Source organism: Rhea pennata, chromosome 1 (assembly GCF_028389875.1).
Source record: "Rhea pennata isolate bPtePen1 chromosome 1, bPtePen1.pri, whole genome shotgun sequence".
Lineage (NCBI taxonomy): Eukaryota > Metazoa > Chordata > Aves > Rheiformes > Rheidae > Rhea > Rhea pennata.
This window is the reverse complement of record NC_084663.1, coordinates 32,456,342-32,600,520: the sequence shown is the minus strand read 5'-3', so window position 1 is coordinate 32,600,520 and position 144,179 is coordinate 32,456,342. Positions and strand designations below refer to the sequence as shown.

Here is a 144,179-nt window from a genome sequence, read left to right as displayed (position 1 = left end):
GAATGGCCCAGGTTCAAGGTATGAAATGATTTCTGTGACCCAACGTGTTTAATCCTGGAACTCAGTCAGGTAATGACTGAACCCGCCAAAAGAAGATCCATGAGAATGTGCTTAGGTTTGACAAAGCACATAGGAGTTTGAAGACATTTTAAACTATTTTTTAAAAAAAGTTCTGGCATCACTAGGCAAATACATCCTGCAGAATGTGTCCTCTACTCTACCAAAAAACCTGCAGAAAACAAACATGGTCATTAGAAAAGAAAGTAAAAGTCAAATGATTGCCATAGGTCAGAAAGATCTGTAATGTGGACCCCAGGCACAGGAACTTCCTTCTTTCCAAAGAGAGGAAAACAACTTGCTGATCAGAGAAAACCTCAGCTTAACACCATCATAGCAGAAGCCCAAACAGTGCTTTTGGAAAGGAAAAAGTCAAATCAAACTTCACATAGCAATTTGAAATTCTGGTTTGAATAAATAAGACTGCATGAGCATTTCCTTCTTTCCTTCCCCTCTTTTCTTTCTTTCTCTTTCATTTTCTTTTTGTCTCTTCGCTGTTTCTTTCTCTTTCTCTGTTTCTCTCTTTCCTCTTTTGTTCTCTCTCTCTCCTTCTTTTTCTTTCTTTTCTCAGAAACATCTTCTACGAACTTTTAATCAGCTATCATTTTTGTCTTCATTCTCCAATTAGTAGGGAAGGTTGTGCATTGCAAGTACAAAGTTGTTTAGGGTTTGAGTACACTTCAGTGAGAAGGCGCAATCAAAGCTGGAATTTTTCCATTCTGTTCATGGTTTCAGGCCAGCTTGTTTTTTACAGGAAAGGGTCCTAGGTATGTGATTTAGTCACTTGGAAATCTCTGAGTACATACACAATCAGCACTCTCTTGCTCTTTCACTTTGTTTTGCTTACTTTTTATCAATGATAACCAGAACCCTTAAACACAGCTTTATTAAATAAATTTTATGAGAAATGTGACAAGTAGAAAAGCAAGCAAATACAGTAGCGTTGATCCAGGATAGATCATGAGTTTCTTGAAATAGACATCTTCTTCTTATAAACATTTCAGCCTTTATTTGTTCATTTCATGTGGACCACCTTTTCCTCAAATAGCTGCCATGTTACTCCAGCAGACAATAAATCGCTGCATTTCTCTTGATTCTTAGTGTGGTCAATTGCCTTCTTATTCCGCTATTTATTCCGGTGACTACAGCGATTCAATGCATTCACTGCCCGGAATCACAGAACTGAAATTTCATCTTTGTTTATCACTAATGAAAAATGCAGCAGTTAAAAGTAGACTTGTCGCTTTCTTCAGTTTGTAGAGCATATCCAGCGAGTTTGGGGTGATGTAAAGTGATGCACAAATAACTTCTGAGCTGGATTCTCTCGTATGCCGTGTTTACTGTCATCAAGGGATTAGGTTCAAAAAAAAAAGTACAGTGAAATTTGTAGCATTTCAACCACACATAGCATGCATGTCAGTGAAATGAAATGCCGGGGCATCCAGCAGTGATATGTCCCAGCTGAAAAGCCTTCTGTGACACGCATTTTACTTCTCCGAAAGCCATGCCAAATGTTATAAAGTGCTGAAACTCTTCTGTCGCATTTAGCCAAACTGTTCCTATTCAGTAGTATTTTTATCACAAGACATTAGGAAAAGGTAAACAAAATGCAGAAGGTTTTTTACTGTATGCAAGTAGCTAATTGTTGCTGGTTTGATTCTTTTTGTATCTTTCCTGACTTGCTTCAGAAACCAAGTATACTGGAAATGCCCTAGATTTCTGAAGGTGTAATCCAGACACAGATTTTAGGAGCAAAAATTCTAGAAGCAAGGTCACAAAGCCACAAAATGCTCCAAGTGTTGGAGTCTGTGTTTACGTATGAGTTAGTTGAAATAGGGGTTTAATGACATCTACCTAAGCTCCTTGTTTGTGCTTATCTGAGGAAGAAAATGCATGCTTAATCCACCCTTCAAATGACATCAAATGCACTAGTGACATTTGCTCCCAGTGCACTGGGATGAGACTGTCAATATTTAGGGGTTAGACTGACTTGCATTTGATCAAATGACACTTGTCTCACCTATTCGGGTACATATTCATATTTGCATTGCTGGCGAATCTCCCTACAATGCGCTGAGAAGTGAGTGTCCATAAATGAATCACAGCTTTTAGACTCTTCCTCAGAGTAGGAACCATATTCCCCCGGGGATTTGCAGTGGGCTGTCTTCAAGTAAGAGACTTTGACTCAGAGGATCGGGATTCTGTGGTAATAATAATAAAAAAATGCGATAAAAGAACATTTACAGTGGTGACAGGATTCAGGAGTTCATCGGGAAGTGCGCAGCTTTGCATGCCAGGAAGCGCAGACCAGTTCTGCATGGCATCATACGGCGGGGATTTGGAGCAAGGATAAGCCAAGAGAAAGGAAGGGCGGTATCTCCCGGAGGTACTTTAAAATGAGATCCTCAGAGCTGCAGATTTGTTACGGGAAGACGGAGGTTTTGATTGTATCACACCCAAGTCTGTCCGCGGTTTCGTTCCTCGCTGTCGATACTCAGGCACCAGCCGTTCCTTCCTGGGGGAGGTGGTATTTCTCACCGCCGCCGCGCAGCCCTCCGAGCGAGGGGTGGGATTCAGCCTCGCGCTGTCAATCCCACACGCGGGCAGCTCCCGTCACACGCGTGCTTCAGGAGAGAGAGCGGGACCCTGGCAGAGGGTGCCGGCTCCGGGCGCTGGCCAGCCACCCTCCCCAGCCCAGCGCACCGCTGCGATCCGTCTGCCGCCGAAACAGTCCGCGGCAATGGTCGTTAGCCGGGCTCGGCGCAGCCGCGGAAGAACGCGGCATGACGGAGAGCGCCTGAGTCAAGGCCGGCTTCAGTTCTCACTTCAGCTTTTGCAGAGAGATTTGCACTGACGGCAGAGAGATCAAGCAGGTGTAAAAGAGACGAGACTTTGGTTTGAAACAATTAATTATAATACCATATGTGTGATCGGTACAGGCTGTTTCTCTTCTCTCTGTAAGCTTTGTGGCTATTTTCCCTTTGCTTACTTCAAGGGAATGTTTCCCGTCATAATGTTGTTTCAGACAGGAATTCCCTCATTTCGCCTTATCTGTCTCCAAACGATCCTGAGGTGGCAGAAGGGGTCAGTCTGACATTTTTTAACGTGAAACTTCTTGTTTTGATGACCTCCTTGCATTCTCTGCAAATTCTTTGCCACCAAAATAATTATCTCTTCTGTTCACAGAACACGTCCCATCCGCGGATCCCAAGGGGCTTTACAAGCATTTCTGAATTAAGCCTCCCAACACCCTAGCTAAGCACTGTTATCCTATGTCTCTGGAGGAACTCTGAAACAGAAAGAGATTAAATAAATTCTTCAAGGTCACATAGTAAGTGTGTGACAAAGCTGGGAAAAGAACGTGAATTACTGTAACTCACCATCCTTTGTCTCCTTTAGCTTCCGTCTTTTCATTGTTATTGCTATTAATAAACACAGGCAGTATTACAGCACGTAAAATTCCCAGTGAGGAGCAGAGGCCCTTTGCTTCAGGCATTGTAAAAACACAGATGAAAGGATGGCCTTTGTCTTGAAGAGGTTGAAATCCCAAAATAAGCCTTTTGGTCCTTCGTGTGCCAGGAATGTCCTGTCCAGCCTTAAAATTTTCACTGGCCAGTCGCTCAACATTTTGAAAATGCAGTTGTGTGAAGAAAACTGCATGGCACTCCTATGTATTAGAGGCACTACGCCAGGCAAATGAGTCTAGTGGCACTGAATTGAAATTCAGTGCTTACCCTTTTGGAGTGCGCATCTTGCATCATTGCTGAAAAGCGTTCCAAGTGAACAGGATTTTCCCCCCTTTCTTGAGAGCAGCACCGACAGGGAAAGTTGGTGATAGCATTGACTGACATGTGAGACGCATGCACAGAGCTAAGCAGGACTGTGCTTAAAATTCAAATCGATAGAAATCCCTGGAGCAGCCAAGCTTCATCTAACAGCAGTATTACGAGGTGCAGCACTGCCAGGTTCAGTTCTGGCTGCCTTTATAGATTGGCCACGGGTTCCTTTAGTTATGAAACCACTTCCAGACTGCAGACACTAGTGCAATGTGCTGACACAGTGCCAGGTATGTCTTGCACGTGACAATAATGTCGAGGAAGTGCAAGAATCTGAATTTATCTTTAAACTTATTTTTATTTAACACTTTTAAAATGCAATAGCAGTACGTTTCTGCTTTTTCAATTCTCCCTTTTCCTGAGCTACAGGCAAGATGATCAGGCAATAAGTAACTCCAGGCACTGAATTTACAGGGAAATTGTTACACTTTTCAGGTGGTTAAAGTCATTAGCTCATACCTTATTACAGCAACTGAGGCGTGCAATAATCAGTCCCGAAAGTACTGCTCTTTAGGTCTTAATGCTCAATTAATTTTCTGGAATCCACATCACGAAACAAAGGAATGAAACCACAATAAGAAGAACTAGGGGAAGAGTTACTGCGTTTCTTTTATTTTCTAATTTCTTTCTTGTTTTATTGGAATTATAAATATTTCAACAAAAGCCTATGTAGGTCAAGGCTGACTCCTAGTCCGAATTGTTCCTTCTTCTATTTCCGTTGAGCTGAGTAGGATTAATTGTGGAGGACAGCCATGCTGATCAGACCAAAAGTCCAGCTAGCCAAGCAAGTAGTCTCCAAACGTGCCCAACAGTGAATGCCCAGGGGAGGACAAGAGCAGGGCAAGGGGAAAGTTTCTCAGGATACTGCCCCATCTCACAAAGTTCAGGGCGCCTGAGAATCAGAGATAGTGTCTTTTTCTCTCATAGCCCTCAACTGATCTTTCTTTCCATGAATCTGCCAAATCCTTTTTTGATTTGTATATTGTCTATTTGAAGATCTGTAAACTAACTTTTCATTATATGAAGAGCTGCGTGCGTCTTTTGGCTTGTTCTGGACTTGGCAACTGCCAGTTTTCTCTGATGGCCTCTAGTTTTTATACAGGAAAAGACAGCGAACACTCAATTCACTCTCTAACAAGTCATACTTCTGCAAGTATCTTCTTTAACTTAATGAGCTATTTTTTAGCAGGATGTAACCAGCAAATGGTTAATCCATTTTGCTCCTCCTCATGCCCTTCTCTTCATCTATATATTATTGGGACATAACCTAGAAAAACTATGCAGTAATTGGCCAGACTCCCAAGACAAATGTTTTTCATTTTTAAAAGGTAACCAAATGCTGCTTTCAGTATAAAAACGTTATATGCATTAAACAAAGGACAACGTGCACTCAGTGAGCATTTTGCACAGGTCTACTGAAGAGGTTTTGGGTCTGAAACACTTTCAGTGTCCATTCTACAAAAAACTTTTGCAGGCAAGATATACTTCAGTGTAGTGCAGTCCCTGGACAAGGCTCAGCCTCCTTTACTAGAGCAGCTACACAAGAATTTCACCAATGCAAGCTGCAGAAACAATCATGCAGCTCTATATTCCAGACCCAAGTCTAGTACCCCCGAATCTTCCCACAGCTTTCAAGACCAGGAAGGGCCATACTGATTCTACAGTCTGGTCACATGCCTTCCTTAAATAAGTATTTCTGTCATTAAACCCGTATTTTCTCATAGAGATAAAAAAAATACTCATGCTAACTGGGAATTTAAGAACACATTTCAGGTGCCAAAAATCCGCTGTTGAGAGACAGATACAATGTTCTGCTTTTTTTTTTTTTTTTTTTTTTTTTTAAGGAAAAAAAAGACCCTAACTTAGAAGGAAAATGTAATATAGTCACAAAATTATTAAAACAAATGGAAAGGCAAGAAACTGGACAGCTTCAAGTATCATGCAACAGCGGGAAATGAATAAGACAGGAAACAGGACATGAGATAAAATCTATAGCAAAAATAAAAAAGGACAAAATGGAATTTAAGTATAACTAAAATAAAAGAAATCCTGACAATAATTTTAATATAAGAGGGCAGAAGCACTCAATAAATATTTCTGCCCTTGCAGTTGAGAAAAACACAGATTTATATATACAATAAAATGTTTTGCATACCAATTATAGCCATCCCTAAAGAGGATGCTTAGCAGCAGATTGATAAACTGTCTGTGAATAATGAAATAAAGATTTCATATCAACAAAACCAGGTAGTTTCCAAGTATGAGTTTTTTAAGAGCCAGACAAAGATCTCTCGAATATTTTCGATCATTTCTGGTAAGTGTTGGAACGCCTGGTAATTCCAGAGGATTAAGAAGCTAGCAGAAACCTAATTTTGTGATAAAACGCTGAAAGGGTAAGCAGACTTCCCGGGCAACCCCCCGCGCCGAGCAGCGGGTACCAAAGGTAGTGCAACGGCTGCTGCTGGATTCCTCTAAAGCAAACGTAAAAAGTAGTACAAGAAACGCCAGGCAACACGCGTTTATGAAAAAACGCGTTTTGCCAAACTAACTTGGCATCACGTTCACGGGACGACAGGCGTGGGCCGCTCTCCAGGGCCGTGCGTGCCTTCCTCGGCAGGGAGGCCATAGCGAAAGGAGCGCAGAGAAGAAGCGGTTGTTGGGGAAGCCGGCGGGCGGACGGACCCGGAGCGCGGTGGGAGGCCGGGAGCGCAGGAGGCGCTGGTTTCCTGCGGGCAGGAAGGATTTCACTCCACCCAAGCGACAAGGCAGACGTCTAAGAGCGCGCTGCGAGGGGCAGGCGAGGCGGCTCGGGCTGCCGCGAAAGGGCTGCTGCCATCCCCGCTTCAGGGTCAGTTCTCCAATAAAACACACTCCTTCAGGTTTGGTTTTAAACTAGCTCTGATTTCTCTAAAAGAAATAAAAAGCTCTTAAGGCTTGCAGCAAAGTAGCCCATGGATACACCTTCACCGTTGCCCTTTAGTCACAAAGATTATGCATCTTTCTGAAATAAAGACATGTGAGAAAAGGAAAAATAAACCTCAGATGGCCATCAGTGCTTGTCACGAACAGGTGTGATTTCAGCAAACGCTTGGGTCTCCTAGCTGTCACTTGGCGAAACAACCATTTCTCTTCCTTGAGTCCCTGGATGCTTTTACATCCTTATTAAAGAATAAGTAGGATTTTCGCCTGTTTAAGGAGTGCTGAAGGAACACAAGTGCAGAGTCACCAAACAGGACAGGAACACAGACTGGAGGTTTAAGACGCAAGGCAACGGAGCCGAGGCTGTTAATATCAGTGGAGGAAGTTTTGCCCTAAAAAAAAACCCAGAAAACAATGAATCTATCAGCTGCGTCTGACACTCGGTTCCTCCCTCCATTTCCTGCTCAGTCTCGGCTCCAGTGACCTCCGAATCCCCTCATTTCCTATCTTGCTGACTTCTTTTCAGCATCCTCATCACTGTTATCTGTAAGAGTTCGGTGCTTGACCCACCTCCCTTATTTTCTGGAGGTTGTTTTTAAGATACCATTTCTAGTAACCATTGTATAAAGTGGGAAGCAGTAAAAGGTGAACGAGTGCAAAATACTAATAGAAAATATTAATTAAAAACATACATGTTGGACTGATTCCTGCAAATCCCCCAAGGTGAGAATATCTTTACAATACCTTAGAATGAACTCCGTGGGAACAACATTTTAGCAAGGTCTGAAGAAACAGGCTGTCTTTAAAAATGCAGATGGCTGAATTCATTTCTTCAATTCTTTTAGTAGCTAAGACAGCCCACTGAAAAAATGCAGATGTTTGGCATCTTTCATAAATTCAGGTCTTATTTAGTGGATATTTTGAACAAAGAGAAACTGAAATGCTTAAAATACTTTTATGGTAGAAAAAATATTTTAGCTTTATATTTTAAAACTTGCACTTTATAAAGGATAATATTTAAAATATAAAAAACGACTTTGAAACAAAATATACAGTGAAATGTCTAGTCAATCTGAAAAAGCTTGAGCCGCATGCTGTTCAGATACCAAGCAAAATACATCCAATATATGCCTGGTACTAACTCTAAACATGCCCTGCTTTACTGAAATGCAAACATATTCTGCAGACTTTAAAAGGACAAAATTTGAAATACTTTCCTCTACTAACATAGCAACTGATACTTAAAACCGATATAAAAGAAAGAGATCAGCTGAACTTTTTCTTGCATTTCTTCTGAGCAGTGACTGTCAGTTTTTCCCCTTTACACTGAGTTGATTAGGATGTTTCCCAATTTTATTCTTCTTTCATGTTGCGACAGCACAGAGAGATGCTACTTCAAAGGGAGCAAATATGATTACAAAGCCCAGGAACGCTCAGTAGAAACCTAAGATGATGGTTGTCGTGCAGTATTCTAGTACCGACACTGAAAGATAGAAATACTACTTTATTCACCTGGATGCACTCTGAAATCAGTTAGCAGAGGAGCTTATACCAAGCTCTGGGTAGTTCTTTACAAACTCACAAAAATAAGAATGCATCATGTACTACCCACTTCCATCCATCAGCTGTGCCCACATACAGAAACCAGTCTGTCTGCAAACCTCAATCACAAGCGCCCCGTTCTCCTGCACTTCCTCCCACAAAGCCTCGGAAAAGATTTACAGCGTGTCCAGGTTGCAAGCGTAGGCTCCGGGGGCAGAGCACAACCCGGGCTTGCTGGACTCCCGGGGAGAGCTCCCTTCAAGAGCCCCTTGGCTGGGGGCACCCAGACAAACGTTGTGGCTGGGTGGTATGAGAAGAGGAGCTGTCTCACAGGCTCATGAAAGGTGACTCACATTTTTCTTGACCTTTCCTGTAAACGGAAAGATAAAACCATTGACTGCTGAGACTATAGTTACAGCAATGTGATTGGTATATGTTTCTCCAGACTAATAATACCTTTAATCATTCAATCAAATTTTTGCAATTCTTTTTACTGTTTTTTCCATGTGTTTATTGTGGCTAAGTGGCAAAACTTTGAATTTCAGCAGACATCACCAAGGGAAAATTAGACATGCGAGCCTCAAATTAACTGGCAACTCTGCCTACCTGGGATCCTGTCTCTGAAAGGGGAAAATAACAAAAATCAATAGAGAAAAGTGCAAGAAAATTTTCTGTTTATCCAAGACCCATATTCTCTGAAAGATCAGCATTTTAAATCTTTCTAGGTATACATTTTCTGACTATTATATTCCAGTCCCGTTTCTATCCTTTTAGTGTTTGAGTCCTAACAGTGTGATACAGCTGTGTCCACAAATTAATGTGAAGAAGTGGGTCCTTTTCTCAGCTGTAAACTTTTTACTATCTCATCATGAGGCATCCTAATTACCCACCCTGCCTGACGCAGTCAGCATTTCAGATGCAGCGGTCACATTCCCTGTTGTCTCCTTTCTAAGCTAAATATAAAACAGAACAATTTGCAGCTCTAAGGCAGCACTGATGGGGCAGCACAACTGCATTAATTCCAGTCATACGCCAAGCTCCTTGGTGGGCCTGCAGCAGCAGAGGTGGTCACCGTGGTCCAGCAGCATCTCTTCAAGAAGAAGTTTTTCATTAAGCTTTCCTTGAGATCCTTTTTCTCATCAGGATCCAGTCCTTTGTGTGCATGCATCAGCCAGAAGATAGCTAACCAGGTCAGTAGGAGACAGGAGAAAATCATTTTTCCCCTCATGAGAGGAACTGGCTCTTCACTGCAACATGTGGGACTGTGAACCAAGCCGCAGAAGCTGGCATTTCTGCGCCTTGTGCATCACCTGTGCGCGCACCACTGTTCTGGATTAGCGCAGAATACTCCACACAGAAGCATCAGCTTGCAGCTGAGAAAGGCAGCTGATAATTAATATTTCCAAAAGGAAGAGCTTTGTTGAGAATTCACCAACCTCCCCTCAAAATTCTTCTGACATCATTTTAGACTGTTTGAATGTTGGACCACAGATGTGGTGTTGTGGGCTCATGGTTCACTGGTTATCTGTGATCCAAAATCAGGACTGTATAAACTGTTCAAAGAGTTCTGACAAGTGTGCGAGTTTTGGTTTAACTAGGCCTCCAAAGCTTTAATCTATGGTCGGTTGCCTTGGTAGCTTGATTTTAATCTGCACCATGAAGATAAATCATCTGATTTTTTAAAAAATGAATCAGATGATAAATATTAAGCAGAGTTTTACTCAACTTTCACTTCCCTTTTGAAAAACATTAACAGAAAAAATTGGTTTCCATTTGTCCCCTGGCTGACTCTGTCAATTGTTCTGTTTAAAAATTAAGATTGTTTCTAAAAGCAAGGTATTTCTCAAGCCAACGACAGCAGTAAAGAAGTGAAATAAGTTCAGCTAGCTGAGAGTCAGTGCCAGTTGTTTGTGTTACATGTTAACACCAAGTATCAACCATCAAAAGACTTAAACCGTTTGTGGACAAATCCAGGATTCTGAACCCCAGCTTAAATGTGAACAAGCAAGAAGTCATCCTTGAGGGCAACAAAGAGTAGGAAGAAGTGCTACTTATTCACTTACATTCACTTGTTTAACTGTGATCTGTTCCAATATGTCTGATACAGCAAATCTGTAGCTTAAACAAAAGGAAGGTTATATAAAAATGGTTATATATCCTTTGTTCATGTCAGAAAAATATTCCAGGAGCACAAAAGTTCAGAAGATTTTTCTGTAGAGGGCTGTATGAAGTGCCATCTTAACAAATCCACTAGCTATTACTTCTGGGAAATGATTGTCACTATTGCTTAAGTGAGTGGGTGTCAGTCATGTGAACCAGTAACAGCAACAAGGACATTTTCAGCAAATTATCACAGTTTGGTCCACATCCTTATGCAGAGCTTGCCTCATGCTCTGAGATCGTACTCACAATCACAAAAGTCCTTGTAGAAATTCTCACTATTCACTGGAGGGAAAACTCTGAGGAAACACAATACTAGGAATGCATTTAATATAACTTAAGTTTTATAAGCCTTGTGGCTGGGATTTAGTGGCCAGGAACAGTGATGAGGAGTCATTAACATGTGGCCAGCCAGCTCTCCACAGAATATCATCGAATACCCTAAGAACCACAGCCTGGAAACCCTCCGGTTGTCCAAGAAGCCTCTTTCTAGAGCAGAGCAAGGAACTATGAGCAATTCCACCTTGTGTTATGTCTAAATATGGAGCCAAGTACATGCACATGCTTGTCCTAAGACTGCCCCCATGTACACCATAGCGGCATATGAGATTGTCTGGGGCTGAGGTAAAGCAAGTGAGCCAGCTGGAGACCTCTTCCTAAAGGGGTCTCATGGGTGAGCAGGAGGCCTAGCGGATAAGCATGACGTCTGATCTCAGATGCCCGTAGAAAAGAGTGAGAAGGCAGCTCCTGCCATGTAGATGCCCTAGGGCTGGCAACATGAGCATGTGAAGCATGGGCTTTAAAAGAGCTTTCCTCATCTAAAAAGCCTGGAAAGCTACCTGCAGAGAACAGGACGAATGAAGCTTTAAATTGTCTTCTAATCCTCTTAAATTTAGAATTGATGTTTATTAGCTAAAGACCTTCAGCAAAAGCTTTAGTTCTTTCTGGCGAAGATTATCTGCCAAAAGCAGAAATTAGGATGTTTCTTTACACTGGCACACTTTACCTTTTCATTCTTGTGCAGAAGTTGGGTAAAAATCTGGTTCCTCTACTTCTTGTTACTCTAAAATTTGTTGTGCTGGAGTGATCTCCCATTTCTGGGTATGTTGTTGTCAGCACCAAATGAGCAGTATAAAGCACAAAACGCAACTGCAAACCATGAAGATTAGTTGTTTCACTCTGATAAAGGCTGTTTCCTTAGGAAAAGATTGAAGGATGAGGACTTGCACCTACCACTGTTGACATTTCTGGCTGAGTCTGCACCACACAACTGGGGCAATCTAGTGTATATTGTAGGTCCTGGTTCCCACTGACCAACAGAAAGGAGTATTAGTACCTCAAATGAAAGTAGGGGATGAAAAACTCAATGAAAACAAGGGAAATGGATCTTCATAGAGTGCTTAGTTGAACTGAGGAACTCCTTGCCTTAAGATATTGTGGATGATAAGCATGTAAGGAGATTCAAAAAGCAACAGAACAAATTTAAAAAATAAATTGCCATTGAGATGTATTATGCAGAAACAGACATCAACTCTGATTAAGTCCTTAACCTGAAGACTGCAGGAGGCTAGGATAACCTTCTAGGGGAGAATCACTACAGCCTTACCTTGTTTTTTTACTCTGCTCTGGCACATACGTTTGGCCACTGTTAGAGAGAGCATAGTGGGCTAGCTGGACCTTTGGTCTGACATAGCCTGGCCACTCCTATGTTCTCATGGGAGCATCTCAGCTCTGGGAGGTGGTTTGGCAGCACCCCTCATGCTCCCAGTTCCCTGACTTTCTCATCAGGGTCACTGTGCAGCTCCCTTCCCAGCCTGCACACTGAAGTTTTGTTTTGATGGAAACCTAGCTCTGTAAAGAAAGGTTGTGCAGCCTGGTCTCCTTCCAGCTTGGAGCCAGGGCACAGAGAGGGGACTGGGTCAATGAGACACATCGCAAAGAGGCCACAGTACGTGGCCCACTCAGCCTGTGGGAGCTGCACAACTGATGTCAATAAGAGAAAGATCAGACCCTGGTGCCTAAAATTATTTGCTTTAAGTTAATGTTAAACATATTGCCAAAGCATCTTACACAATTTCAATTATGCACTGAAAGAATCTGCATTGTGGAGTTCAAATTTAATTATATTGTCATTTACTCCAAGGAATGTTTGCGGTTTAAACACTGTTTACATTTATTATCTTTTGGTTTACATTTTTTCCTGGATTAATAGATCATAAGATACCACTGCATCAAGATTTCGCATTCAGACAGGATACCCTTTTAACATTATGTGGTAACTCTTTAAAAACCAAACAATTGTCAACCTCATCCAACTGAAATAACTCTTCGTTTCATATTCAAGTCTCTTGGAGCTCTGGAACATCCTTGTGGCAAAGTGGCCTGCCAAATTGTTAAGCGAGTGCTGGGGTCAGTTTCCCTGCTGGTGTAACACTAATGGCTCGGTGGAGTTGTGCCAATAGAGATTTTGGCCCTTGAGATACCTCCTGCAGGATGTTCATTGTTCAATTATAGGGAAAGTCCACATGCTGTGAACATACAATATCCTTTGAATAATCCCCTGGCAAAGCAATTTTGGGAGGCTGGTGAATATGCAAAAATAAAGGACCTGAGTTATTTGTTAACCTCATGAATGTGGTCCTAAATGGTTACAGAGCTCTCCAGTGTAACCAGTAATTTTTTTTCACAAACCAACCATGTGATTACAGACTAGCTACAGAACTAACGTTCGTCTCATAGCAGGATGAATGTGAAATTAAGTGCCTTCCTAGATGATTCAAAGATAGGCACTGACCTATAAGTCCAAGCCCATATACAGAAGACACTTGAACATACTGACAGTTGTATATATGGGTATTGTCTACTCAGAACAATGGGACATCGCTCAGAACTATCCTACTAGCAGGAATAAGATAATTACATGGTGAAGTCTTGCAACATCAGAGCAAGACTTTGTTTTTAGAAAATTATCCAAATAGTATCAATACCATTATAGTAACTGCAGAAAAAGACCTGAACTGAAGGTGTAATGTGAGAAAAAAAAGAAAAAAAAAAGCATAGTCACAACACTTTACCACTTCCAAATGGTAAGTAAACACTAGGTAAGAGAGAATGAAGTCATTTCTTCTATACTTTTCTACCAGCTTTTTGGGAGGGAAAGACATTTGTCTGCATTTCATTTCAGATTATCATGAAGGTATGACAAAGTTTCTTCAAGAGGCATTCAGACTATATAGGCTATGGCTTTTCTCTTCCTGTTTAAGCATATGTGCATCATTCAATACAGTCTAGTCTAGCGGAAAAAGAAAAATACTTTGGCATCAGGGAAGATACATTAAAATTGTATGCATACTATGCTAGGCTGGGTTATAGTATATGATACAATTTAAAAAGTATGCATATATATTCATTAATACACATGAACATAAAAACAAATACATGGATCTGCTCTTGCCCTTCTCATACAGGCAAAAACATGAAGTTCACCTGAGCTTTGTATCTTTGTGAGGACTGTAGAATCAAGTCATATTAGAAGTACTAATAATGTCAGACTTTGTCCACATTCCTCCAGTAAGTTTCATATTTGAACATTGTAAAAAGGACTTGTCCCTTGTACTACTACTTTACTAAAATATATACAATTGGATCAAATCCATCTACCTAATTCATTTTTCCCTTTTTTTAATTGCATGTCAGATGTGCCCTGTATAAAGCACTAATGTGTGTGGAGACTGTTAAACTACTCATTATAAATGCATACCTTTTTGCATTCAGTGAATCACTTGCAAATAAATTCTGATTTCATTTGAATGCATTCCCATATACTTAAGAATCCACAAAATATTTTGGATGAATAACTTTTGCTGATGGGTGCTACTCGATATTCATAGAGTGCAGTTAGTCACCCACTGTGTAGTCTTTACCTTGATTGGATGAGAGAGACTTTGTCAACAAGAAAATAAGTGAATGATTAATTCTCTTCCCATCTGAATTTTAAAGGCATTCAGAATCATTCATTCTAAAATTCATGAAACTTTGGAGATTTATTCATTCCAGGAAACTCATTTCAATTGATCTGAATAGAAAATGAATTATTGAATCATAGCTCAGCTCAGTTTTCATGAATTTGTTCATTCACTATTTCTCTCTGGACTTTGTTAGTTTGTTTGTTTTTCTGCATTTAACCAGTTCTTTTGTGTGTGTGTGTGTGTGTGTGTACATATATACACACACATATATATATGAAAAAATACAGTTCTTCCAAGTAGTATTCTTACTCTTTAAACTATCTTTTTCTGCTTTCTCCACTGGTGAGCTCAGGCACAGAATGCAGCAACTTCATTACAGACAAAGCAGTGGAAAGGCTCTGGTGAAGCTGCCATCCTCCGAAAGCACTCTCCGGGGCTCTGTGAAAGAGGAAAATAGCCCAAGTCCTCCACCAGCAGCAGGGCAGCGAACACCACACTGGCTGTGTCCTTGGCAGCCTTGTAAGGAAAGGGATGCTTTTGTGACCAAAGCCACTCTCTTTCTGGATCCTCTGCCCCCAGCAGTGATCCAGCATCCAGGAAAGCTCACAGTCACTGAATTTAGAGAAGAATGAATCAAATTCAACTTTAGCCATCCGAAAGTTAGCACTATTTAGGCTGGTCAGCTAGATGGTCCTTTGTACTCAGTGTAGATATGGCCCTTGCACAGCACGAGTCATTCCAGCAGCCCTAGAAGGGGACAGATCACCTCTAGGTATCTTTCTCCATTTATAGGGAAAGGGACTGTGGGGACAACCCAGGCAAATAGTTTAGAATGACATATTTTAAGTAGCTAAGCCTAGGTCATATGAATTTCACCCTTTTGTCTGAACCTGGGTAATCCACCACATAAAAAATGAATAAAAGATTCAGTTTTCCCTTCTTATATTCTACCAAGCTTCATCTAAGTGCTGGCTAAGTCATTTCTGTATCTAGAATAATAACATGAACTGACGTTGCTGGCTGCATTTTTTTTTCCTTTCATTTTGAGAAGGCTGAGCACAGAACACAAGTCATTTGGAGGGAAGGAAGTGTAAAAAATGTGTCTCAGTCGGCAACTGGAATCCTTCATTTATTAATTCCCAAAGGACTTATGACATAATTTTGTGGATGTTTAAAAACTGACAAGGGCTTAAGAAAAAAAAAGGTAAGTCCTAAAACTTTTTAAGGTAATAGTGTATATAATTCAGATTGCCCATTTCTTATAATGACAGTTAAGATGAAAGAGCCTGAGAAGGAATAAAATACCTTTTTTTAATACTTCCAAGTCACCATTTTCCTGTGTTCCTTTTTATTTTAGCTACAGAGGATCTGGTTCTTTTTGTGTAAAATACAGTCAATTTGCAGGGGGTCAACCCTTTCCATAGCTTCTTGCAAAGAATGTAGAAAAATCTATGCAAAGGACTGTCATGAATATCCTAATGTACCATACTGAAAAATTATCTTCACTTATCTCCTTTATAAAAAGATAAATGCATCAGATCACACATCTATTACTCATATCAGTCAGACATAGTGTAATACTATTACACATGCCCCTGAAATTATAGATAATCACCATTAGAGTTGCAAAGTACAGCATGCAGATGTTGGGAAGCCCTGAAATAAAGAGTGTATTAAGTACAAAGTTACTAGGGTGTCATTGCACAGAGCAGCACCAAAGAGCAATTTAATTTTCCCAGACTGAGCAGAGAATTACCCAGATCTAGCTTATAGGGATGCGAGGCATAGAAATGTTTCCTCTTGAGTTTGTGTGCTTAAGTCATGACTGCATCTAGATACTTCTGTCCATTAGGGATGTAAAATTGTGAGTTTACTCTAAATAGTAGGTACTGACCTACACACAGTTAGAGAGGAAGTTTTAATACCACAACTTATGTTTGTAGAAAAGCCACATAGGTGGAGTACTTGACCAGGAGGAAATATGAGATTAATTTTCTCCTCAGCTTGCAGCAGTTTGTGTTCCAGGAGACTGCTGATCACTGAGAGGGGCAGCTGGGGGCAGAGGGACAAAGTTGCACCCTAATCGTTGAGAAACTCCACAGCGACATTAAGAAGGGAAGTACTGGGGTGCAAAAAAAAGAAGATGCAAGAGGAAACCAATGACCTGAAAAGAAACTGAGGTTCTGGCCTATGGGATGGTAATGAAAAGGGAGGTGGCTGTGGCTGTATTTCCATCACTGGCCACGAGCTGCAGGAGCACAGCTGACTGCTGTGTTTTGTGGTGAAGGCAGTGGCGCCTGGGTGTTTTCCTCAGGTCTAGCAGACTGGAAATCTCCAGGGACTTAGATGGCATTTTGGGACCTATCTGAAATGTGGCACGAGAAATCAGAGAGTGCATTCCTGACCGATGCAGTCTGCTGTCCTGCCTTTACCAGCAGGGCAGCACCCAACAGCTGCTGCCTACAGAAGATACTGAGATGAGGGCAACACATGCAGTTATGTTCCCCTGGTTTCTGCCCCAGCTTGCTGGGGCAGAACTGTGATGCCTTTCCTTCTGTGAAGCTTCCCTTTAATGTTTTGAACAAAATCAAGATGAGTCCTAGAGAATGTCCCACTGTGACAGGGCTATTTCTGTCCCCGTAGGGACATACAGGTCCACAGCAAGGGGTCAGTGAGAGGGACAGGCTTTCTGAAAGCTCCCCAACAGCTAGGTGCCTCAGCTCCACTCCAGCCTGCCAGAGGTGCCGAAAATAACTAGACTCAGCCTGGCCTCAGGAGTTTAATGTTCCTTTTATTGTTGAATCATCAGCATAAAACATCTGAACAACATTTCCAGAATGTAATCTAACACATTGTTTTGTTTGCATCTTTTTAAAACAAAATTACTAGAATGCATAAAAGGCATTCTATGAATTATGCTGGCTTTCATGTGTACTGGAATAGGATTTATAAAGCCATTCAGAATAAGAACCTGCTGTGGAAGAAAGCATGTTCACATAGTGAGCAGAGCACTTCAGCAAATATCTTTTTATCTGAGACAGGACATGTTCAAGAAAGATAATCCTTAATCATTTTTGAAGTTCCTTAGATCTATGCTACAACATAGGCATTATGGATACAATAGGGATATTAATTTGGCCTGCTTTAGGCTACTGCGGACATCCATCCTGGGGGTCAGGTTAGTCCCTTCTGGGCAGCTACCTTCACATGTCACCTTGGTTCCTAACTTGGTCTCTTGAATCACACCTAAGGGAGCTGCAAGTAGACAGTGTGACTACTCCAAGTAAGCTAGATTTTCAAAACACTTCAGTACCTACAAGTGTGGCCAGGTTTTTTAAAATATGCAGAGCATCTACCAGCTCACATGAAAGCTGAGAGCATTTAAAGTTTCATCACTTCATTTAGTTGCCTATGTGGGAATGGGTGGGTGCTGAACTCTTTTGAAACTTTTGCCCTGTGAAACTAGCCTTCAAGCATTTTACATCGCAGCTGATGGTGTCAGTGTCTGCTTCTACATTTTGAGTAAGATCCTGACATAATACACCATAATGACTCCCTGTGCAGCTCTTTAAGGCTTTTATGTAAAGACACATTTAGACTTCTTAATAGGTCTGAGTTGTTACATTTTGGGCTCATAGACGTCTTACCCATAAGGGTTTATATACTAATTCATGTCAGTGCAACTGCAAGGCATACACATTCAGCCTTGGAATTTTTCTTGGAAAATACAGCAAGCTCTCCCCTCCCCCAGAAAAATAAAATACATATATTTGATGGGTTGCTTTCTCTGGTATTCAGGGATGCAGTGGTTACAAGAGTTAAGTAATTATCCACCAAAAAATCAGCCATGAAGATATGCGTATCAGTGTATCCACTAATCTAAGTGAAAAACAAGTCTGCACTTAAGTCTGGGGTTTTTAATTACTCATTCCTTATTTTCAGCTTTAGACAAGTTTTTTCATCTGACTGCTGAATTCTCGAAACCAGCCGTTTTTGTTTGGAATTCTACTGTAACCAGAGAAGCAAGCCTTTAGATTGCAGTATATTTTAGATTACACATGTATTTTACAATCACTCTCCATGTGGATATATTTAACAATATAAAATGTATCAGAATGAATTAACATTTAAAAGTAATCATGTAAGGGACAAAGAAGGTCTGCGGATTAATCACTATAGCTTTTGGGTGGTCCAAGATGTGCTTGTAATATTTTCTACTACACAAATCTACTATTAGGTAGAAAAATCATCTTTGTATTATACCTTATCCCCACATTTCCACGCATTCTTGTCTCTGGGATGCCACTAGCACAGCCACCAAGTGAATGGCTGCTCACTAGCTCAGGCACTAAAATGGGGTTACTCCTTGGAGTGGAAACAGTGTGCAGATCCTTCACTGATAAGGGATGGACTGGTGCAGATACTTACTTGCTGGTAGATGATTGCCTTTTTCATTGCTATTTGCCAAACTGACAAACCAGACCAAATCCCCCTTCCTTCAAATGTATTCCTGATGCTGCCTATACCTTGAGAATTATGTATATTAATATGTTTGGACATATTTTTTGCCAAAGCAGACTCTCTGAGCTCAACTCAGAATGAATACTTTTTTCCCCTTAGTCTCTGGCAATATGTAAATGGTTAAATTAGCTCATATACTTAAAAAATAATTAAAAAGTTAGAATACTGTCAAGTTAAATTCACTTTTTCAGATCTGACATTTATTGCTTTCTCTGTTTATAAAAACTAATTCACGCTGTACTTCAAAGAAAAAAAATTAAATGCACCTTTCAAGCACAAAGTTGTCTGTTTCCCAGTTGCATCTTTCTGTTACATTCAAAAAAATGTTATTCAAAATAACAAATCTAGCACTGAAGTAATGAAAGACCATTTTTTAAATAGAAAGGCTATCATAATTTACTGACTAAAGCTGGTAAGTTATCAGTTCCACTGAAGTTGAAAACAGAGAGTTAAGCCTATTATCATCACTCAGAGAATACTTTTATTGATTAGGATTATAATTAATGCATAATTCCCAGCAGCACTATGACTTTGTGACAAATGTGGAGCTATTAAAGTAATATTAACTCAAAAACAGTCCAGTGAACAAAGAATGAATGAGTGGAAAAAAATAATGCCTTTATATAGAAGTGTATGTTAATTGTCCTCATTATAGTTGTCTGTCTGAAAAATATTCAAACAAGAGAATAATCCAAAAGCAAAACTACTTGTCTGCCATTACCATTAAATCTTTCAGGTTCTTCTTTCAACTATAATGGCAGGAGAAGAAAAGCAGCAGAAGAATCTTACGCTTTTATATCTAATGAGCAGGCAGAAGTGTTTTGTGGTTTACTAGCTTTACCCTCTGCATTCCCCTCAAGCCAATGCAATGGCACTGGGCAGCAGAAATCAGTTTCCTCCAGATTTTTATGTTTCCTATAATGAGTCAGACCAGACAAAAACTTTTGGTAGAGAGCGCAGAAGAGAAGAATTACATTTCCCAGAGAAAGCTTGATACAATTTTGGTTTTCCCTCAGGGCCTAAGGGAGCAAAGCTGTGCTGATAGTGAGCACCAGAAATGCAACAGAAAGCGCACTTGTCCCCTTCAGGAAAATACAAACTAATTCTGTGTTCAAGGAGTCCTTTCAGCTGGATGGAAACAATACAGTGAACGGCAGTGACAGAACAACGCTTATGTACACCTCTTTTTTTCCTATGGTCTGGGGCTAGATATTCATCAGCTATTAGTTAACTTTTGAAATAAGGAGTGACTGAAACAACTGGTGAGCTCTAGCATGTCTGTTGGTGGCTCTTCTGGAGTCAGTGTTCATCCAGGGGCAGATGCAAGGGAAAGACCTGTCCTGCAATGGCCAAAGGCCCGTCTGCAAGGAAGGTTAAGGAAGAATTGGCCAGGAGATACAAGCAAGTTTGCACTGCTGCTGCCACATTATTTTGACTAGGTGGGTAAAAAGTTTGCCCTTATAAGTATCCCTAAGTGCTTTAAAGCCTTTCTCTTTTTCTTTCGAGCTCCCTACTCCTTTTTTCTAATCAAAAAGAGGCTTCAACTCACTCTTAAAATATTCTTCATTATTGTCACTAAGAAACATATTAAAGGACAGATTTTGGAAAAATCTAGTATTTTTGCTAACGTTACCACAGAAGAAAGCAGTCACAGAAAGCAGTTTTCACACTGATAGTTCATTTTGAGAAAGTTCTCAAGCATTATTACTTTTCAGTTCACATGCAACACGTAACAGGACTAAAGGGTCATCCTCTAATCCACTGGCTGCAGAGAATACCCCTGTGTATATGTTCTCAGACAACCATGGATTACTGTAAGTGCAAACAAAGCTGGTGTTCTGGACCCCTATTGTTTGGAACTGGCAGCAGAAATAAAGCAATAAAACTGTTAATAAACATTTTGAAATACCTACTCAGTCATAGTTAAGCCAGAGCTAAAACCAATGTTTTTTGGAAAGAAGGGAGGAACAGACACTTCATTTCTGCCCCTCAGCTAATCAGGAGTACAGCCCTTGCATGTAAACCTGGCAGACTCAGGCACAGTTAAAGTTGCAACCAACAGCATTATGTGCAGAAATCTGTTTAATTCAACTTTAGAAATATCTAATTGTGTATCTTTGTTTTTGTCTTAGTCCACAGTAGATGCAAAGAGTGCTAATACAAACATGCCCTAAGTGTGGGACACTGATGAACATGTAGAGATTGCAGAAGTCTTTCACCTTCTATATGAAAGATTTTTGGTTAGGAAGGTAAATTCTCTGAGAACCGTGCCAGAATTTGGAACCTAATCCAGCTGTAATTGCAGATGAGAGCATTCTTCATCAAATACAGGGTGCGCTGGATCAGCCTTTGCTTAAGATCAGCTACCTAAATTGCTTGTGTTTTCACCTCTTCTGAGCGATGGAGTCATCCCAAATAATCACTGCACTCCCCAGAGGATCCAAGCCCCACTGGTTTAGGGATTGTACATACAATAAAAAGATGGTCCAAAGGAGTTTAGTCTATCTAATGTACACACAACCACAGAATCAGCTTAATGTCAGCTGTATTTACTTAGCTGTTTTTTCTATTCCAAATGTAGACAATATGTGTAATTTCTTTAAAAATCAGTTGCATGTTGGTTGAAAATTGACTTAATAAAATCAGTAAAATATATTTAAAATACATTCATTCACTGATTTCTTACACTAGTTATTTGAAATAATAGCATATGATTAAAAATTGTTTTGGCTAAACCAAAATATCAGTTGTCCCAACCATTAAAATGTCCTGGCTATGCTCCTAGGTGATGACAGTACTATATTTAGTCACTGAGTACCACCAGCTGTCTTGCTAACAGAAGTCTGGCATTTTCCTTAATTGAGAGATGCAGTATGTGTGAAATGATACCACTCACACTCACTCATGATAATACTAGCATGACCTAGTTGAAAGCTTTTGATTTTTTTTTCTTCTTTGTTCAGAAGAATAACATTTGGTTCAGCACAATGTTAAAAACTGAAACCTATCCAGGGGGTTTATAAGGAATTCTCTGCAGATTCTGATTTAGAAACCCCATTTTTTCTGAGAACCTCCAGCAAGGAAGGGCTGGTGAAGGGGAAGAAATAGAAAATGTAGCCTTCAACACTGACAATTATCTTTCCAGTCATCCATGCCTTGTAAGTTTTGGTGACGTTATCTGAATTTTTTTTACCTAACTGAACACTGAGCCAGAGATAGCTCATGGTGTTTCTCTTTGGGTGGATGTTATTGATCTCTACAAACCTTCTGGTTAAAAAGCCATGGTGGTGGATGATGATTTTTGTTGTTGAATAGTTACTCTGCCCAAACCTGTGGTTGTGGATTATTAGTGAATTCTGGTTTGAATTCCTAGAGCAGAAATTTCACCTCACCCTTCAAGGATTTATTGCCCAGTAGGCGGGACAAACATCAGGTCAGAAATGTAAATATGTGTACCACTTCCCATAGGAGCTCCTTGCCACTGAGGTCTGGGTGATCTGCAAAATAGCTCATTTATTCTCTCTTGTTGAAGTGGCTCCACTTCAGATACATAAACAAACATTCACTGGAGAATGAACCAAAAATCTAAAGCTCTTCTTCCCAGCAAATGTGTCCTAGTCACCATCTTAGAATGATATATATTGTTTTTTGAATCCAATAAATATTTAGTATTTGTATGTTAAGTGGCCCAGCAGCAACAGAAGAGGCTGTGAAATCCCTCCTTCAGGACACACTGCAGAGAAACACCTTGCGTGTGCTGTGTGAACAGGCCTGGACTTAAAACTCCTGCTGTGGACCAGACAAGAAGGCAATCTGAATCCAGGTTTCCTGCATACAGCAGGAATGTCCAGCACTGGGAGCACTGGGGTGCAGGAGGGAGGAACAACATTAATACAACATTAATACCAGCTTCTCATTACTACCTCATTCCTCTTGTGAATCTGACTCTTGTATTTCTTTTTTCTCTTTAGCATGTCCCAAAGTGAAACCAAATGATTCAAGGTGAATTAAATGTTGCAAGCAGACCGGAACTGATTTTTTTTGTGATTCACTGAAGACGTTGAAAAGCCTTGGGTGGATGAGGGAAGAACCTCAACATAGGCAAAAAAAGGAAGGATAGCTGCCGAACAAGAACAACCTTATTCATTCTGCCGGCTACTAAACGGCCAGCTGGATCTAATGTGTACAGCTAACCAGCTTTACTAGTAGCACTATGACTCACAAATGGAAAAAATAAATATTTAACAATATTTATAAGCATTATGAGGAGGTAAGGAGGCTGAACCTGCACGTGGAATTCAAGTGTGAGTTCACTTCCCAGGTGTGCTAGAGATTTTCTGCGTGAGCTCAGATAAGTTATTTACTCCCCAGATGCACAGATACAAATTTTGTAGCTCTGTGACAGTGGCGTCTCAGGAATGCCTATTGCAATGGGCTTATAAAGGCCTAAAAACAGAACAAGTTAAACAAATAGCATGGAAACACTTTAAACAGCGATTTGTTGTATACTGCCTCACACTGGCATCATGGGCTTTTTGAAATCTTTAAGTATAGGATGTTTTCCTGTTCTCAGACACTTGAGGTTTCCTTCAAATGGGGAACTGCCCAGTGCGTACAGCAGATGTGAACTACTGTTCGTGCAATCGTTGTTCTGGGAAGACAGATTTTTGGGAGGCAAAGAACAGAAGCTTAGATTTTTGGCTTCAAAGGTGGTTAAAAGACAGCTGAACCCACAGAGTCACTGGTCAGAATTTCTCAACGCGTATTAACTGTGAAAGCTACTTGAAAATTGAGATTTTAATTAAAAATCAGTGTTCTTATCTAATATCATTGGCAGTCACTGAACAGCACAAGAATATAAATGAATTCTGGCCTGCTTAACAGTACTAGTTAACAAGCCAAAGAAGATTATAACATCTCACAAAAAGCCCAAAGAGCCGAACAGGAAATGTAGCATGTTTCCCAGTCTGCCAGTGAAGACCATCAGATATGTTTTTTTTACTTTCAGGTTCCACACTTATTTCTTCCATGTGGAAAATTCTGGAAGGGATGAGCAGGCTCTCAGTCACTGTTTAAGTACCTTCTTTTCATAAAAGCATGAACCATAAGTGTTTTGTTTTCCATTGCAATTTCACAGCTTCTGCGAGTTAAATGCCTTCAGATTCCTGCAGAGAGCTAAATCTGGTGCGCAGGCTGGTGCAGGTAAACAGAGTGTATCTTAATGAGCTGCCAAATAATAACATGAGGGAACTTCTTAACACAGCTTTACTTTCATTACTCATTCTGAACTCCATGACTGCTCCTGTAGTCTCTAAGCCCTGCTAAAGAGCAGTGTTTGTCCCTGCAATTCCTGATGTAACATGGGTAAGAGGCATGGAGACACAAAGCTGATCCTAATTTAGTGCAGCTGAGTCATAAGCCTTTACAAAAAGGACTGGGTTAATTACTTTTCAATCATTTGTTATTTTTAAGAGAAAAGAGAAAATGTTGAAGGTCCATATTTACTTAGAGAAGATGTTTGGTTTGGATAATACTCCCGGCAGGATGTCATTTAGTAAGAATGTCTTCTCTTCTGGCAGTAGCTTGTCAAACTAGGGGCTCCTGGTTCCACCTGCTATTCAAACGTGATCTAAGAAATCAATCCTGCCCAGAATACATTAGGATCTCAAAATAAAATGTGACAACTTGGTGCAAACAAACAAACAGGACTTGAAAGGGCGAAGCAGGGAAAAGGAAGGTGATATGGCAGGATAGCTTGGCTTAGTGTGACTTGGCCTCATGCTCTTTTAAGAAGACAAAAAAGATACTCTAATTCTATCAGTGAGCACCTTCCTTCAGATGGCAGTTTGGTGTGGACTTCATGGTAGAAAGGACCTGAAGGAAAAGACAGGAAACTGGGAATAAGTAGAATGTTCTCTGGGAAATGATTTTCAGGTATAGAGTCCAAGACTCCAGATTTCAGTGTATATTAAGCCTGAGATGGATGACTTGATAAAATTCTTACTAGGTACTAACAAACCCCAGAATTTAAGAAAACAACATATCACCTCTGGCCTTTGTAAGCTGAACACCTTGTTTTTAAAAAAAATATATACAAAACCCAAAGCTCCTGTATGCAACACCTTACTCTGCAATAAACCAGAGGCTGCAGGCACCATTACAAATTGCTCTGGTTCTTAGACTTTCTAGATGGGTCACTTATAATGCCATGCTATCACTTCTTATGTTTCAATATAATTGTTCTTATTTCTATGTTGGCCACATATTTCTGCTCCAAAAGTCTAAGTTCTGATTTTAAGCATATTAAAATCATTAGCCTAACTAACAGCAATGGAAGGTTTCAGATAACCAATATATATATTCTCTGAAGTTGCAAAGAATTTGAAACAACAGCTTTGATATATGTGACCTGCTGTCATTCATCTCAATAGGGTCTTAATTATGAGCCTGGTATTTCTTTCTATGACAAAATTTTGATCTATTTCACAGATCACTTTTGGTAAAAACTTCACCAGCTGATACAATAGTAAATGTTATGGAAAGATGTAAAAGGCATCTTGCTACTATCAGTGGTGCTGTGGATCTTAACCATTTTTTGCCAAAGTTTAAATTACTTTCCAGAAGAATATTCTCTAGTTTTTGCACTGCAGGACTTCCTGCTATTTCCAAGAAGCACAGCCACATTACATTCCTTGACCTACTAGTTTTCCCCCTAACATTCCCATACGGCATCTGCAGTACAAAATTGAGTGATGCCAGATTGACTGGCTGAGTAACAACAGTAACAACTAATTTAGCATTAATTCTGTTGTTCTGGGTGATGGCACACGGTTCACTTCTGTAGAGCTGATGTTACCTGGCCCTTGGTTATTTGCTGACTCATGATGATCTATTTCTTAATATATAATATAAATGGTTGCTAGCAATATATCAATCAAATAGGCCTACATGGCAGAATATCCATAATATGATATCCACACAGAATCAGATGTCTAATATTGTATATCAATGGAGAGATGTCTGACGGGATTTTTTCCTATATTAAGGCATGACTTAAAGAATTATATGTCTGGTAAAATTTAGAAAAGGGCTTTTTGGAGCTGACAGACTACCATGGGTGCTGCTTAGGCAATGTGAATCCCACAATGGTATATTTGCAGCATCCTAAGTTGCCTAAATGCCTTTAATATCCCATCTTAGCACTGGAAGGAATGTTTCTCATGGTCATCTTTGGTGAGTTTGTCAGAAAATTCAAAGGTTGCAAAATGCAAAAGATGAAATCTGATGCGCCCATTTGGGAACATAGAGGGAAGCAGAGTGCCACAGGGTGAAATAGCACCTAATAAGCTCCTAGGGGTCTTCCTAGCTTCAAAAACTGAACTGCAAAGAGCTGAACTGTGAGTAGGAAATAGGACAGGAGCAGAAAGAATGGACAGGATAGACAAGTTACTCTTTGTAGACAAGTTACTCTTTGCTGGCATATTCCTCCATCACGTCAGAAATTGGAGGGATTATTGTAGTAAATGATGCTGGAAATCTCTTTGAGCCTGCATCTTTTCCAAACACAGTGGTTTTGTGCAAGAACACCAGACAGGTTTCTGCGGGATGTGGACTGATTGGGCCTCAAATTAGAGGGGCAGAAATATATCTGAATAACCAAGGCTGGCATCTTCAGTGGGAAATCCAAGGCCTGTCTAGCTTAGCAGCTTTGCGTTAGTCATTCTGCAGCTGCTAAATCCTCTCTCAGCAAAAACTGGTATGTTGTAACTTTTGAAAGTGGAATTCTCCCCTTTTAAATGTTCTATCATGAGGGAAAAAAGGGCTAGAAGTTTGGTTCCAAACCAAGGATTTTTTTTTTTTTTTTTTTTTTTTTTTTTTGGCTAACCTCCTTTTCACTAAGATGAGCATAAATCAGTAAGGATAAAATGATGAATCACATCACACAGATTATTCTCAGTAACTCAAGCAGAAGCCACTAAAATAAAGAGTAGATAAATAAATAAATAAAAACTAAAAATACAGAAGGATCCGTTTATGAAAACATAAACCCCATTTGCACTGTTCATTCATTAATTCCATATGTAAATTGTAGTGGGATGTCTTAAACATTTTCCATGCATATTTATCTTACAATATTTTTATGGATATAATATCTTTTTTCTTCTCTGAGCCATTTCTAGTTTTGTGGCTGAGGAGCCCAGCTGGGATACAGCTGTGTTCTGGCCAGCTTTGATGAACTATATATGTTTTCCTTTGTGCTAAAGTTTTGACATTGTCCACTGCTTTGGTTTCTTGAATGCTGGTGGTTAAAAAGGCAGATCTGAAATCCTGAAAACTGCTCTTTTTAGTCCAGTCTTGATCTCCTCCTTTTGTATCAGCAGTTTCTAATTAAACAGCACCATACTTGAGGACCTAAAGATTATTACTGGTGCACTCAGGATACCCAGGAAGAGAAAAACAGTACAGGAGGTGTTTCCACAGTACCTTTTCAAAATGAACTGATCAGTCCCCTCATTGATTAGCAATTATGCTAAATATTTTATAAAAGTCTGGTCCTAATCCTGCAAAAACGTTTGGTCAGCCAAATAAATTCTTTCAAACTTCCACACTGGAAAAAGCCTTCAATGTTACGATGTTATAACCCTGTCATTAGAAATCCTTGAAACAGCATTCCACCCCCAGGTTGTGTTCTGTGGTTATGAACTTCATTTGATCACTGCCCCATCAATTTGACATTAACTGCTACAATTTACAACTGTTCAGGCTTTCTACCTATTATTGTTGTACCTTCTGCAAGTGCAAAAAAACCTGCTGCCCAGGGGAAGTCTGAAAGAATGCAATGTCTTGTTAAAACCTGAAAGGGCAATGAGGGTGGGGGAAGAACCTCCTAGAAGAGAAAACCAAAGGTTTGATAATGAATAATGCTCCATTCTCTGCTATGAACACGGGTGACCTGGCATGTAGACCACAGCAAAGTAGTGAATAATTCACTGAGAGAGTCATAGACCTCCTGGTAGACCACAGCATTGCTTTGTCTCACAAATATGTTCTCCCACAGAACAGGGCTCGACAGGATGTTTCAGTCTACAAATGTTTAAACAAAAGGCGGGTGTGACAGGGTATGCAAGGGGAGTACCGTATGTTGGAGCAAGACAGTCTGCAGGACTGCAGTTGATTGATAATGCTATAGGCACTGCAAATAAGGGCAATGGAGGGAAGAATGGCTTTGATGAAGTTGAGGCATACAGCTCGTCTGATTTCTAACCCACACAAGGAACCAGTTCCACCCGCAAAAAGGTACATTTAAGTAGCATTGATTGTCTGAGCTGAAACCACAGGAGCAAGGACATTTTGAGGAACAGCTGGAATCCAGGCTGATTTCCTGACCTTTGTGCTCATAAAACGAAAAGCATCCAAAAGAGCGATTGGAGCTGGAATATGGTCACAGTTTTGATTTCTTTGCTTGTGTGTGCTTTTGCTTTGCTTTTTTTTTCAGTCTGACAGGCAAATCTGAGGCCAGACAGTTTCTGTTTTAGTTTACAAAGGGAAGAAGACTCTCGAATGACTGACCACTGCTCAGGCTGTCCCTCCTTCTGTCTCTGAGTGCAGGCTGTGAATACGTGCCTGGACCCTGAAAGCCAGGCAGAGGAGAGGAGAGGCGTAGTGCAAAACTCTAGACTCTCAGCTCAGATACGAGTTTAAATTGTGTCTGTAAATAAAGCTAGCAGGCACTTTATTTTAACTTGAATATCATACTGTTTATAGAAACTTTTTATCATTTCTCTTTCACTTTTTCATCTTTGGTGCCAGAAATGTTTGGAGACTATTCTCATGTTATATCTGGAGTTTAAACTGTGTGGTCTCACAGCGCTTTTGAGTAAGTCACTTTTATATCCAGATCTTGTCATGTTACCTTACTTACACTAAAAAAAATCTCCTAATTTCATTGTGACTATTTCCAGAGTATAAGACAGTGAATGTTTAGCTTGTACTTTTCTTCTCTTATCCTAGATGAGCAAAACTATCCTGTAAATTACTGCTGATTCTAAGAAGAATCAAGCAATTAGACTTTAATTTTTCTGTCTGATTATGACCCCTGTTGAACATCTTCCAAATATCTCTTTTTATAACCTCTTTTTACCAGGCAGTGCCTTGTCCTACCACATCGTGAAGGACATGTTTGGTCTGTCAGCTCTTGTGACAGGAGGAGGCCAAGATGCCAGACTATGGTTTGGGACCATGTTCTTTGAGCATGGGGCAATGGGGCAAATGACATGAGACAATTGCCATGCAATGGCTCTGCCCATGATTTGGCAACAGGGCAGAATTAAGACTGCAGACGGGCACCTTGCTTCCGGAGTGAGCAGGATACTATCCTCAGTGCACAAGAACAGGTAGAGGCCAAACACATGAATCCCATGCTGCACACGGAAGCCTCCAACATCTGCTTTTGGCATGGGTGAAGGCCAGCCCAATGGCTACAGAGGGAAGGAAAATATGTCTTGAGTGATGTATTGCCTTCTCGAGCCTCCTTTCCTCTTTGCACTTTTCCCTCAGCACCACTTGTACTGGGTGATGTATTATTCAGTTCCACTCAGCATCACTCTGTAGAGGAAAATACAGACACTTCCATAATGACTCTATGTCAGAAAACATTTGGGCTTTCTCATTTGAAGATTATTGATCTGTGAGAATGGGAGAATTTGTTCTGAAACTAGCCTTTATTGCAAATGCAGATTCTGCATAGCCTGTAGAAATGTCTTTACTGAAATACACACAATAACCTAGTTTTATAACTAACCAGAGGGCTATTTTTCCTGTTTTCTAAATAGATAAAGTTCTTGGGTTTTACTGTATACTGCAAATTTGTCTAAAAATCTTCATTTAAAAAGTAAATAATTTTAAATGGCTACAAAAAGTGGCTATTCTACATTTTTATAGTGCTTTTAATTCAGATCTTCAGTCTGGTTCTTCTCATATTTAGCAAAATCATAAATACTTTCTAATATCTGACATTTTTATTTAAGATTCTTGGAATGATTTAGTCATCATTTTGGCTGTTTAAAGGGGACTTGAGAAGCTACACCTAATATTTACAAGCTTCTACTGTAATCTTATAATTTTTCCAACCATCCAAGCCACATGGCCTCCTGGAAATTGGCTCTTGGAACACCACTTTCTAAGTATCTTTCCTATTATTTCAATGTATTACATACTACCCTCCAGCTGAGAGGAAACTTTAAAGACACACAACTAAAGAATCTTTGTTTATTATTTGGAATAGCTTGGATGTATTTCCCTTGGCCAGGTTTTTCTCACTGTTACTGGAGATCTAAATTTTCTTGTTCTTTCTAGTAAGTAACCTTTAAAATATAATTTTCTAACTCATCATAGATAACAGGAGATAACACTGCTATTAGTATCAAATGAGCACTCATGTTTTCCAATCAACTGGTGCCTGGCAAACTCTAAAAGAATTTTATCTGAGAACAAAATTACTTATTGTTCTGGTTCCAGAAACAAGACTCTCACAAGCTGAATCCTGCTGCTATGGTTTTGCTTTCTCAAGGGGTACGATTTGGCTCCCAGCTCTCACGGAACTCCAGGGAGACCAGGAGCACTCTCAGCCTCTCAGGAGGCACTCAGGCCTTCACAGGGCTGAGTCCATAATTTTCAAGGACCACTTCGACAACTTGTACCAACAAAGTAGACAAAGCACACAACTATGTATTGCACAGAGAAATGAAGCAGTCACTTTGGAATAATGCTGATAAAAATGTCTAAAGCTGCGAATGAAACAAGGACCTTCTCTCCTTCTCACAGCAGTCTCTAATCCACCTGTGAACCACGACTGCAAAGAGTGAGCAAACGCTCAGGGGCTCAGGAGAGGCATCGGCCCACATTTGCCAGCAGAGCTGCCAGGTACCGCACCGGGCACACTCCGAATGCACCAAAGGCGTGTAACAGCTCCGATTCCATTTTAAGCAGAGAAGCTCTAAAACACATTGTGCAACACCTCCTGCAGATTTTAATAGGTGTCCCAGCTCCTTCAGCACGGGCCATTATCAACACAACACAGTGCCAGTGGTTACTACCCTGGAAAAACCAAATCTGCTTCTTTATCAAGGTGGTGCCCCTGCTGTGCAGGCATCATTCTCCATTACAGAGCTGTTTATGAGAGTTTATCTCCTGACAGTATAGATCAGACTCTGCTCCCATCACGAGCACTGAGCAGTGCTTTACTTCTCTGCTTAACCACCGGAAACAGGAGTGACAGAATCTAACCCTTAGCCCTGTAAAAATAGCACGTTGTTTTGAAAGTCAAAACGCAAATAATTCATGAATTCTGTAAACATCTCTAAGGGAAGAGAAAAAAGGTAGGTAGAATTTGAGTCTGCTATTTTTACCCATGTGCCTAGTTGATTACATGTCATTCTTCTCACAGAGAACTAAATATCTTAAATGCAAATAGCCAGAGGTTGTTGTACATTTTTTGCCCTTTCCACAGCTGTTCATTACAGAGCTCAATAGCAGCTGACAGCAGGTGAATATGTGGATGATGGGCCATGGATATATCTTGTTAAATAGAATGAATAAACCATTTAATGATCTTATTTCTTGATATGCTTGAATGCAAGCTGCATTTATAAGCAAAGCAACATCAAATTCTGTATGGTAAATCCCTCTTATTTTTTGCAGCACATCGCTCATGCAAATTTTATGCTATAATCACTTAAGCAATTATATCCTTCATTTATTTTAATGTTACAGAGTATCCTTTATCTTTTAGTTCTAGACAATTGAAATAAGAACATATGGACCTGGAATATCTGACTAACTATATCTGCCTCATTTTGTAAACTGTATTTGGCATTTTATATAACTTGTTTGAGTTAGGTAACAACGTGTAACAATGTATCTTCCCTTTTTGAGAATCAGTATCTTTTAGACTATCTATACTAAGTTACCTGTACATCTGTGTGATACTATTAAAATAGGAACTGAGAAGGATTTAAAGAGTACTATTTCAGATTGAATGTATATTGCATGTATATAATGTGTGCATATATAAAACACAGAAATAAATTGCACATTTTGAAAAAAAAGGACTTAGGAGACATAAGAAATCATAAAATTAGTCCAAAAACATAATCTCAAAAAAAAAAAAAAAAAAAAAAACCCACAATATTTTGACCTGATTTAGAAATTCAGATCCAGAAATCTGAATTTGGCAATGCATCTCCCCAGGTTACCATTTCCTATAGACTATATGACTTCAGATGCAGCTGTTCTCTCCCTCTTTGCTCAAAAAGGGCTTTACTTGAAAAGGGCAGCCCCATCAGTGCCCACTCTTTGCAGGCACACCTTCACACAGGCTTGACTTCCTGCTGCCCTAAAGGCTCTCTGACTTGGAAGGCCAAGCAGATCAGAGCATTGCTCTGTAGGGGGAGGAATTAGAGGGAGAAGTGCAAGACCAGCTCAGGCAGGCAACACCACCTATGGGACAGTATCCCTGCATAAACACGACTGCATTGTTCTACCTCCGTATGTCCAAATGTGGCCAAAGAGCACAAATTAGCCATTCCTGCCTTCAGGGGGTCCTGAGCCTCATCTCCCTTTCTCCATCTTCAGCTTTCTGAGCAAATAAGTTTTCTGTCTGGACTCCAAAACTGGGAAGAAGGCTTTGCCACCTTCCTGGAGATCAGCCCAGCATTACTTGCTCTGGGAGATGCAGGAGAAGACATATATCTTGAGACAGTAACATCTACTTACATGAGACCTGCATGAGTACCTTGAGAAACAGCATAAACTTCAAGTTAGCAATTGCAGTAGTTTTAAAGATTGGGTAGAACAGAAAGTGTTTGACATAATTAGGAGATTTCAAATTCCTTCTTTGTAAACAGAAATTAGTGTGAATATTCCATCCTTTAATTCTGTAAATTACAGCTACAGCAAATTTTACTAAAATCAAAACAAAGGTATGGGGCCTATGAATCACAAGCTGTAGTAAGGCAGAGATATCTTATCCCACTGGCCCACATGAAAGGTAGACTCCAATTCTCCATAGCCCACTGCTATTACATTTTGTGTAGAATTAGGTTGTGCTGCATAGTTGGCCTAATACTGTTTCCTTGCAGCCAATGGTGGACCAAAAGCAGGAGAGAGAGATTCAGTTAATTTTAACGCTTTGTTTCGTGCCAACTTCTGGAAAGATACTGTGTGTCCTATATTTGGAACTCTCTTTCTTTAGAGAATTCTTCTTTTACCAGTTTCAAGGGAGCCCTTTTTCCAGTAATACTGTTGCAATTTGGCTTAGGCCACAATTTTAAAGGACAGCTGTGCCATTTCTTTTTAATGATTGAAATCCATGAAAAAGCACTTGGCAGTTATCTGTAGAATTCTCACAGGTTTAGAGGAGTTGTTTCTGCCATTTAGCAAAATAAAGTAATTCTATAAGCACAAGCATTTAAAATATACTGATAAAAAGATCTGAATGCAAAGAGCATGAAGAAAATGCAACATGTAGGCTACAAAAACATAAACTAGATGTGATTTATATACTAAAACAGAGTTTAGCAACATACTGAGAAGCTGCACTATAATGAAAAACAGGCAAAACCATCTAGCTCTGTAATACTGTAGATTTGTACATGTAAGGACCATTATAAAAAGTGAACACTGAGCCTAGTTAAATAGGCCAGAAAACAAAGAGAAGCCCTGTCAGCATACCAAGTTGCAGTAAGATTAATTTGTGTTGCATGTGTTGTTCCCAATGCGTCTCTCTGCACTCATCTATTAGCTGCCTCCATGAAGCCAACATGAGCTTGAGGCCTTTCACTGCCTAAGGCAAACTGGCCTATGTGTGTTTGGGTATAGATGTAAATATTTGCCCACTCCCCTAGCCAATAATCCTCACATAATAAATAGCCAGCAGGACATTTTGCTGTTCCCTCATTTGGAATATCTGGGCCTTTTTCTAATATCATATTTACCTCATCTAACTTCAGCTGTTACAAAAATGGTTTTATAGTGGTTTTTGTTTTTTTCCCACTATAATCAGTGGAAAAACTTGGGCATTTCCAAAGAAAAGATCACAGGTTACTTTACACACTTATTTTAAAGCTACAGAGGAGCCTATGTTAACTAGAGAAGAAGCCAAAATGTCTAGCTTAGTCTAGACACCAACTTTTACAGGGATAGCATTAAGTAAGGGAGTTCTATGCTTAAAAGGGCACATCCACCTACTACACCTAATCACGCTGCAAGTAGCTTCTACAGTCTGCCAGAACCTGCCTGTAGCCTGAGTGTTGGAGACGACCTTGAAAACAATCATAGGTTCATCAACAATTTGTGCTCTTTCTCTGGCATGCACTTGTTGTGCTTTGAAACTAACTTGAATTAATTTGCTCATGCAGTAATAACTAATATTTTTCCAGGCCATTATATGTTGCATTCCTCTCAGATCCCAGTTCTGCAATAAATGTCATGTGGACAGACCTCTATGCCCCAAGTGCATAATGGAGAATAGAGGAGTTGGATTTCTCAGAACTCTGCCCTGTGTTGTAGCTGTCTTCCTTCTCCCCCCACTAAATTTCCTTTGGTGTCATCTCTGATGTTATTCCTTGAACAAAGCAGAGATAACACATATCTCACAGGAATGTTGTGGGTGTTAATTAGTAAATGCTCATAAAATGCTTGGAAACCCTCAGGCTGGAAAATGTATAAAAGTTTTCTTATAAATATTGTTATTATTCGTTATATCCAGATTCTATCTCTCCAGAGGCCTCCACAATTTTAAAGTAGGTCAAAACTGGCTTTTAATAAATTGAGCTGAAAATTCTGAAAATTTCCTCTAGATAGAATTTTGAACTACTTAAATTAAGAAACATGAAGCCTCCTACCCTATTCCCCAAAGCCACTATGAACAGTTGAAAACAAAGATCCCCACATTTTTTTAAAACGGCCAGTCTACTGAAGTCCAAGACTGACCATCCCAAATTCACTCCCCAAAGGTTAAGCTCTTCACTGAGGCATCCATATTACAGCATTGGTTGTCATCAGTTCTCTGGGTTGTCAATGGAGAGCAATGCCTCCAGGCAGCACTGCAGCTCCCAGCTGTCCTCTCCCAGCCATGTCCCTCTCCTAGGACTAGGAGAAGGAGACAGCCATGCTCCAGGCACCCAAGTGAGCTATGTCTGCAAGATGAATGTTGGTCTTGAAGTGCCAATTCACTCAATGTTAACATAAGCCTTTGTTTGCATAGGCTTCGAAAATTATATCACTTGGCTCCCAAGAAAAATGTCATTCTTCATCTGTACAAGATTTCTACAGTAGGTCCAAACCACTCTGGCAATATATAATTTGCATAAAACTCTTCTTTTTAGCAGAACCACAGTATGCCCAAGCTGATATTAGGAGTGGAATGCACACATCTGATTCAAGCAATCTAACTTTAGGCTAACAATAGCCTAAAACACAGGCTATTAAAATTCTGCCTACACACCGATTGAAATGGCTTCACCCACTAAAAGAAGTACATGGCATTATGTTTTTCATTTTTATTCTGTAAGAACAGACATGACTGAGACAGAGGGTGTTTCCTGGGGTTAATGATAACCTGAGGTTAATGGCTCCTGGCTGAACTTTAGGCCTTCAGCTCCCCCTAACCTGTCATTAATCCCCAGGAAATGCCTGAAACCAAGCGTATTATTTAAATCTGGCAGCAATTAATTTATCTCTGGACCTTACAGATGCTTATATTAAATTAAAAAGAGGATGATTTATGGAGAGTGCCAATAATGTCCAGATCTAGGCAAAGATAGATGTTATCCTTAATATTTAAAATTCCAGTTTCCTTTTTCACTGAGTCACTGGCTATCAGCTGTATTAAAGTTTTTTATTTAATTATTCTAGCAAACAGCACTTTTCCCTAATTCTTCTTTTTAAAAAATACTCTGCCTATCTTGGACATCCTGCCTACTGCATCAAGATTTTATCTTTTTTCATCTTTACGAGTGTTTCATGAACATTGTTCACAGTTATATTTAAATCAGAAAATAAATCTATTTTTAGCATCTTAGTTCGAAAAGAAGCAATTGAAACAACACAGTGGCATGCATAAGAAATAAAAATTATCCTCTAGCTCGGCAGCATATCTACAAATCTCAGACAAAATAACAGCTGTGATTTTATTTCCACATGTTAAGAAGATAGGCCAAAACATAGTATAAAGTTGTCAGTTTCTGCTGAGCCAGAAGGTGAAGCTATGCATCGTTCTTTTATTCTCAGTTTATTTCTAGACTTGTAGAGATAGTCTATCTCTCTCAGTCTATCTCTGGCTTCTAGGCTAAGGCTGCCAACAGAGTGCCAACTGTTCATTAAGACTGCTGAAGCCTTCCACGGGTGCTTAGTGGTGTGGTTTGGCAAAAGTACCATTAAATCAGAGACATAAGCATCAGTACAGTTGGCTCCACAAATACAAACAACAGCCATAAATCCGTTTAAACTAATCCATGTACCAACTGAAATAAAATCCCTAATCTCTCTGCCTTTCTGTTGTTCAGCTTTCACTTTCAAGTCTTATCACAGCACAGTGCCATTAGCTCTACAGATAAAATGAAGTCTTCCAGACTCCTTAAAATCTGAACTTTTGTTGTAAAAACAGCTTAGGAGAAATACTTTTAGTCTTCTATACCTTCTGCCTGAAAGTTAACCTGGAAGGGGACAAAAATCAGACTTGTGGAGTTTGTGCTCCTTTGCAGAACATCAGATAATAATTTTTGTCATAATATGGTTACTGCAAAATCACACTTTATGCTTTAATATTTTGGTAAACTGATTAAATCAAATCCCTATATAAAAATTACTGCCTGCATTGCAATATGAGCTCTGTTGATACTCAGTATTGCTCCAGTTTTTGAGAACAATGGGAACAAACATGTACATGTGGTCACACATCTGGCTTTGCGTATCATTAGCACTTTCATTCCTGAAATCAATATCTCCGGTACTTTTTTCTCCATAATACTCTTTCCTTACATGCTGATTTTGCTGCCCCTTGGTACTTTTTGGTAACCCACCTATGGAGAAGAAGCTGGGGCAGGTGAAGTGGCCATGCCATTCTGATAAGATACCTATTCACCAAGTTTTGACATGTCAGCCCATACTGCCTGCTCTGAACAAATTCCTATCGCTGACAATGCGGGACCAGTCTGTACATGTGGGGAACCCTGAACACTGCTGTGAACATTTGCTGTGAGAATTGGAAGAGTCTTCGCCGCTTCACTTGACGTGTAGCTTCTTGACGTTGGAAGAAAATGGTCTTTCTCAATATTCAGCGCAGAAAGTGTTCGGAAGTGTTATATTAACCTGTTCCTTTCTTTGGCAAGCTTTGTTTCATGGACTAGATCTTCAGTGTCTAATTTGATTACAGTATTTTGAGTCCTTTGTAGTGAAAATAGCATTATATCTATTCAAGCCATGGGTGTCCACCTGTTTAATAATAACTACTTAAAGGATACATTCTGAGTGATCATTTTCTAATGGGTGCAAAAGGGTTACAGCAAAATGGCTATCAAATACCAGCAAGAGAAGATCAGGATAGCATCTGCCACAGTTGTATCTTCCTCTTTCTTTCCCCGTCATGTAGCGTCTGCATTTCTTTCAGGAAGCATTCAGGCAGCTAATGAGCTTCATTGGTGCAACTGCAAGCTGCTTTTCCAGCTGATATAAGTGGTTTTTTTCTCTTTTTTCCCCTTGGATCAGTCAAAATGTTTTAACCTTGACTAAATAACTGAAGTGCCTACAAATTTTAATGAGTTAACAAAAATATATTAGTAGTTCCTCTAATCATTTAGGGCCCAATCCATATCCTACATTGTTTAGGAGGGACTTTTCCATTTACTTCACTGATCCCTGGAGTGAACACTGGGGTATATGATATCATCTGTAGAGATATCTTTGTGGCAAGAGTCAAATTCAATGATTTTTACATGTTGTTTGGTAAATGATTACTATTTCAAGGAAAAAGAAGCCAAATATCAAACTACTGCTACATTTCTTACGGTATTCTCAATTTTTGACATCTGGAATATCTAAATCCTCTAAATATGAGCTACTGAATCAGCATTTTGTATGCTTAAATGTGATTAGAGCTGTTCAGGGGACAAGGATTCCATTTTACTGTAAATTTTGAGGTTTCAGAATTTGTTTTCACTATTTGGTGGAATGAAAATAAACCCTTCAAACATTTTTGCAAATGGGAATTGTTATGAAATGTCTGTTTCTGGGTTGAAAACCTGATCTTTTCAGCTCAAGTTCTTTCTCCTCTGGTCATAAGTGACAAGGAAACCCCGGGCAAAAACTTTCTCAAGAAATGTTTGTCAAAGCTGATATGTTGATACAACATTTTGGCTTTGATGAAGTGACATATTTCATTTCACTGAAAATATTCTGACCAGCTCCAGATGTGATTGACTTATTTAAGCTAAGAAAATGATTCACTGTGAGAGTCTAAATAAACCGATAAAATAATAGAGTAACACAATATTCTTTCAAATCGACAGCAGTGGATCTGAATTCTTGTCTTTATCTATGGAAGAAATTCATTTAAATATAAACAAATTCAGTCATTTTAAAGATAGAAAGGACCTTCATAGCTACCCAATATAATCTTCTGGATAATATTGGCCATTTCCTTTAGGATCTTAGAGTAATAAAAAAGAAATCCAATTTTCTCCTGTGCTGAGAATTAATATACTTAGAACATGCCTGTAAAATATTTGTATAACATGTTCTTAAAGTCTTCTAATAAAGGAGAATCTAAAACCTCCCAAGAGAGCCATCTTGGTGCTATCAGAATACTCTTTATCATTAGAAATGTTTTCCTAGTACCTAACCTACATTCTCTCAATGAAACCCCAGCTAATTATGTCAAACTTTGTTTTAGAGAACAATTGATCGTTGTCCTTTTTCGTAAAATTTGCAGATATATTTCAAATATATTGAAATTTTTCAAGTTCCCCATTCAATCTTCCTTTTTCTTGACTAAATGAAGTATTTCTTTAAGTGATTCCCAATTTCCCATTGTTTCTAAGACTGTCATTCTACAGAGAAGAGCAAAAGGATTAATTTTACAGAATGATTTATGAACCATATCCGTATTTCCTAATTAGAAAAAAAAAGAACAAAAAATTGCTTTAGAAGAACATGGAATTTTGAGATAAAAACTTAAACTGACAGAAATTCCCTATTACACCTCCCCAAATTAATTGATTTGATACTTAAATAACCATAGATTTTAGTACATGGGTTGGATTTTCTATATCAGGTCCCACTACCAGAGGTTGTATCTTTTTATGTAACAGGAATACAAGCAGCATCAATTTGCAACTTCCTTACATGAACTTTACCGAGGGATCACAACCTCTGTTTCAATAAATGGCAGGTAGTTAAATCTCCATGTCCACCGGTTCATTGTCTCAGATTGTCATAACAATGTCGGGTGCTATGCTAAGCTCTGACCACCAATATATGCCAGGAAAGCCTTCGTATAGCCATCAGAGGAAGAAAATGTAAGCTGGATATCTGGTTATGAACTTCAGACTTGTCAGTGATTGGAAATTCTGCATAAACTAGAGCTTTAAGCATCAGCTGTGGAATTTCTTGAGCTGTCTGATAAAGCACAAGTATCACATCAACAGCATCTGCCAAACTATAGCAGTAATTCAAAAGCCATTTCCTTCTCAGTGTGTCAAGAAGATTGGTAGGTTATCAACCCAAACTTGAATTAAACCAGAGATCTAGAGCAGAAGTGCATGCATGAAAGTAACATGCTGACGTTTTCCTGTGAACAGAAAATAGTTAAAGGATAATATTATTTGTTTTATTTTCAAAATCAGGAAAGATCAAGGCTGGCGATGCTGATTTTTTTCTCAAAATCTATACACATGTGTCTGTGATTTTGTTTTCTTAACAGTGCTCTGTTAAAGAAAAGACAATTACTGTCATAATTAATTTGGGATGTCTGCCTAATTAATATCATTACTGTATCTGATCTAGACTTAAAACAATTTGGGTGAGGTTTGATCACAAACAGAAATAAAAGCCTAGTACCAATTCATTTCTATTGAGAGTAGGCTGTTCAAGTCCACATAGATCAGAAAATCTGATTCTTACTGTTTTCCATTCAAGAAGACTCCTGGGGCCAATAGAAACTTATGAGGTTTCAAATCAGGGCATTAAATTGCCATGCTTTGTCCTTTGATTTAATTAAAATCTTATTAGTTGTGCAATCTTTTGTGCTGCAAGCTGAAATGTAAATGAATGACCAGATGAATAGCTTAATATAACATTCACACTTGAAAAGAGAATTCTATAGTTCTCTTTACCTGAGATTCTAAAATTTGATAATTTTTTACGTCATAAAACTAATACTCCTCAATGTTTAGAGTAACTGCTTGCTTTAGAAAAACAGAAAACAGAAATTGTAATTTCTATACTGCAAATCTTCCCCTAAAAAATTCTATTCTCTTTCCTATCCACAGTATGTTGTTTAAAATGCTATGAAGTTTCTGGGACTGAAAAACATTATATAGAACATTTTGATGTTTTCATATTCGGCCTAAATATGCACAAAAGCCAATTCATATTGTTCATAATTCAATATCCTCCTTTTTATTCCTTTGGTGAATGAGAAAATAGCTGGTCCCATGGTTATAATCTATTTTTTAATATACCACTAATGATTTATGATAGTTGTCTCTTCAGAAGAGGAATAAGATTCCCTTGCATTCTTCCTCTGCTGACTTCAGCAATATAATCAGACGTTTTATTTTATTTCCACTGATACCACTAAGTTCTAAAATGGAAGAAAAACATGTGTATTCCTTGATGCCACTGGAAACTAACATTCAACCCAGATGTTTGTATTCTCCACATTTGCATTCTCCATATGTATTCGTTTCTGAAAATCTCTGCTTAGTGTAAATGGTCACTTACTCAATTACTCTCAGACTATTTTGCTCTGCTAGACCTAACAGATCTGCAATTCAATTAAATCTTTAATCTATTTTCCTCATATCATTTCAGAATATAAACCCTGATTCTGTTAAACCAGTGTTGATGCTTGTTTCATTCTGAAAAGGGCATTTTAAAATTCTTTAGAACAATGCAGTACTTGAGAAATGAAAAAAAAGGAGTATTTTGTCTTAGAAAAAGCTACTATGGGATCAGATCAGTGACTGCCTCCTAATCACAGCTTTCCCCTGACAGATTATTAAAGAAGATGCTACATACTAGATTTCTCTGAGGGTACTGAAATGGTTAGTTTCTGTTGCAGTTTCAAGTAAGAAAAAATCAACAATTCTACAGCTTACAATTCTATGAGCAGTTTTAATCTTTCGGATACTTCTTTTTTAATTTTGTAATAATTTCTGTAAGAACCAGTAGTAGCTTTCAAACAGTAGATATGCAGAAAGGGATCTCAGAGGAATTACTGTTGAGTAGTCTAACACTAGACAAAAATAGCCAGTACTTCTACAGATGTGCTAAGAAATGCCTAATTATTGCATATAAATATTTTTGCAGGCTATTCTATAGTACTCTGTGCCTTGTCATTGCAGTATCTCAACACATTACAGTCATGGATTGAGTGACAGCAATAATATCTGTCACATTTTTTATCATTCTCTGTCATTCTTTCCTCATAATGACAGCACTGCACAGAATGGAGAATATTTATTTTTCTAGGCTTGTTCGATTTCCATGTCCTGTCCAATGCTTTTCAGTGTCCAGTTACTCTGGAAAGTCATTCCACAGGGTCCAAGAAGCTCCTATCCCTCCAGGAGGTGGTACTCACCAGTCACCTAGTTTTCCTTTCCTTGAGCTATCTCAAAGGGTAGCTATAAAACCTGGGCTCTACCTTATATCAAGCAGGCTGACTTTCAGAATTCACTATCTGTACAGCTGGCCAAATCCGGACTACCTATCCAAGCTAACCTGGGATTGGTTTAGATACAAGTTCTGCATCCCAAAATCGTGTGTGTCCAAAACAAATGCTCCCTTCCAACCTTATCTTTTTTCTCTGCTGATTTTTCTGTGTTTTTAGCTTTCTAGACTAATATACTTTATATTAAACGTACAAAGGACTAAATATTCAACCAAACAGCTCACAGAGGAGACAGCTTGTGACAATAGCATCAAGTGTTGATACCAAAGGATTACTATTTTATAATAGGAACTAGAACAAATAATTTTTTTGTGAAAGTCTGCTTTTTCAAATGCATAAAGTTTATATAATAGTCAGAAATTGGTCAGTTCAGCATATTTTATACATATAAATGCTATATGTAATATTTTATGCATAAATGTTCCAAGTTTACTCCAGTGTAAAGCTTTCCTTTAAAGAGCAATTCTCACTCCATAATTCACTTTTATGATTTTCTTAGGGCTTTAAGTGTAAAAGCTCAATCTGGTTTTGTTTTATACTTAAAAAAAAAGTACAGAGTAAGTTAATTTTTATGTTGGATTTGCCAAAGACACGTCGTCAGATCTAAACTTAAAGTCACTTTTGAAAACAAGTCACATGTCACATGTCACTTTTGCAAAAACATGCACATATGCACGTGCACATGCAGATACACAACAGCTTTTTAAGGCTTAATGACAATAGAAATAGTTTCATGCAAGTGGAAGGAGGGAGGCCCCGACCGGAGTCGATGACTGCAGCAGTCTGTGCTCATTCTTGGGCTCCTCTCCAAGCCTCCCTCAGGCCCTCCTGTTTCACATCTAGTGTAAAGATGTTTCTCTCCCCCAGACAGCTTCTCACAAATCTGAAATTCAGGCTTTCTGCCAAGTGCTGAATCTTAGGCTGAGTCCTTTGCCTGACCATGACCCTTGCCTTGTCCTGTCCATTCTCCTAAGTGTTAGAGAGGTGCAACAGAGCAGGTTTCTTAATTTGTTCTTCCTCTTCCTTCCCTGTTCTGTACACAGAAAGCATAACACTGACCTCTACTCAGTATGAAGGTGTGCACACGTTCTCAGATGTTTTAATACAAACCTGAAAGAGAGAACTTGATGAAACTAAATGAAGAAATTACACGTTTGGATGAGAATGTGATCAGATCCTCACACAGCGCTGAGAACCCTCAGCATTCATCAGCTGCACTACTTCTTTTGAAGGACTGTAAGGAGGACCAGCAGGGGCATCTACTTCTTCAGACTCTTTCTTTGACATCTGCCCAGCTTTCAAACACACCATGAAATGAATCCATTTTGCCCCTCAGTGTTCTACTTTAGACAGAAATTATTCCTAGATTTTTTTGGATCTGCTATTGCTGTTTCCAGAACTGCAAAAGCAAAGCCGGACTCTGGGTTACGTTAGCAGAACTGATTCTGCCAGTAGCTCAAGTTCCAGTACATTTTCTCTTCTTGTAGAATACGCTGCACTTGGGAGTTTCAAGCATTCCCCTTGCATTCCATTTTATATTTACAAATGTTTTAATTCATTTATGTACTGCAAAAGGGAGATGTTGCTATCAGAATGCCATATGAATGTGTTTAAATCCCCTGCTCATCCATGAAATGGGTACAGCACAAATGATGGAAGCAGCCACTCCACTGCCACTGTCTTTAGAGTTACTACAGCCTTCTCGTTAGGACAATTTCGTAGTGACTAGGTTTATTAAAGTAATACCTAGGGGTCATCCAGGAATGTGGTCCCACAGTTCATGGCATTGCACAAATAGAGAGTCGTTTATAGGTTCCTGCCACTCTTGAGAAGGTTACAATTTCTGTTGTGAATATTCTGCAGTTATTTTACTTTTTTTATTAACACAGTTTTTTCTACTATGAAAAAAGAGAGTTTTTTTCAGTCAAATCAATATGCCAAATTTACTGGGGCAGTCATTTACATTGACTATAAGAAACAGGAAATGATCATCAGTTTCATAGGATTATTGAAGATTCCTCAGACCACTTAGATCCATTATCCACTAGTAATATGCAGGTTCACTTTTCAAGTGAAAAAAAAAATGATTCTCCCTAAAGCAAACACTAGGTGCAATTCTCAGATTAATTTGCTCCAGGAACTGCAGCTTACTAGGAAAGGTTTGGTTCCCTGCAAATCAGGTAGTGTGTGCTCACATAGAGGCAAGCAACAGATACTCTTGGCACCATCTTATAAAAACACCAGTCTGCAACGCTGCTTTCATGTTTCAGACATTTTACGTTGAAAAAATAATAAGTAAAAATATGTATTTATGTACAGCCACACATATACATGCACATGCATGCACAAACATAGATATGTCTCAGGGCCACAGAGGTGCCACCTGGAGCCAGCATGCATGCAGCTGGCCTGCTATAAAGCAACTGACCCAGAAGAGTGTGCGAGTGACCATCCTATGCTGTTCAGGCACTGCTGATCTCAGCCTGTACCATCCTTACTGTCCTGCAAGAGGGATCACTCCTTGGAGCATCTGAATTGCTCATTCAGTGATGGCCACATATCTGCCAAATGAGGCATGTGATCATATAAAGAAAAACATTTAAAGTGTATGGCAAGGGAAGTGAGCTAAGGCTGCACAAGCATCTTAATTTTGGCATTTCCTTTTAAGTGGCTTCAGTGTAGAATGTGTGTATCATTTTTATGAGAAATCCCATCCTAACTGTAAGACATTTCTCAGCTTCAACTCACAGAAAGTTTGATTTCAAACCCTCCAAAATGCGTGCACACCTTTCCTACAATTTTATTTGCTTCTAGATCCAAATCAGAATGAGTGGATAGTTCAGTGTGTCACCATAATAACAGCTGAGCACTTTGGTTTAAATATTTTTTCTCTACTTTTTTGCTCAAAAAAACATTAGCTGAGCCATAGTCTTCACCCTCTTAGTCTGAAATAGGCTTAATCAGACCACAACAAACATTTTAGTCTGTTTGTCCTTGGTACACGATAGACCACAGGCCAAACCTTTCTTTATCCCTGAAAGGTAAATCCATTGAAGAAAGCACTTTAACTGAAGTATTAATACTATATTGTAAGTAGAAATATGTACTTCCAACACAATGTTGCTTTAGTTTACCATTTCTTTTAGTTACAATTTTTTAAATATTTGATTTCCAAGCAAATCATGACTAAATACAAACAAATATATCTAGGCAACAGATTTAACATATCCACACTCTCAGCAAGATTTTCTTTTTCTAGTGAGCACACCACATATTGCTTTTCAGACGAGTTTTAAAATTCTTGGTTCCTTTACAAAGAATCATTTATAGGAATTAAATACTGGAAAATGCTTGATAATAAAACGTTTAAATAAAAAAGTTCATAATATCTGAAATAAGTCAAGCCCATGTCTTTCTCTGAAGATTTTCAGCCAAGTATAATAACAAATAAAAGTAAGATTCTTACTTTTAGATGTGTTAAAATCCCACCTAATGATAACCAAGATCACATACAAAATATAAAATGAATCATAAATCCCCATCACAAATTCCACTCTTTGCATAACTTACTTTTTTCGGTTCCAGACAGCAGACACTAAGACAGAAGTGGAAACCAAGCTTCTATTTGCTTCTGTAATTCAAGTACAAAACTAGACAAATAATGTTAAAAAACAATAGAAAAAAAAACCTCCCAGATACATGATACAATATACTTTGGAAGAAGTTTTCAGCTTTGTCAGACACAAATATCAGAACTAATTTAATAAAAGAGACAGTTCTGGCCCACTCTCTGCATATCCATACACGTGTCACAAGACTGGCGCGCAAGCCAGCTCATTGACCAACATCAAACAGAAGCAAAATCTATCATGCACTTGTTATCACTACTCTTTTTGAGTGGCTGCATAACATAGATAATTTACAGTTTTCATGTAGATCTTCCCCCTAAAAATAAAATACCAGCACAAAATCCTGAATGCTGGAATCCTGAAGCATAGTTTATGCCTTTGAAAGCTCATTTACATTAGTCTAAATATCAATCAAGTGTAGATATTAGTACATTTTGCAAAGACATTCTTTAGAACATGGTGAATGGTTAAGGCTCAGACAAGCTCTATCTTCCTTTGGTCTCTCTACACCTAGACCACAACTCAGTATCTATAAGAAAGATTGTGTACAGATGTCTTCCAAGATTCAAATAAAATGAGCACTAGAGGAAACAAGGCATTATGAATTCAGGAAACTAAATTTTGACCTCTACAGACACCAGAGTTCTGCAAAAGTCAGACTAATTTTTGGTGGTGATGTTCAGTGGAGGAAGACAAGGCATAATAAGAATATTTTTCATATTATGCCCTATTCCCATATTCTCTTTAAATACAGGCATGCATTTCTTTTCCTTATAGAAGATGTATGCTTATTTTAAAGCCCCAAACTGAAATGCTTTCTTGAGTCTTATTAACTTATGAACCCTTGGTGGGTTGCCCAGCACTCAGAGCAGCTTTTCTGTTAATTTCCAAGCTACATCAAAGTGTTTGTCTCAAGGGCTCAAGGTTTTCTGTAATTTTCAGTAAGTGAAAGCCTTAGAAATAATTTTCTAATGTTAGTCATGTGTGCTGTAACTGCATTTCTTTCCTTATGCTAAGCTTAACAGTTTTTCTATACATAGCACAGAGGGAAAACAACACTCCAACACTAGACACAAACTATGTGCAGTTTATCCGACATACTCCTTCCAGCAGCCTCGGGAAGTCAGACAGGGCCTCAGCCCGGCAGTGCACAGAGCCCATCTACAGTCAAATCTGTTCTCTCACAGCAGCTCTCAAGGTGTTACACAAACACCAGAGCAAAACACTGCAACAAGGATGATACGAGTTTTTTCTTACAAAAGGCTCCATCTCTTAGGGCACAGCTTGGGACCAGGGGCCAGCAGTGGTCGGGGTGCTGGCTAGGTGTGGGGGAGGTTTGGGGAGGGCGCAGGGACAGGGAGGATTGGGAGTGCCCTTGGGGACTGACACTATCACTCCCACGTTACAGAACCACATGCACGAAGAGTATGAATAAATCCAAGGTTTGAGCACTATCTGGCAGCATTCTTAATTGATGATGAATCATTAATAATAAAGGATTTCTAGATGAGTATGTTTGGAATGATGGCTGATCGCCCTTCATTTCCCATAAAGCCAAATTGTATGACCAGTTCTCTTCCCCTCAAACTATATGAAACCCCAGCAACAGAGCACGCATGGGGCTGATACGATTTGGAAGGCTCAGAGCAAGGTATCTCACAGATGTCAACCACTACATCAAAGCGTATTGGACAAAATGCGGGTGATCAGCATGCATAAGTTTCCTGAACTGCACAGGACAGATATCAGATCACTGTTGTCATGTTCTGTCTTAATGTATAACTCATCTGCCACATACGTCTCCTGTGAGTCACCACTTTAACTAAATAGTCATTATCTGTAGGTCACTATCTTACAGATAAACTTCCCCTGAAGCCTCAAGAACTAGCCGAAAAATGTCTCTCAGTCAGAGATGCATGAGCACAAGAAAGCCCTGCTGTCTTGGTGTGTAAGAGGTAGGACCACTAGTGCATGCAGCAGAGCAACAGGATTGCTTCTATGTCTCAAACCCAAAGTCAGTGGCTGGCATAAAATTTGCCTTTATATTTTACCTCACCAGTTTGGGAAAACTTGGAGCAAGTTAGTGGATTTTACTGTTTATCTTTGTCCTGGCTGGAAGCAAAGCTCCTTTCTGTAAATCTCTTCAGATGTATCGCATGGCTACTGACACAGTGAAGACTTCAAGTAACAGCACATAAGGATGCCAGCAATTCTGAATATTTATTGCCTAAGCAGGAGACTGCAAAACAAATGTAGGCAAACCAACAGCAATCCATTCAGCAAACAAATGTCTTGTCTTCAGTCCTCACGGGATCAGAGCTGCTTGGCTTCTGGCCTACGCTTTTTTCAGAAGAAAACTGCTTGCATCTGTAATCCCCAGAGATCTGTTTGACTAGAAGTGGTCCTTAAAAACAACCTGGAGAGTAGACCTAAGTCCATAATGTGATTGCTTTATGCTGCTGCATGAGAAAAAGGAGCCACACTGGCCTTCAAGTATAACTCTTAGTTTAAGGGCAGATTTGTGCTATCAATAAGCAGTGTGGACATAGACCTGTAAATACCAGCAAGGCTTGCTCCCGAACACATGCCACAAAGTAGCTACAGACATATGCTTGAGAGTTCAGAGGGGACAACTCTATCAGTCATTGCAGGGTTTTTTCTGGGGAATAAGGAAGTGCAGGGATTAACTAGTAAATGCGTCGTGTGGATGATGAGAGGACAACGGTTGCCAGGGACAGGGAGTGATCCACAGGGAGTGTGCAGCCCTGCTTCCCGAGAGGCTGCATTTCACTATCCTGTGCTGCTGAGATCAGCACAAGCAGATCTACAAGTGTCTTTGGATGGGTTTTCCTAACATGTGCCAGGGGACATGCTGATGCCAGGAGCAGACCAGGTTAGCTATGCCTCATTTTCCCCTTGAGCTGAGCCCCCTGTACAGTGGAAACATAACGCAGAATGTGTCCTACCAGCCTTGACGTTGCCCAGATTTGGTGTACTTTGAATCTCAGGCTGAGCTTTGTAATTTACAGTCAGCTCTCCATTTTTAGTATGTGTAGGGTGATTTTATGCTATATATATTTTATTGTAATCCACTATATATCTCCTTTTGTATGGCAGCTTCAAAGACACACATTTCTTATTTAAAAGTAGTTCATTCACTGGGGGCTACAGGTAATCTTAAACTACCCCAAAGGCAGAGGCAGGTAACAAAGACAAGACCTAATCCTGAAACACGTTAATGTTGAGTTTCAGTGAGAATTCTGTCTGAACTGGGATGAGAGGATCTGGCCACAAAGACTTTGTGGAAGCAGAGCTCTCTCAGAAAAGGTAACCTACTGAACTCTTCCCAATTAGTAATCAGGCTCTTTTCATTCTTATGAATTACAAGAAATACTGGCAAAAGAGGAAGAAATCTACACTGACATTTTACATCAATTAATTCCAACAGAAACCCAGAGTCTATGTGTTATTAAACCTGCTGTATAATTATAGCAAAACATCCTGCAGTAGCTTGTTAGATATTTTTAGTAATCACTTTCTTTCTCCATCACTCCTTTGTTTCTTTCATAATATGGTCTGTCATTTAATCATTTATTATTATTTTTTAAAATCCCACAGTACCAGTTGGATAGCCTCCATCACTAATACTGGTATGATATCACTAGTAATACAAACCACACTGTGGCTGCCCTACTTATATTAGCAAAAGGTTGTCTGTGCATACCTCTGCTGACTTCAATTTAACTACTTCTGTAAGCATCTGTTCACCAAAGGAAGGTGTTCACAATCTGGCATGTGATGTTTTGTGGTCTATAACAGCGCATTTCTCATTTCAGAGCACTTTTGAAAAGATGGTGGTTTATTGTTCATTCTGTCATTGATTTCAGTCCTGAAAGTCTTGTAAGTAGGTACAGATGAAGTAAAAAAAGTTTCTACTATCGTCATTTTATTGATGAGGAATGGGACACAGAGGAATTATTGTACAGATTCTAAGCCTTGCCTCACAGGTATTTTAGGAATAAGATGAAGAGTGACTGCAACATTCAGTACTATGGCTCTTGAGCCATAGGGCAGATTGTCAGGAGACTACTGTCTGCAGCTCCTGAACTTATGTCTTCTGTGGTCAGGACAAAAAACAGACTTAAATTATTCTTATCCGTTATTTGTGTATTTATAGAGTGTCAGTTGCTGCAATACTGGAAGGCTAAACTAGCCCGAGGCCACAGACTCAGCATCCAGCCAGCGTTCAGAATGCAGGAATTCCTCAGATCCATTCCTATGCTCCTTCACCTTTTTTTTTATTTGACATGAATATAGAAATAAAGCATAAGTCATAGTTATCCGTAGGACTTTTTGATTTGATATGATAGATACAAGTATATCATCATAGCTGCCATGAAAAATGCACTCATTCTGTCCACAGAGCTACAGGAATTTTATAACTCCAAAGAGCAGTGCTGCAATCAAATAAATCAGGAGACTGCTATTTCAGGATTGCAATGATAAGCCAATTGCATTCCACTTCCTTGGAGTAGGCAAGAAGGAAGAAAAGAAACAATGGTGACATAGAGCATATACATAAACTTTTAGCCAGATCTCTGAAATGCTTGGTAAAATGCTTGCTCATTTTATTAATCCATTTTCATGCCCTTTTTCTATCCTCTTCAAGGAGGTAAGAAATACAGCTTGAGATGTATTGATTGCCTTCTTCTTGTACTCTTTTGCTGACCTAAGTGGTTATCTTTTTCCAGTAATAAAAATCAAGTTCTGAGCAGAAAAGCTGACCTTTTATGCAATTCTTGCAAACTACAGGGACTTGGGAACCTCAAATCAAAATATGCTGAAGAGTCTAGAAAAGTTAGCTGCTGTATTCTCTCTCTTGCCTAATCCACAGTTAGAAACAAGGAGAACAGGGTTCACCTAATCATTTAGTTAATTAGTTAGCAAGCTAGTTATCCAAGTTCCTTTTATAGTTAATTGAAAGAAATAGGCACCTCAACTAATGAATGTCACATAAATCTTGCTCTAATTTCTCTTTCTCTCTAAAGACTATGAGGGGATTTTGATGGCTACCTAGAACATGAATATCTGCGGTAAAGTTTATGGGATAAATCTCCCTGAGCTACCACAGCTTAAGCAGTTCTATCCTTATTGCTTCTGCATTATGAACAGTTTAACACAAGGTATGAAGTGTGCAATCTCTTATTTTATTTGCTTAAAGGAAATACAACCGCTTATCATTTTCTGGTCTCTCTAAATGGCTCCATTCTAAGGACCCAATTCTGTAGGTATCATTCAGCCAAAATTTCTCTTTAATGACTAAGAAATGAGGGCCAAAGATCTGCAGAGCCCACAGAGCTTCTCTATCATCCTGTCTTTTAAGTTCTTACCATATTCTTCTCTCTCACCTAAGCTCTCATCACCATCTACAGCTTTTAGCAGCTGGTGGCCATGATAAAACAGGTCAGCTGCTGAAATTCTTCAGATAACTTTTGACAGTCAATTTGGATCAACAGTCTACAGTAATAGTGCATTTCTGAAAGTCACACTCAGTTTATACCCCACTGCAAATGGCTAATGTTCAAATATGTCAAACAGCTCAGGATTAACTGTACTGGAAAGTATGAATTTAATTTCCTCTGTTTAAGAATTAGAAGAGAAGCTTATTTTTAAACTTCACAGTTGCAAAAGAGTAATTTCATTTTACTTAAGGACTCTTTCTTTTGGGGGAGGCACAATTTAAGTCATTATTTCAACAGAATTCTTAAGCATAGTTTTAAGTAAGTAAATAGCCCTAATAAAGAAAGAAATTCACTATACCTGAGTAGGGAAGACTTGAATATCTGAAGAACCATTTGTATTTTATTCCCTCTACACACAGGAAAAGCAACTAGAAAAACATTTATTTCTTTAAGATCAATTCATGCAATAACTAATGACTTGACTTTGGACTATCTATTGTCTCAGTAATATTTCTTTCCAAAGTATAGCTTAGTTTACTCCAGAACAGGAAGCAAGCAAGCAAGCAAGCTTGACACAGGGTTGTTTTTGAGGCCAAATTACCCAGAGGCACAAAGTGGCAGACAGCCTTCCTTGGGACCCTGTTCCAGTGACATAGTATGTCTTTTCATTAGAGAAAAACTGCTTTAAACATCACAGCAAGACTTGAAGGAGGCTCTGATTTTCAAAATGGAACCACAGACAGAGAGGTACTGTTTAACACTGAAATACTATTTGTTAGATAAACATTACATTTAAATAGCAAGAAAACATATGAAACCATTGCAAAAGTGAATGTATTTCCTTTGCTGCAGCTTTGTCTTTCATGTTACTTTTTTTGAAGAGGAGTTTCATATCAGAGCAAAGGTCCAAAAAGAACCAGTAATATAAAATGCAATTTACTTGGTTAGTATTCTTCTGTATTCTCCATACCATGACATCACTGATTCCAGTTTTTACTTCTAAATAATCACTTTCTTTTTCACAACACAAGGATCTAATAATTGGTGCAGGAAGAAAATCCTCTGTTTGTGACCTCAGTCTGCTGCCATGGCAATGTGTTATCTCACAAACAACATTTGGGGCTAAACTCTGCTCTTAAATATACTTTCTTCATGTTATTGGCTTACATACTTTTGTACAAATATAAGAGATGAGGGATATCGATTGCAAGACTATTATGGGTCCAGTTTTACTCCTATACTAATGTTACTTCACTAGGTTAAACTAAGTTGCTCCTGGTTTATATTAGTTATTTAAATTAGGTTCAAGCATGAAAATTATCAGAAAGTAATAGACCTTTGTTCAAAATACAGATATTTTTGTTCATTAACTGGAAAAAGCTATGGAAAGAGTAAAGAAGTGACTTTTCATATTTGCTGATATGTGGGAACATTTGCTCAAGTACTAAATCTCCCCTTAAAGAAAAATAACATGTGCTAAAGCTTTAAAAAGAGTCCAAACACAGGATTAATTGGGGAGATTGATTTCAGTTCTCTCCACCCTAGTTTAACGGGCTTTTTCCCAACTGGGTTCTTGGGAGTTTGGTCTTGCAAACCACTTGTTCTTAATGGTGGTAAAGAAGAAATCTGGGAATTGACTCATTGTGAGGACTTCACATTGTATTCAACAGACATTCTGCACTGCCCTTTTATGCATATTTTCTAGCTGATGTGAATCTGTTAGACTTTTTATTTGTATCTACTAGTATCATATATTTTATTTAGACATTAACCACAAAAGACGTAGAGCCTGTATTAAAAAAACACATTTCATACAGCTACTTTACTGCAACAGTAGTACTTATTTTCAAGTTGCTTATGACTTAAACTTGCTCATATACTAATGTGCTTTAGAACTGCTGTCTGTTAGCCAAGTAGCCTAGAGTTTGCTCAAATTTGAGAACTAAAAATCTTCAACAACAAATTGTAACATTGGATCACAGACTGGATCCTCGTTTGGTTTTGGGTCATAAAGGTGCAAGCCCTTCATTAATCAGCTTCTTTTTGAACTGATCTAATTCCAGGACATATTAACTCTTAAGAGCCCCAGGAGCCAAAACAGAGAGGAAATTATTCCTTTTAACAGAAGACAGTCTTGTAACTGCTGCACCATGAACCACTGACAAAGACAGCTGTGTCACGAACTGTAGGAGCAAGAGCTCAGCACAATTCTGCACAAAAAGCAAAATCTACTCTTGCTTACATCACAGGTGGAAAAAAAGAAGTTGGAGGCAGATATTTCTCCATATTTCTCTAACCTCCTGCTATATAAAGCTCTGGCATGAACTGCCTGATTCTGCTCCACTGTAGCTCGTTTAACAGCTTTCATCCTCCTATATATATGCTGGTGTAACTCATAACAACTCAGACACACAAGGCCAGTCCTTGGCTACAGTTGAGGACCACACACCTAGCAGGCTTAGCCCTACTTACATCAGCTAGTAACAGCTAGAACTGGTCAAAACCAGACAGGGAATATTCCTTTTTTAATAGTATAATTTTCAATTGTGAAAATGTTCTACCAGGTTTATTTAAGCCACAAGAGATCAAAACAGCAGGCAAGAGATCAGCTCACTAACAGTGTGTCCCAGACATACACCTTTCTCTCTAGAAATAGATATGCCCATACTATGGCCAGAATTTGCTGACTCTGTGATACAAAGCACATGATCTGGCCCTTATACCACATTTCTGTCAAAGCTGTACCTAGAATTTATGAAACTCTAGTAATTTTTCCCCATTGCTCTTTTTTGAATCAGGCTGAAAATTCATTTGAGCATTCATAGATTTTTTTTAAATAGCTTTCTTTTTTGGCTAAACAGATAAAATGTTTTATTATTTTTCCCATATTGCAGGCTTTTTAAAATGTGCAACTTTTGTAAGTACAAATGTAAGGAGAGGAGGGAGAAAAACAGGTAATTATGTGTCCTATCCCTTCTTATCAAAACTGTGTGCTGGAAAAATAGAAGAGGGGGAAACTGAGGAAAATGGGAATAAATTTTTTTTGTAGACATTATGTCTTATCTTAGGTGCTCAATGTCTTCCAACTAAGCTTCCTCTCCAAAAACTGTGATTTCAAAGACTGTGTATGATACATCTTATATGCAAGAATTTTATTTTTTACATTGCAAGAAAACGTTTCCAATCTAACTTAAACAAGTGAAAAGAGAGTGTTCAGTGGTATCTCCCAGAACTACAGCTGCATTATGACTCTGAAAAGAATTTAAAATGCATGTCTATAGGCTATTGCATGCCTATAGAAACTATCTTAAAAAAAATAAATTGTCCTTCCAGGATCCGGAAGGAAAGCACAATTAGTAGATGCTCTCATTTACTCTCCAAAAGCTATCGTATGTGCTCCTTTCCCAGGACATGTATTAGTGACCTCAAAGGAGCATTTGGTTGTCACATTACACACTGGAGCTTTGAATCAATATTTGTCTACTCCTGCCAACCTCAATCACTTAAAAGTCCTGACTCCTACTCCAAACGAACATGTGATGAGCTCCCAGATTCTAAGATGCATTTTTGGCTCTTTCATTTTTCATTAGTTCAGATCATATTTGTTTTCTCCTCTTCCCTTTCCAAATAACAGTATGGTATTCACAGTGCTGCTAGCTCCCATGTACTGAGAATATTGAAAAATACTTTTGGAAGCTCTTTAAAAGAGCTGTACTTGGGAGACCTTCCTGGGATCAACTCACAGCAGCCTTGTTGTCCAGGACTGTCTGATAGTACGTGACTCTCAACCTCTCCTAGGCTCAGAACATACTCTTAAGGAACAGTGCACCTCCTAAAGCTACAGGGGGTAGATTTTCTGCTACTCAGAAAGCATTTGAAAGAAAAAAAAAAGTGGTGAACTTCTCAGAGATGTTTCTCATTTCACAAGCAAAAGAGAGAAAGCATGCAATATTGGTAGAAACCTACTGGCTAGTAAACAGTATAATACAAAGTGTCAGTCTTCTCTAGACATTCTAGAGGAGGATACACATGTTGGACATGTAGCATTCCCAGCAGAAAAGAAACTTAATTTCCAGAAGAAAATTAAGGTAACCAAGAGAGTTTGAATGGTATTAGTGCGGTATCTATGCTCAGCTGAAAAATTCAGACAGAATATAGTTAAAATCAGTAAGATTTCTAATTAACCTACACCTACACTTAAGTGAAGCTGCTGCTTTAAAGTCCATATCCCAATGTGGAAAACTATTTTGACCAATACTGCAAAGGAAAAGGAATTAAAATAAAAACATATGAAAATTTCATATGAATATGAAATGAAAAGAATATGAATATATTCTTCAGAAATACAGTTTTGTAGAAAAAGATTTCTTTGTTAAATAGGGGAAGGCAAGGCAAGGCTAGGCAAGGCAAGGCAAGGGAATGGGAGCACTATATTCACAAACAGAAAGGGAAAACTTCCACAGAAATCAAGTAAAAGAAGCTGCAGGTATACTATTTGCAGTAAATGTTTACTAAGAATAATTTATTTCTCAAATGAAGTTGTAGCAGTGTTTTAGAGCCACTACAGGGTAAAGAGAGTAAAATCATCACTGGGCACAAAAAAGTATTTAATAAATATTTCTAGTCTCTATTCAAAAATAAACAAGATGATGTAAGAACGTCAGAAATGATACTGAAATAATTTATTTTACTCAATAAACTAAGAGGAAGGGTGTCGTGCTGGATCTTGTCCTTACCAATAGAAAGGGACTATGGGCCCGGATGGGATGCACCCACGGGTACTGAGGGAGCTGGCGGATGTTGTTGCCAGGTCACTCTCCATCATCTTCGAAAGGTCCTGCAAAACTGGAGTGGCGCCTGAGGACTGGAAGAAAGCCAGTATCACTCCAGTCTTCAAAAAAGGGCAAGAAGGAGGACCCAGGCAACTACAGGCCGGTCAGCCTCACCTCCATCCCTGGAAAGGTGATGGAACAGCTTGTTCTGGACACCATCTCCAGGCATGTGGAGGAAAAGAAGGTGATCAGGAGTAGCCAGCATGGATTCACCAAGGGGAAATCCTGCTTAACCAATCTGATAGCCTTCTGTGATGGAATGACTGGCTGGGTAGATGAGGGGAGAGCAGTGGATGTTGTGTATCTTGACTTCAGCAAGGCTTTTGACACTGTCTCCCATAACATCCTCCTAGAGAAGCTCAGGAAGTGTGGGTTAGACGAGTGGACAGTGAGGTGGATTGAGAACTGGCTGAAAGGCAGAGCTCAGAGGGTTGTCATCGGTGGTGTGGAGTCCAGTTGGAAGCCTGCGGCTAGTGGCATCCCCCAGGGCTCAGTACTGAGTTCCATCCTGTTCAACTGTTCATCCTGTCATCAATGCCCTGGATGAGTGCCTCCTCAGCAAGTTTGCTGATGATACCAAGCTGGGAGGAGTGGCCGACACACCTGAGGGCTGTGCTGCCATACAGAGAGACCTGGACAGGCTGGAGAGTTGGGCGGAGAGGAACCTCATGAGGTTCAACAAGGGCAAGTGCAGAGTCCTGCACCTAGGGAAAAATAACCGTAGGCATCAGTACAAGCTGGGGGCTGACCTTCTGGAGAGCAGCTCTGCAGAGAAGGACCTGGGAGTGCTGGTGGATGACAAGTTGACCACTGGCCCTTGTGGCCAAGAAGGCCAATGGTCTCCCGGGCTGCATTATGCCAGCAGGTCGAGGAAGGTGATCCTGCCCCTCTATTCAGCCCTGGGGAGGTCTCATCTCGAGTACTGTGTCCAGTTCTGGGCTCCACACTACAAGAGAGACATGGAGCTACTGGAGAGAGTCCAGCGTAGGGCTACGAGGATGATTAGAAGGCTGGAGCATCTGCCCTGTGAGGAACAGCCACAAGAGCTGGGCCTCTTCAGCCTGGGGAAGAGAAGCCTGAGGGGGGATCTTATCAATGTGTACAAGTACCTGAAGGGAGGGTGTCAAGGGGACAGGGACAAACTCTTTTCAGTTGTCCCGTGTGACAGGACAGGAGGCAATGGGCAGAAATTGAAGCACAGGAAGTTCCACCTGACCGTGAGGGGGAATTTCTTCACTGTGAGAGTGATGGAGCACTGGAACAGGTTGCCCAGAGAGGTTGTGGAGTCTCCTTCTCTGGAGATGTTCAAGGCCCACCTGGATGCAACCCTGTCTAATATGCTCTAGGTGACTCTGTTTGAGCAGGGAGGTTGGACTAGATGATCTCCAGAGGTCCCTTCCAACCTTACTGATTCCATGATTCTATGATTCTAAGAGATATTAAACATTAACTAGTAAATGCTTTAAATTGTAGAACAAATAAACTACATCCTAGAAAATTTTTTAAATTGGCAATTCTGATGTTTCAGAGGATTGGAAACATTTGACAAGTTGTTGCCAATAGGATGAAGAACAATTAGGGATTTTTTTTGTACATTACCCTGAATTCTGAGCAATATCATGGGAAGTCCGAGATAAGATGAATGAACAAAAGAATACAAGACAGTACAATTAATGATAGTGAAGAAGTTTTTCTGGAAATCAGGTTTGTTGAACAAACAGCAGAGTGTTTAGGTGGGGTTTGACAATCTGCATTGTGGAAGAAGTCAAACTAAATGACCATTCATTGGCTATTAAGTTTCTCTCAGTCTCTTGTGAAGTTTAGAGACCTCCATCACCACATCTATTCCAAAACTTTGCAACCACCTCAGCGCAGAGAGAGAAAGCAGGCACACACTCTCCATATACAGAGCAATTCTGCCCCCAGCCCCACATCCGTTTCTTGACCTAGCATCACCCCAACCGTTCTGCAGTGTTGCAGGCTCCATGCACCATGCGTATGTGCACGGGATGTTGAGCCCACTCCCCTCCTTCTTGTCCTGAAGAAGGATGACAGCTCTGGCAGATGCCTTCTTCCACCCCCTCCACGGTATAACACAAGGGAAGAGCAGTGATGTAGCAGCAAGGTCCAAAATCATTCTGAACTGTTGGGTTTTTCTGCTCCCTTCTTCATCTTCCCTCCTTTGAGACTGATATAGGATTCTCTCTCTTCCACATTCCTCCAGAAAATTTTGCCAGCTCCTGAATGAGAGGGGAATAGTCCTGCTGGCTGCCCTCAGCAGCTGCAAAGGCTGTTAGAACTGTAAAGTGTGCAAGGGCTGACACTTCTTACCTCTCTGGAACTCAGCATCTGTTGGACACCCTCTTACCACCAAGAGGTCCTAAAATTTCTTCCCACCTGTACTGGCCAGTCAGAGTTTGGCTGATTATATTCTGTTGCCCTAGGAGTATGTTTTGTCTACAATTGCTTTCCAGTGACTTGTTTTATCTCTTGAACTAGAAATTCCCTGATACTCCCTTTCACAAAATATCTCTTATTGCTGTTTTTCATTATTATTGGTGACTGAACTGTACTTAAACATGCAGATATCAGTTACACTCACTATCCTACTCTCAAGTGGTAAAATTGGCTAGTAAATCATTTGCATGCAAGTTTGAAGCTTGGCCTGTTTTTGAATGAGATTACTGAAGTTCTTCATACAAATTTTAGTTATACTACTCAGTTATAGTTAGTGGTGTTACATCAGTACCAGTAAGCAAATGACAGAATCTAAACAAAAACAGATGATTTTTCACCTCTGAATTTAGGTGCACAAGGTGGATAAAATTCCTTGAATGTAAAATCCACAGGATGACCTCATGACTATGAGTTAAGATAAACCCAGAGGTTAGTATGAAAGATCAGATACTTCAGTGAAATTCTGTTTTTAGGGGAGTGTGTGCTTTGGTTTTGAGTTTCACGTGAAACCAGGACTTTTCAAATTTTTTAAATCCCCCAACTCTTCTACATATATTTAGAATCAACCTTCTGGTCTACAGACTTCATAGCATTGCACAGATAAAGATTACCAATTGTTTAAGAGTATAAGTGGTACTTAGTATTATGAAACACAACGAAAACATCTATATGAGTGTATTTTTAAAACTACTTCTAGTGTATTTAGGAAGGATGAAGAGGGCACAGTTGGAAAAGAATGCCACTGGCCTCCAAATCACTCAAAGCAAAATATCTTGAATGTTTACAAGACAATGTTTGAAGAGCTAAAGTACCTAACAGAGCCTATTGCAATGAAAGTCATAACAGAACACAATAATCACATCTGTATTTATCTGTAATTTATCAGGAAAAAATGCTGCATTATCCCAGGGGATTTAAAGTTGAACAGCATCTGTTTACAGTCCAAGCTACCAATACTGAAACACCTGTGGAATTCCAAAAAAATGTGGGTGAGTTTTCCATGTGAAGAAGCGATCAAATCTAACATGAGGAAATCAGATATTGGACTCATTTTCAGAGATAAAAAGGAACTGATCAGAGACTAAACATTAGTGGTAGCTTAGATGTAAACAATTGTGAATTAATTGCATTTGTTATGTGAAAAATATTTTAAAGGTCAAAGTCAACAATATTTGCAGTTTTGCAGTTTATGCTTTAAAGGTTTTGTGAAAACTAAGCTGGAAGCATGAAGCCAAATCCATTGGGGAAAAATATTCAAAGCAGAAAAACAGGAATAGTAAGAAAAAAGAAGAAAAAAAAACTTCTGGTTTGTTTTACTGGATAGTAAGAATATTTTACTGGATGTTCCCAAAGGCTCAGTCCCACAATCAAGGAAGATTGGCTGAAAAGCTAGGATAATTTAGAAGTGAATTGAAAGCAGCTATAGAAATAAATTGCAGATGGAGGAAAGGGGAAGCTAATTGCAATTACTACAAGTCAGAAACAAAGATTCTTAAATTACATTTCAAAGGAAAGTAAAAAGACACCAGGAGAAAACAAAGGCCAGTAGAATTTACAACAACATGACACTTTTCAGATGGCTGTAGCTTCGTCTTCCCTCATTCATGCTAATTCTATTCCTACTGTTAACAGTATATTTGGCACTGGCACAAACTACCTCTGGCTAGTCAGCAATAGGATAAGACAGGGCATGAATGTGGAGAACCCAGCAGGCTCTGGTTACCCATATCCTTATGTCCTAGAGGTTATTCTTTATATATTTTCTTCAGCCACTTACTCCCAGGGGCTAGATTACCAGCTTTATATTTGTCCTTTACTGTTAGTGTAACTAACTATTAAAAGAAACTGTACTTATTTTTACCTTTTCTTCTCTGGAAGTCCTGTTAAAGGACGTAACTGTGACTAGGATTTTGCATGAGGCATGAATGTGTCTCAGAGATTCAGGGGCAGAAAGTGCTTGCCTCTGAGGTGATGTATAACCAGGAATCTGTCAGAGGAGTCAAGTGAAGTGCAACACTTCCAATGTTACCCTATAATGGGACTGGTTTCAATGATGGTTTCAAGATTTATCTCAACTGTTCCACCTCTCCCTCCCTGGATGTATCCACTGGAGCATTAACAGCTTCTGCTCACCTTCAACCTCAACTTGGACAAGGCTACTGCATCAAAGAAGGGTCACTTTGCATGCTAACAATCATGTTCACAATGTGCACAAGGTGAGCCTTTTCCATTCAAATGAAAGCAAGAAAGCAAGGCCAGCAAAGGTTCACTTAAAGTGAACTGAGTAGCCCAATTTCTACTAGCTTCTGTTCTCCAAGCAAAATTCTGCTTTCAGACTAAAAAAACCAATTCTCATTGACCTCAGCATGAACCATATATGAGTATCTAAAGGCAGCATTTGTCACTGATTTTTTCATGGATCATGCATGAGCTAGCAACCTCATGCAGTACTATGCTAGTGGGGACTGGCACATACGAGGCAAGGCAAATCTTTCCACAACCCTGGTTCTCCAAAACTGGATGTACTGGCTTAACTTTACAGTAAGCAGTCCTTACAGGAAAAACAAACAAATTAAAAACAAACACTCTCTTCCTTTCCCTTTCTGTGAACAGTAAACCAGACTTCAAACATCCTTATAATTTTGTCTGTTCCTCCCTGAGAGTCAGACTGATAAAAACAATTAGGGACACAGCCCTGCTATCCTATTTTTCTTGGTGCTCAAATCCTGGAATGGAATCTGTTAAACAAGCACCTGAATTCCTGTGGGGTACCTAGAAACGATGAATGACACACACAGCAGCACAGATGCTAAGCTAATAAGTGACATGTGGGTGGTATGTCAGTGAGGGGAACCTAATAGAAAATATCACAGAATAAGGCAAAAATAAGGGCCCACCTCTTTTCTAATCAGCTCTCAGATACATGCCTAAGTGATTTCATGAATGACAACCTGCAAGCCCATCTGAACTTAAGACACCTAAGCCATCCCTTTGGCTCTGAGTAGGTCAGTCCTCTTTATTTTTTTAAAGATGTCCTGCAGTGATTATCTATTGTTTATTTAAGAGCTTAATGGTTAAAGCACTTGGCAAAGAAGTGACAGACTCAGAAAGCTTCCCTGAGAAGCAGAGTATCAACAAGGGAATGAGGGACATAAAACTCTTCACTTCTGCTGTCAAAGCTGTATCACCACTCAGAAAGGAGCGCGAGACTCATGAGGCCAGGAAGCATAAATACAAGACAAAAATATGTGGTCCAGCGACACAGGCAGCTTCTAGCAAAGGGTAAGACTTTGTTCTTGAGCTCAAATTTCAGGATATGCATACAGCATACACTAAACAGTCACTAGTAAAATAAGAAACAGTGCTGGGAAGACAGATAAAACCTCGGGTCTCCAGTTGTTTTCTTATTCCTGGACTTCCCTCTTCCCTCTTGTACTTTTCCAGGTCACATGAATGGTTACTTTCCTGCCCAGCATCCTTTGCCTTGTTTCCCCAACATGGTTCTTAGGTCTTTCTTCCTCAAGATATGTCTTATAACCCTTAAGGTGTGGCTGGAAGAGAAACCAGGTATCTACATCTCAAGTAAGTATTCTAGTGGCCAGGGTAACATATAAAATACAAGAATCACTTTTCTGCTTTCAGGTATGTGGGTTGGACCTGGACTTCTTCCAGTCTGCCTACATCTCTCTGATTTTCAAAGCAAAGTCCACCCTTCACGAAGCACCAATAGCAGAAACATATTTTCCAATGACAGGATTTTCCTCACTGACTTAGCAATATGTCTGCACTATCTTTGATCAAGGTAAGTCTGGACTTCAAAACTCTATGAACCACAAAAGAAAATTTCTTCACTTAATAATGAGTTCTACTTCCTCCCTCTTTCCCTCTTTCTTTATCTGATTCCATCTTAGGTGTGTGTTTTAGCAATATTTGGTAAATCATGAGTTAAGGATTGGTGAGATACTGCACTGGTTTCACAAAGGTTTGACATAGATTTGATAAGCAGTGACTGATTCTGACAAATTTCCCATCAATTACATTTTAAGATACAGTGCTGCCACTGGATGAAAGCATAGAGACTTTAAGAGACATACTTGGTGGCAAGAAAAGTTCTCAGATTAGTATAATGAGAAGAATGAAAAGGAGCTCAACTCTCATAGGCAAAAGAAAATACTATCCCCTAAGAACAAAAGAATATGCTGAAAGATTGTACTGATGACTGTGGCCCTGCAATTTTTGTTTATGTTTTTAAGTTTACTGGCTCAGGTGCTTTTCCTTGATGAGACTGAACAATGTACATAATAAAATTGTGTTGTATTATAGAGAACCTTAAAATAACCATAAGAGTACAGTCAGCTCTGATATTTTTTCTTTCCCAATTAAACTGACTGAATAATTCAGTGTGTGTTTGCCAAATTCTGCTTCACTGACTCCAGTGTTTTGACTTTCTGGAGCTTCCAATATATCAGGTTTAACCATATAAAATGTATGCAAAGCAATATAAAGTATATTTAGCTGGTAAATCAGGAGACTTGACATATTTTCACATGCCAAAGTTTACAGATAGGCAGTGCCTGAGAAAGTGACACCTACAAAGTAACAAAGATACATTTTTGTACCCAGTACCTCAGCTTACTTAATTGTTGACACTTCACAGAAGAAATTAATACACAATGAGCCTTTCAGAATGGTGAATGAGAAAGTAAAATATTTGGCAGCACTCCCCTCTAACTAGACCTGGAGAGAGACTTAGTGCTAAAGGGAGCTGTCAGGGTTATAGCAAATTGTGTTGTGATACTCCGTGCAAGAGAGAAAAACTGAGAAAAAGACCAGTGCTCAATTATAAACTGTTTGGATCAGCTCCTCAGTGAAGATATTTGATATCTGAGTTTGGCAAATACTGGGGGAAAAAAGAACAAGTATTCAGATTCTGTAAACATTTTTGATTTCAGAAATGCTGCCCACTCATTATTCCCTTTTCCTTCTGTTGGATTTCTGGCTCTTCACCATCTCTGAAAAACATTTTCTGATTTACCAGTGGCTTTTATGTTTACTTTCCATGAACTCCCATGTTACCACGTTTTACAGCTCAAATGTTTTCTGAAAACGCATTTCAAAGTCATTTCAAGCTGGTAAAGAAAGAAGAATTTTAAATTTGTCTATATATACACCATCAGCATAGTGCCTTTTTCCAGTAAGAAAAGAGAAACAATGTCATGGAGTCTATTACATGGGAACAGAAATCATTTGAATAATGAACATCAAACAATGAAAATAAGATATGCATTTAAAAAACACAAGCAATTTTCTTGAATGTTATGAATATAATTATATAATATCACATGTTTTCTTTTGCTTTGAATCTGTTTTTTCACATTATTTTTTTCAAAAATTACTTTCAACAAACTGTTGAAAACTATTAAATCATTGTTACTTTACATAAAGACCAAATAAAACTTATTCTGTTTAGCAGAGAGGAGAGGAAAAGAAGTACCTCTAATTACATTAACATATCTGACCAACTTTAAAGGTCTTGCTAAAATGGTCCTTAAATCTGAATAATTCTGATTTCCCTATTTATTTTGCAAAACAATGGATATTATAGCAAACACAACGATAGAATACATTTTTTGTGTGTATTACTTGTAAACTTTGCTTTTATCACATCTGAATTGATTGTTACAATAAATGTTACCGAGGCAAAAAACTTAAATACTATCAGACAATTCATATCGTAAGTGAATGTATATTCCCACTACATAAACTTCAGATCAATATAAATATTTACACCCTATGTATTACTACACTCATCCAATCAACATCAACACAATGTCATGTGAGATTATTATTTGTAACTAATAGCTGCATTCCATTACATAGCTTGAAGAGTGATTACTTCTAGAGAAAGGCTCTTTTAAAAAAAAATCCTCTATCAATTTTTTTGAAATATTTTGTGAATTTGAAAAAAACCCTCAACTTGCAACATTAATGACTTTTGAGTTTACTCCTTCAGATTGAAGACCATTTCATTCTTTCCATTTTTAGCATATTAGCCAAAAGCAGCTGAACATTTCAAGATAGTATTCACACATTTGGGATTACTGTGAACCTCAGACTTCACTTTTACCTGAGTCTAATTCACTGGGAAATTATTAAATTAACAACAGTTTTGATGAAGGCCAGTGCTGATGTTATTGTTTCCTGGAGATAGGATTTTTCTAGGTATACTCTGTGACTGAAGTCAAGTTTTTCCGTTGATTTAATAGATACTGGATCAGGTCTTGTATTCATGGAAATAAGAAATCAATGAATAAAGTCAAAACTACCATTTGCAAAACCAAGTTCTTGCAGTGAATGTGCATTTATTCATGTTCATTTTGAATCTAGATTCTGGATGGCACTTCGGATGAAATAATGCCAATTAAGCTGAAGATAAATCTATCACTGGAATTAAATGTTTAAATTATTTTTAGGAACATGTTCCTATTTATCACTGGTGCATAATAATAGAGGAGACTAAAATTTATAATAATAATAATAGCATCTTTTCTTTAGACAGAAGTAATGGATGGGGAAAAATAGAAAACATTTCAGACAGCAAATATGTCATCTGTCTCCCCATATGTGAATAGGCCCTAGCAGATTACACTTTCGTACAGTCATTACACAGTGACTCAATCAGACTACTCAAATTTTAATTTTGATTTGATTTAATTGCAAGAATTGTAATTTGAAAAGAAATTATCAGGACAGAATCCAATAGTATTTTATCTTAATTACAGCTTATTCTTCATGTCATCTATTCTTCTCTGAGGATGATGAATAATTGATTACATGATCTGCCACAATTATTTGATGAATAATCAATGGTATTCAATCAATTTGTTTAGCGATTGAACTTTGTACTTTACACCGAAGTAAAAGATTAAGATCTCCCACACATTTAAATAATGAACTATGCTCAAATAATGTTAAAACTGTAAAATGGTGAAACATAATCTAATCAAGTTAGGGTTGTGGTTTACACATGTGCCATTATAGCAAAGGAAAAGGAGAAATGGTATGGAATATTATCCCTAACTTCTAAACACTCTAGCTTCTTATGTGTCTCAAAGTATAAACTTTAAGTAAATGCTATTTAATAACCAAAAAAAAAAGATTATTAAAATCATCACAGATATTTATCCAAAATAATATTTATGGCCTTCTATCAAATCTTTTGTATGCAGTACTTCTAAATCCAAATTGATCTTATGAAATGGTTTATCATCAAATGTCTCTCATATATTCTCAAAGGTGTTTCATGTGTTTCTCAAAGTGGGAACAACAGAATGTTGTTCGATCTTGGTATCTCCTATTCAGACAGAAACATCTCCACACAATGAAATAGCAGTATTCTTGGGGAAAATACTGTGAAAGTGAAAAATCCATTGTATCCCCATAGAAGTAGAAGTAGGAATCCAATGCTTAGTTAGACATTGAAATAGATATTCTAAAGAAACACTAGGTTTCTGAGTATTCATCTGGGACTAGAGAAATTCAGGGAGTTTTGCCATTTTTTCTTGAATACAATTCAATTCATCTGAGACCACTCAGAAGGCAGAGTATAACCATCCACAGTTGGAACAATTACAGGGACTTTAGCATGTATTCCAAGACTTGTTCCAAATGTCACTGCAGCTAGTAGAACTGATTCCAAGTCCAGGGGGAGCACAGGGTACACCAGCAGATCTCATACACATGACTGGTATTAGTTAAATGTAATTGTAAACTAAATGTTGTTCTTTTCATCTGAATCAAGCTGCCCATTTTATTCTAGTCCACAGGAGATAACTAGGCTAAGATAACTAACAGAAAAGTCCATGATCAAAGGCAGAGCACGAAGCCTTCATATAAGGATGATATGGTAGTCCCAGTAGAGAAGACCTGGAAGGATTTTATAGCTAAGGAAGCTGCCTGGGAATGAAGCCAATAAGGGACTTTTTAGCAGGCCATGCAAGGACTCAGTCAACTTTTAACAGATTGTGAAGGCCCACAGGACCACAGAGTTATGGAGCCAGAAGATAAGGCCAAAATAAAACAAACAAACAAAAAAAAAAGCGACAAGAAACAGCAGGAGAACTCTTATATTAAGGTGAGAGACTGAATATGTTTTGCAAAAAATGAATCAAAAAAGGAGATTACATAGCCTGGAACTATATTTGGACTGGAAAACTTAAGAGCCCATTCTTTTTCCCAAATGCAGACATGCATTGCAGTTTTGTCCTGACTCCTGTCAGAATGAAATTCCCTTCCTCCATGTATGCTATACCTAGGTCTACTTGGGAAAAATAAATCAAACCTGTCCACTGAGAAGGGGTGGTAGCACTCCTCAAACTATCCCTCATTTGAATGACTGGGGACCAGATTTCCAACCTACCATGCAAAGACCGTGAAACACTCAGACTGGATAAGGATTGTGGAGACTTCTGAGGAAACAGGTGAAGAAAGTGGTGCACTTGGTAAGTTTATGGGAAGAGCAGCCCTCTTCACCAACATTTTGTAAACTCCCTATTAACATAGTTTTGTAAGCCTTTTTAAGCCAAATCTATACATCTGATAAAGAACATATTTCTAGACACAAGGCAGAGAAAAGAGTTTGTTTTCTAAGAATGAGCATTTGAAGATTTATGCCTAATTGCTTCAGGCAGTCTACATAACCTGATTCAAGCTGAAAAGGCTCAGAAACACCCAACATCACCAAGGTATTGTCATTAATATTAATCATGATGTGTTTCTACACAGCTTTTTGTCTGAAAAGCTCAGGTGCTGCATAAGTATTAACTATACCTCACAGGACCAATGTGGTGCAAGAGTTCTACTCTGCATGCAATGGGGAAACTGAGGCATTCCTACTGCAAATTAGAAGCTTTAACAGGGAAATAGTGGCCATTCTACTGATTAGAGGATCCCTTCCTAAACAAACACTAAGAAATAAAAAGAGAAAACACAACAGCTAATATCCTGAACTCAAAAGCCAATGTACAGCATTGTAGAAAGTGAGCAACAGAAATACAAGTATTGTTCCCAGCCTAACTTTTAGTAATAGGGTAAAAATTGTTAAAAGTGAAAATCACCAAATAATCCCTGAAAATATGCTTCACACAACAGAGAAAAGCTAAAAGAACACAAAGATCCCTGCCAATCTGACATAACAAAAAAATTCACCTCCCTGCAGTTGCAATGGCAACTGTCTACACACGATTCACACAGACACACAGTTTTGTGCAGCTTCTCACCTACCAAAGTTTGAATGTAAGCTAGTCACTTCAGATATTAAAGTACAGTATACTTTAAGGATAATAAGAAATATTAAAAGTAGTCACTGGAAGAGGCAGGATTAGAAAAGAAGGTCTTATGATGGCTCTGGGCATTTCCTCTTATGTTACTCTGTGCAAATGTACATGGATAGCTTTCCCTTCTGTTTGAAAATCAGACAGATGGAAGTTCATACTTTTACAGGAGCTTTTCAACATAGACTAAAAAAATCATTCCTCACATGAAATTCATGATTTCTGTCAGCACTGCTTTCTGGAGAAAAAATTCTAAATATATTTTTAGAATGTATTTTTCATACAATAGATAATTATTTCCCAGAGTTCCACGTAAGTCAGGATCTTTATTATGTCAAGGTAACAAAGCTGGAACTCAAGCCCAAGGCTTAAACTTGCTTATTTGTAGTTTACAATTTTTTTTTTTCATAGATATTTATGAAGTATTTAATAAAACTTTAAGATAGTGTGACAGACAAGTAGATATCATAACACGGGGCCTCTTTTAAGTGAAAGTTTTCCTTATACTACCTCTCAATCCACTCCAGTGGCAGAGTAGACTCCTTGTCAAAATTTTCCAGACTTCAAGTGAATGAAAACTGCATTCACTTAAGGAACCATAGAAATCATAGAATGGTAAGGCTGGAAGGGACCTCTGGAGGTCATCTAGCCCAACCCTTAGTGTAGCCCATAAGGGGACTGAGCCCGTGATCTTGGCATTAGCAGCGCCACACACTAATCAACTGAGCTAAACCTGTCCCCAAACCCACAAACACTATCAGTAGTTATAATACAACAGGAGTGCTACAGAGAAACCACGTAGCACCTGCAGAAAATACAAAAGATTGCTGGACAACGTTATATGCCCTTCCCAAGTACTTACATTTGAAGATTATACTTTTACATGTTATTTCCTGCTGATGGAAAGGTTATGAGGATGTTTTCTCCCCAACACAAAGTTCTGTAGGTTCAAAGAGAAAATTATCTGGACTGCTTCATCAAAACTATAGTTGGTAACTAGAACATGCTTTATTTCTATCCAAATTGTGAGAAAGAGATGAGGTTGTAACACTGTTAAAGTAGATATGCTGGATTTGCACTGTAGACATGGCTGGAGAATGGGTAAATTACATTACTACCACAGACTTCCCAGGCTACCCATAGGGTTAAGTAGAAACTAAGAGTTCATAGCTTAATTAGAGACTTTTGTAAGTGGGTATCAGATAAACAGATATACAACTTAAAAGAGTGCATTGGCCATAAATTCTTCTTTCCAGATTCAGATCTGCTAATATATGACTATAAACACCTTTGACAAGGTTATTTAAAGCCAAGCAATCTTATTTCCTATATATGTGGAACTTAAAGTGGGAAGAAGTAAATGACAGAAATCATGTAATGCTGCAAGCACAGTCTAAACAGATCTAGATTTTAGTGATAAGTGCTACAGAAATGCTTGAATAGGTGGCATGCAAGGACACAAGACAAACACCAAAATAGCAGCAAATCATGCAGAACAGCTCTGTGCAGGTCTTTTTCCATCTTTGCCATTTCTTCTTATTTGATTTACAATTTGTTCATGTTTTCACAATTGTACTTCTTCTTTCTTCATGAATTTTCTTAAGTTACAGGAGACACAACAATATTCATTCTGATTAAGCACTGCAGACTGCCTCTTACGAGGTTTCACCTGTCTATACAATTGTCTTTGCTTTCTCTCTGAAAATTCCCATGCGGAGGCAATTTGGAAGTGTTTATTTTCAGACTTTGTTAAAGCTTAAAAGGATGTGCTCACACTTGAGCAATATGATGATTATACCATATTCAGACAACAAGGAAACAGAAAAGCAGAACACAAAGGGTTAGAGAAACAGCTGAAACTTTTTAAGATCATAAGTAGGCTAAATTCTCTTGCCTGTAATAAAGTTGTAGCCTAGGGTTGTAGTCTAAAGTTGTTTCTTCTTAAGTGCTGTATTTTTACTTTTTCAGATACAGAAAGACGACTTCGACAAGACTGAATTCTAGATAATATACTTACTCTCTAATACAGGAAACTAACTGCAGTTTAAAACATGAAGGGAATTTTGCCATTTCCTAACCTCAAAAATTTCATGTTTAGAAAATCAATAAAGAGACATTGCCAGATAATAACCCACACTTCAGCTTTCTATTAAGCTCTCACGGTTCCAAACACATTTGGTTTACCAGATGGGAAAGAGTTTGGGACCATTTAGGAGTGAGTCTGGTCAAGACAATCTTATCCTTCAGTTTGCACCTATATAATGTTAAGTAAAACATCTCCATTGATATTCATCTTTCTCCTCAATTAAAGTATTTTTCATATAGGATTTAAATATAGCAAGACCATTCTTTTGTGGTCTCATTAACTTATGAACCAGCAGCTCCATTTTTATTGCTTAAAGTGTGTCAGGAGTGAGTAACTGCCACTGCAAATTTCAATGGTTTAAATAGATACCACAAGCACTAATACTACCAGGGATGAGATTTAAACATATGCCCAGTGACTTAAGTATGCCTTTAATGTATATGGCCTTGGTTTTGCATTTTCTCTATGTTAATGCTTGGGTGCTGCTTTGGTTTCTGGATTTTTTTTTTTGAGCTTTTTTGAGGCCTAGTAGCCTCCACCTTGCTGCAGTCAGGAAGGTGAGAGTCAGGGTGAAGGTGGCCACCCCCGACACCTCCTTCCTCCCCAAGAAGCGCCCCAGACCAAGCCAGATGCGTATTTATGTCCCACTACCACAGACAGCACCCACACCCAGAGCAAGCTCCGTCGCCCACCTCTGCAAAGATCAGTGGAAAAAGTTTTTAATTAACTCTTCCTCTCCGCTTCCTCAGCGGGAGCTGGAGGCAAGGAGCAGAGTAATTGGCTTCAGAGCTCCGTTTGATCAAGGGAAATTGAAAGAGCGAGTCTCCCCCTTCCTCTTCCTGGTTTCCAACCCTTCTGCATCGTTAAAAAAAAGCCCGAGAGGGGTCGAGGGCGGGAGGGGGGGGGATGTCTCGCTGGACTTCTGCTGCGCCTCAGCGAACTTCAGACGCCAGGCTGCGCGCCCACGGCCCGCCCCACGGGCCCCACGGGCCCCACGGGCCCCGCCACCGCGCCCCCTCGCGCCCCCTCGCGCCGCCTCCCCGCCCAACGGCCGCCCAACGGCCGCGGCGCCCGGCGAGCCCGCCCCGCCCCCGCGCCCGCCGCCCCGCCCCGCCGGGTTTTGCGAGCTGCCGGCAGCCCCAGCCCGCCGGCGATTGGCGAGTGCGGCCGGCGGCAGCCAATGGGCGCCGCGGAAAGCGCATGTCGCCGGCCCGGGCTCGGGGCGCCGGAGCCCCATTAGGGAGGGGAGCGGGCGCGGGGCTCGGCCACTCGCGGGCAGGCGCGCTGGGCGGCGGCGGCTGCCGGGCGGGCAGGCGGCGGCTCCTGGGCGGCGGGTCCCCTCCGCGGCGATGCGCGTCGCCGTCCCGCGCTGAGTCCTCCGGGGAGCGCGGCGCAGAGCCGGCGGTACCTGCCTCCGGGGCTGTCACCGCCACCGGCCCTGGCACCGCCGCCCCCGCGCCGGGAATACGTCGCCGCGGCTCAGCCCCGCTGCGGGGAGGGTAAGTGGCGGCTCCCCGCCGTCGCCCGGGGACACCTGAGCGGCTGGCGGCGGCGCTGCCCGCGCGGGCGGGCGAGCGGGCGCGGATCAGCCGGTGGCGGGAGCGTGTCCGCGGCGGCGCGGGGCGCACCGGGACCTGGTGCGGGACCGCCTGTACCCCCCGCCCCGTCCGGTCCCGTCGCGTCCCGCCGGCGGGGCGCCGGTGCTCGGGCTGCCCGCGGAGGCGAGGCCGCCCGCTCTCGTCCAGGCTCCGCTCTGTGAGAGCGTGTCTGCGGGCAGCGCTCCGCTGACAGCCCGGAGGGGCGGCTGAAACGCAGCGCTGACGCAGCCGAAGTTGGTTTTTTGCTGTGTTTCTTTTCTTTTTTCTTTTTTTTTTTTTATTTTTTTTCCTCCTTCTCAGTTCGGAGAGGTCTGGAAAGGCGATGAACATTCGCCCAGCCTCCTCCTCAGGCAACGCTGCTTCCCACCGTGGGGGGTGGGGGGGGGTTTTCAAACTTCAGCAGCCGCCGTTTACCTCGCTGGTGGGTCGAGCTCGGCCGCCTGCGTGGCGGTAGGAGCTTCGGGGGGCCGGGGCCGGCCTGGGGGCCGCGGCGGGGGCTGGGGAAGGCCGAGTAAGCCGCTCGCTGGTACCTGTGCTCCGAACCGCCGTCAGCTGGAGGGTCGGGGGCGCCGGGGGGATCGTTCACACGCTCCCCGAGAGATGTTTACACAGGGGATTTAAAGGTTAGCAATGCATACCCGCTGCGTGTGGAAACCTAAAAGGTGCCAAAAATAAATGGCTAGCGTTACTGCTAGGACAGCTCACTGTTTTTGTTATTTAACTGGTAAATGTGATCCATGGGTTAAACAGCTTGTTTTGCTATGGCGAACTCAGACTACTGAGATTTTCTAGTAGAAGGGTTTTTTTTTTTCTTTTTTCTTTTTTTTCTTTTTCCCCTCTAGTTCTGGTTGACTAGTGGAGGAAATACTGTTATTTGTGTTATGTCTTTACAGCACAGATACATTGTACTGGGTGAATTTTCATCCAAAAATGTCGCTTAGCCAGTGGTTATCAGAGCAGGTCTGGAAAGGGTGTGAAGGGGAGAGGAAAGGAGGAGAGCAGTTACTCTTGCTGCAGTGACAGATTCTTTGATTTCTCACCACAGAACAGGGATGAGCTCAGTTCAGTTCTGACAACAAAACAGTTAATTGTGTCCAGTAAATCAAGGTCCGTGAAGTTGCTCTCTTTTTGTATAACAACAACAACAAAAATCTGTAATGAGCAAGCCCAGATCAGTCATATAAAAATTTTAACGTAAAATGTACAAGGTGTGTATGTGGGGACCTTACAGGGTTAATAGCTAAACTATTAAGATTGGAGTCAGATGTGAGTAAAAGCAACAGGAGAGTCTGGTTTTTCCTAATATCCTGTAGTATGATAACTCTGAAGAAGGTAATTGTTTAAAAAAATCTGTTTCAATTTAAGAGTTATTAAGCAAGGAGAACCTTAAGTAAACATCAGAATCTTTTTCTTATTTAGAAAAGCAAGAAACGGCTAGAAAATGTCATCTGAACTTTAAAGCAAAAGGCTGAACTATGCATGGATTTTCATGCGCATGTGCAAGAATGAAATGAAAAACATTCTTGACTAGTTTATTTTACGTTTTAGAGGGACTAAAACATTTAACTTAAGGTTTTGGAAAAACAGCTTTCAGCTTCCCCCCCCCCCCAGCAAATTAGTTCATTATAATGAGACATTAATAAGACATTTAGAATGATTTAACAGAAATAGCAATAGTCTTTCAAAGTAGGAGAAATTGGAGGAAGGGAAGCAGGTTTTACTTACGTATATAACAAGTTGGGAATGTAAATCTGTATGTAAAAGGGAGATCTGAAGAATGATTTGGCATGCTAATGACCTGGCTTTTCAGAACTTCAAGAGTTTGGTCTGTCTCCCCCTATGGTTATAATAAGAGATTAAATGAATTTGGCATATTTAATTAATTAAGCATATGAAAATCAGATGGCTTTTATTTGTCATTGTTTTCCTGTGAAACTTTTCTATGGTAATCGGTGTCTGCATTTTATGGAATAGTATGAATGGAATTGATTCGTATTACGTCCTTGCAGATTGCTTTGACCCTTTCTAATGTTGCAGTCTTTGTATCCTATCAAAAAGTCCTTCTTTGTAATATGGATCTTGCATAATGTCAGCGGTTGCTCTACAGAACTTCTAACAGCACAGATTAAGAGTTATACTTAAATTTAAAGGCTCTGTTTGCTTGGATACCGTGTCTTGTGCATTCCAGAGTTAATTATATGTGATATGGTAGAGTCCACTCAAAACAAACAAACAAGCTGGGTTTTGTTTCTGTTTTTCACCACTATGTTGTCCTAAAGTAAAAAGATCGCTACTGTTGTCTATAGGGTTATAAAAGAACATACTCTATAGCAGTTGCTTTTTATTTTCATAACAAGAAAGTGATCTCTTTGTAATCATTTCTGGGAGGATTGTTCTATGGTATAGTATTGCATTAAGAATACTTGATTGAGATGGCTGTGTAATGACCACGTGGCTTATATCAATCTTCAGTTTACCCTCTTATATTAAGAATTAAACTTCAGTTTAGCCAGCACTGTTTTCTGTTTATACTGTTTTTAAACAGAGGTAAACTTGAGGTTAACTCTATTCATTAGTATATGGTCATTGTAAGCAATACATACTTAGGTCCTGCTCCTGGAAATGTTTATAGAAATGAGTAGCTTTTACTTGTATGCTTAAACTGTTTGTATTAGGAGTTGCATAATGGGAAGAACCAGCTTGGAAAGATGTAACACTGCAGCCCTTCCTCTTTTCCCCCCTCCCTCCCTATGGCTGAAAAATGATGGGAAGAAACATGTTTTACAAGTTATAGCACACTGAAGTCCTGACATTTCTGCCAAAAGTACCCAGATAGACTATGAGATCACTTCAGTTTGCCAAAATGACATTGTTTTTTACAGAAACAATTCTTTAGCTGATAGTTTAGCATCAAAGGACACTTCCAGTTATTGAAGAAAATTTCTCAAGTGTTCTGCAATAATTCTTCCCGTGTCTTTGTATTTTGTTTATATTGTGCATGAAATACATTATACTTTAGTTTCCTAGAGAAATCGAATAAGCAAATGACTTCTCAGCATGAACTGACAATACTTCTCAGGCATGTTTCTGTGCAAGGAGGTTCTTGTTTAAATGTGCACAATGAGTGAAGTGCCCAGAGACAAGAAGTATGAGCCAATAAAAACATTTTGAATAGTTTAAAAATATCTTTAAATGACAGCTTCTTACTAGTTCACCTTTTCTTGGCTCTGTGCCTACAACGCTGACTTCTTAAAAGTTCTCAGATGTAACCATAAGCCTGGTGATCTGCTTTTCAAGATCATTTTGAACCTATCAAGCTGGGAGTGTTTTTTCTAGCTAGTAAACCTGTGGTAGACAATCTCTCAGACAGGCCTTTCATTTCCAGTGGATTACACATCAACAAAGGCTGGAACTGTGTTGTTTCAGTTTTTCTGTACTGAAGTCATGTACTCCTGTCTAAGATTTGTTTGAAACATTGATTTATAGCACCCGATAGTTCTTGCTGTTCTGCTTTGTGTGCCTCTCCTTCATTTCCTTTCTCCCCCTCCACCCTTGCTTTCTGTCTCTATAGTTGGCAATAAGCTGATAAAAATATTATATCTGTAAAACTACAGGCATACTCCATGCATAACAGTTTTATTCAACTGTCCTTCTTTTATCTGAGCATAGATCCCACAGCTTGCAATTATGGTCCTTGACTTTAGTAGCAATTATGTTTTTTGTAATGTTTCCAGTTACACGCAATATTGGCTTCATGGAGCAGCTGCATGCCAAAAAAAGCATTTTCAGATGGCTTCCAAATACTGAAATATGATTGCTTTGCTTTTATTTTTAATAAAATTTATTTCCTGTGATGTTTTTATAACCACCTTTCAGCTTTGTTGCCTTCTAATCTTGCATCAAGTAACCATAATCTTTAACATTATATGATCTCAGAACTACATTTCTGTGATGGCAACATGCCAAATCCATGTCTAATTTTTGTGTCAACATAGTATGAACAACTAAAGCTCTGACTTCTCACTGATCGCTCATTTGTGTAATTGCAACCAACATGATTAAAACCCAGCACATGTCAATATCATGGCATACAGTAAATTACAGGGTTTTTTTCAAAGCAGGGTGATATTAGTCACTTAAACTTCTTTTAAAGGGAATCTGAATTGTTCAAACATCTTTATTTCTGAAAGTGTTTGAATGTTCTTCTCAAAGTGTTCTGTACAAACCTAGCAATATAGGATTCACATCACTCTGCACAGTAGAATTCTTGCATCTTGTACCATAGGACCTGCCTTCTACCTCACTACTCTTTTGTAAGTGACTGAAATGAAAAGGTTACACTTAAAGAGCTATGAAAATGAATACTTAAATGTATATTCGGTGACAGGGATATCGGAGTACATGAGATGTGTGTTTGAGGAGCCTTATAGCACTGTTCCTCAATGGAGCAATACAAGCTTTCAGTGATACAAGTATTGATTCTTCAACTTTCTCCATCTTCACTAACAAATCTTTTTGTTAGTGAAGTCCTCCTGTGAAAGAGGTGGTACTAGCTCAGCAAGAGACTACACCTAGCCACGCAGTCACTCTTGCTCAACCAGCTGAGCACACCGGCTAGCCAGATACTGCCCTCACCCATGGCCTGTTCTTGTAGCAGCACAAATGCACGGTAACCATGATACAAACCGAAAGCCTTGTTAAAACTCAAGTGTAGATCAACTTGTCTAACCACAGTGAAAGCTGACTTGTTGTCAGGTATGTTGGAAATGAGTGCATTACATCAAAGATGGTTTCTAAAGATCTCTTTTTGCGCTCAAGTGTTAATCACCCAGAAGTTCAAAATATTTGTATATTAAAAAAAAAAATATATATTAGTCATGTGCCTGTACCTATTTTTTTTTTTTTTTACTTTTACTTTTAACCTACATCCAGAAAAGTTTTATCTACTCCAGCTTCAATATTTTTTTAAAATATATATATATATATATATATATATATATAAAAGCTTTGGATGCTGAGATGACTAGTAAAGATGTGATATTAATACACTTTAAAATGAATTTTATGTAAGTGAAATGTCTGAACCAAGCATATTTGCATCTATATATTCAAACTGCCAGATGAATGATGTTGGGTCCGGAACCTCACTGGTGAATTGTAGATATCTTTTACAGAAGTATACGTATGGTTTTCCGAGAGCTTTGAATGGTTTTCTCATGCTTTGCTCATCAGAAATGAATAACTTCATCATGAGATTCTTTTATCTTGTTTGCAAAGCATGGTGTGATATTTATGATAAATATTGAATTTCCCTTCATTCTGGGATTGAAATGAGTGAGTTCTTGCATGTGGAGTAAGGGAAGATGATATGTGGAGGATATGCTTATATTTAACAAAATTATTTGTATCAAGCGAGTGCAAAGGTCTTATAAACCTGAGCAGACTGGCAGGCCAATAGCTAACAAATGTTTTTGAGTACTGCCAAATGTGTAGAAAGTAGTCCGGCCTCTCCTCTGTATTGAAGTACTGGAAACATATTTAACTTTCAGCCTTATCAGGATATTACCCAGCTTTGTTCTGCCTTCTAAGCAGTTCAGAATTGGTTTGGGTTTCAGCAGGTAGCTGTTATGAAGTACCATTAGCATATGAGAGAAATGTGACCTGCCTGTAAAAGCAAGCAGTTGTGTCACTGCGGGTTTCCTCTGAAGCCTGATCGCAGAGGGCTGGCTGCCTCTGAGGCATGAACTGGCCTGCAAAAGGTCTGGAGAAGGGAGGTATATTTGAGGGTGAAGCTGGAGGGCTTGCATTTGCTTGAGGAAAGCATTAGTATGGTAAGAGTGAGCTCCAGTTGTTGTATGTGAACATGGGCTGCCAAAGAGTTGTGCAAGTGTCTGCTTCAGCACTGTGTCAGGAAAACTGTTCTGTAAGCCAGGCGTAATCCTGAGGGACACTCGTCATGAAGGACTTGCTGCTGGATAGGTTAGTGAGCTGAATAATAGTCTATTTAGCTGTTCGTAAATCCAGTGAATGCTGAGCCTCACCTCTGACCTTTTATACAGTCAATCTGCTTGGACAATCTTTGGGGATTTTCAGGTGATACGAAACTGTAGTTCTGTAGTTCAGGATAATAGCCAATTTCTTAATGTAAAACTCTGATTGCTTGCAAGACTTCTGTATTCAGAGGAACTGCTAATACATTGAACTTGAACAAAGCAGATATTTGATTGAAATGAAGTGACCACAATGACAAGCAAGCATCTATTTCATTGCTGTATATTTAAGACTTTTCAGATTTCTATATGTAATCTCTGATACTCAAGAGCTCTGTCTGTTCTTTAGGCTGTAGGTTTATTTTTAATGTTACAATGGCTTTCTTGAATTGGGAACTCTACTCCTTGTACTACCATTGCTGTTTATAAACCGTGAGCTGTTTGCTAAGCATGTCATTATCCCAGAGTTGATGTTTGGATGCTGTTGTGATGGGACAACAATATGATAGGAATTCTTAGGCTCTGGTATACTAGGTAGGCTTATTTTTGGAACCAAGGTGATACAGGGCTGTTGTTCACTTAAGGATGTTTTTAACTTGGTATGTAGTCAGTGTTTGATATCTAAATACTGACCTGGAAACATTTCAGGTTGGATATTCAGGCTCATATATGTTTGTTCTTGGGTTCTTTTCCAACTTCCCTCTGATAGCTTTGAAAGAACAGCTCTCATGAAAACTAGCCGGTAGGTCTTTAATTATACAGCTGCTTTTCTCAGTGGTAGAAGTCATCCTCTTCATATAATTCCATGCATTTAGTCAGTCAATACCTAATCCCATTGTGGGAAGAGAATCTGGTTTTCTATTTTTAAAAGAAAACTGCAGGCATATCTTACTACTAGCATAAACAGTGAGATTTAAAAACAAGTATGTGAACTGTGAAACAAGATATGCATGCAGATGAAGTGGGGGAAGAGCATCTCCAAACAGGTAGTTACAGTAATATTCTGTTAGTATGAACTTTTTTATATCAATGACAAGACCTATGAATGACTTTAATTTTGCGTTATTACAGTAGTGCTGATACAACAGTGAAATAAGTCCATACTGCTTCTATAAAATGCTTCTGCTATTTCCTTTACACCATTTCCTAGATGTGCTAACAGTGTGACCAGAGACAAAGAGCTGGTTTAAAAACATTTTGCTTTTCTATTTTTATTTGAGTTTCCCAAATCAGCATGGACCAGTACAATCACTGTAGTAGTACACAAGAGGCTATAGCCAGGATGCTTTAACCACTTTAACCAGGTGCTGCTGTGCAAAGACATGATCACGAAGCTACAGCTTCAGTTAGTTTTATCATAGGTTCCCAGTAGGTCTCAGCCACAAAGTGTTTTTGTTATCTGTGGATCGCTTGAATACTCTGTCAGATTTCGATTCCAAGGATCGATGTTGCTTCTTCAAACTACTGTAATATTAGTTGTCTGCTCCTGAAAGGGTTTTAGAAAATCTTCTATTTTAGTTTGTGTGAGCAATTGCTGGGCACCATTTTCTAGCAGTAGTTCAGGCCTCTTATTCTGAGTTTCTAGGAATGGAAAATGGTCTTTGCAAGGAAAATAGCCCAATCCTGATTTGATTTAACTGCAGGAAGGCATGAACTGAAGACATCTATCAATAACAAAATGTAATACTTCTGCAACTTTTATTTTAATATTAATTTTATAACTGGGCATCTGATTTCTTAATACTTAGCCCAAGTATTTTTTTTTTTTTAATCTGGATAAGCTGTATGTTTTTTCTCAGCTAGAGCCTCTTTCTTTGCCTTCACTTGTGTACTCTATTGGTTTCACAGTTCATATACTTATGTTTTTTTTTAAATCTCCCCCTGCACTCTGGTGGGAAACATGTCTGCAGTTTCCTTTTAAACACACAAGGCTTGATTCTCTTCTCACAATGGCATAAATTGTGAATAACTCCACTGAAATCAATGGAAGTAAAGACATGTAAAATGGGGTGAGAGGAGAATCCAGCCCTGGTTTCTATTTTTAAGCAAGTATGGTTAACCTAAAATTGTTCAATGTACTGCTGTGACTTTATTTTGTAGATATCAGTTGCTATACTTGTTTCTGTTTATATATAATATTTCATTTTCATGTATAATACATTGCAGCTAGTACCCCTAATCTTGACACACATTTTTTGATTTAATACTTCAGTACTACAACATCCATTTCAGTAGTTAATAACCAACATACATGGTAAAGTACTTGCATAGGAATAAAGCTACATTCAAGACTTTGTAGGCTCTGGCCCTTGTAAGGCAAGTCTCAAAGCGAAGACGATTGGATTAACTGTATCCATGCAACTTTTAACCCTTGTTGCAGTTTTCTATTGTGTTATTAGTTTCCATCTCTGAAACTTAGGTCTTGGATATGGATAACAAGGCACTAACTCTGTATAAATGAAACTTTCTCAGCTGTTGTTGTGTTCACACTGTGTTGTAAAGTGTTTGGCTTCACTCTTACGTTTTGTACATACTGAAGAACTTATTTAACTTTAGATTTCTCTGCACAGCTAAGTACTTGGCAATAAACCTGGACTATCCATGCACAATTTCTGCTATTGCCAGAGCTATAGTGATGGCTCGCATTTGTTTATTTTTTTGGCAACGGATTATGGTTCGTAATTACCATCGGTAATCAAATACTGAATGAGATTATACAGCAGTGCTGTAAAAACTGTTCATGCCAGCTATGATCTATACATGTGTGGATATCTTTGAAAACAGTCACCTCATTCATTAACCAGTGCAACAGACTCCAACTTCACCACTATTTAGTTTTTGAAATTAATGCAGTATTCTCTACCGAACTGAAACGTTGCTTTGACTGCCTGTTTTTATAGTTCAAAAAATAACATGAAGTAGATGACTCTTGTAGTGTATTCTAACTTGGAGTAGATCTATTGGCTAGTTTGAATTTTTTATTTATTTATTCATTTATTTATTTTTCCCCCTGCTAGAGTGGCAAATTGCAAGTGTCCACAGGAGAGTTTCTTTAAAAACTTGGGGAATGTGGTAGGTTTAGTATATCACTTAAATTTTATATCTAACTTGATTATGGTGAAAGTAAAGGGTGTTTAGCCTCCTGGGCTGTTTGGTCCTTTAAGCTAGCCTTCCCGACACTCCCCCAAAATGGCAATAAGATGCTTTGCTGGTGTGTGGTGATGTTATGTAATTGAGCAGAGTACCAGGGGACAGAAAATCCCACAGAAGCTTGCTATGCTGTGTAGAGTTGTGTGTTGCAGGCCTCTCTTCTGCATGGTTAGATAGCTGTGGAGGTGATACACAACCAAATTCTACCCTCTTGACTGCAGTAGTTCCAATAATGAGTTTTTTTCCTTGTTTCTACAAAGTTTTGCAATATTTTTGTAGGGAAAAATCATGATACAGGTATTGGGTCCATTATAGTGAAAAGATTTTTCAGACGTGGATTTTTTTTTTGAGATATGGTTGCCTAACACTGAGATAGCATGGTAATGGGGACTCTAAAACAAGGTGTGTAGTTCACTTGCTGCTGTTGAGGATAATGTGCCTATAGCTTATTAGCAGTGAGGGCAAGGAAGAAAAAAAAGCTGGCATATGCAATAGATACATGTGCTTGTCAATCCAATACGTTCTTTTTCAACAGTTCATGCTTCTTACCTTTGTGCTCTGAAAATTATCTTTGCTATATGGTATTTAATGGAAATCATGTGCAAATCACAGATGCTTTACAGGAGACTTGTAAGGTAAAACCTATGATGGAATAGAGAAGTGACAGCCTTTAGAAAAAGTAGAGATTTTTCAGGCAATGTATGTATTGTCAGTTTTGTTTAGTTTTAATCTGATGGCTTGAAGATTCATTCTGTAATACTATTTTTGCATCATTTTTAAGTTATTTGGAGTAATTCTTGTGGGAGGTCCAGTGCTTGCCTGGAAGAGAAATTACTCTAAGCATAAGCTCAGGATGCAAAACAAGCAAACAAACAACAACAACAAAAAGCCCTCAAAACAAAATATACTTTTTCTTTTGTAGTAATCAAGGAAAAGACTGAGGTTATAGTATGAGAAACTCTGGGGAAAAGTGCTCTAATGCAATTTGGATATATGCAGTAGGCTTGAAGAAAGACTGAAATATATGCTGAGCAACATGGAGTGCGTATCAGCTTCATGGATGAAGTAATATAGTGCTCCATTGAAAAGATATGGGAATAGAAGAGCATCCTTTTGACTTTTTATTAGCTGCAGTGGTTAACAACTACTCAAAGATAGCCATATCATAAGGTCATAGCAGCAGAAGTCTCTGAAAAGACTTGAGTAATCTTTGCTGTATGTGGAAATAGTTGACATAACACTTGACCTATGGGAACAGAGATGTATTTCGAGAGATATAGAGGCTGAACTTTTATTGCAGATTGTTGTGAGGAGAATTTCAACAACTAAGAGCTGATGGTACAGCAATTCTGCAAGGCAGGACTCTGTTTTAGAAGTAGAAATGAACCCCAAATAACTTTTTGGAAGTATATCTTTCTAGTAAATAAAGCAACATTTTGACTAATGCCAACAGGTTCTAAGTTTTTGTCTGACTTTGTTTTTCCTTTGCATTATTTGCAATGATTAAAAACTGGTGCACTGTGGAAGGATGTGTAATGAAGTATATATCTTGAAGTCCCTCCAAAGCTAAAATAAAAAATAGCTTTACCTTTGATGTCTAACAGCATTTCAGTAACTTCCATTTTGTCTCATCAGTGAAACAATTCCCCCCTTCACCTACGAATTATTTTGTTTTACTTTGCAGAATAAAACGTCAGAAGGAAATACTGCAAAATAATTATTTCTAAATCTCTGCCTGAAGTATGCATGCAGCTTGGCACCAGTATGGATTTGCCCATCCATTTGCCTAGGAGACATTGAGCCTGCATGTACACACTGCAGCTGCAAGACAATTTGGTGCAGTCTTTATACACTTCCATAAAATGCAGAAGATTTTTAGGGCTAATGATTAGACTCATATTTCTGAACTTCAGCTTGGAGAGCACCTCCAAAATTGGAACATTTCTGTAGTTGTTGAGCCAGTACTAAAAAGGTCACTGCCAGCATGGAGAGCCCAACATCCCTGCCTCGGAAGGCGTAGTTGGGTTTCTGAATTCACTGTTCTGTAGGCTGTCTGGAAGAAAAAACTTGAGAATGATCAGCACAAAACTGAATGGATGAAAAGTATCGAGAATGAAAGGTAGATTGAAGTTTGTTTGTTTTTATATATATATTATTTTTTAAATACTGAAATATGAGGCCTGAGCCATGATTACTTATTTGGTTTTGTAAAGAAAAGCAGGCTTGTCTCACGTGTACTTGCCTGGGATCTATTTTACCAGATTCTTCCAGGGAAAGGTATCAGAGGGTGAGATATCAAAACAGATGAATTATCAGCCAGATCTAGTCAGACAAACGCTATATGCAGACTCCGGTGTGGTAGAAGACATACTATTCGATGATCAATTGGTTTATGAGAGCTGATAAGCTTACAGCCTTGGTCATTGGTTTCCAGTGGAGCCCCACTGATCTTCGTGAAAAAACATGACATCCACTTCTTGGAGAGAAGATTTCTGATGGCTCTTTAATTCTATAGTTGAGCAAAAGGTTAGTAAATTTTAGCTTTCTTTCCTGTTTATCTCAAGAACGTTCTAACATGCTCTAGGTGACCCTGCTGAGCAGGGAGGTTGGACTAGATGATCTCCAGAGGTCCCTTCCAACCTTATTGATTCAATGATTCTGTGGCTCAATTTTGAGGAGAATAGCAATATTGCTGGCTGTAATATTGCTTCAAGGAAAATGAGTGAGAGTAGTATGGCAGAAGAATGTCATTGCTCAAGGCACTAGGAGCTAAAACGAGTGGTCTCGATAAAGGAACAACGCGGGACACGAGCCACATTGCACTGCTAAAGAAACAACTTCCAGCCTTCAAAAGTAGCAAGAAGAGTCGCTAGATGGCACTCTTAAGCTTGAAGTGGTCTTGGTTCTTTAGTCAGGTGCTTAGAGTTGGGAACTGAGAGAGATACTCTATCGTATATTTAATTGAAGTGTAAAAACAAATAACAAAACTCTTGAACCAAACACTTGTGATAAGCTGTATAAAACTTCTGATACAGTTTTGTAGGGCATGATGTTATAAGAAACAAGATACAAAGAAAACACATTTTTTCAGCATACTTTTTGGCACTTAAGCATTTCTGTGTTTCAAGATTTAAGTTTAGGATTTCTTTAAAATAAATGCTCTCTGTGACATGGAGAATGAAATAAGAGGCAGAAGTGTACTTTTTTTTCCCCTCCCCTTTTCCTCAAATTACTATAATTCTACATGAAATGAGCAAAATAAATGAACTTAGAGGATAGACAAAAATAAGGAACTTTTTCCCCAGCCGCTGTCCACCCCCCCCCTCCCCCCCGCCTTTTTTAACCATTCCTCCTCTTATTGTGTCTCTGTGTTAATTTGCCACTGGCCAGAGTTATATTCAAATCCAAATGGAAAGCAAGCATAAAGATCCCAGCCTGTGTGCCCAAAACCATGTTTAAATGAACATATTGTAGAGTGATACATTGTTTTTGTTTTTTTTTTAACCTGATATAGGTGGAGCTGGTTTTGTTGGTACAGTTTATGAACATGAGATCCTAAATAAAGCCTTCCTTCTCAGGTAGTTCAGACTGATAGAAGAGGCAAATCATAGGCAAGTTCTGTGCTGGTTTATGTGACAATCTGTTACTCCATACTTTCAGGATCAGCTTTTACATAATCAACTTTGTTTCCTTAGAAAACCCTGTGACGGAACAAGGAACTACCAGCACATGCTGTCTGTTGTGGTAGTTGTACCGTGCGGGTGTAAGTGTTTTACTCTTGGGAGCTGTCTGAGTGAATGACTGGAGACAATAGCATGATAACAACTGCTAACCAAACACAGGAGACAATAGAAGAAAACCAAGTGCTTTGAAATCTGTCTCCAGGCCCCTGGTAAGCTGTGCAAACTAGTTTAACCAGACCTGGGAGATGGTGGAGGGGAAAAGAAAATGGGCTTTACTGAATTTCTAAAGGAGTACTTCCTTATCTTCCTCATTCCTTGAGAGCTTTTGCGCTGAAGTGAGCCTGTCCTGCAGATACAGGAATAAGATAGGCCTACCTGAAATAACAGGAGAAATGTATTTTCAGGGAGGTTAAGTATTCATGCTTCCTTGTGTACGTACTGTTAACATTAGACGATACTCTGTTATGAAAGGATGTTTGGGATTTTGAAGGAAAGATGGGCAGGTGCTAAATCCAGGCCTACTGAGGAAGCACCTCAGAAGTTAACTGAGAATTTAGGTGAACTGGGTTGTCCAATTCCAAGTGTGTGTCTCTTTCCATGACTACAAGGTGGGAGGAATATAAGTCAAAGACTGGCAGATGGGATAAAAGGTGCAGCACCTGCAACCAGACCATTCATGCACATATCAGAGATATCAAAGCTGAGAGCTGAGCACTGAGCATCCTATACAGTGAACCTGCCTCACTTGAATAAAATTAGTCCAACTAGAGAGAAGTTACATATGGGGAAAAATATTTTCTTGAGGATTCAAAGAATGTGATGATGCAGAGAATAAATGGGGAAGAATTGTTTGCAGAATTCAAGTATTACAGCAATATGATGAAAATATTGTTTAAAAAGAAAAAAGTGGTGTCTTTGGAAAGTTAGGCATAATAATTTGAGAAATCCTTGTGTTATCATGTTACTGCAAAAAGTAGTAACTGACTTTATAGTAATTACTGACTTCATAGCCTTTATGCTAGGGATGTGAAGCAGAAGTGCTAATAATCACCGGATTAGTAAGCATTGAAGTCATTCCCAAGTAGACCAGAAGGCATTTTCTTTATCTTCTAGAAATCCTGGTTAGTGCTTCACCAAATAATGAACTGTCCTCCACATATATCGCCTTCTTCCCACAAGAAAAGGAAATTTTTTTTCCAGTGTTCTTGCTCCTTGAATTCAGTCTTGGGAAAAGGAAACTCAAGGGTAAATAATTAGGTTTAGAGTTACCAGGATGGACTTAAATGAAAGTTCCTCCTTCAGCGATTCCTCTCCCTTTAATTGTACAATGAACTTTCTCAACACCACTTCCTGGTATTCATGCAAGTCCTGTAACTCCAAGAACCTGTAAACAATTAACATTCTCCTACATGATATGCAAACCTTTGGTCAGTGTTTAACAAGGTATTTGTATGTAGCAGTCTAACCTCTCCTCAAGGAGTCCTACTGTCCTCATTCTGGCTCTGCATTATGCATCTTAAATGTCTTTTCCTCTCAGTTTTGTTGATGTGTTCAAATTATATGCAATTTCTAAAAACATTATCTGTGATGTTGCTGTCTCCTCTGTCCTGAAAAGAAGGTATAATTGCATCCAAAAATCTGATTTTAACTTGTTCACAATTGTAAATCAGTTTGCTATAATAAGTTGCTGATATGAACAGGCTGTCCCAGTCTGTCACACTGAGAGAAATGAAATGATTCCCAGGCCTTGTGAGAGTGTTTTTTTACTGTTGTCTTCCTGTTTGAGATTGAAATGTAGTACTTCACTAGTTCCCTATTGATTAGGGCTCTGCCTGCCCTGTGATGCTTTGTCTTGGCACAAGATACTACCTCCCCTTGCCTTGTGCCATGATCGGAGCTGAAAGGTGCCATAGAAGTTCACTAACTTGTTCTAATGCAAAGTTTGGGCTTTCCCAAATCCTCAGACTGTCTTAAAAGCGGAAGGGGATGGGAAAAGATAGGGTGCAATGTTTGCCTTGTGGATTTCTGAAAATCCTGTTAGTCTTGTAGTGTCTGAAAGTTGCTTGCTTTTTAGTAATCCCTAACTTCAGGAGCTGGGTGTTTAAAAAAAAAAAAAAAAAAAAAAAAAAAAAAAAAAAAAAAAAAAAAAAAAAACAACTCCTTCAAGATTTAGTGTCAAGTAACCATCATTGGTAAGAGTGTAATATGGGTGTTGAAACAAAGACATGATATGGAGATGTGGAAGCAAGAGCTACTATGGAATGTACACTGCCTATTGTGTAGCTTGGCTGCTGGGTCGTGAGAAGTTAATCTGTGATGCTAAGCATTTTACAAGATGTTCAAATGAAGTGAAGCTCAAATTACAAGAGACTCTAAATTTCTCCTCTTGTGTGCTTCTAGAAAATATGACATTTTTTTTCTTAGCTGAAGCATTGTTCAGCCATGGTGTTAGTTTTGTTGTACAATCACAAGGCATTAAAATTGTCCCTCAGCACTGTGTACTTGTCTACAACTTTTTAAAACGAAAAACCCAGTCTTTGAGCTTTAAGATGGAAATAGCCTACAGTTCTCCAATTCTCATCACATAGTGCAATGCTTCAAATAATTGGAGTTTAAAAACGAAAAAACTTAATGTGAGGAAGTAATAAAAGCAGTGAGGTTGCATCTTAAATGTCAATTCTTTGAACTTCAGCAGCAGTTGGAGTGCTTCTTCAGGATTCATTAGCTAATGGTAAAGTGCGTAATGCTTGTGATCACAATCTTGGTCTTGAGCAAGCTGCTCTGGAAAGTAACTTTAAGGGTCAAAGTTTCAAATACTGTACACCAAAAGACTGAATACGGAAAATAACTTCAAGGGTCAAAGTTGCAAATACTGTACACCAAAAGACTGAATAACTCTGCCAGGTAATGAGAATGACTAAGAAATAGGCTGGATGAAGCCTTCAGAATGAGGGAGAAATGAATGGTCCTTACTTCTTAAACAGGCTTTTAAAAGTGTTGGTGGAAGACTACTAAAGTTTTTTTTAACGAGTATTATTTGCATTCAGATTTGGACTACACAGAATAATACTCAAAGCCAGAAAAGTACATACGCTTTTATTTGGAGCTTGAAATATGTAAGTCTTACTCCAAAAAGTAATTGAGTTACTTGCTATTCAAGTAATGTTTTGTTTTATTGTGACCATTTCCTATTAATTATAAAACTAGAAGTAGATTGGGTTGATAAGGTGTAATCTTGAAGCTGATGCCTGTACATTGTCTTTAGTGTTTTTAAAAATTCTTCTCTTATCACATTCTAATCATGTCTGGCAGTATGACACATGCCTTCGGGGAATGACAGACTGTGGGCATGTGGGTTTCTTTGTTTAAGTCTTCTAGGATAAATTTTAGGAAGCTTGTATTGATCAGGTAGCACCCTCTGCCTATGAGTGGGTAGCACAGCTGTCTACGCACCCACATATGTATTTTATAGAAGTAATATAGGAATACAAAAACCTGGCAATACAGGCAACACTCAGTTTGCGGTTGATTTTTCCATAGTTATGCTGTGCTATGGATAGAGGAAGCTAAAATTTGACCGGCGTATTAGGCTAAGGGAAAACATAGTGGTGTAAATGATTATCATCTTTTCAATATCATTTCAATCTTAACGTTCCCCACTGCCCCCAAAGATGCATAGTTATCCTTTGCATACACAGAACCTAGCGAATCTTGTTAGACTCCACGAGGGTCTTTGTAGAGCCAACCCTGGTATTACTGTGCTCCAGGTCCCTAACAGTGTATGTGCAACTCTGCCAGCCCTAGCCAGGATTTGGCATGGCTAACGCTGAGCCAGGAGTAAGCCATCAAGCATATCTACACCATGATGATTAGTAATTACATTACCTATGTTTTCTCATTCACTATTATCCCCTTGATAAGTTGGTTATAAGTGGATTACCTTAAGATGTGGCTAAAGTGTTATTCAAAAGTAAACACTCTTTGTTTTGGTTTTCTTTATAGAAAACTTGTTTACAAGTGTCACTACTGGGGGGGAAGGTGACAAGGGAGCAATGACCAAGTACCATGTCTTTTCTGGAAGCTATACTAGCAGTGAAGTTACAGGGCTAGTTTCCCCATTTATAGAATAATGTCACTATTGCATGTTTGTTCTTGTCTCTCTTAACTTTCTTCTGATCTCCTTTTCGTTTTTCTAGAAATAGCTTGATATCTTTACTGGGACATGTGTAATCTTTTTAAAAGGTAGGCAGCTCTTTCCACTCACAGAAGCTTGTAATAAATGTCAAAGATGTATATTGAAATTAAAAGTTTTTTCAATTAAATTTCTTTTTTGACAGGGGTAGGGTTTGGTGATTTTTTTTTTTCTTCCCTTCTGGATACTTTGAGTTTATTTGAAGACTTAAACTACTGCCAATCACTATCTCCAGACAGCACCTCTTTGTTAAAAAAAAAAAAAAACACTTTTTTAATGTAAACAAAAAATACTGGTTCCCTCTTCCTTTCTGTGGAATCTGTATCTTGGGTTCCACTATGGTTTGTGATTATTATTATTATTATTTAGCTAGGTTTCAAAGACATAGTCTAGTGCATCATAGCAGCACCTGGACAAGGTAATCCAAAGAAATATGTAGTTCTATTGGGGAACCTGGCCTATAAAACATAAGATCTGAAACAGTGAAAGAAGTCCTTTTGCATATATATCCATCTCTGAAGTTTTTAGCTTGTCAAGGTTGATGCTTCATGAAGGAAATCTTCAAACACATTCACATTGTAGGGGAAAAAAATCAGGTTTAAGAGGACTTGAGACTGCTATTGGCAGCATTTTTGGAAGCTTTTGCCTTTGTACCAAGTTCTTTAACCAATTATCTGTACCCTACAAAAGGAAAAGTATGCTATTTAAGTAGAAATAGAGTGGATTTTTTTTAAAAAAAATGTTCATGCTTTATAAATTATGCCCAAACTACATCCATTTATCTGACATTTTTTAATCTCCTTCTGTAATTATTGTGCTGTTGCTATAGGCTGTTGTTATACACTGTAAATTATTGAGACAGAGTAGTTCCTGGCAAATATTGATTACCTCATCAAATTTGTGCAAGATTGTGTTTGTTCCACTGAAAGCACATTTTTCATCTGTACTTAGAAAAAAAAATCAATTAAAGATTTTGAACTTCAAGCCAAGATGTACAGTCTATTTTTTTTCTTATCAGTGGAGTCTATTGAAAAGATGTTTAGAAAATTAAACACATTGCCTAACTAGTGTCCTTTGTATCTGAAGTATTCTGTAAGTTCTTTCCTGCCACTGGTTAACTTGGTTCAGATTTAGGTCTACTCTTCTCTCACTCAAAAACTTGAGTTCAATGGTGCTTATGGAAATGTTGATTCCAGAAAATGGTATTCATGGGAATGCAGTAGTCTGATTTTCATCAATAAAGATGCAGGTGATAAAGATCAACTAATTGAGAAACTGAGGAGAAAGAGAAAATAATTACCTTATCTACTTTTCAATCAGTTCCTTTTTTTGAATAGAAACAGGCTTATAGTGAGTCAGTGATGATGGCTTGGACTAATAATGACTTGGAGTTAATCATGAAATGGCAGTATAACCCTGAACTGAGCAGGATTTGTATTCTTCAAAGGATAACTTAGCAAGAGTGTTGTACTCATCAGGAAACACAGCTGCTGTAACTCACTGAAGTGTGAGCAGTGCTTGTACCTCCATACCTCCTTGTTCAAAGAAACAGTAATAAGAAAATAAGCTGACAATGTGCTTGAAGTGTCACAAATTCATAAGGGAAAACAACAGTTCTCTAGTGTTTCAAGCATGTTCTCACTGGACTGAGAATCAGGCATCATGGATATGGGGAGTATGATCACAGTTGTAAATGTCTGTCTTAATTCTAGGAATCATTGGAAGGGATTGAATCTTGGACTCTTACCCTATAGCTCCCACTTACTTCTGCCAGGTCAGATACAACACAAATGCTGTGTGAGAGCAGGCATAGCTATTGACTACACAGGAGAAAATACTGACACTTCCACAGAATCCTTTCAGTTGGAAAGGATGTCAGGAGGTCATTTAATCAACCTCTTAAAGCAGGCTCAACAACAAATTCAGAGCATCCTGAATCAATGTAAGGTGGATTTCCACAGCTTGATTAGCTGACAGTAAATCACTGCCACTGTCTCTTCAAGATCTACTCAAGACATCCTATTTTTTAAGAAGGTACAATCTGTAATCATGTGTTCCCACTGAAAGAATCAGGTTAATCTTTTCTTTTTTTTTTTTTTTTTTCCCCCATGCTTCATGCTACAGAGACTCAGCAATCATGTGGGACTGCAGATCCCTCTCATCTACATAGTCCCTGGCATGGTTCAGGGATTTATTTTTCAAAATGTTTACAGAACACCAGGAAACCTTCAGAAACAATGGTTTCTAAATGCCAATCTATTTTAATTCCAGAAGAAAATGTAAATAAAAGTATAGGAGAAGTTTGTATCATCTCCTAAATCTCGATGGTAGAAAATAAGGTTCAGAAGTTGGTCACTTTGAATCAGTAAAAATCCAGTACTTGCAACTGATACAAATGGCTAGTTGCTAGTTCCAACCTACTGTAAACTTATTCGTCTCCCTCTTTCCCCATCCTGATACGTAATGACAAAAGAGAAGGAAGAGTCATGGTGTCACTTTGAATGCAAAGAGAGAATCATCTGGCACAGATGCAATGATAGTGTTTTGAGAAGTGGAGAGCCCTCATGAAGGGCATGGTTTCATTGGCTTAGAGCACTGTTTAGATAAGCACTGCTGTGGTCTGTCTTTTACCTTGTAGTGGCATTACTGCTTGTCTGACCTCATAGTGAACTGGATTACAGACTCGAATCAACAGCAAATTTCACTTTTCTTTCTTTTTTTTTTTTTTTTTTTTTTTTTAACTTTTGGCAGAGTAGCTTTCTGCTTGTTTGAATTCCTGAACAGTTCCATATGAGATGAGTGCCAGTGCTGGCAAAAGGAGGCTGAGTTGTCAGGAGGAAGAAGGCAGAGTACCTGCAACATCCCTAGCATAAATTAATTTAAGCTCTCATGATACTGTACCCCAAGCATTCTCCATTATCCCAGTCTTCATATGTCCTGCTTTGTCTTGTTCTGCCAGAATGCTCCACATCTCCCTTTTCTGCTCTTTTTTATTTAGCTTTTTCTAATAGTGGAATGGTCTTCAGAGATATTGGCACTTACTGACTCTGAAATAGTTAGGGCTGTTACTATTCCTGGTTAGGTGCAGGGAGGACTAGGGGGAACCCTTTGCCTGCTTTGCTTATTATCTTTTGTCTGCTTTGCTTATCATCTGTCAGCACTGTCATCACTGACCTCTGCCAAAACGTAACCACCTCTGCCCAGCAGAGATGCTGGAATATAACTTGTGTATAGCTCAGCCACTTCAGTGAAAGTTTAAGTCTAAATTGTGGGTAAGGATGGGTCTAAAGCAAATTGCTAGACATCTTACTGAGAGGGCTGAGATGTGCATATGTATCATGAGGAAATAACGTTTGATGAGAAGATGAGTTAAGGAGTTGAAGGTAGAAACTTCAGCTAAAGTTGTTAGAGTAGCTTTGTTTCTACTCTTTATGTCCCATGCATTTTTCAGGGATCTTCTCTTATGTCTGCAGACAAAGGAGTGTTTCCCTCTCCTGAGGAAAGTACATGATGATGTGCTTCCAGATGATGGGTGGGTAAAGAGTATATTCTCTGAAAAAAACCCGAGTATCCCTTGACCTTTTAGGTCTAGAATGAGGAAAGAAACTACCAAAGCTGAACTCTCCTGTTTAACAGACACCTTAAAAAAAAAAAAAAAAAAAAAAAAAAAAAAAAGCAAGCTGTAGATAGAATCTGAGAACTTTTTGTCCCTTGTGCCTTTTTTAAGGTGAGATAGTCAGTGAGATGGAATTCATTCATATTAAAAAAGAAATCCCCCCAAAAGTATATCTAATCAAATGGTGCATTTGGTTCTTGATTTGCTGCAACATGTAATCCTCTGAATCCTTTTTTAGCTGTGTATAATTTTTTTGTAAGTGCCAGGAAAGTACTTGAGTTTGTATCTTTCAAAGGGATAGTTTAGTTTTGTGCATCTCACGAATGTCATGGCTGATCTTGATTGACATAAAGATGATCAAAAAGGACAAAGACAAGATATAGGAATACTTTACAATAATCATCAACCTCTAAAAATTGTTAGATATTGTTAGATCTTGAATACTTAAATTTCTCTGTCTTCAGTTTGATTGTGCCTTATACTTTTGTAAATATCTGTATGTTGATCTGTAATGTACCTGCAAGTATAAACTCAGGTCTGATGTTCATAAACAAATTCTTGTATAAATCACATGTATGTAAATAGACCAGCAGAAAGATAAAAAGAAATAATAATAATTCACTCATATTGTGGCTCTGCTATCATGCTCTTAATGAGGATTCTGGAGGCCTAAATTTGGGGGCTGACAGAATTGCAGTTGCCAAAAATAGTGTTGCGTATTTGTTTATCTCTGCCAGTAACTGAGTTTGAGCATTGACAGAGATGAGTTCCTTAAGGAAGGGAAATGTTTTAGAATATTTAAGTAACTTTTACTTAAAAGGTGGTGCTCTGATATTAGTTTATCTATAGGTCATAATAATATCTGTGTGAAACAGTGTGTTAACAGTTCAGCTTTGTAATCTAATGGTTAAATCAACAAAAATTTGTGCAATAACTAAATTATTTTTTAATATTATGAACACAAATAAGTTTTATATATATAGTGTGTGTATATACGCTACATTGTGTGTGTGTGTATATTACACACACACACACACACACTAATGTATATGTTAGTATATTCTTTCAGAGAGCAAACTTCCTGATTTGAGTGTGCATTATTGTGAATTGCAGAACCTGGTGATAACAAACACCTTTAATTTTTGAACTAAACAGATTAAGCTTGATCCAGGTGAGTTGTGGCTGTGAAGTACTTTGTTAAAGTTGCTATTTCATTATATTCTGCTCCTAAGGAAGAGATCCTTATTGCAGCTGTTTAATAAGCTGCATGCTTTAATTGCACCATGCTTTAACAAAGAAGCCAAGAACGTAGTGAGTATGTAAATCTGAATCTGAAATCATTTGAACTGCTGTGTAAAGAGAAGACGGGCTGGTGTAGGAAGCCTGTATTGTCAGAGATTTGTGCTCTTCTTACTATGTTTATTTCAACTTTCATGTGTATTCTTATGAATATGAATCTTTACTTACAAGTAAAACTCATTGTATGGATTCATGCAATTAAAAATTGCAAAACAAGCTAAGCATATTCACATGACCAGTTAACTTTCAGATGGTCTTTTCTGCTACGATACAGTGTGTAAATCAAAGTTTGGATGTTTAAAAAATGATTACACATATATAGAGCACAAAAGGACTGGAACATAAAGTTGTCATTCTCCAGCTGCAGTAAAAAGCAGACTCAACAGCTGAGATTTCTGCAGTGCTGGTTAGTAATACATTATCTTGCTATATTCTTGATTTTGAGCAGCTATTTGAGTAAAGTGTGGGTCCCACTGTCCGAGTCTTTCCCACTTTCTGCTTGCAGGAATGACTGAAACTCTGAGAGGACAGATTGTCTGGCTTTTTTTTTTTTTTTTTTTTTTTTTTTTTTTTTTTAACCAACCTTGTTTCCAATCTGGTCTGAATGCATTCAGTTATCTGTAGATAGCAAGCAGTGACTGGCTATGAATAATGTCTGTGTTACTTAAAAGTGACATCTGCGACTTGCCAGACTGCCTACGTGAAATGCTTTCAATGATCTAGATGTTGCTCGTGCACACATGTAGGAGAGTACTGCAGCCTTAATGCAGGACCAAAGTGCTCTGCTTTGCTTGATCAACCTCAGTCAGGCACTGCTGTGGCCCGGGATCCCTAAATTGTGATACACAATCCACTTTGAAATGGTGCCCAGGCAGGCACAGGGCCGAGGTACTTCAGTTGCTAATGGTTGTGGCTGCTGCTGCCTTTGTGTGAATAGTGATATGTGGTAAAAAGGAAAGAGAAGAACTTGGAGCCTTGATTTTGACACTTCCTCAGAAAGTTTCCTTTTCTGTAAGAGCTTGTGTATCAGGATAGACTCATGAGGAATACAGAGGGAAAACTAAGTCTCTATTTCAAGGTAGAAGCCACAAATCTTATGGAAGTGATAATATGGACATTAGATCATCCTGGTGGTGGCTGTAGAGGGCATATTTTAAACCTGTTACCCTCATCTGCCTCCGAGAAGGGAACTGAAGGACAGTTGTCTGGTTGTAGCAGGTGAAAACATTAGAACTAGGCTCTAGAAGCCTGTGGTCTCTCTGAGAGAAGATCTAGATAAGTCAATGCAATCTAAAATAAAGTCTGATGTGAAGGGTTGCAGTTATTACTGCTTGCACTCACAATCTGGAGAAGGTAACAATGGCAGATTACTTTTCTTACCAGAACAAGCTATTTATTCCATTTTTTGTTTGTTTTGTTTGTTTGTTGCAGTTCTACTGAACCCTAGTGATTCTGCCATGTTTCCTACCATGTCCTAAGATTTGTATGGTGTTTATACTGTTTATGTTTACTGGTGGGTCAGTGTTTACCACCATTCAGAAGAGATGGGAATACTTTTTTTAGGAGGAAGGGGAAAACTAACAAGGATCTTTAACTGAACAAAACCTGTTTGTTTATCTGTAACCTCTGACATATGTTAATAGTCCTGCTTGTTAGTTTAATTAGGAATTTAGAGATACGCTCAGTTCAAAAAAGGAAGTATGGAGTGTTCACAACTCTTCTGGTTTGGTAGGAATAGGAAAATGACTTGTATATTGATTTTTAGGTATGTTGCATAAAGAAGTATTTTTAGAAGAATTCTATTAGTGACTTTTATCTAAGAAGTGGCAATTACAATTCTGAAGTCTAGTGAAGGATAATACTGTAGGCTAAGGCCATTAGGAACAGATAAATGAGGGGAGGGAAGGCAGGTGATGAAAAATAAAAATGACATTTTGAAATTCATGAATCCTATTGGGGAAGGAGCAGTCTGAGCAAAACAAGTGCTTCCTTGATTTGTGCATTCTCATTTCTTTACAGCTGCCCCCCTCCCTCAAATAATTGCTGACTGTGGCTGTTTCCTGTTATTTTGAATGAAAGTAAATGATTGCTGTTAACCAAATCATAACACTAGAGTCCTTCACCACTCATCATCCTTGCTACAGAACAGAATCTAGTCCTGCAAAGTCTGTGTGAGTTTTTTTTGTGGGTTTAGGGTATTCCTTAGGGAATCAATGAGCCCTCACTAAACTTTCCCAAACTTACTTGTGCTTGCAGATGAGAGAATGTTGAATCACTGATGGCTCGTCTCTTAACATTAAGAGAGGCATTTGGGCTGGGTTGGAATAGCTGCATTTAATGGATATATTTCTTTCAATAAGCTGGTTTGCAGTAGTGCTCTTGTAGTCTTAAGTTCCATGCCTAACATTAATCATATTAACTAATATGTCAGTGCTGCTCTTTTTATTCTGTGTAAAACGTGACAAAGGAGAACTTAAGGGAATATTGGTTTGTTCTGTAATACCTTGAATAGCTAGTAAGAAGGTGTAAGAAGAAGAAGCACTTCATCTGTAGTTACATATAGATATTGCAGCCAACACTTAAACAAAAATAGAAAAGTAAAAAATCTCCCCCCAAAATTCTTCAAATTCCTGTTCGTTCACACAGAGACTATGCAATTTTCTTTTTTCCTAGAAAGATGGACTACAGTGAAAAAGTACTCAGGAAAAATTAAGGAAGCAGTTTCATCTCATAAACATAAGGTCTCTTTAGTAACTGGTATATAACTAGCAGTTTTTCTCTTAATTGTCTTCCTATTGTTTCCATGGTAGATGAACTGCCACAAGTTTAGTGCATCTTTGAAAAGAAAAACACACCTTAATGAAACATAGGAAAAATGTTTTCCTATGATTTTTAAGCGAATTCATAACAGCAGATATTCAGGAACTTAAGCCATGTTAAACTCATTATCTTAACATAGTCCTATAGATAGAATGAAATTCAAAAATGTAGCTATTAGTTGTTTTTACCAATTGATTCTGAGATGCCATACAAAGTAACTAAATTCAATTTTCCCTATATTATGACTAAGGAAATTAGAGAGGCTGGGATGGGGGGAATGAGTTGACAAATAATACTGACCAGACTAGCATGAAATATTTATCTCCTCAACCTTGAGGAGATAATCTTCTGTTATGACTTCTATTGAGGACAAAAATTGGTAAAGCCAGAAGCCAAAAATCCGTGTTTCTCAAGCCAGTGGGAGAGGCTTTCGGTTCTTCATCCTAGAGTTGCCAACTTCATGCCTATACTCTCCCAAAACCTACTAGAAAACAGGATGGGTTGCTCTTCTTCATTTATGTAGTCAATAATTAATTGTTTTGAGGAACCGTAGTGTGCAAATAAGATTATGGATCATCTGCTGAAACAGACCCATCTGTACAAGGCATATCTTTTGGAATGGATAAGTAACTAGTTTACAGACATGAAGTTGTGTGTTCACATTAGATATAAAGTTCTCTTTACTTACTAGCCAGCGGATGGCTCTATCTAGCCATTCCCAGAGGACATCAATGTTTTTGAAGTAAGGGATAATTAGTATTCTTTGGGAGTAGTGTGTTTTAAAATCTGATATTTTATGCATCTATTTTAAAATTTTCAGGATACTCATAGGGAAAGGCTTGAACAGGAAGGAATCTGAACAGAAATAGAATAAGAAAAATATATGCATATTGCTGTGCTTGCCTGCAAATCTGTTTGTGAAAGGCCAGGATAAAGGCTTCCTACAGTAATTGGGATCTGGCTACAAAAGCTGTGTAAACACTCATATGGTATCTTTGCTGTGTAACACAGCAAACATCTTGGAACTGAAGTATAGGTAGCCATGAAGTTTTTCTTATTTCTTTACAAGTGTTTCTCAACTACTTCACTGACCTTAGGATAAAATAATAATGGTAAGTGTTGAGTGACTTCTTGCTGTTAAGGCACAAGTATTTTAGTACATGGCACTCCCAAGGATTAAGAAAAGAAGGGGCTACTGATCTGCTCTTGCAGTACTTAGTTACTAGACTGGAGTATGCAAGAGAGGGGAATAAGTTGCAAGTTGCGCAGGCGAGACTTGGAGGATCATCTTCACATAGCAGTTGTTGACCACTGTGTGTTTTTAAATATGATTCAAAGAAGTGAGGAGAGCACATGGAGCAGACTGTCTTATATGCTGCAGAAAGGCTACCTGGTTTGGGTTTGGTTATTCCACTGCCCTAGTGTGAGTGTCAAATGGTATCTGACAGACAAGTCTGTTTCAGTGTTTAAAAGGAGGTTACTGTTATGCCTTGTCTTTCCTCTAGTGAGAAACACTGAAACAGCTAAAACTTTGGTTAGGGATCCTAAAGAGGCACGGAACAAGTGATTGCGCTGAGGAGTGTCGTCAAAGTTGTAGGGTGCACATGGTGAGCAGCTGAGCTTTAAACCTACAAGTATCTTAGAGGACTTTACATTTAACTAATGAATACCTGGAACAGAACTTAAACATCCCTCATTTATGACTTATCCATATATTTGACTTTGGAGAAGCCATGTTGTAGAAGCAGAGTGAAATAGCGCATAAAGGAAGCATGTTATAGGTGTGTAGCTACTTACAGTTCAGGACTAACTGAAAGAACAGATGCAACCTACCATGAATTGTAATTTTGTAGTGTTAATGTAGATGTTGATAGTTCTTATGCTCTGGCACTTCTGTGCCATCTAAGTGTGCACAACTGAATCCTTGTTGATTAGATCACCTGAAGTAATTATTTAGATACCTTGTCTAGATTTAGTTTTACATAATAACAATTGAATATTTGTGACCTCTTTAGAAATCAGTACAGCTGAACAGTCTTCTATAAATGTTTTGCAATGTGAGAAGACATGAAGATCTTATCAGCAGAGGGAACTGTATAGAAGAACAGTATTTTGTTTTTCTGTTATCCAGTTTACGTGAGGCTAAGGCAAGACTGTATTTAAAAAACTTCTGAGAACTGACTGACTCACTGTATAATACTACTGGTTGTTTACTTGAGACAGTAGTGTAAACTAGCCTAAATATTTTAGGAAAATGCATTCCTATATGAATAGGTATAAGCATAATTATCTTTTTTTCAGGTGCTCAGGAAACTGTAGGATGATTATAGGAATCTAATTTTGAGACACATCCCAACCTGGGCTGTAAATATGTTGGATAACAAGTTGCAAAAGTGGATGAGAAGCACCCATTTTTAAAACCTTTTAATCTCTATAGGGTTACTCGGTGCAGAGCACTTGTCTTAAGTTTGTAGTCTAGAAACTACCCATGATTGTGTTATTTTGCTTTAACTCCCCATCCCTTTGCACATCTCCAGCCTGCACCACTCTTCGTTAACTAGAAAAGTGATATCAGCATATCATGGCAATGTAACTCTGTCCAAATGTTCCAGCTTCTAGTTGATTGAGAAAATGTTTGGGAAGGGCTGTTTTTAGTAAGTTTTGAGAAGCTCCTTTATCAGATCTTCTTTACAAAAGTACAAAGGTTTAGTCACTAAAAATAATTGTACTTTATTTCCCCCCACCCACCCTCTTTAATCCTTGTACTTTACTGTATAAAGAAGGGCTGTTTAACAGCTGCTTTATAAGCAGCTGAGACATCCTCATTACCAAACATCTTAGAGAAGGGGGGGGGAGGCAAATGGGGAAGGAACAGCTAAAATCCCATAAAGATAAGTTTTCTGAACTCCTGGCACATCTAAACACTGCAGGATCTAAAGAGTAGACTTAAGCTTTTTGTAGCTCTCTTTGATTTACTTCTTATGAGTCTGCTAACTCTGAGAACAAGTATGGCCTTTATTGCAGCATTGTGATACAAAAGAATTACATTAGTAAGCTCTTCACTTGAGATGCACAACAGCTGGTTGTCAAACATGTAATTTTGCCAGAGTTAAATAAGAGGTTTAAGAAAGTCTTTTTCTTGCATCTCGTGCATGTATATAATTACTAGCTTAGTACTCATTTTAAACTTTTCCATCTGCATGATTATTCTTTTGCATTACATAAGTCTTCAAGAACAGGTTTAATTACTTAATTAAGGCTACAGTTATTATTTCCTGTGGAACATTTTAATTGCAAATAAAATTTGAGGTGAAGTATCTAATGTTGAAGGAGGAGGTTTGTTCTAAGCTTTTATAGCCATTTCTGCTGGTGTAACTCAGTAAATGTTTCCATATGAAACCCTGAGGAGCAGGAACTCTTATTTACCTATACCCACCCACAGAAACAATTCCTCTAAAGGTAGCCTGCAGAAGATATTTTAAGTTGCTCTCTGAGCCCTCCTTGCTTCATACCTTAGAGTAGTAGGCCCAAACAGGGGTGCAGTTAAGTAGCATATATGCTTTAAATAATTGTTTCTTGCCTTAGGCAAAAAGGATATTGGATTAGTTACCTAGCTCTTGATGGAATGGTTGCTAGATTCTCAACAGTATATGTTTTTTGGAAGCTTATCAAGCTACAGAACAAGAAATAGAATTTCTTCAAAGTTTGCATCATTGAACTATTAAAAGGCTTTAAATGGTTTAATGGTTTCTTAAATGGCTAATTAAAAATCCTCTTTTTTTACCTGATTAGGTATTTCTTCATGGTAATGAGAAGACAGGAAAAAAAAATGTAATTACACTTTTCCCCAGGTTTCAGATTTTCAGGAAAGATGTTGATCTTTCAAACAAAATATTGAAACCTGGAAGTAGCAAAGGACTGGCTGAAAGAAATTGTTTGTTTGTTTGCTTGTTTTTGTTCTTTGAGATTCAGGCTTTCAAGAGAGCAATAGCATTTTATGTGGGAAGATGATCTCTTCTCTCTCATATTTTCCAACTATTTTGTCAGCAAGAAAAAAAAAGCAATCTTGTATTTATGGCAATAGTTTATGACAATGACACGAGAATAAATGCTTGTGCAATCACCTGAGCTTTCTATTAGAGAAGACTTGCAACTTTAGTGTGAAAGGGGCTTAAAACTAAGAAAAGCTTACTCAGAAGAGGACATTATAAACATATAGAGTCCACAGACTGCTTTTGTAAAGTAGAGAAAGTTGTGTTCTTATTTTTACAGTAGAAGAAAGTGAAACAGATGGACCAAGTGGGTTTGGCAGGAGCAGAAGGTTTTGTTGTTGAAGGGGATTAGAGTTTTGGAATTTAACTTTAGTGGCTTGCACACACCCTTTTGACTATTTACTTGTTAATGTTTTTAATAAGGATGTGATTTGGGATTTCTTGAGGGATTTTATTTTGGAGAGGGAGGGGAGGTACTCTTGCTTGACAATTCAATTCGTATGTGCCTAATGGTGCACTGAAAATGGAATGCAGATAAAACTTTGCAGATGAGGTCCAAAAATCACTCCTCTACTGAAGAGAAAGGCTTATCCTCAATCTGTGTGCCCTTGTGAGGAGAGATGTGGTCATAGAAATGTGCTTGCATTTGGGCTTTCAAGTGACTGAAAATGTTCTAGTGGAAACAAAACAGATCTTCATGTTGCTGACCAGAACGAGTGCAAGTTCGCATACTTAGTAAGCCTGTTTCAGGGTGAGAATGATAGTTTAACATTTCTTTGATGTTGTGTCTACAGATTTATGAAACAAGTCCTGTGGGTGGTGGTTTTCGGTTTAAGTGGAAGGGGATTTGCTTCTCTTTAACACGCGTGTTTTGCTCCATCCTAAAACACAGCAGGTCAAACAGCTAGAAGAGCTGTATCACTTGGCTGCTAGGTTATTGCTTCTGAAAATGAGACCACTTAAATCAAGCCATGGCTTTACACGTTAAGGATCTAGCCGTGAAATTAAAAAAGGAAGAAAAAAAAAAAGAGGATTAATGTAAGGCTTGTTAAACTTGGCAGGGATTCCATGCTAACTTCTTTCAAGTAAAAATCACCGTGTACCTGCACAAATAATTAAAAAGAAAAATTATCTGGAGCATATTTGCATTAATGACTTTGGAAACAAATTTTACTCAATACAGAATGAATTATTCCACCATAAAATAGATGTAGATACTTCTTAGAATGAACTACTTTGCATCTTTTAGCCCTCAGCTTGCTCTTTCAAATGGTGTTATTGCTTACTTGTCTCAGCTTGTCTACTGGTGTGTCCTTAAGTGCTCTGGAGTCATTTTTCCTGAATATAATCTTGTCTCTACATACATAAACGTGCACACACATAAATAGCCAAAGCGTGCAGCTGAGTATGTCTTTGTTCTAGTTCAGAATTCATTTGCTGGAGAGCAGAACTGGGACGGTAACACAATGATGTTGCTCTGCCTCCTACCCTAAGTGCTATGGATACCATGACTCAAAAGCAAAGCACTTAGATAGACAAAACAAAGCAAATGTGGTTGCACTGCTTCAAGATTAACTCTTTAACATTAAAGAAGAATGGCAGGGAGAGAAGAGAAGACAATCAAAAACAACATCCACTGTGTGGCCAGACCTTTCTTCCCAGTACTCTTTACTTAATTTAAATCACTACCCTAAATGACCTATTTACACAGCTTAATGGAAGTTTCCTTCTCTTGCCTTTTTCTTCCCTTCACTGCTCCATGCTGCATGGTGCCAGTGTTTTGGCCTAAGGTTACAGGCGTCGCTAAGGAGCTTGCTCCCAGTTTCTGAGTCCCAACTCAATCTTCTCCTTTAGCTTTTTGCTCCTTTGGCTTTTTCCTAACACTATGAGTGCTGACTCTCTACTGCTTGTTTATCCTATTGGACATCATGAAAATAAAACTTCAATGCCCTTTATAGGCCATTCAGTTGATTGGGCTGGTGTATCTAAAGTCTCTCCAGTAATAAAAGGCTTAACAGAAAGTAGTAATCCTTTCTGAGCTTACACTGCTTTTGTAAAAAGCTTAAGCCATATTTGAAATTCACCCTTAAACAGCATTGTGCTTCTAACATCTCTTTTCTTTGCATGCCTGTCTCCAGATCCAGACTGCCTGCAATAGCTCCTCTGTTCACCTGAACCCCTGTCTGTTTCTGGATATTGCAGCTGCCCATGAGGATGGGAGAGGTTGCTTGGTAAATCTCTTCTACCCTCTAGCTGGTGGAGCAGCTGTGACACATTCTGTGAGCTTGGAGTTGGGGGATTTTTATACTCCAAATATGTGTTCCCAAACTGGCTGAACTTCCTTAAGACCAGAAGCTCTGGGATAGTACAGTATAGAGACATCCAAGTCCAGCAGCACAGGAGCTATATAAATGCAACTATATTGTTCTTGGACTCAAGCTGTACTGCACCATGCGGATTTACGAGCTTGAGTCTCCACTAGCTCATGAGACTGCTCCCAATCTATTTTTTGGTGTAGGCATGCACATCAGCACAGATGCAGCCATTCAAGAGTCCAGCCTCCGACTGTTTTAGCTTTCTAGGTCTTACTATTTCAAATACTAATGCTGGGGCTATGACTGTCAAAGAAGCCAGCAGCCTGGATGCTCAGCAGCCATATGCAAAGGGCATGTTACCTAATGCCTCATTCTCTTCACTGACACAATTTGGAGTCATATCTGAATTTTCAGCCCTCCAAACTTTTGGTTGAACTAACCTAGCCCTCTACGCTGAATCACTCTCCCCCCTCAAAAAAAAAAAAAAAAAAAAAAAAAGAAAAAAAGAGCTAACATGAACCTCTAACTGCAAAGGAAAATGCAGAACTTTCTCATTAACACCATGAAATAAATTCTCTAGCAAGACACTTAAGGTAGAGAGGTGCTTCAGAAGTGATGAGCAGTATGAGACCATAAATGGGTGATGATGGAGTAACTTAAGATAATGACATTAATGGAGAGATGAGCTCTTCTAGATCAGTGGGAATTATTTTAGAAAGCCCTAACCCTTAAGATAATGACATTAATGAAGAGATGAGCTCTTCTAGATCAATAGGAATTATTTTAGAAAGCCCTAACCCATCAATTTCTGAAAATTCTTATGTATAGAATCTTCCTGTGTTCTGTTCTTGTACTGTCTTGGGTTGCTTTTATGCCACACTATAAAAGCTAGAGGTGTGTGTTTTTTTTTTTTTTTTAATAAATACTTATCCCAAACATCTTTTTATTGGAATGAAATACAGGAGTAAGTTGCAAGTTGCAAAATCTTAATTTATTTCAATTATTTTGTTTCTTTTTTACTCCAGGGAAGCTGCAAGACAGTAGCTTATATTGCAGTTAAAACAATGTTGTCAGGGAAGCCCATCTGGATATTAACTGATGAGGTCTTAACTAAGCTTTTCAAAACAATCTTGTTTTGTCAGTCAGGTTCCTGTGTAGGTATATGTTGGGGGAGTGGCATTAAATTAACTCTTCTCCATGAGTTGAAACCCACACAAGCATCATCTTGCTGACCTATAGTTTACTACTGTAAACCTTGCCCGGAACAGTGGACAGTAACATGATGATTAAGTACCCCAGAAATGATTGATTTAAAACTGATCTGTGCAATATAGTTGGCATTTCATTGCTCTGGAATGCATATAGTACTAAACCTGAAATATTGTAGTAGCACAAAGCTAGCTTTTTTTCCTTCATATATAGAGCCTACTAAAAACTATTAGATCCCAAGGATCATGGATCATATTTATGTACTGTTCACTTAGAACTCTCTCTCAAGCAAAGAATTAATGTGTTACTTCTAATTGCTAATGGGGGAAAAAGAACGTACGGACTCTGGCAACCACTAAAGTAATAAACCTTCTCTTCGGCACAATTTTAGAACTTCCTGTAGCAGGGTGCCAGAGCCATGACTGGCAAAGTGAAGCTAATGTGGCGTAGAATAGAAGTACTTTCTATTTCAAAGCATTAGGTACACCTCAAACAATGTATTTACGGATGCACAGGGATTTATCTGTACAGGTTACCTCTGATACACAGTTCTGTACTGCGGAAGAGATTGGCCAGCTTTGGACTTGCTCATCTGATTAAAAAAAAAAAATTATAATACTGCTGTATATTTCAGAAAAGAAGAGAAAAATTAACGTAGTTACCGATAAATATGCACTGCACAAAGATACTTTGCTAATGCCTTTTTCCATCTACTAGAAGGAAATTGCTATGCCAGTCAAAACCTATGTCTGTTAACAGTATTCATATCCTCAAACTAATAAGCTTTCTGATCTAGACAAAGTCTGAGGTATTTTAAATAAAGTGCTATGAGAAAAAGGGCAACAAAACAAACAAATGAGAGAAAACTAGACCACTGACCCTATTTCAAGAACCAGCTCCATGCACTCCACTGTTCCTGCATTTCATATAACCCAATCTACTTTCCACCAGGAATGTTGTATTATGAATCCTGTGACTTACACAGGACTGTAACATGCAGAAACCATGCTTCTGTTAAATGTGTAAAGAGGAAATCCCTGTCTTAAACAATGCTGTAAATAAAATGTGGCCAGGAAGAAGGTAGCCTAAATTTAAAGATTTCCTTGTTCAAGATGAGGTGTCTTGAGACTGAGGGCTTTCAAGTCACAACCACTTGTTTTTAAGCTTTGGAACAATCCTTTCTGAATATACTTGATGAAATCAAGACCAGTGTTTTTATTAGAGGTTGCCAGCATTACTGTTCAAAACATCTCCTATCCTAATTCCTCTAATCTGTCATCTTTATTCTTTTTTGAAAAGTGTGCTATTTCTGGGAAGATTAGTGCCTGCCTTCTAATAGGAACAATGTTTATAAATAAAAGATTTTTTAATAGAACAGAGAACTACAGAGAACTGTTTTACAGTACTTCTATGACTACTTAAAAGATAATACTCTAGAAGGAAGGTGGGAGGGAAAGGACAAAAGAGAGCATGAGAGAATACATGTGCACAAGTCAGAACCACAGGCCATATTTTGCTGCCAGGGGCTTGGAATCAGAGAGAATAAAAATGTAAGGAGACTGAAATGGAATAAAGTCTTAAGACAAGATTGTTTATAACTGCATGTGAATTATCAACCTGAGCCTGTCTAGAGTGGAGAATAGGGTTTTATTCTTCCCTGGTAAATTTTATTACAAATACAAAGTGCTTTTGGTTATTGGTATGGACTGAGAAATAATTGATGACTGTTGGATAAGGTAAGGGAACTGCAGCCTGCTGTGAGGTGCAATGCATTGGCATTAACTGCTCTTGCAGTTTTGCTGCTGGGCCAAGTGGAAAATGTGTGAGGCTGGCTCAGTCCTGGGGCTCTGCTGATATGCTATACCTTGATGGGATACAATAATTTAATAGCTTTTGTTTACATCTCATACTCTTGTTAATTGTGCTTGCATAAACCAATCAAGGGAGGTCCAAGTGAGCGTTTTCTCTTCCCTTATGAAGTTATTACATAATGCAGAGTGAATTGCTAGAAAAAAAAGCAGGGTAATAACCTTCAACAAAGATTGAAACTTGCTCTTCCATACCTTTTTTTTTTGAAAAAAGAAAAGAAAAAAAAAGCAAACCAAACAAGCTATGACTTTGTTTGACAAACCTTTTCTATAAATTATTTGTTAACTCTGATTATTTTCACTAGTAGCCTGGTCTGAGAGTGGCAAATTTAAGTACAGAACCTGCTACCTCTACAGCAAGGCATGTATAACTGTGTATGCCATCATGGTAGAATGGTATATGTTGAGATATACTGTATAGCCTTATTTTTGCCTTGTCTTCATTTCTATATCATAGAATTTGGGAAAATGATTTGCTTTAACAGCTAAGCTTGCCAGCTTGATTTAAGGTCCCAGACCTAGCTGAGTTTAAGCTGCCTTCTGGAATTAAAATTTTAATTTACTCAAACTCTATATGCATTTTCATCAGACATGCAGTGTAAATAACCTTGGTTTGCTGTGAGTCATACATTTACTGTTGTGTGTAAACTATGGCCTGTTGATCAGACACGAAGTGTCCTGGGTTGAAAAGCTTCCTGTCATGTCCTCCTCCATGTGAAAATGAACGTCCTGGCTGTTGCAATCTTCTGTGTCACATCTTTTTATGGGGTGTCCAAAGGTTACAAGCTAATGAGTTGAGGGAATTACACTGCAGACACTCGACAGAGATTCCAGATCTCTTTCCAAAGAACACTACTCTGTCCAAGCAGATGGTTGGCCTGACAAAACAAGGCTGGGACTCTGGGACATGGCTCCAAAGAAAAGCAGGGAGAGAACTAAGTGAAGAGGAATTTTTAAAAGATGAATGACTTGGAAACGTCTTACTCTCGAGGCAGGAGAGATTTACTAAAAACGTGACGTATGCATGAGAAAAGGTCACAGATCAACTGCTAGAAAAGGTCTGGGGCTAGTCACCTAAAAAGAAGGTCTAGATAAAGGTATATGCATCCAGCCGTGATGCAAACTGATAGATGCTGGATGACCCAATATGCTTCTTAACATGTATGGTCTTTATCACATGATCTTGTGCTAAGTGGAGAATGACCTTTCCGTCAACGCTGAGTGTGCCTGATCTCCTCAATGCCGTTCCATGTAGGAAGGTAACAAAAAACTGTATATCTGTAATAATCAGAGGGAATACTTGTTCTGCCTACAGTCTGCTTAAAATGAATCCAGACTGGTTTGTTAGACAAGTAGCTAATCTGAATTCAGATCTGCTCATCTGAATGTCCAATCCTGTAAATTCTCTTCAATAACATTATTGTGTATGTGTTTACTTCTACTGGAAGGAGGATTACGGATTTGTGGGATTTAAAACCTTTTGTGGCTTTGGCTCCCTGTTAAAACAAAATAGTGAAACCTTTATAATGCAGCAGCCTTGTTCCTCTCCATCAAATACCACCTTCTCTTTACAAATACCACCTTCTCTTTACAGCTAAAGCACTACTGATACGAGTGGTTTCTGTTCGTGCCTCCCTCAGCTATTGCAAACGCCACTGCAGCCTTTGCGTTCTGAATGTGTTCTGAAAACTTGCTTTGATGGCAACAGTAGTGCGAATGACCTTCAAGTGCAGGCTGAGATCCTGGAGCACAAAACAGCAGTGGCAGCAAGGTGAAGTGAGGATGTAGTTGTAGATCTGTCACTTCTCTCTCAGATGTACTTCTGAGTCCTGATGTAAAGAATGTGGCAGGTATGAAAGTAATAGAGGTAAGAATTAGATATTTTTTCAAGATCTGTCCCAGATGTGGGGGGGACTACAGACAGTCAAGAGAATAAACTTTTTCCCGTTCTCTAAAGTATTCAGAAGTTGTAGCTAGGAGAATGAAGACATCTAATTTGGGAGTATAGGCATCTGATCAGTTTGTTGCAGTTCACACAATTTATAACCTGCTTTTCATTTTGCTGCTGAAGAATCTATCCTGACCTCTGCATGCAAAAGTCTGTTGGATATTGATGGCGTAGAGAACTTGGCAAATTCAAAGCATTTACAACATCTATATCTTTGAAGTGCCTGTTTAATAGTGTCATTGTCATGCCAGTTGGAGGCAACACTTCTCTTTGCAATTGAAAGGCTCAGCAGAACTAGCCGATAAGCGCTGCTGCCCTGGTGTGAAATTGACCCTTTGAACTGTGCAGAATCGCCCCAGATAAGCAAGTAATGGAAGTTTTATCAGGTCTTGCTTTTTATTGTAGCGTGTTTAGTGTTTCTAGTCTTTCTATGCAAGATTTTCTCCTTTTTTTTTTTTTTTTTTTTGGTAGGCGTGTGGATAATGTAATATTCACATTTAAAAGATGCTAATTCCAGGTTTGGAAGAAAGAGCCATCCCATTCCTCACCCTTACAAGAACAGAAAGGAAGCAATGACAATATAACTTAAATAACAAACGTATGTTGATTTAAGAGCCAAACTTGTGAAATGCTGAGCATCCTAACTCCCAGAGAAAAGGACAGGGGTTGAGAGGATATTCATAGTATCTTTTGTAGGGCAGATAATAACAGTAGGTAACAATGAAAAACCTTAATAGAAAACCTAAGAAATATATTTAATGAACATGTGTGTTCATTTCACTACAGAAATCAATGTGCTTTTCTATATTAAACATTATGGAGACATTTGTCTAATGCAAGCAAAACACTGTTAAGAAATAATCTTTTTTTTTTTTTGCCTTTGTTAATTTGTTTTCATTTAAAATAGAGTTTTAGGTTTTCCAAGCTCCTCTCTGTAGGCTGCGAAACTGAGCCTTTAGACTTTCTCTCAAATCTTACCCCCAGAAAAGTAAAGAAAAGGAAACTACAACTGGCTTCACCTGATTTTAAGTCTTGTTATGTGCCTGTCCTGAACTATTCATATTTCTAACATCTCCATCCTAGGAAGCTGGATTTTAGGTCTTGTAGAAAGACAGTTGTTGTTGGGGCAGTATTTGATTCAGCTTCATGTGTTCTGATTCATCACTAGCGGTGTGTTAGTGAAGAAACAGCCACCTTTGGCAGACAGCACTACAGATAGTTTGAGTTTTGAAGTTTGGGATTTCAGAAGTCCCAAAATTTTGGGACTTTTTGAAGGGGAAATCCTGTTTAACAAATCCATAGCCTTGTATGATGGAGTGACTGGCTGGGTAGATGAGGGCAGAGCAGTGGACGTCGTGTACCTTGACTTCAGCAAGGCTTTTGACACTGTCTCCCATAACATCCTCCTAGAGAAGCTCAGGAAGTGTGGGTTAGACAAGTGGACAGTGAGGTGGATTGAGAACTGGCTGAAAGGCAGAGCTCAGAGGGTTGTCATCGGTGGCATGGAATCTAGTTGGAGGCCTGTGGCTAGTGGCGTCCCCCAGGGCTCAGTACTGGGTCCCATCCTGTTCAACTTTTTCATCAATGACCTGGATGAAGGGACGGAGTGCCTCCTCAGCAAGTTTGCTGATGATACCAAGCTGGGAGGAGTGGCCGACACACCTGAGGGCTGTGCTGCCATTCAGAGAGACCTGGACAGGCTGGAGAGCTGGGAGGAGAGGAACCTCATGAGGTTCAACAAGGGCAAGTGCAGAGTCCTGCACCTAGGGAAAAATAACCCTAAGCACCAGGACAAACTGGGGGCTGACCTACTAGAGAGCAGCTCTGCAGAGAAGGACCTGGGAGTGCTGGTGGATGACAAGTTGACCATGAGCCAGCAATGTGCCCTTGTGGCCAGGAAGGCCAATGGTCTCTTGGGGTGCATTGGGAAGAGTGTTGCCAGCAGGTGGAGGGAGGTGATCCTGCCACTCTTCTCAGCCCTGGGGAGGCCTCATCTCGAGTCCTGTGTCCAGTTCTGGCTTCCCCAGTCCAAGAGAGGCATGGAGCTACTGGAGAGAGTCCAGCGTAGGGCTACAAAGATGATCAGAGGGCTGGAGCATCTGCCCTATGAGGAACGGCTGTGAGAGCTGGGCCTCTTCAGCCTGGGGAAGAGAAGACTGAGGGGGGATCTTATCAATGTGTACAAGTACCTGAAGGGAGGGTGTCAAGGGGACGGGGACAAACTCTTTTCAGTTGTCCTATGTGACAGGACAAGAGGCAATGGGCAGAAATTGAAGCACAGGAAGTTCCGCCTGACCGTGAGGGAGAATTTCTTCCCTGTGAGAGTGACGGAGCACTGGCACAGGTTGCCCAGAGAGGTTGTGGAGTCTCCTTCTCTGGAGATGTTCAAGGCCCACCTGGATGCAACCCTGTCTGCTGTGCTCTAGGTGACCCTGTTTGAGCAGGGAGGTTGGACTAGATGATCTCCAGAGGTCCCTTCCAACTTTACTGATTCTATGATTCTGTGACCATAACAGAAGATATGACAGGTTTAAAAATGTATTGATCGAAACAGATCTGTCTCAAAGACATGCTTTCCTAGAGAAAGAGGAAATGCTGAGGAGGGATATTGTGAAACGACGTGGGAAGCAGCTGGAGGGGGGGAACGTTGCTCTGACTAAAAACTCACCAAGTTCAGACTAACATTGCACCTTCTCAGATTTCCTCTTTGGTTGCCCTAAGGTACTGCTTTGGTGGAAACCCTTCTGTCAAAGCCGCTGTATCCTGCTGATTGCTCTTTAAAATATGCTTTATTTCTTGCCAATAATCTTCAGTGCAAAATCCAATGTGTTATATTAATGAATTTGCATTTTAAAGGAGGGGGGGGAACTGGCATATGGCAGATACATGTTTTAGTTGTGGTAAGCACATGATTTGGAAGATAAACAAAGCTGTCTCTCATATCTTCAGCTTGTACTTGCTCTGTTTTGCTGACAATGAGGAAAAATTAACACTGTTAAAAAACATGATTGAAAATAGCAGCATCGTATGAAATTCTTGTCCATGTGAATGACATTGAAAGTCTTTTTGCTTTCTTGCATTTACTTCTAAAGTAGAGTTCATTTGCAAGTGTCAGGTGCATAAGAAAAATTTTATCCTAACTTCAAAAAGTAGTTTAACATCGTGTTAATTTTGTTTTCCCTTCTATCTTGTAATGATGCTCTTCCTGACGTCTCAAATCTGTACAGTTAAAAGCTATTTTTAACATGAATTGTATTAGTTTCTATCAAAAAAAAAATTGAAAAGCTTTGTTTTAATATCTCCTAACGTAGACGTTGCATTGAAGTTTATAGTAATGGCTTCAAACATTCATGTTGGAATAATTCAGAGTTTCAGTTTTGTTTTATAAATTCATGCAGGCCTAAAAGTTGAGGGAAAGCAGCAGTTATTTATATCATGTATTTTTAGAGATGTTTTAACTCTAATAGAGTTAGCAGAAGACTGCCAGCAGAGGCCTGAGACTACATCCGTCTGTTTTATTTAGCAGTAACTGTTCCCTTATCCTGAGACCAATTGTCAGACTGATCAAATCCATGGTACGTAGTCTCGCCCATAGTTGGGTTGTACCGTGTCCCCGTACCTCATAGGGCCATTATTATTCTTCGAATTTTCTTCCCTTTTTTTTTTTCCTCTTTCCTCTTTCCTCTTTCCTCTTTCCTCTTTCCTCTTTCCTCTTTCCTCTTTCCTCTTTCCTCTTTCCTCTTTCCTCTTTCCTCTTTCCTCTTTCCTCTTTCCTCTTTCCTCTTTCCTCTTTCCTCTTTCCTCTTTCCTCTTTCCTCTTTCCTCTTTCCTCTTTCCTCTTTCCTCTTTCCTCTTTTTTTCTGTTCAAAGTGTCTGAAATACTATTTTGGCTGATTTGAGTAGTGTCTTTGGTATATCCCTCACACTTTGCTTGGGAATGCTGGTTGGTCCAAACCATGCCATGTACTAGCATATAGGTGAGTGCAGGCTAGTGTTTGAGCTTGTGCCTAGGCCCTGATTTATTTACCAGTACAGCCTCAGCTGGAGGCAACGGAGAGAGGCTGAGGTGCACTTTTAACTGCATCTGGGCTATTGTGGCTAGCTGTATTTGGCACTGCCCACAAAGGCTATGGCTGCAGCATGCAGCAAATTACATAGGAAGTTTAGTGGAAGCTGTCTTGCTTATGCTCCCAATCCATGTTTGAACCTTGAACTCAGGGCTAAAGGTTCTCAGACCCGTCCTATGTCAAAAGTGTTCAGTGTGACCTACACATTACAGCTGGCTGCCCAGGGCTATTCCTGCAGTCTGGCCCTGATCGCTTGCTTTCTGGCAACTGTCTCTACAGGGACAGCAGGCCAGGAGTCTCCAGTACACTGTTCTACAAACATAAAATAAATATGCAAACAGATTATTTAAGCATACAAGGTACATGGGCAATTAATTTAGGATGTTAAAGAGCAGCCCAGGATGGGGAGGTGCTTTGATGTGTAGCCTTTTCTGAAGTTGAACTGAGATTAGAGATCTGCTCAGAAAAAAACTTGGACACCACTGTATTGCAATACTATTGCAGAGGTAGCATGAACTTTATAGGCAAGCATCTTCACTGGAACATTTCTAAGTCCTGTGAGGGAAGGCTGACACCATCAAAAATAGGAACCTAGTTTATAAAGATCTCTGGTGAGACGAGATCTGCTTTCAATTTAAAATACAAGTCCCCTTTTATTAAAAGCCATGCTTCTGAAGTGGCTTCCTCCAACAAATCTAAAAAAAAAAAAAAAAGTCTTTATACCCTGGGATCATGGGAGGACAAAAGGAAGAAAGTGTGCAATTCAGGGAACTTGTGTGATTCCCTCCACCCACTCCCCATATTTTTTGAAAATTGAAATACAGAGGTGGCATGTTCCTTGCATATCCCTTGTCAGCTGTGTCTGTGGACAGAACGGTTAATGTGGAATCTTTTAGCCCCTTATTGTCATGCTACAGTGTTCTCCTGCAAAGTGCCGGTGTTGTGAACAGCATAGAAAAAGAGACGTGTTGTTTTGTACTTCTTTGTTCTGATTAATGATGTCACTCTAATTTCTTCTAAAACTTTTCTTATACCAGGGTTTTGTCTCTGCGCTTTGAAACAGATGTACAACTATGACAGTAATTGGATCCATTTCTGGTGACAGAACTTGGCACACCCTCCTCAGAGGGATTCTCCTGTTTTGCTTACATCAGTACCTAGCAAGAAAGAGCTATGCAGAGTAAAACATGTTATTTAACTGGAAAGATGGATTTTATTGTTACTTTTGCATCTTCTAGAGGAGAGATGTGCTTGCTGAAATCTTTACTAATCAAGTTCGAGTCATTCATAACTCAAAACTTATTCAGAACCCAAAATATGAGAATCTTTGTCAATAATCAGTTGATAGTTCATTATGAATGAGCTGAGACAGCAGCACTTTCAATATTCTTGCATTGTTACCCCTTACCATTAATATGTTTTCTTTTAAAATAATCAGAGTTTCTCCATAAATTTAGAACAATATAACATTAATTCCTTCACTGTTGTTGCAAAAAGCTTTTTCTTGCCTCCATTTAATAATGCCAAAGTAGTGAAATATTATTTATAATGCCAGGGTATGCTGTTTTACAGTGTTGTCAAAGTACTGCTCAAATAAGTAATCAATCCTTGCAGGGTAGCATCAACCCATTTTTCAGATGAAGAAAGCTGACAAAGAATTTAATGGTTCCGGCAGAAATTTATTGGTAGCCACTGGAAAGTAACAGTAAATCTTTATCCATTCTTCTGTATTCTAGGAATTAAATTTGTATCATGCATTCTGTTTTGATAGATTCTAGGTTTTTTTTATTGGATGTTCTTCATAGCTCTAATAATACAGAAGCCTGATTTCATCTCATATTGCAGAATTGAGAAGGTGACATGCAAGTGTCTTGCAGGAAAATGTAGAATGCACTTGATTATTTGGCAGTGGATTTATTTGCTACTACTTATCGTAAATAAGAAAACTTATAGCTCTGCCTCAGGTAGTCAGTGTTGTCCCCAAAACTGTTGCCTCTGTTGAGTGGGTTCCATCTTTGCCAATATAGACCATGCGCTAAATTATTGCCCTGCTGTTCAGAGCAGACATTGGCTGCCTAAATGATTGGATTAGTTCTGGAGACTCATTAAATTTTGTATGTCATAGTGTGACACATGATATGCCCTGCAGTGTGTCACGTGCTATGATGCTAATCAACATTCAATGCCAAAAGAGGAGAGCAGCTGCTCCGCAGTCAGCATGTCTGAACAGTCCTGCACCCGGCAGGATATAACTTAATTCATGCTAATGGATAAAGAACTGGCCTCATAACACTAATGTAAATGGGGCTAATGATCGGGGAAAAAAAGAAAACTAGTTTTGTTTGTTCATAAAAGGGATGTATAATTTGAAGTAATAACTGGATCCAGAAACTTGTGCTTAAGCATTTATTTGTTGATAGTACAAAATGGGAATGGCTTGTTCTACTGGTTGTCTCTTGTAAAGTTATTTAGCATTACAGAGAAGCTGAAGCAGTTATGCTCTTAAATTCTCATTGAGAGAGTTACAAGGCTTAATGGGAGAAGAGCTATAGATAATTGCATCTCCTAAATTTACCTCCATCATTTTCTCTGTGTGGTAACGGTTGTCTGTTGAAATCCACTGCTAGGAGGATAAACATGCTGATTCAGTTCTTTAACCTTTTTATGTTAGTTACACTGTCTCTGTAGATCAAAAAGAGAAACAAAGAGGAGGCAACCTGTCCATTGCAATCTGTGGCAGCTGAGCAATAAGATCGTATCAGGTACAAAAGTCTTATTTTAGCATCTAAATTGCATAGAGTATTAGCCACCCTCTTCCATTACCCCCTTTCTTGTTAATGAAATTTGTTTTTCCTCCAGTATGTGTATTATCCCAGTGGCACAGCTAATGCTGCTTGATCAGTCACATCTTGAAGAATGAATCAGTTTTGGTGGTGCAGTCTAAGGATATCAGGCAAGAGTTGATACAGACACACAAAGTCACCATCTGCTTGAGTACTTCATATAGTGCCATACACATATTTCTGAAATCATACTGTGAGTTAGTTTTGGCTATGCAGTTGTTCTCTACATAGAGTCTTCCTGGTCTGATGTGTAGTGAAGAAGTAAATCCAGCCTTCATCGATCTCATTAGTAAGAAGCTGAGTAGCGATTGAGTCCCATCGCAGTCAGTCTAGGTTGGTATAGGCATTCCTTGTAGTTCAGTATAGTGCAAATTAACCATGTAAAATTTTACAAGAACTAGTTTCACTCCCACTGAGCTTGCAACTTTCTGGATCTTTCCATAGTAACTAATTCTGGCCAAATTTTAGAGCTTAGATAATCAGCATGCCAAGAATTGGTTTCAGGAAGGCCTTCCTAATCTAACTGCATAATGGAATGAAGCTTGTTTAGGAAACAGCTGTTGCAAATGATAGTGCTCAAGACAAGGTCAAGATTCTTCTGCAACTGTTGTATTGTTAATTAAATTATAGCTAGTTAAACTAGACAACTAGACTGTCCTTTTTAACCCCTTTTTTTTTTATGTCCCCATTAACAATTCTGTTAAGGTCATCTTTCTGGGAGTGGAGTTTGCCCCCATTCTGGAGGTCTGTACAGGATGTTTGCTTATGAAAGTCTGCCAGACCTAAAAAGTGATTCTCACCCAAATCTCTGTCCTCCCTTTTGTTGGAAAAAGTGTGTTTTTTGCTTTAAATTTTGCCTGATGCCACTTTCAGAGTACCTTCTGAAGAGCGGAGTTCTTATTATGAAGCTGCAACTAAAGTCCAGGCTAGCTGTCAATAGCCTGTCTTTACAAAAGCAGTGTAATTATCACTGACTCATGACTTCTGCATATCATAGCAGAAGGATTAGGAAGGAATATCACTGAGGAGAAAGTAGATGATGACTGAGGAGGGAGGGATGTGTACGTGTGTAACATAAAAATGCAAAGATTACATCAAGTTGGAAAGTCATGTATATGGCTGTTGTGAAACATTTATTCTCATCTTTCCTCTGCTTACTAATTGTCTGGGAGTTAAGCTTGTCTCAGCAATAATTGCTGTAGACAAGAAAGCAAGTCAGGAAAATGTGCAAGTTTAAAGGTGCAGAATCACTGAGAACTTGAACCACGGCTAAAAGTACATGTGGATGCTCAAGACTTTCTGAATTCTGTATGTGACAATTGCCATTTCTCAGATCTCTAAAAATGCAGCGTTTTGACAAATCACCTGCATCAGACATATCTTAAGTCATATCAAGCAGATACAGCTTTCAGAGATTTACTTGGCAAAACATAATGTGTTGAAATTAAGGGTTTTGCCTTGAAAATACTTGCTTCCAAAACCTGTTTTAAAGCTAGTGAAGCATTATGTAGTGGAAAGATTGCATGTTTTTCTACTGTCTCATCTTCTATTCCTACAAGCATACATTGCTTCTATGCCATAGATTGCATTAGCAATTGTTCATTTCCATTAAATTCTACTTCTCTTTTTTAGCAAGGTATTATCACTTCATAGCTACCTATTCAAGGAAATCCCTTCTCCTGTGTAAGTTGGTCAGTGAGAAAAGCTGGGACATGCTGAGAAGACCAAGTGGTTGTAGCTGAAAGCTGGGAAGCTACTAGCTAAGTATGAGGTGTTGGGTATTGTCCAATAGAGACAGAGTTGCTGTCCCAGCAATGGCCAGAGCCATAAGGACTTGAGGATAAATGGATGCTTTTACAAAAGTCACTCATGCCAAGTGTACTGGTGGAACGTTTTAAAAATAATCTTCCCTTGTACTGTATACCTCATATTTAAAGATTTTCATTACTATGAATAATCTAAAGCCTTTGATTCTACAAGTAGGCCTATATATTCATAAGATTCTGCAAACATTTCTATTGAAGCCAAGGGAATATGTATGTATTGAAGGCTAGTCATACTAGTGATGAGATGAAGCTTGATATTTAGGAAACTTAAATTGATTTTCCCTGTTGTAGTTACAATAAAATAACATTTATTGTCAATCAGTGTGGAAAGTGTAATGATAGATAAAGATTATTATTTAAGTGATTTATTATTGGATATTTGTTGAATTGAGATCCTCACTATTTTCCTGTTCAAAAATAACTTGCATCTTGAAAGCAGACACTGCTGTCTACTTGGCCTCAAACTTCAAGTGCAATGGAGGTAAAGAGAAGGGAGGGATCACTGTTTTGTCTCCAACCATTGGTCCTAAGCATCAAGCTAAGCAGTGGAGGGAATACTTAAAGGAAGAAGTCTGACTCTTCCAAATGCCTTTTGACTATGACCATACTAGGTCTGGTTTTGTTTTTACTGATCCAGCACTTCATGACTAACTTTCTCCTCTATTCATACCTGTTCATGCATAATCCCAAGGGCGCACGGCAGCCATCTGAGAGGAGTGCTTGTAAAACTTTCCCTGGCTGCTTTTTGGATGCAGTTTTGATGCGTCAATGTAGTTACAGTAGCCTGCCACTGACCACGAATAGGACCATTCCTCTGAGCCTACCTCCCATCCCCTCCTGATGATTGTGCTCAACTCCTCCTGCAATAAGGCAGTTCTGCTTTTTTCTTTTTCTTCTTTGTTTTTTTGGTTTTGGGTTTTTTTTTTCCCTCTTTTTTTCCTTCGTAACCTCCTGGATAATCAGCAGTCCTCATTCTGGTAAGTGGAAAGCCAGCCTTTGACCACAGCGTAAACAGGCTGAATCATAACCCTCCTAGGAAAATAGAAAGCAAACATAAACCCAGCATTTCTATCTCCTGTCTTATTTGATCATGTTAAGTTAGATTAATGTGAGTCAGGTGAATTTTGTACTAAAATACCCTTAACATTGGGTTTACTTGGTCATGCATGTAAGCATACTTCTGGCGCCCATTTGGGGGTAAAAGGTTACATTACTATAGTTCTAGGGAAGCAAGACAGTTGGTTGTGGTTTTTTTTTTTTTTTTTTTTTTTTTTTTTTTTTTAGCAAGATGAAAGGTTATGGAATAAGATGTCTAACAAAAGACATCTTGTTCAAGAAAGACAAATGAGCGAGGAGGAAAGCCTTCATATCTCAAGAATGAACTTCAGTTAGAGGAATTCTAGTCTTTTTCCTCTTTTTTTCTTTCTTTCTTTCTTTTTTTTTTTTTTTTGAGGGAATGGGAGAAGGAAAAGGCTGGTTATTATTTACATTTTAAGCCAACCACAACTTAGCATGGAAACTCATTGTAAAACTATGTGAAAATAATTATGTATATGAAATGGATGACAGTGTTAGTGTCTGGAATTAGGGTTTCGTTTGGATGCTACCTAGCCCATGACAACCATTCTTAAATATGAAGAAAAAAGAAACCTTAGGCTACAAGAACAGTAACAGAAAAGAGTGTGAACAGGCCAGATGGAGCAGTGAACCTCTGGTAAGGTAGGAAGAATGCTGAAGTTCAAGACAAAATACGTTCTTTGCTGAGCGAGAAGTGAGAGGATTGTCCCCAGGTTTATATGGCTGTAATAATAGCCATATATTGCTATAGCAGCTGATCTTCTTATGCAGCAGACCGAAACACTTATCTTTTCTGCTGATGCCTATTGGTAGAGTTGCCTGGCCTTCCGCCTTGACAGCTCATAAATTTAGTAGTGTTTTTCTTTTTTGCGACTGCTATACTGAAGAAAGCTAACAAAGGTATAATGTATCTTCCTTATTCATGTGACAGGTTTTTTTATATCATCATTACATCACTGTCTGCCTTGAGGATGGCATGTGAGATTAATTTAGCAAAATAAACTTAACAGTTAATCTAAACATTTTTCTCTCCCATATGTGTTTGCAGTATGTTGTGCTTTATATGAGTTTCAGAAAATGGTACTACAACACTGCTTGTCTGTGTTACAGTGACTGCTAGATTTTTTTTTCCTCCACTTTTTAAGCAAAAGGAGGTAACCACAAACCTTTGCAAACCTCCTCTTCAACTTAAAATTGGATTTTTGTTTTGTCTGGATATGGAACAGCAGCAGCAGTAACCTTCCATGTCAAACGCAGCCTTCACTTAAACTCAAATCATCTGTTTTTTTTCTGAGTTCTAACTTCAAGGTAGATTGTTCAAAAGCATAGCCAAGAATAGGGCAGATTAAGTGCAGCTGAAGCATTACTCACACACAAAACTGATTTAGGGAGTTGAAATTCATTTTTAAATATTAGTGTTTCTTTACTTTGATGCCTTGCTTCTGGAATGAACTGTCTTTTGTGTGTGTCTATATGTATGTGTGTGTGTATATATATATATATATATATAAAATATATATGTATATATGTCAGTAATAGTAAAAGAGCTGCACAAAGTTTGTACCATTTCCTTTTTTAATCTAAATTAATTTCCAAACCAATTTAGATAAACTGGGACAAGTTCTTTGGAGGTAAGGCCTGAGAACAGAACTTGACACAGATAACAGTAGCATCATTCATCATCCACATAGGCTTTGGCATAATAGTTGGCTTAAAAGTACCTCAATAAGCAAACATTGCATTAGTACTGGCTGTGCAACACCTTCCATGTTGCATAATAGTGTTTGTGCTGGTGTATTATTAAAAATTGAGGCAGTGATTCCATCCTACGTCAGCTTCTGCTACAGGCGAAGCATTGCAGGCACATGTTGTTGCAATGCACTTTGTTATGCTTTGCATAGTCTGGGAAATGGGGGAATAATTAACTGGGGATGTTGATGTGGCTAAGATAGCCCCACTTACACCACAAAAGAGTGGCACTTGCACCTATAAGTGAGTCAGTTTGTGGTTACAGTGGTATTGTGGGCAAGGACTGAATAGCCATATACCCAGTCAGTTACCCATACAGTGTGTGACTATAAGCCATGCAGAGTCAATTATGATAAAAATCAAATTACTGTCTTCAGAAAAGCCTGTGGGGTTAAGAGTTTCCAGATACTGCAGCAGACCTGGTTCAGGAGCAAGTCCTAGCCCGATCCAACAAGGAAGGGCTGCATAGCATTATAATGAAACTTTAATTCTTCGCTGCAGAAGCAAAGTAGAATCATGATTCTAAAAGGTGTTTTGTAAAGCAATAAGTAAAGGAAATAAAATGAACCTCCTTTAGACAGGCATTCCCAAGACACAGTAGTTGATATCGTCAGTCCTTAGGCCAGCGATGGATGTAGTAACTTCATATTAAGCAGTTCATGCAGTTTGCCTGTTTGAGGCTGGTTGTTAGATGCCGCAGCAGCTCTTTGTACCATTGTTCAGTGACTAGAAATACAAATGAGCCTATTTTTTCTTTCTGATTTATCTAATGCTACTTGATTGTCTCCTCATTTGTAATCTGATGTTAATAATTCCTTTGGATATTTTTACTTACTTTCTAAAGTTATTTTGGGCACTGTCCCCATTTTGTCAGTGATGACACTCTGTCCCTCTATCTACTTCAAGATCAGAGTGAATCTAGCAAAGAGAAAAGTAGAAACAGAGCACTGTGACCCAGTAACAAACCTGTGCTAGGCACAAATCTTGTTTTCTCTAATTTTTACCTGTTGCATTTCACATGTATGCTTCCTTTTAATCCCAGCATCACTTCCTCTCTGTTTGATATCGTAATCTGTTGTTTTTACCTGCCTATCTTCTACTGAGCTGGTCTTCTCTGAATTTTTAAATTTTATTCAAAACATCAGCAAGGACTCAGACTCTGGAGATACCATAAGTCATGTGGTGCTACCTCTGTGCCCTTTCTTTGTAGCCTTGAAAAAGAAAAATACAGGAAGAAACTAGTCAGAGACACAGTTCAGCAGCCTCTATACACCAATAGCAGCACTGGTCTGCCTTTTGTAATTTGTACTACAAGCAGCATGTGGTGATTAGTTGTTTGTGTCAAACTCCCCTCTTCCCCCTCCTTGCTTCCTGTCTCTCTCTGTGCTATGCTTAGGTATTCTCTTGTCTTTGCATTCCTGTTAACTTCTCTCCTTAGTAAACAGAATTCTCCAAATGCAGCAAAACGTGCCTGCAGGTTGTGCCACTGCTTTGTGCAATGTGCATGCTAGTGTGCATTTGCAGATCGGGAGCGTGTCCAGTCTGTTTGTCCCTTCTTTCCCTTCTCCACAATCTAGATGGACTGTGAGCTCTTTGGGCAGGGATTTTAGCAAGGGATGGCCTTATTATTCATATGGCTCCTTCCTACGTATGTAATAGCCATGGGCAGCCCTCAAGTCCTTCAGGAGAGGGTGAAGAGAGGAAAAAGGCTGTTTTCTGTAGTCACAAAGGAACGGTGCCTGGGAGAACGAGGAGAGAAAAAGCATGTCAGGGTGCTTAGAAAAGCGTGAATGTGTGTAGCAGAATTGCATGCTACTATCATTGCAGATAAGTGACAGGTTAGTCAGATTAGTTTTGATTAGCTGCATACCTAAGAGAGCTTAAGGGGGCTGGGAATCTTCAGGCTGTTTCACTAGCGACTTGCAGAGGTGAACATAGAAGGGTGGGTAGCAGCACTGACTCCAGCCTCCTAAGTTAGATGCTGTAACGTGCTCTCCAAAAGTCTTTCTCCATTTAATAGGTGGCTGTGCAGGACAAGTATGGTATCCTTCCCTCTCTGTGTAGTATGGTGGCCTCTGGGCTCCCTGCACCAGATGTTATCACTGCTTATCTCGCTCTCCCCTAGCCTACGAGCAGGCAGCTTGCCGCTAGTGCTGATAGCAGTGTGAGGGGGAGAGGCAGCCTGCTTGCAGGCAGTTGGAGGCAAACTGGGAAGGGAGATACAGCAGTGGAAGAGGAGCTAACACAGTTCCTTAGCTGCCTCGTCATCTTAAAATGATAGACATCTCCTAGGAGGTCAGTGGAGCCACACTGGAAGGCATAGGAGGTGGGGCAAGTGGAAACAGTATTGAGCAGGGAAGGTATGAGGAACCTGGGCCTGTAGGTGCGCAGTGACACAGAGGGGAATGACTTTACTTTGGTGGCCCATTATGGGTCCTTCAGGACTTTAGCTTTGCTTCAAAGGCATCCAGTTTATGTCAGTTGTCTCCTAATGAGATGTGCATGCATATATATATGTATATTTTTATAAAATCAGTAAAATTGTGCAGTGTTCTTACCTCCAGAAGTGCACTTCTACACTTGTGCTCTTAATCTGGGAAGAGACCCGGGGCCAGATTCAACAAAATGCTTAAATACAGGTGGATGCCTGGTGGGATCAAGAAGTCTAAAATGTTTAAATTTTATTTGCATTTGTGAACATCACATATAGTGGTCCTGGAGGCCACCCACTTATGCAGTGGCTGAGCAAGGGCCTTTTGTTTCTTGGGCCATCAGCTCCCAGTTTTGTCAGAGAAGAGAGGGGGAGTGAGGCTGACAACTGAGCCCGTAGTTCTACAACAATCCAGGCTGATACTAGTTAGTACTGTTTTTCCTGTGTGATAATACTGGCTGGTCCAGGTATCTAAACCAGCATTTTTTTTTCACTAAGTTGAGTTTCTGCTTGAATCAGCTGAGACTGTCATGGAACTGCATCCCTAACTCTTAGTATGTATGTTCTCTGTATAGATGAGAGGTCAGTGAAGGCAAGAAGGATCTTAATGGTGTAGAAACATCCTAGAGCTATGTGCTGTTTAGCCTGTAGTCAGGATCACGTATGGTCTGGTGGTCTTTCCTAAAATTCCTCAAGTGCATACCTGCGTTTGTCAGGCCCAGACTTTCATTTGTGAATAACCTTTTAGAGGGTATTTGTAGTTCCTGTTCCTTGGAGACTTTCTGTACCGTCAGAAAGATGCAAATTGTTTCGTGGTTTGTTTCATTTCATAACATGGAACCTGGTTAATTTTGAATAGCTTTCTCACAGACTTCTCTGAAATTTAGTCACAGATTGTTGTTGTTGTTGTTGTTCTAGCTCCCCTTCTTACTTCTTACCTTACTACATCTTTTCACCTTTCATAGCTGATTCACACATTTTTTCTTAAATGAACAGATGAGATGATGTTTTAATTAAAACTCATGGAGTGAAGGTGGTGATCATTAAAGGGTGATGATTTAGAGGGTGAACTCCTCTGTTTATCCGTAGAACTAATCAAGCTTGAGAAGTGGGTGTTATGCCACTATCCTACCAAGGAAAACTGCCTCTAAAGCACAAGAGGTTAATTCGTTCTCTGCTCCTTGGTCTCTCTTCTGTGACTGCCAACAAAGGTAGCAATTACTAGTGTTATCTCAAGGGATGTTCTGTGATGTGGATAATTGCGAACTGTGAAACCAAACTGATACTCTTAACAAATTTCTTACAGGCCACAGAACACCCATGGCATGGTCAGTAGTAAATGAAAGTTGTTACCTAGTCTAAAACTGCTAATACCTTAGGGCAAAAGGTTCCATATCCATTACAGATCCTTGAATCATCCAGTTGTTTGAAGAATGAGCTCTATCTACCCAGCCATAGTCAAGAATGTGGAACGTGCCTTAAAGGGCCCCTAGGTTTGTGCTTGTCTATCTCTCTTTTTTTTTTTTTTTTTTTTTTTTTTTTTTGGGGGGGGGGGGGAGTTAGTACCCTTCTTTTTTTTGAGACAACTTTTTTAGCATAGGTCATGCTTAAGATAAAGCGTATGTATTGCTGTCTTGCTGAGAGGAAAAAATAAATCGTGGTAACGCATTTGTTCTTGTGGCCGGTGCTTAAATCGAAGAAATAGTTAAGAAATGACTTTCACAATTTGCAAATGCCTAGGGGGAGTTACGATAGTTGACTCTTTAGCCTAACATTCAAGGCTACAACATGATACAATGCTTAAGCACTGAAACACAGCAATCTAAGATTAAAAAAAAAAGAAGAAGAAAAAGAAACAATTGACTACTTGAAAGAATTTAACAAGGTTCATAGTTGTTTTTTCATTGCTGATATTTTTAAATCAAAATCAAATGTCTCATTCACGCAGACGGTAATTTTAGGAAAAACTTATGGCCACATTGTGTACATGGGTTCAGGCTAGAAGATCACAACGGTTGTTTTTGGCCTGATAAACTGTAAGTGCACTGCCCAGAACAAAACTCTTGTGCGTGAGTCAGGAAAATCCAGGAAAAATACATTCCAGGCAGCTATCTCTACACACCCTCAAACACTTTAATGTCAGTGAAATAGAAAGATTGGGAACAGTTTGTCTACCCAGTAAGATCAGTAAATGTCTCCTCAGTGGCTTTAGCAGGCTTTAGGTTAGAAGACTTTGTGAAGTTGTTATCTGTAGACATTAAGTTGGTTGTGTTACCAAAGTCGCAAATGAGATTGTCTCCTTTTAGTAACATGCTATGCAGACATGGCGAGTCCTAATTTTGAAGAACAACTAAGAATAGGTCAAGCACCCCTGAAAAAAGAGTAGACAAGATATGCAAATTTTTATTTAATGTAGGGGGGAGAATAAGCATTATTCCTGACACTTCCATTTTTGATTAATGATGAATGGAATTGGCAGATGTTCAGCTGGCCACCAGATGGGGTCTGTTCAGTCCAACAAATAGAATAGAAGCAGTCTGCATCTTGTAAAGCTAACACTGACAAAAGCTCTGACAAAAGCTCTAGTGCATGCAAGTGATATGCCAACGTTGACCTCATAGCAACTTAGTAGTTTAGAAATCATGGTAACACAACCAATGAAATTACTTATGAAAGTGAAATGGGGTGCAGAAGAATTGTGGTTGGTTAATTTGCTTGAATTTCAGCAATTAGTTTCACTGCAGGAGCCATAGTTTGCAGCTTTGATTTCATGGGGATGGTTCTGTATGGGCATCCAGTCAATTGCCTATTCGTTTATCAGCACCAAGGAAGAAAATGAGGAAGAGTGAAGAGTGTTTATTCTGCCAGAACTGGAGTTAGATAATATGTTGATGCTCCTTTGCCATCTTTGATTTCTGTACAGTTGGGAGGTCCTCGTGGGCCTGCCACTGCAAGAGCTCTGGCTGCCAGGGGTTGCTGTGCTAGTGCTGTGACTATGCTCAGCACTGTGCCTCTCCTGCTTGCAGCAGAAGTGAGGACTGCTGCTCCTGTTTGTCACTCACCACAGTTTAAGCAATGAATTGCATAATTTGAAGGTCTCATGACATATCTCAAGGCTCAGTCACTTAGTGATGGAGATCAGTTGTAGCTGATAAATTGTTTTTAATGTTGTTAATCCACAATAGGCTTTGCAGCTTTAGACCAGGTAGCCCAGGATCTAATGCCGTATTGGTCCTTCAGGACGCATTTCTGTCTCTGGCTGTGCCTCGCGATAATAACCAGCTCTGCGGATGTGCCGCTGCAAGGGAGGAGTGTGTCTGGGAAGAGGCTGAAGGCTTTTTCAGGCCAGATTGAGATTAGGGTCTGCCCCCTTAGGGTCTGCCTGGAGTTTAGGATTTTACATGCGGAGGGCCAGGCTGTGCACCCCATGCACCCAGGGGTGCGGACCGTGACAGGGCAGCGCTCCAAGCACCTCTGCCCTCCATGACAATGGTGCCGTTCAGCCCTGGTTGCCTCCCCTCAGCACCCTGGGGATGGAGTCTGTCTCGTTCAGATTTAATCCTTGTAGGAGGCGTTAAGAGCCTGCCAACTCTTCATCAGGGGCCCATACAACAGACTGGGCAGCCAGCCACCCCAAGGTGCGAGACCTTCGGACGCCGGCCTGGCTCGGCCTGGCGGCTCCGCAGCCGCCTCCGGGCCTGCGGTCTTGCGCAGACGGCGGCGCCAGGCTGGGAAGCGGCAGCCCGGGGAGCTCGGTGACTCGATTCCTGCTGCCCACGAGCAAGCGGTGGTGCTGCTTTGACCCAGAGATACAGCGCTAATAAATTACCTTTGATAATGACTTCCCAAGGGAAACAAAGAACGGCATGAAAGAGGAAAGAGGAAATTTGACCTAGGTGTTCACGGTTAAATTCACAGCCCTGTAGAGGAAACTGCCTACCAGTCTTTGAAGCCAAACAAACTGGCTTTCGGAGCTTTTTTTGGTCAAAGCTGGAGGAAAGGCTACACCTTTCAAATGCCGAGGAAGTAAAAGTGACAACCATGTCCGTGGTTCCTCCCTGTTTGAAAATTTATTGTCGAAGATGGAATTGAGGCTGGCAGCTGGCCAGGCGTGCCCGCCGTAGCAGTACCGTTGTCTGACCAGCACGAAAGCCATGTAGGCTTCACCCGCGCGGCTCTGAGCTCAGCTTTCCAATAAATGCCAATGTATTTTTTCTTCATCTGCGCTCTTTGGCACTTCAGCGAGCAGCAATGCCACGGGCCAGAGTGCGACTGGTGGGCTGTTCATTTTACTAAGCTATTTACAGCGACGTGTTTGTCTAGTTTTAATCCTTAAACTTACAATAGAGCTCATTGTTCAGCTGCGTGCAGAAGCCTGTGTGCAGCAAACAGCGTACTGCAAGGGAGATCCTTTCTGGTTACTTTTTATAGTGACACTCTACCCTAGGTTGTAGTTGACAGTTGTTTGTCTAGAAGTATTCAAAAAATGTCTTGGTAGCCGGGTGATGTGGATATTACACTTCTATGAATATGCCTGGGCTTGGATGCCTCTTTCTCACTCAAGGCATGCCTATAAAGGCAATTACAGACCGCTGTCTGTCATGCTCCTTTGGTTCAGATATTTTAATGCATAGCGATCAACTGGTTTCCTGTTCTTCTTGGAGGCCTTAATTCCCCTGTGGGTTTTTTCTTTCTTTTTTTTTTTTTTTCGTTTTTTGTTTTGCTTTTAAATCTGAGGAACGTTTCTCTGCCTTCCCTTCACCTGGGAGAGCACCAATGCTTCTTGCTCAAGGCAGTACAGAAGTCACTCAGTCAGCGGTGGTGGTGGTGGCATGGTTTTTGGGGGTGGGGAGAGAGGGCGCTCAGGCCTGCGGACAAGGCCTGGGCACCCTGCCGTGGGGCTGTCGGTGGGGAGGGTTGCCAGTGGTAAGCGCTAGCCCAGGTCGGGGCCGTTCCGTGATGTAACTGGCGCTTCATGTTGCCTTTCTCTCGCGCGGGCTGACCCGAGCTCCCTGCCCGCAGCCTGGTGGGCTTCGGGGGCTGCTGGCGGCTCCGGCGGGCCCGGGGCCGGCGAGGTGCTGCTCGGCCGTCGGGCCTGGGGGCGGGAGGCTCGCAGCACAGCGGAGGGCGGGGTGGGAAACCGATGTCGAGTATAAACGGCCACAAAAGAGCCGTCGTTAAAACGCGCTCGTCGCGGCCCCGGCTTTGCAGACGCTCGGCGTAGCGGGGCCGGCGCCGGGCCGCCCTCCCGGTGTCCTGCGGCAGCCCCGGAGCGCGCGCTCGCCGCGGGGAGCGGTTCCTGCGCGGCGCCTGTGCCCGCCCGCGGCCGCGGAGCGCCGGGAGGAGCCGCGGGGCGCGATGCTGGCGCGGAGCGGAGCGGGGCCGCGGGCGCGGAGGTAGGCGAGGGAGGCGCCGCGCCGCGGCGGGGGAGACGGCCCGGGGCAGGGCGGGGGTCCGCGCTCGGCCCGCGGCGGGGGGCGGCGCGCGTGGGTCGCAGGGGCAGGCCGAGCCCCCGCGGCCGCCCCCTTCCTGCGCGGGGCGCGGAGCCGCCCGGGCAGCCGCGGCCCGAGGGGAGCAGCTCGCCGCGGTGGGTGCTCCGCCGCCGCGCCGCAGCTCGGCGCCTGCCGGGGTCCCGCCGCCTCCCCCGCCGGAGCCGGGGAGCTGCCGGACGCTTCGCCGGGTCTGTTGCCGTTTAAAGCCGTGGCGGAAAGGGGCTCGGTTTAACGTAGCAAGTGCAGCGAGGGGGAGCGGGGTCGGGGCGGCCGGGGCAGGGGCGCCCGGGCTGCTCTCCTCTGCCGGCTTGGCGTCTCCTGCCTCTGCGCCCCGCTGTTGTTATTACCATTATTATTTCTTAAAGCGGTAATTTGCAGTTTCTTGCATCTGCTTAAGCGCTCGGCTTGCTTGTGAGAGAGACTGATTAGATGCTGGTGCCTCGTCCCGGCTGGTGCCCGTCTCGGCTGGGCCGGGAGCGCTGCCCCGTGCTGGGGGACGCGGCGCCGTGACGCTGCGGTGGGCAGAAGCCCCCGTGCGCGGGGGCTCGGCCGCGGGAGGCGGCGCGCCCTGCTCTGCCGAGATGAGCTTGTGTGCTTAAACTTATCTGTCAGGGTGAAGCGGGCTATGCGCGGAATTTTGTTTTTACAGCTCCAGTCTTGCGACTTATCGAACACTTTCTTGAAGTGTTTTCTCTGGAAACTTGTCTCAAATGAGGGCTGTAAGCCCTAACAAAGAAGGGTGTTGTTCAGGAGCCAACAGGTGACGGGGTGAAACCTGAGTATATGTGTACACTGGAGTAAAGTCTGGCTGCTGTTTAAAATAGAATTACAAAAATCAATGGGAGACTGTAAAGGCCAGATTTGGTTTCTAAATCTGGGCACCCTCTTACGGCGAGAGGGGAGAAAAAGATTCACTGGGACGCGGCTGCTTCGGCTGCGGCTTTGGTTCTTGCCTAACCACAACATGCGCTTGCGTTTCTGCTGGCTCGATACAGCGCCAAACATAATACATCCGAGTAAGATGTTTTGGCGTGGGGGGAATGCTTTGTCACAGTGCTTCCTCCTTTTGTTAATTTTAAGTAGTCTGTCTTTGCGGTATCAGGAGGCATTATTCGTGGAAAGAAAATACCATGAAAAGAATTGTTAGACTTCCAGTTGGGAAAGTGAGCTTTGGCCTACAGTGCGAGAGGAGGAGAAGACACGTTAACTCTTCTGTTGGTCATTGCGCATGGACTTACTTTTTTTTTTTTTTTTTAAGTTCTTGTCTTCTTGGGTCCATCTAAAATCTGTTGAATGTTGAGCTACACAAGCTTGCTTCCTTCCTTCCCCCCAGCTCTTTGGATATTAGTAAATGAATTCAGCAGCTGAAGAGGTTGCTGTGTGGTAGGGCTGGTCCTAATTCTATTATCCACATTTGGATTCAAGTTTCTGAAATACAGAGCTGTCAAGTACTGCTTGGGAATATATTACTCATATTCTGGCTGGGGAATAGGACTTTCTGATTGTTTGTGTATTATGTCTTGTAATAGATCTCTAAATTATTAATCCTTATTTTATGGTGCTTTATTGCTGTACCACACCCTTCCTCTTCTAACTTAGTTACTGTGCATTAGGGGTTAAATAAGCAGGTGAATGGGCTGGCCATGATAATCTTAACTCCTTGGGCCTTCATTGTGAATGGGTGCATGTGATATGCATCTTGTATCCCCTATAGCCTTGTTAACAAGCATTCTAACAAAAAAGTTGTTAAACAATTTGCCCTGCAGGACAGAGTAAAACAGCAGGGGATGGGCAAGGAGATGTTTGTCTAACTGCGCTCACAAATCATGACCTCTTCTTTCTGGTCAGAGGTGACGGTGGGACATAATCAGCGAGCTGGAAAACCTAGCATAAGGATAACCTCCATACTGGAGTCAGCAATAGCTTTGCTTTGAGTATGACAGGTTTTTTTTTTCTTTCTTTTTTTTTAATGTACCAGTGGATTTTTAATTAGGAGTGCAGTTTGTCTTTATTTCTGACCTCTGGGAATTTTATCATATATGGTCATTTTAATATTGCTGTGGAAAAATGTATTAATTGCTTTGCATTTTAAAATCAAATTTAGTTGTTTGATTCAATTATGTGATTCATAGATGTCAAGCTGCCAGCGAAATAGCTCCTGGTAGGCTATGAAGCTTTATTTGTGAGATAGCACAAACAGAGGCGAAACTTCAAAACGTTGTATAGACTTTAAAAAAGCAAAACAAAAAACACTTGCTGTATTTTGGGGATGTCATGGCATGAGTAGAAAAACCTCCTTTCTAATCATCCCTCACAAATCATTTATTTTTTCAGCTGTTGTTTATGTTCGTCTGAGTCCTCCTTAGGATGTAATCATTTTAAACAGGTCACTTTGAAGATGAGTGCAGTTGGGGGGTGGGGAGGAAGTCTCCTGAACTCTGCAGTTTTATAATGCAAACCAAATCACACTTGAGCAGCAGGAAGAAGAACTTCTAAACAAGTAATTGTTAAAATGGTTCTGCAGATAGCTTGCTGTTAAGCTGTACTGTTTTTAGAAACTTCACGCTCAGTAAGACCACAATATTTGGAATATTGATATGCAATGCATGGTCAGTTAATTTCTTGTTGACTTAGTCTGAGCACTATGGTAATTTTTTTTTAAGTGAATGCTGTCCTTTGAGTAATCTCAGTTCGTTGAGATTTATGAGCCTCACTTTTAAATGCTTCTGGTTCCCTTATTTGGAGAGGAGCACCCAGATTGTACGGTTTTGTTATGTGGTTTTGAAGTAAGGTGTATTTTTCCTTTATTCTGCTCCACCCGTACTTTCAACCTGCTCCCTCTTAGAGGGCCAGTGGGCCTATGATGTCTGTTTTTTCTCTTGTTAGAGCAGGAGAACTGGATGTCTGAAATAAATATGTAAAATTGTTGACCCAGACAGGATCATTCTTGGTGGAAAAGCAGCATGGTCTCTCTTATCAATGCCTTGTCTTCTTCTGGAATTAGGCAGCTCTCCTGCATTTGTGTATCTTTGGCATACTTGAAATCCTAACATTACTAAGCATTGTTGGTACTAGGTAGTAGTAGCATGTAACTTTAGGATTCAAAAATCCTCAGAAAAGTTAATATATGTTCATTCTGAAATGTTTTCTTCCTCTTTTCTTTCAAGTGGAGAAAGTAAGCCAGAGCAGTTAATTTTTGATCTTAGAGAGAGGTTTTTGAACAATTGAGATTAAACAACTAATCCATTACTTGACATGTTTTTGAATATCATGTTAACAAGTCACAGGTACACCTTGTTGGAGCGTTTCAGAAGTGGCGGAGCTGAATGTGTCCCTTAGGCTAAGTTTGCCATCCTATGGTGCAGCTCATATAGGGCTGCCTGGTGAAACTTTGACACAGGTGTCTCATCTTGTGACTCCTTTTATCTGTCGGTTGTAGGGCAGGAATCAGTTCTTGAAAAGCAGCTGTTTGATCAGTGCAATTTTTTATGACACAGTGACATTAGAATTGGTAATACCCACTTAGTGTCGCTAACCAGCTGAAATCTTTATTGTAAAACAAACAATCTACTTTATTCTAAAGGGAAACTGTGAAACAGTTCATTTACTGCTAAGATCATCTGAGAAAGGACTTGGGCTTCTCAGTAATACTGATTGCAATCAAGGGTCAAGGGTGATTTTATACTTCAGACTTACTTTGGCATACGTGAGGTGGGATACAAGGTGCTACTTCAGCATCACAGTCCTCCTGCACAGTGAGCACTACTTTTCTTTGTTAGCGGTGATTTTCCAACTCTATTCTGGTATTCATTTATCTCTCCTTTTCCCCTAGTTTTGCAGAAACAATAACGACAAAACATACCTGATGGTTCACTTCGTTTTTACTGGTACGTGGAGAGGGGAAGCAGTTTTGTATCATATGTTGTTATCTTAAAATCTGTTTCTGAAGGAAATTAATTCTGAGACTCTAGTGTGCACCAGGATGTTTGTCTTTATACCTCAAATATTCAAGATTGAGCATTAATTCAATTCATAGTATTTTTTCAGTATATTATCCTTGCCTTCTTGTCACTTGCTTTTCTAGTAGCAAATAAGGCAGTGGAATTAATGCTGTGTGTTCGTTGACAATGAATGTGTACTGATGGCTTTGGCTTCAACTAGCTATCTAACCACAAGTGGTTTATACCTCTTGAAAATGATTGCTTTAAAAGGTCAACTTCTAAACAGTAGAAGAGGAAATGAGGAAAACGTCTCGTAGGATGAAGTGAAGTTGCATGTATTAATTAACAAAGATACAATCTACCTGTCTTGAGTGCTGTTAATATGCAAAATAGCAAATACAGGAGTTCTTTTCCTTGCCTTCCTTTAATTCACCAAATTACAATCTCTGTAAAGTCAAACTGGCTAAAAGACAGGGTTCAGAGGGTTGTGCTCAGTGGCACAAAGTCTAGTTGAAGACTAGTAAATAGTGGGTCCAGCCGTGTTCAGCTTTTTCATCACTGACCTGGATGAGGGGACAGAGTGCCTCCTCAGCAAGTTTGCTGATGATACCAAACTGGGAGGAGTGGCTGATACACCTGAGGGCTGTGCTGCCATTCAGAGGGACCTGGACAGGCTGGAGAGATGGGCAGAGAGGAACCTCATGAGGTTCAATAAGGGCAGGTGCAGAGTCCTGGACTAGGGAGGAATAACCCCATGTACCAATGTAGGATGAGGCTGACCTGCTGGAAAGGAGAAGGTCCTGAGAGTCCTGATGGACAACAAAGTGATCATGAGCCACCAATGTGCCCTTGTGGCCAAGAAGGCCACTGGTATCCAGGGTGCGTTAGGAAGAGTGTTGCCAGCAGGTTGATGGAGATGATTTCCTCCCCACACACACACACACTCAGCACTGGGGAGGCCACATCTGGAGCACCATGTCCAGTTCTGGCCTCTCCAGTACAAGAGAGACATGTTGCTACTGAAGCGAGTCCAGTGAAGAGCTGCTAAGATAATTAAGGGGTTGGAATATCTCTCGTATGAGGAGAAGCTGAGAGAGCTGGGACTCTTCAGCTTGAAGAAGAGTGAGGGGATCTTACCAATGCATTTAAAAATCTGAAGGGAACATGTAAAGAGAATCGGGCCGGACTGTTTTCAGTAGTGCCCAGTGACAAGACAAGAGGAAGTGGGGACAGACTGAAACACAGGCAGGTCTATTTGATCATAAGGAAAAATTATTGTACTCTGAGGGTGGCTGAGGACGGGCACCAGGTTGCCCAGAGAAGTTGTGGAGTCTCCTTCTCTGGAAATACTCAAAAGCTGTCTGGACACAATCCTGTGCAACACGCTCTAGGTGACCCTGCTTGAACAGGGAGGTTGGACTAGATGATCTCTAAAGGTCCCTTCCAATCTCAATCATTCTGTGATTCTGTGTAAAAAGTTGTTCTGCCAGCCTTCAACTATTCAACCAGAGTAAGATTTTTAGAAGTTTGTCTGACTTCTGTCAAGCTTTGTAGAAATACACTGTTCTTAGAGGAGGTTGGCAGGCTTACTTGAGAAACAAATGAATAAATTTTTTATTATAGTGCAGCTATGCAGTGCAATGATAGTGCATTGGCATCTACATTATTCCAAAACTTCTTGTTTGATATGTGCTGGTTTTGAAGTTAACAAAAATCTTTAAGTTAAAAATTTTGAGAACTATCTCAGTAGGAATAATTAAGTTCTATCTCTTTTTATTGGATGTGGGAATGTATACATGTTTTGAAAACAGGGATAGAATGTGTAATACTAAATATTGTCATTTCTGTGAGGCGTTTTTCTTCTTTCCTCTTTATGTGCATATGGCTGCTTGTCATTGAGCAATTTTGGGTTTACATGAGGAATGCTGTACTGAATAAACAGTGTCTGGCACTAACCAGTACCTCATGCCTCTCCTGAAGGAGAACCTCCTGTTGTGTAACAAGCAGAATAGTTAGTCCGACATCTTAAACTTTTCTTCCACCTATGCTCTAGCAGGAACTTAATTTTTCTAATATGGTGGTGATGAGACTTGTAATGTGAAATGAGCTAGGAGTTTTTTAGATTGCTCTCCCCTTTAGACCCAGCAGCAAGCTTATATGTCAAGGTGATGAAAATTTTCTACAGCTGGCCTACAGCCCAAATCTAGCACAGATAAAGTGGCATCTATATTTGGATGAATAGGTGAAGAATTGCATGAAACAGGGAACATGTATCGCCAATTTGTAATGCCTGTTTCTAACCCCAGATGACCAGGATGTCAGTTATGGTAAAATATATCCTCCTTGGATTTGGTAGTGATCTGTATTTCACTGAAATTCCTATTCAGAATTTCCTAGGAACTTCTGTTAGAATGAGTGTAAAACATCTATCTTAACGTTGTGCAATTAAAGACCTGTATTATAGATCTTGATGAGAACCTTCTTTGCCAGTTTTGGCTCAAAATGGTCTCACTGATACTAAACTTCGTAGCCTTCATGAATCAGAGGAAGCATGTCCCTGTAAGGTTTTAAATTAACAGAACAATCGTAATGTATTTTACAGAGCTTAGTCTGACATAATTGGATTTCAGATATTTAGTGGAACCAACGCCCTTCTGCTGTGATACAGCTGAAACAAAGTTCTCAGAAGAATCTAACAGACTTTCCTAGCTCGCTTTATTGACTACCTTTTTAAAAATAGGATGCTAATTACACAACTGTCTTTCCCCAAGAATTCCTTTAGTTTTGGACAAGCTGTTTTAATGTCTTCTGTGTTGCTAGTTTGGCAGCGACTTCAAAAAGCACTCATGTCATTCGTTTTATTATCTGCTCAACGTGAGTCTTTCCTTAAGCTGCAATGCTTCAAAATAAGCAGAAGTGCAAAAGATAACAAGTGTTAATATTGAAATATATGTTGGTTACTAAATGTGAGGGTATGTGTCTAGTTTTCTTTTCCTTCTTGTTTTTGATTGTCGCAAGTTGTAATGATACTGCAATAACTATGTATTCTGTGCAACACAAGGAATATTAAACTGTTGTAAGATTACTTACACCAACAGTTATGCGTGTTCAAATTAATTAACGCTCTGGTAATCTCTTCCTCCAGATCAATTGCTTGATGAACTGCAGCTGAAATAAATATTTAACACTTCACACTTACGTTATGCCATTGGAAATGGAGCCCAAAGCAAACAGTCTTGCTTTTGGGTGTCAGCGAAGCTCAACATCTGATGACGACTCGGGCTGTGCCTTGGAAGAATATGCCTGGGTCCCACCAGGCCTTAGACCAGAACAGGTATAAACTGTGGCTTTTTACTTCTAAAACAACCCTAATAAGAACTGTCTCAGTGAGTGATACCCTGCAGAACGTCTTATGTATATTATGTAGACGAGTCTTATGTATATTCTTAAAACTTCTTCTGTTGCTTCCTATTGCAGTAAGATGGTCATAAGGGAGCTTAATCTTGGTCATTCAGGAATTTATATTTCAAAAAATGAATTTTTAATGAAGATTTTTCAATAAATATGTCATACAAGTATATAGTGTAGAGTCAACACAGCATAGAAAACACTTTCTCTTTGAAATAAGTTATTTGGTTAAATTAAAGCTCATGGCATACCTCGTGGCATTGTATTACTTGGTCCATACTTAACTGGTTTTGTACAACCCTTTGCCTAAATAACTAGGGATTTGACATCTAGAAAAATGAATGTTACTATAGCACACAGAAATGAAATTATTCTGTCATTGTAGCAATTACTAACGTATTTTACATTTGTTTAAATAGCTGCATGTTTGCTGTATGCCATGCCAGGATTTCTCTTGTACATTTGCTGGAGATGACACTTGTGGCTTGAGGGTTGGTTGGGCTGTTCCTTTCTCCCTTTTCCCTTTCTTCTTTATCCATTAGAACATAATGCTAATGGAAATACAAGTTAAATTGTCAATGAGAAAGTTACTCTGCGTGATTAAAATGAAACTCCAATAATTTCCTTGAATGAACTTGCAATTATACTGAAGCTGTGTGTTCAATAATATTCAGAAACTGAACTTCAGTGTGAAGTGAATAGAGTAACTTTTCTCTTAAAGGAGCGAGAGCAACTCTCATTCAGCTCATCAGCTAATACAGTCCATAGTTACGAAAGCACAAAGGATGTGCCTTTTTGCTATATAGAGATATTTTTTTAAATCATGTATAAAGTAGCAAGTTGGAGGAATGGCAAATTGTTTCATTTTTGGTTATTTTTAGTAAAATTATTTTTATCACTTACTTGGGCATATATAAGAATCCCCATGAATCTGAGGTAAAAGCAAAACAGCATTAACATTTAACCAGAACAATTAATTAAATTGAGTAAAATATCCTCATATTCTAGCTACTAAAGATTCTTTTCCAGGAAGAATAGAGGCATTTTGAAAACAGTGTAATAAACTTGAAGAATGGGTAAAAAGTGTCTTTAAAAGCTTCTCATACTGCATGTTGTTAGCTTTTCCTGCAGCTTCTTGAAATGCAATCAGCAATAATTGAGCTTAGTGTAGACTTTTGATGTTTAGATTTTGGATAAATTAAAGCCAAATAATGTTCTGTACAAGCTTTCCCATATAATTTTGATTGCTTCCTGAGTCAAGTGACTGATTACTGCCTTTTTTTCATCTGTCTTGCACAGTAATAAGCTGTTGACCTGAGCATTATTTAAATCTGGATGGCAAGAAATATTTTTGCCAATAGTCAGGTCTTATTTACAGCCCCAGGCCTTGTGACAAGCTGGAAACTGCATAGGAAAAACAATAAATCTGTAGCTGTTCCACAAAAATATTTTTTGCCATTGGGCTTTGTCATAGCATTCATTACGGTTTTCCTGTCATAATTTTCTTCTGAAAAAAATTAGTGGAGATTGATCTAAAAATATTTTCAAATAGGTTTAGAATGTGTGTGCAGCCCATGAAAATTTCGTAGTTAATTTGTGTCTGATTGAAATGTGGCTGGATCTAGCCTCCTCCCAAGGGAGGGGTGTTTCTGTCTTCTTACCAAAGCTCACATGGAAGCAATGAAAGCTGATGCTTGGGATGAACCTGATCAGCAGGAGGCTACAAAACAGCTTTTGTCTCAACGACGTGTAAAATGCACAGAGCAAATTAAATTTGTTTATATAGTGGCTGTTTTCTGGAAAGCTTCATTCCTTGTGTGGTAAATTGCAGAAGGGAACTTGGAATTTCAACAGGCTTGTTGACCAGCCCTGAAGAGGGTGGGAATAATGAGAACATTAAATGTGCATAATTTATGATACCCCTAATTGTCACTGCAAATTGCATTCCAGAGAAGCAATTCAGCAGCTGGGTGCTAGCTCTATCACAGGCAATTCAGGTTTGCTAAGCTAGTTCGTCTGAGTCTCCTATTTTCAGCACAAATCCTGTCACGGGTGTGATGTAGCATATCCCTTTTTCCTTTGTAAATAAGACTTGAGATAAAACAGTAGCTGAAGGACTCTTAGAGCGTTTGGGTGATATGTGTTACTTGGTCTGAATTCTACCTATCGCCTATTCAGGTACAGCTGTATTTTGCCTGTTTGCCAGAGGACAAGGTCCCTTACATTAACAGCCCTGGGGAGAAACACAGAATTAAACAACTTCTGTATCAGTTGCCACCCCACGATAATGAGGTAAATACGGAACTTGCAGGTGGATGGTCACGATTTGGGTCTTGCTTCTTTTACACGGAGAATTACCTACCTGTGTATTTATGACAAGCCTAAAATATTGCTTGTAATGGCATCTAACCTGTAAAACAGCATGGTGTGTACACTGAGGCCCTTGTTTAGCTGTGCATTTCACTTGTGCCCAGATAAGAGCTGTCTGGAAGGACACTGCCTTTTCTTGTTTGGAAGGCTGGTGTCACTGCAATAAACTTCACACAAGTTGGTTTTATAGTGTTTGCAGCCACCCACCAATTACCAGGAACCTAAAATTCCTGGAATTTCATTGTAGCGCACAAAAAGGATGCTTTGTGATAGTAAAAGCTTTGCATCTCAGATATGCAGTGTAATTTGGGGTAGAAGTGGAAATAACAAACAAACCCTTTGGGGGAGAGCAGGAAGGTGGGGGTGTCAGTACTTAAGATTTTGCATATACTGCAATACTTCGTTTAATTGTGGGATTGTAACCATAAATCTAAATGACTCTGTTATGGATGTATCTGATTTAGCTTCATTCAATTATTTTAGGATAGCAACAGCTTTTGGTTTGGCTTTTTAGAATACTATTTTCTGCCTAGACTGCTTCTTAATTTGGTATCTTTATTTTTTTTTTTTCCTGTAATGCAAAATACTAGGCTTGTATTGTGCCATATTAACTAGAAGACTGTAGAGAAGACAAATTGGAAAAGTTTAATAACATATATGCACTGGTATTTTAGATAATAAGATTCTCAAATAATAATAATTTCTGTGGGGTTTTTTTTGTGGAAGGTGAGATACTGTCAATCTTTAAGTGAAGAAGAAAAGAAGGAATTGCAGATGTTTAGTTCTCAGCGCAAAAAGGAGGCACTCGGGAGAGGCACTATCAAACTGCTCTCAAGAGCAGTGATGCATGCAGTTTGTGAACAGGTAATATACTACTAGTGCCATAGGCGAACTAGCAGGATGAATAATTTAAGACTTCAGTATCTTGATATTAAATGTGGGCTTATCTCTGTCTATGCCTGAGCTCTGGGGAAAAAAAATTAGAATATTAAAACTGCACATAAATATAATGTAGGTAGTGCTTGCTTAAACAGAACACAACTTTTGATACTAGGAGTGTACTGAATATTTGATATATTTCCTACTCCAAAAAACTGCATCTGACTCGTATTAAAACAAGTACACAAGAAAAACAGGCATAATGTATAATTATTTCTATGTATAAAATACTTCTAATCATAAAAGTTTTATTGATGAACAGAATTTGTCTATCCCAAGATTGAGAATATTTTTTCCCTTTTGTCAAAATTTTGGAATAAAAACTGTGTACTGAGTTTGGTGTTTTGAACTTAGCTTAAGTGTGTGTCTGAGGCCAGTTGTCTGGGATGGGACGTATGTTCACTTTCCGATTTTGTTCCTAGTGTGGTACAAAAGTAAACGGTGGTGAGGTTGCAGTCTTTGCCTCAAGAGCTGGGCCTGGTGTGTGCTGGCATCCATCATGTTTTGTATGCTTCACATGTAATGAGCTTCTCGTTGACCTAATCTACTTCTACCAAGATGGAAAAATTCACTGTGGCAGACACCACGCTGAACTTCTTAAACCTCGATGTTCAGCCTGTGATGAGGTAAATTTACATTTTATGTCAATCTACAAATCTGTTATTGCTCAGTTAACAAACTGCATCGCTTCTTTGGCCAATTATTAGCTTCAGATGCATCCCTTTAAGCAGTACTGTGGTGCATGGATGTTTGAAAGCTGAGAGTTGCTTCATTTATTGTAAAACCAGCAATGTTGCAAGCAATATGATGGTATTTAGTAAATGCATACCTGTTTGTAGCTATAATTGAATCTTGTAGACTGAATCAGAAAAAGGATCTGTACAAATATTCCAGGATGCCCTCATAATAGCAGCCTTTTGAATTGTTCAGGTTCTTATGGGTTTTTTTTGTTTGTTTGGTTGGTTGGTTTTTTTTTTAACAAAGTGTAGTTTTTCTTAATTCTTTGTTGTTTTGAAAAAAAGATTTAGAGTGCCACGGAAGATTTTTGTTTCTATCTTTGTATTCAAAATGCAGCTAAATAAAATTTGGTCTGTTAACTGTACAAACTGGATACTTTACTTGCTCTGTGTCCTAAGGTGAGGTTTTGGCCACTTAACTAAAAGTTTGCTTTTATTTTTTGAAGATCATTTTTGCTGACGAGTGTACAGAAGCTGAGGGTCGCCACTGGCACATGAAACACTTCTGTTGCCTTGAGTGCGAAACGATCCTGGGTGGACAGAGATACATCATGAAAGATGGGAGACCGTTCTGCTGTAACTGTTTTGAATCTCTCTATGCAGAATACTGTGAGACCTGTGGGGAACACATTGGTAAATAATCCTTTTTAAGTATTAAACTTACTTAAAATTAAATGAAAGCCAATTTATGTGCCAGTCTATAAGCCAATTTCACAATTCAAATGTTGGATTGTGCAAGTAAGTTCTTCAAGAGTACCCAAAGCATTACTTTTTTCCCCTTTCTAGGTGTTGACCATGCTCAGATGACCTATGATGGACAGCACTGGCATGCCACAGAGACTTGCTTTTCCTGTGCTCAGTGCAAGACTTCTTTGCTTGGTTGCCCCTTCCTTCCAAAGCAAGGTCAGATTTATTGCTCAAAAACCTGCAGCTTGGGTGAGGATGTTCATGCCTCCGACTCTTCTGATTCTGCATTTCAGTCTGCTCGATCAAGAGACTCTAGGAGGAGCATTCGTATGGGAAAAAGCAGCCGGTCAGCTGATCAGTGCCGCCAGTCTCTCCTCTTGTCACCAGCCCTCAATTACAAATTTCCTGGTCTTTCAGGCAACGCTGATGATACTCTTTCCCGTAAGCTAGATGACTTAAGCCTTTCAAGGCAAGGGGCAGGCTTTGTTAATGAAGACTTCTGGAAAGGAAGAGTAGAGCAAGAAATGCCTGAAGACCCTGAAGAATGGGCTGAACATGAAGACTACATGACTCAACTTCTTCTGAAGTTTGGTGATAAAAGCCTCTTCCAGCAGCCAGCTGAAGTAGACATTAGATCAAGTGAACACTGGATTTCTGATAGCATGGTCAAGAGCAAGTTGGACTTGAAAAAAAATAATCCAAGCCTGGCAAGTAAAAAGTATCAGCCAGACATGTATTGGGCCCAGTCGCAGGATGGCTTGGGTGACTCTGCATATGGCAGCCATCCAGGCCCTGCCAGCAGCAGAAAAATCCAGGAGTTAGACATGGAACATGGGGCTACAGGATACAAACATGACCAAACACCATGGTATGAAGGTTCACTGGAGTGTTTATCTGATCTGAAACAGCAAGAACAAAGTGTCCGAGACTCAATGGATTCTTTGGCTTTGTCTAATATAACAGGTAATGGGGGAAGAATCAAGTGGTTCTGAGAGAAAGGTCAACCAAAGCATGTATGTTGTAATATTTTGAATTAAGACTTCTTGTATTTACAGTTTTTAAAAAGCTTTGGTAGCAAGCGATGCCTGTAAATGAAATGATAGCTTTTATCAAGCACGTTCTTTTACAAGATAAAATTCTGCTATTTAAATTATTAAGACTGCATAGCTCTTTCCTTTGCTTATAATGAAACCCTCCATAATGTTAAACAGAATAAGAATGATTCTGTGCTATGTATTTGTTATGAACAAACTACTACTTCAAGTAAATTAAGACTTGTTTGTGCTATTGTTTAACAATTCCATATGTTAAGTACAAGAAGTTCCATTATATACTAAAATAATACTAAATGACACACTACAAATGCTTCAGGTAATTTCCTGTAAGAATATGCAGAAAATCTGAGAAGATGGTAAGCTTCGAGCCTTAGGAAATGTGGTTTAGGAGATTAGCTTTGCTCATTGATTAAAGAGACACTGATAATCTACTTTTGCAAACCTCTTGTCAAATTTGATTGAAATTAGCCAAAATGACAAAAGTCAGATACGCAGCATGTGTATTACTTAACCTCCCTTTCCCACTCCTACTGCCCTGAGTTGGGTATGAGAGACCAATTTTAAAAGTTTTATCCTAATCTTCCATTCCTTTCCTTCTGTAATGTTGAATTACTGCAGCTATTTGTGTAGCTCAGGACCAGCCGTATGCTGCAGTAAACAAGGACCTACTGAAGGGAGCTAGGTTTGGCGGGTATGAGGGGGAAGGAGGAACTAGACGTATTGCACGTGGGAATGACATGGGGAGACAGTTACTGTGGTGAGAGTTGAAGGGTCATAGGACACAACCAGAAGTTAAGCAGGCTTGGTAACTGTTGGTGATGCCTTGAGTGTAAGGATCCTTCTCTGAGAGAAAGAGGCCTGGCTTTCCTGTAGAAATAGCTGGAATACTGAATTTAGCATTACCAGAAATATGAAATATTTTAGCCTTAAAAATGGCAAGCATGGATTGTAGAATATTTTTAAATAATTCTTTCTCTTAGAAGCATATTTGTATGTGTGTTAGAGCAGTTAAAATATTTTAAACTTATTGACCTTCTTCCCATCTTGACATCCTTACGTTAGCTAGCTCTGGTGATCAGAGTAATACATAAATATTTTAAGTAAAAAAACTTTTTTTTGGATATTATAAAGCCTCTTTGTAATTAAAAAAAAATCAACAATGCTTGTTCTTCTGTGCCGCTAACCCATTGTTCATTATAATACTTCTCTCTCTGAAACTCCTCTCATTCTCATTTTCCTGCCCTCTCCACTCCCACCACAGGGGCTTCAATGGATGGAGAAGGCAAGCCACGGCCATCTCTCTATTCCTTGCAAGCTTTCCAGGAACTAGAGGTAGAGGACTGTGAGAAAATGAGCAACATGGGAACTCTGAATTCTTCAATGCTCCATCGGAGCACAGAGTCCTTGAAGAGTCTGAGCTCAGAACTGTGTCAGGAAAAGGTGTCACCAGAGGAAAAGCCAGTGCATATGCCTGTACTGAGAAGATCTAAATCCCAGTCAAGACCACAGCAAGTAAAGTTTTCAGATGATGTTATTGATAATGGAAGTTACGAGAATGTTGAAATTAGACAACCTCCAATGAGTGAAAGGACTCGCAGGCGTGTGTACCATTTTGAAGAACGTGGAAATCGGCCTCATCATCATCGTAGAAGAAGTAGGAAATCTCGTTCAGATAATGCACTTAACTTGGCTGCAGAAAGAAGATGCTCTGCAAAAGAGAGATTTCGCTTTTACTCTCCCCAGGATCATGAAAAATTCATTCAAAATAAAAGCTCACGTGAGATTCAGGCATATATTCAAAATGCAGAGCTGTATGGACAGTATGGCCATGCTACTTCTGATTACGCATTGCGAAATCAAATGGTTGATAAGTTCTTTGGATTATATGGTGACGAAGATGACTCTTGGTGTTCGACTTCATCCTCCTCATCTGATTCTGAAGAGGAAGGATATTTTTTAGGACAGCCAATTCCCCAGCCACGATCACTGAGATATCCATACTACACAGATGACCTTTCTGGTCCAACTACTGCATTATCTAGTTCTCAGTTTGGACAAAGGACAACCAAATCAAAGAAGAAGAGGGGACACAAAGGAAAAAATTGCATAATTTCTTAATTTCTTCTAACAGTTGGAAAGACCAATCAATTCTATACCTACAGTTTGAACCACATCTTTTTATATTAATAATTGTACTTAGGCAAGTTGCTAAGGTTCTTAATGCTTTGCCAGTGTAAATGATAACCCCATCAGAGTTTACGTTGTAAAAATAACATTCAGAAATGTCACTATGCCAAATGATGATCTGCTCAGATATTGCTAGGTTTATAATATTTCAGCTGTCAAAATACTGTTACTGCAGTTCTGATACATTTTGTAGACACTTACTTTGTGCTCACTGCTCACTTATGCTTAGTTAATCTGACAGAAGGTATTCAACAAAAATCAATAAATAAAACTGTCTGTCATGTACTGTAGTTTTACCCATACAGGTGGTCTTTGACTTTCCTTTTCTCTCCTTGAAAACAAAGGCTCTACACTATGCCCCTTTTCCAGTGATAAAGCTCATTTTTCCTCCTAGAAGTTTCTCTACGAAAACTGGAACTTATTTTATTTGGGAAAATGCTGCTTTTCCAGAGAGTCCTCTATTAAGGAGGCAAAAATCAGATGTGATAGTTGAAATGCTTGAAGCCTTGATACATCCTAAAGCAGCAGTAACTGACTTAAATTTTCATGTTTTTCCCTCTACTTTTTAAGAATTCTGACCATGTAAGGATTTTGTTTTGCCTGCTGAAGAAAGATGATAATTCAGATATTTTAGAAGTGAATGAAGTTGGATCTGATGGGTATAAATCTAGTTGCAACTGCCACTGAACAGTGATGCTTTTTGTGTCCCCTCCTGTGGCTTCCCCACCCCAACAGCGTTGAAAGAGTAGAGTACAAATGCTGGAATCCTTCGCTCAGGCATGCAACACCATTTAAGTCAATGAATCTACTTATGTAACAAATATTTTCATAAGGGCTTAAAGGATTAGGCTCCATATCTGTCCTTTGAAATGCATTATACAGGTTTTAAAATGTATTAGCTACAGTTCTAAATTGAAAACATTGATATTTATAATGTAGTATTTCATAGGCTAAAGTGTATTCATAATTTAACAGTGCAAATACTAATGTACATACTGTACAGTTAAAATTTTAAAAGCTGAATATTTTTATATCCCTGAATTTGAAAAAGTTTGTTACACTATCAATCAAGCTAGATTTGTTAGGAGTTTAACAGCAGCATCATGGATGAAATATCGCTTGTGTTGTAGTCAGGGGTTTTAAGTTTAAGAATGTTTAAAAATGTTTAGTGTAAGACATCTTAATTTTGTTTACTAGGTATTAAAAGCTCTGTATGCATGGTGGGGCTATGTAAATACTGTCTAAACTATGGCCCTTTTAATCTTGCAAGTGTTATTTATGGGTCAAGCAAAATGTAAACTATATAAATGTAAAAACCACACAAACATGGACTATAGCTGTACAACAAAGATGCAACTTCGGTGGATGTAGTTTTGTTGTTATTTCCCTCCTTTCCCAATAAGAATGTCTGACTGCAGCCTGCTTAAAGGAATAGAGGTGCTTGGTGGTTTTAGCATGCAACTGTGGCAAAAAGACCCTTTTATAAAGTAGTAGATAATCTCAGAAGTTATTTTAACTTAATGTATCTCCTGCTCCACATATGAGTTACAATAAACTCAATGTTTTAAATACAGGGCAGAAATTTGTTACTTGAGTAAAGAGTGACCTCTGCCAATAAAACTAGTAAATGCTCAAGCTTTTTAACCACCTCAAAGGTAATTAACAAAATAACACATTTCTTACAGAAATGTCTGGCAACCATGCTTGTAACTCTTGAGGATATAAAGTGCCTTGAAATACAGGCAGCTAGAAGTGAGGGATGGGCACATGGATAATTGCTCACAGGAAAGAAAACGAAACAGTTGCTGTGGATAAAATCAAAGTAGCAGTTACTTGCTTACATTTCTCAGGGAAAAATAAGCAAAAGTTCCTGTATTCCCAGACCCAGTATTCACCACAGTAGTAGTTTTTCTAGTACAAACAAGTTTCACATACATATAT

At 39.4% G+C, this 144,179-nt stretch overlaps 1 protein-coding gene across 5 annotated transcripts; it reads left to right on the top strand.

Annotated features, from left to right (window-relative positions):
- Positions 1-71,105: 71,105 nt before the first annotated feature.
- PRICKLE1 (prickle planar cell polarity protein 1) lies at positions 71,106-143,811 on the top strand. Of its 5 annotated transcripts, none has more exons than XM_062583666.1 (9): positions 71,106-71,248; positions 130,747-130,801; positions 134,001-134,189; positions 136,442-136,555; positions 137,360-137,497; positions 137,995-138,198; positions 138,756-138,942; positions 139,096-139,959; positions 141,313-143,811. In XM_062583666.1, the coding sequence occupies exons 3-9, from the start codon at positions 134,058-134,060 to the stop codon at positions 142,167-142,169; spliced, it is 2,496 nt and encodes an 831-aa protein (XP_062439650.1). In that variant the 5' UTR covers positions 71,106-71,248; positions 130,747-130,801; positions 134,001-134,057; the 3' UTR covers positions 142,170-143,811. The 5 variants fall into 5 exon arrangements, with proteins under 5 accessions (XP_062439650.1, XP_062439661.1, XP_062439678.1 ...); XM_062583685.1 differs by lacking the exon at positions 71,106-71,248 and adding an exon at positions 128,822-128,848; XM_062583677.1 differs by lacking the exon at positions 130,747-130,801.
- The last annotated feature ends 368 nt before the right edge of the window (positions 143,812-144,179 follow it).

Coding starts and splice junctions, on each gene's coding strand:
- PRICKLE1 (XM_062583677.1), top strand. CDS start 134,058: ATGCCATTGGAAATGGAGCCCAAAGCAAACAGTCTTGCTTTTGGGTGT. Junction 136,556..137,359: donor TGCCACCCCACGATAATGAG/GTAAATACGGAA, acceptor TTTTTGTGGAAG/GTGAGATACTGTCAATCTTT. Junction 138,943..139,095: donor GACCTGTGGGGAACACATTG/GTAAATAATCCT, acceptor TCCCCTTTCTAG/GTGTTGACCATGCTCAGATG.